At 37.8% G+C, this 144,179-nt stretch overlaps 1 protein-coding gene across 1 annotated transcript; it reads right to left on the reverse strand.

The window, feature by feature from the left end:
* Window positions 1-37,302: 37,302 nt before the first annotated feature.
* LOC149926194 (ATP-dependent translocase ABCB1-like) lies at window positions 37,303-104,702 on the reverse strand. Its single transcript, XM_090161228.1, has 24 exons — window positions 104,689-104,702; window positions 90,850-90,951; window positions 73,754-73,942; window positions 73,001-73,046; window positions 71,659-71,855; window positions 67,301-67,564; window positions 66,053-66,224; window positions 65,109-65,233; window positions 64,364-64,550; window positions 63,120-63,233; window positions 61,343-61,453; window positions 61,162-61,287; window positions 59,639-59,842; window positions 56,852-57,022; window positions 55,223-55,384; window positions 53,493-53,724; window positions 51,480-51,661; window positions 49,641-49,904; window positions 48,158-48,361; window positions 45,265-45,365; window positions 44,279-44,419; window positions 40,071-40,428; window positions 38,782-38,988; window positions 37,303-37,802 (listed from the first exon to the last, which is right to left on the reverse strand). The coding sequence occupies exons 3-24, from the start codon at window positions 73,933-73,935 to the stop codon at window positions 37,452-37,454; spliced, it is 4,101 nt and encodes a 1,366-aa protein (XP_090017354.1). The 5' UTR covers window positions 73,936-73,942; window positions 90,850-90,951; window positions 104,689-104,702; the 3' UTR covers window positions 37,303-37,451.
* Between the last annotated feature and the right edge of the window lie 39,477 nt (window positions 104,703-144,179).

Below are 144,179 nucleotides of genomic sequence, written 5' to 3' on the forward strand. Positions count from 1 at the left end.
TCATTTGTATATCTACAAATAGGTCTTCATTTTCACATAACATGTCAGTCGTGTACGTATCCACAAAACCTACATGGTTGACTGGTATATCCGAGGTGTTTTTGGCCCACAGATTGACAGCTGGCTTAGACATTCATCTTCGTCTTCGTCTTCATGTTTTTCGTTGAACAATCGAACAATGTTCTTTCTTCTGACTACCGTTACGTGAGTTGGTTCTGTAAATGGCTGACCAATAAGTAATGGTATATCTTGGTTGGTATCAGGAACAATATAAACTTCTACTGTAGCGTCTGCTTCATCCACGCTCAGCTTTGCCATAAATTTGCCAATGGGTTTCGTTACACCAGAGCCATAACCGCTAATTACCATTCCTTTAGGAGGTTCCTCAACAGCTAACTCAAGTCGTTTAGCGTTACTTTCTCTAATTAACACGCATTTGCTTCCTAAATCGACGTATGATTTAATTGATTTGCCGTTAATTTTCGCTTCCATAAATACTTGAAATTTCGATCTGTCTTAAGCTCCTTCTCTTCTATGCAAAGATTCTCTTTGACGTCAGTCGATTTACTTGGGCATTTACTGGTTTCGTGTCCAACCCGCTTACAAGTGTCACATCTTGGTTTCTTTTGAGGTTTCGGGCACTCTTTTCCCATATGCCCATACGTGGAGCAATGAAAACAAAGTGGCTCTCCCTTTTCGTTAAACTTGGGTTTCCTTGCCGACTTTGAGTGGTTAGAATTCTTAGACTGAGAACTTGCGCCTTATCCTGAATTTTGGGTTTCTTTCCGTTGACCTTCACTTGAATTCCGTGACGAGTGAGGTTTCTCGTTTGCCTTCTCAGATCTGCTATTTGAAAGTTTAATTCGTTCCTCCCGCTGTTTGACGTACTTAAGTAACTCCTGTGGATCTGCATAGTCTCTCATGCTCAATGCCGTAATTAAATGATCATCGTTTAATCCAGTAATGATGAATTCGGTCATTTCTTGATCCGACAACCCACAGAGTCTCGCCTTTGCAATCTTGTCGTGGAAATAAACTTCAAATGATTCGTCTATACTCTTAGTACTTTTCTCCATTTCCTTGTACAGCTGTTGTTTACCCTTTAATGTGGGAAACCATTTTTGCAGTAAAACCTTCCATTAGGACCAAGAATGGTTGACTGTACTTAAACAATCGTACCAAGTTCGATCTGTACCTCCTAGCTTTGGAAGGGCGTGATTAATAGTTGTCTTTTCGTTCCAGCCGTACGTAAGTGCAATATCATCGACTTTATTTAGCCAAGCCTCCATTGTTTGATTTGGCGATTTTCCTGGGTCAAATGTTGGAATTAGTTTCCTCGCTTCATTGTTTTGGTTCGGATTCGCAGCTACTGCACTTTGCACCGCAGTTGCAATCGCATTTTGCATCATTTGCTGGAAATCAGCAATTGGAACATACCGTGGTGGCGCAGACATAATTGATGGAAATACTTTCGGTCTTCGTGTAACGACTGATTTACCTTTAGGCTTAATAACAAGAGGTTTAAATTTCTGTTTTGTGGAATTTTCTCTTCGACTTATACTCGTGCCTTTTGCTGTCGTGTGCTCTATGACCTTGGAAATATCTAAACATGACTCGTCTTCAAACTAGGGATCGTATTTTCTTCAGACTGTGAATTGACTTTTGATTTTGGCTTACGTCAAGTTTTAAACGTCGTCTTTGTTTCGCTGTAAGTTACGACCTTTTCGTTTAGTCTTTCACTTCTTCGAATTCCCAATTTTTTCGTTTGTTCTTTATTTGTTTTCATTAAGCCTTGCCAAAAAAAATACACGTTGACTTCGGTTCATAGTTCTGGATGAGTTACTTACACAATGGTTTATGTCCTGGTTATATCACACTTCTGAAATGTTAGCTCTCTTGCTAACGGGATGATCTTGTTTGATAATAAAACAGTCTAATTCATAAATAATATAAACAGTTTATTAACCGAAATAACAAGAATGAATAATCTATCTATATTATAAGGAGCGCTTGGTACATTGGTCGTCGTACGTCCGAGCTTTCTGCTATGTTTGCTTAGTCTTTCATGAAGCCAAAGGCGGGGCGGCGAGGAAAAAGCGACCCGCGGAACAGACAGAAACCGAGACTACCTTTCGCTTCGTTACTGAGCTGGTTCGACTATCTATTTTCTCAAAATCTGTCGCCCCTGAGAGTTGGGCCGTGTTTGTCCCAACCCGCAATACACCCGAAATTTTCTCTCTTTCAGCCGCGAATTTCGGAGGGGGAGGGGTGGATCGTATGGGGTAGTTTCAGATATTCTCGCATTAGAAAGGGGGAGAGGAGTACAAAGGAAATTCTCGCATGGGGAAAAGGGGGAGAGGGTGTGGTCGGTAATTATCAAAAGGGAAAAGCGGAAAGGTGGTACCACGGTAATTATCACATGGGAAAAGCGGAGAGGTGGTACCACGGTAATTATCACATGGGAAAAAGGGGGAGGTGGGTACCACGGTAATTATAACATGAGAAAAAAGGGGAGGAACGGTAATTATCACATGGGGAAAATGGGGAGGTAGGGCCTTACTGGGGTGGTTCGACTATGGGGAAAAGGGTACCACGGTAATTATCACATGGGGAAAATGGGGAGGAAGGGCCTTACTGGAGGTACCCCGGTAATTATCACATGGGGAAAGGAGGAGGAAGGGCCTTACTGGATTGGTTCTACTTTGGGAAAAAGGGTACCATGGAAATTACCGCATGGGAAAAGGAGGAGGGGGCCTTACGGGGGGAGGTCAACTATGGGGAAAAGGGTGCCACGGAAATTCTCGCATGGGTAAAAGGGGTAGGGTGCCTTACTGCGGTGGTTCGACTATGGGGAAAAGGGTGGCACGGAAATTCTCGCATGGGTAAAAGGGGGAGGGTGACTTACTGCGGTGGTTCGACTATGGGGAAAATTGGTTGGGGGCGTACTGGGGTGGAGTGCCTCGAAACACACAACTAGCTGAAAACCTATAAACTCGGTTTCTCGGAGTCTTTTTACTCAGTCAGGGCATGGATTATATATTTTAAAATATATAATCAATGGTCAGGGCAGCAGAAGGTAACATTGTCAAAGCTGGGACGACGAATGCGGCAAGCTTTTCGACACTCCCGGCCTTTCCGCCGTTCTGCGAGGCAAGGGGGTCTCTCGGTTTCTTCAAATTTTAAGGGACGAGCGTATTTGTTTCTGTTCGTCATGAGAGGGAGAAAAGCTGCCATTCGGTACAGGGGGTTTACAGGTACAGTGGGATTACAGGTAAAGGGGTTTTCAGGGGTACAGGGGGGTTTGCGACGAGAGAGAAAGGCGAGTTTTTTGTAATTTTTGCGGGGGAAAAGGGTACCCCTGTAATTCTGGCATGGGTAAAAGGGTGAGGGGTGCCTTACTGGGGGGTTTGGAAGAGAGAGAAAGGCGAGTTTTTTGTAATTTTTGCGGGGAAAAAGGCTACCCCGGTAATTCTGGCATGGGTAAAAGGGTGAGGGGTGCCTTACTGGGGGGTTTGGAAGAGAGAAAAAGGCAAGATTTTTGTAATTTTTGCGGGGAAAAAGGGTACCCAGGTAATTCTGGCATGGGTAAAAGGGTGAGGGGTGCCTTACTGGGGGGTTTGGAAGAGAGAGAAAGGCGAGTTTTTTGTAATTTTTGCGGGGAAAAAGGGTACCCCGGTAATTCTGGCATGGGTAAAAGGGTGAGGGGTGCCTTACTGGGGAGTTTGGAAGAGAGAAAAAGGCGAGTTTTTTTTATTTTTGCTTGGAAAAAGGGTACCCCGGTAATTCTGGCATGGGGGAAAGGGAGCGGGGTGCATTACTGGGGGGTTTGGAAAAGAGAGAAAGGCGAGTTTTTTGTTATTTTTGCTTTGAAAAAGAGTACCCCGGTAATTCTGGCATGGGTAAAAGGGTGAGGGGTGCCTTACTGGGGGGTTTGGAAGAGAGAGAAAGGCGAGTTTTTTGTAATTTTTTCGGGGAAAAAGGGTACCCCGGTAATTCTGGCACGGGTAAAAGGGTGAGGGGAGCCTTACTTTGGGGTTTGGAAGAGAGAGAGAAAGGCGAATTTTTTGTAATTTTTGCGGGGAAAAAGGGTACCCCGGTAATTCTGGCATGGGTAAAAGGGTGAGGGGGCCTTACTTTGGGATTTGGAAGAGAGAGAAAGGCGAGTTTTTTGTAATTTTGGCGGGGAAAAAGGGTACCCCGGTAATTCTGGCATGGGGGAAAGGGAGCGGGGTGCATTACTGGGGGGTTTGGAAGAGAGAAAAAGGCGAGTTTTTGTTATTTTTGCTTGGAAAAAGGGTACCCCGGTAATTCTGGCATAAGGGAAAGGGAGCGGGGTGCATTACTGGGGGTTTGGAAAAAAGAAAAAGGCGAGTTTTTTGTTATTTTTGCTTGGAAAAAGGGTACCCCGGTAATTCTGTTATGGGTAAAAGGGTGAGGTGTGCCTTACTGGGGGGGTTTGGAAGAGAGAGAAAGGCGAGTTTTTTGTAATTTTTGCGGGGAAAAAGGGTATTCCGGTAATTCTGGCATGGGTAAAAGGGTGAGGGGGCCTTACTTTGGGGTTTGGAAGAGAGAGAAAGGCGAGTTTTTTGTAATTTTGGCGGGGAAAAAGGGTACCCCGGTAATTCTGGCATGGGGGAAAGGGAGCGGGGTGCATTACTGGGGGGTTTGGAAGAGAGAGAAAGGCGAGTTTTTTGTAATTTTTGCGGGGAAAAAGGGTACCCCGGTAATTCTGGCATGGGTAAAAGGGTGAGGGGTGCCTTACTGGGGGGTTTGGAAGAGAGAAAAAGGCAAGTTTTTTGTAATTTTTGCGGGGAAAAAGGGTACCCAGAAAATTCTGGCATGGGTAAAAGGGTGAGGGGTGCCTTACTGGGGGGTTTGGAAGAGAGAGAAAGGCGAGTTTTTTGTAATTTTTGCGGGTAAAAAGGGTACCCCGGTAATTCTGGCATGGGGGAAAGGGAGCGGGGTGCATTACTGGGGGGTTTGGAAGAGAGAGAAAGGCGAGTTTTTTGTAATTTTTGCGGGGAAAAAGGGTACCCCGGTAATTCAGGCATGGTCAAAAGTGTTAGGGGTGCCTTACTGGGGGGTTTGGAAGAGAGAAAAAGACAAGTTTTTTGTAATTTTTGCGGGGAAAAAGGGTACCCAGGTAATTCTGGCATGGGTAAAAGGGTGAGGGGTGCCTTACTGGGGGGTTTGGAAGAGAGAGAAAGGCGAGTTTTTTGTAATTTTTGCGGGGAAAAAGGGTACCCTGGTAATTCTGGCATGGGTAAAAGGGTGAGGGGTGCCTTACTGGGGGGTTAGGGAAGAGAGAGAAAGGCAAGTTTTTTGTAATTTTTGCGGGGAAAAAGGGTACATCGGTAATTCTGGCATGGGTAAAAGGGTGAGGGGTGCCTTACTTTGGGGTTTGGAAGAGAGAGAAAGGCGAGTTTTTTGTAATTTTTGCGGGGAAAAAGGGTACCCCGGTAATTCTGGCATGGGGGAAAGGGAGCGGGGTGCATTACTGGGGGGTTTGGAAGAGAGAAAAAGGCAAGTTTTTTGTAATTTTTGCGGGGAAAAAGGGTACCCAGGTAATTCTGGCATGGGTAAAAGGGTGAGGGGTGCCTTACTGGGGGGTTTGGAAGAGAGAGAAAGGCGAGTTTTTTGTAATTTTTGCGGGGAAAAAGGGTACCCTGGTAATTCTGGCATGGGTAAAAGGGTGAGGGGTGCCTTACTGGGGGGTTAGGGAAGAGAGAGAAAGGCAAGTTTTTTGTAATTTTTGCGGGGAAAAAGGGTACATCGGTAATTCTGGCATGGGTAAAAGGGTGAGGGGTGCCTTACTTTGGGGTTTGGAAGAGAGAGAAAGGCGAGTTTTTTGTAATTTTTGCGGGGAAAAAGGGTACCCTGGTAATTCTGGCATGGGTAAAAGGGTGAGGGGTGCCTTACTGGGGGGTTAGGGAAGAGAGAGAAAGGCAAGTTTTTTGTAATTTTTGCGGGGAAAAAGGGTACATCGGTAATTCTGGCATGGGTAAAAGGGTGAGGGGTGCCTTACTTTGGGGTTTGGAAGAGAGAGAAAGGCGAGTTTTTTGTAATTTTTGCGGGGAAAAAGGGTACCCCGGTAATTCTGGCATGGGGGAAAGGGAGCGGGGTGCATTACTGGGGGGTTTGAAAGAGAGAAAAAGGCGAGTTTTTGTTATTTTTGGTTGGAAAAAGGGTACCCTGGTAATTCTGGCATGGGGGACAGGGAGCGGGGTGCATTACTGGGGGGTTCGGAAGAGAGAGAAAGGCGAGTTTTTTGTACTTTTTGCGGGGAAAAAGGGTACCCCGGTAATTCTGGCATGGGGGAAAAGGGGAAAGGGAGAGGGTTGCCTTACTGGGGGGTTTGGAAGAGAGAAAAAGGCGAGTTTTTGTTATTTTTGCTTGGAAAAAGGGTACCCCGGTAATTCTGGCATGGGGGAAAGGGAGCGGGGTGCATTACTGGGGGGTTTGGAAGAGAGAGAAAGGCGAGTTTTTTGTAATTTTTGCGGGGAAAAAGGGTACCCCGGTAATTCAGGCATGGTCAAAAGGGTTAGGGGTGCCTTACTGGGGGGTTTGGAAGAGAGAAAAAGGCAAGTTTTTTGTAATTTTTGCGGGGAAAAAGGGTACCCAGGTAATTCTGGCATGGGTAAAAGGGTGAGGGGTGCCTTACTGGGGGGTTTGGAAGAGAGAGAAAGGCGAGTTTTTTGTAATTTTTGCGGGGAAAAAGGGTACCCTGGTAATTCTGGCATGGGTAAAAGGGTGAGGGGTGCCTTACTGGGGGGTTAGGGAAGAGAGAGAAAGGCAAGTTTTTTGTAATTTTTGCGGGGAAAAAGGGTACATCGGTAATTCTGGCATGGGTAAAAGGGTGAGGGGTGCCTTACTTTGGGGTTTGGAAGAGAGAGAAAGGCGAGTTTTTTGTAATTTTTGCGGGGAAAAAGGGTACCCCGGTAATTCTGGCATGGGGGAAAGGGAGCGGGGTGCATTACTGGGGGGTTTGGAAGAGAGAGAAAGGCGAGTTTTTTGTAATTTTTGCGGGGAAAAAGGGTACCCCGGTAATTCTGGCATGGTCAAAAGGGCTAGGGGTGCCTTACTGGGGGGTTTGGAAGAGAGAAAAAGGCAAGTTTTTTGTAATTTTTGCGGGGAAAAAGGGTACCCAGGTAATTCTGGCATGGGTAAAAGGGTGAGGGGTGCCTAACTGGGGGGTTTGGAAGAGAGAGAAAGGCGAGTTTTTTGTAATTTTTGCGTGGAAAAAGGGTACCCTGGTAATTCTGGCATGGGTAAAAGGGTGAGGGGTGCCTTACTGGGGGGTTAGGGAAGAGAGAGAAAGGCAAGTTTTTTGTAATTTTTGCGGGGAAAAAGGGTACATCGGTAATTCTGGCATGGGTAAAAGGGTGAGGGGTGCCTTACTTTGGGGTTTGGAAGAGAGAGAAAGGCGAGTTTTTTGTAATTTTGGCGGGGAAAAAGGGTACCCCGGTAATTCTGGCATGGGGGAAAGGGAGCGGGGTGCATTACTGGGGGGTTTGAAAGAGAGAAAAAGGCGAGTTTTTGTTATTTTTGGTTGGAAAAAGGGAACCCTGGTAATTCTGGCATGGGGGACAGGGAGCGGGGTGCATTACTGGGGGGTTCGGAAGAGAGAGAAAGGCGAGTTTTTTGTACTTTTTGCGGGGAAAAAGGGTACCCCGGTAATTCTGGCATGGGGGAAAAGGGGAAAGGGAGAGGGTTGCCTTACTGGGGGGTTTGGAAGAGAGAAAAAGGCGAGTTTTTGTTATTTTTGCTTGGAAAAAGGGTACCCCGGTAATTCTGGCATGGGGAAATGGGAGCGGGGTGCATTACTGGGGGGTTTGGAAGAGAGAGAAAGGCAAGTTTTTTGTTATTTTTGCTTGGAAAAAGGGTACCCCGGTAATTCTGGCATAGGGAAAAGGGGAAAGGGAGAGGGGTGACTTACTGGGGGGTTTGGAAGAGAGAAAAAGGCGAGTTTCCCCGGTAATTCTGGCATGGGGGATAAGGGGAAAGGCAGATGGGTGCCTTACTGGGGGGTTTGGAAGGGAGAAAAAGGTGAGTTTTTGTTATTTTTGCTTGAAAAAAGGGTACCCCGGTAATTCTGGCATGGGGGAAAGGGAGCGGGGTGCATTACTGGGGGGTTTGGAAGAGAGAGAAAGGCGAGTTTTTTGTAATTTTTGCGGGGGAAAAGGGTACCCCTGTAATTTAGGCATGGGTAAAAGGGTGAGGGGTGCCTTACTGGGGGGTTTGGAAGAGAGAGAAAGGCGAGTTTTTTGTAATTTTTGCGGGGAAAAAGGGTACCCCGGTAATTCTGGCATGGGTAAAAGGGTGAGGGGTGCCTTACTGGGGGGTTTGGACGAGAGAAAAAGGCAAGATTTTTGTAATTTTTGCGGGGAAAAAGGGTACCCCGGTAATTCTGGCATGGGTAAAAGGGTGAGGGGTGCCTTACTGGGGGGTTTGGAAGAGAGAAAAAGGCGAGTTTTTTTGTAATTTTGGCGGGGAAAAAGGGTACCCCGGTAATTCTGGCATGGGTAAAAGGGTGAGGGGTGCCTTACTGGGGGGTTTGGAAGAGAGAAAAAGGCGAGTTTTTTTATTTTTGCTTGGAAAAAGGGTACCATGGTAATTCTGGCATGGGGGAAAGGAAGCGGGGTGCATTACTGGGAGGTTTGGAAAAGAGAGAAAGGCGAGTTTTTTGTTATTTTTGCTTTGAAAAAGGGTACCCCGGTAATTCTGGCATGGGTAAAAGGGTGAGGGGTGCCTTACTGGGGGTTTGGAAGAGAGAGAAAGGCGAGTTTTTTGTAATTTTTTCGGGGAAAAAGGGTACCCCGGTAATTCTGGCATGGGTAAAAGGGTGAGGGGTGCCTTACTTTGGGGTTTGGAAGAGAGAGAAAGGCGAATTTTTTGTAATTTTTGCGGGGAAAAAGGTTACCCCGGTAATTCTGGCATGGGTAAAAGGGTGAGGGAGCCTTACTTTGGGGTTTGGAAGAGAGAGAAAGGCGAGTTTTTTGTAATTTTGGCGGCGAAAAAGGGTACCCCGGTAATTCTGGCATGGGGGAAAGGGAGCAGGGTACATTACTGGGGGGTTTGGAAGAGAGAAAAAGGCGAGTTTTTGTTATTTTTGCTTGAAAAAAGGGTACCCCGGTAATTCTGGCATAGGGGAAAGGGAGCGGGGTGCATTACTGGGGGTTTGGAAAAAAGAAAAAGGCGAGTTTTTTGTTATTTTTGCTTGGAAAAAGGGTACCCCGGTAATTCTGTTATGGGTAAAAGGGTGAGGTGTGCCTTACTGGGGGGGTTTGGAAGAGAGAGAAAGGCGAGTTTTTTGTAATTTTTGCGGGGAAAAAGGGTACTCCGGTAATTCTGGCATGGGTAAAAGGGTGAGGGGGCCTTACTTTGGGGTTTGGAAGAGAGAGAAAGGCGAGTTTTTCGTAATTTTGGCGGGGAAAAAGGGTACCCCGGTAATTCTGGCAAAGGGGAAAGGGAGCGGGCTGCATTAATGGGGGTTTGGAAGAGAGAGAAAAGCGAATTTTTTGTAATTTTTGCGGGGAAAAAGGGTACCCCGGTAATTCTGGCATGGGTAAAAGGGTGAGTGGGCCTTACTTTGGGGTTTGGAAGAGAGAGAAAGGCGAGTTTTTTGTAATTTTGGCGGGGAAAAAGGGTACCCCGGTAATTCTGGCATGGGGGAAAGGGAGCGGGGTGCATTACTGGGGGGTTTGGAAGAGAGAAAAAGGCGAGTTATTGTTATTTTTGCTTGGAAAAAGGGTACCCCGGTAATTCTGGCATAGGGGAAAGGGAGCGGGGTGCATTACTGGGGGTTTGGAAGAAAGAAAAAGGCGAGTTTTTTGTTATTTTTGCTTGGAAAAAGGGTACCCCGGTAATTCTGTTATGGGTAAAAGGGTTAGGTGTGCCTTACTGGGGGGGTTTGGAAGAGAGAGAAAGGCGAGTTTTTTGTAATTTTTGCGGGGAAAAAGGGTACCCCGGTAATTCTGGCATAGGGGAAAGGGTGAGGGGTGCCTTACTGTGGGGTTTGGAAGAGAGAAAAAGGCGAGTTTTTGTTATTTTTGCTTGGAAAAAGGGTACCCCGGTAATTCTGGCATGGGGGAAAGGGAGCGGGGTGCATTACTGGGGGGTTTGGAAGAGAGAGAAAGGCGAGTTTTTTGTTATTTTTGCTTGGAAAAAGGGTACCCCGGTAATTCTGGCATGGGGGAAAGGGAGCGGGGTGCATTACTGGGGGGTTTGGAAGAGAGAGAAAGGCGAGATTTTTGTTATTTTTGCTTGGAAAAAGGGTACCCCGGTATTTTTGTTATGGGTAAAAGGGTGAGGGGTGCCTTACTGGGGGGGTTTGGAAGAGAGAGAAAGGCGAGATTTTTGCAAATTTTGGGGGGAAAAAGGGTACCCCGGTAATTCTGGCATGGGTAAAAGGGTGAGGGGTGCCTTACTTTGCGGGTTTGGAAGAGAGAGAAAGGCGATTTTTTTGTAATTTTTGCGGGGAAAAAGGTACCCCGGTAATTCTGGCATGGGTAAAAGGGTGAGGGGTGCCTTACTGGGGCGTTTGGAAGAGAGAAAAAGGCGATTTTTTGTTATTTTTGCTTGGAAAAAGGGTACCCCGGTAATTCTGTTATGGGGGAAAGGGAGCGGGGTGCATTACTGGGGGGTTTGGAAGAGAGAGAAAGGCGAGTTTTTTGTTATTTTTGCTTGGAAAAAGGGTACCCCGTTATTTCTGTTATGGGTAAAAGGGTGAGGGGTGCCTTACTGGGGGGGTTTGGAAGAGAGAGAAAGACGAGTTTTTTGTAATTTTTGCGGGGAAAAAGGGTACCCCGGTAATTCTGGCATGGGTAAAAGGGTGAGGGGTGCCTTACTGGGGGGTTTGGAAAAGAGAAAAAGGCGAGTTTTTGTTATTTTTGCTTGGAAAAAGGGTACCCCGGTAATTCTGGCATGGGGGAAAGGGAGCGGGGTGCATTACTGGGGGGTTTGGAAGAGAGAGAAAGGCGAGTTTTTTGTTATTTTTGCTTGAAAAAGGGTACCCCGTTAATTCTGGCATGGGTAAAAGGGTGAGGGGTGCCTTACTGGGGGGTTTGGAAGAGAGAGAAAGGCGAGTTTTTTGTAATTTTTTCGGGGAAAAAGGGTACCCCGGTAATTCTGGCATGGGTAAAAGGGTGAGGGGTGCCTTACTTTGGGGTTTGGAAGAGAGAGAAAGGCGAATTTTTTGTAATTTTTGCGGGGAAAAAGGGTTCCCCGGTAATTCTGGCATGGGTAAAAGGGTGAGGGGGCCTTACTTTGGGGTTTGGAAGAGAGAAAAAGGCGAGTTTTTGTTATTTTTGCTTGGAAAAAGGGTACCCCGGTAAATCTGGCATAGGGGAAAGGGAGCGGGGTGCATTACTGGCGGTTGGGAAGAAAGAAAAAGGCGAGTTTTTTGTTATTTTTGCTTGGAAAAAGGGTACCCCGGTAATTCTGTTATGGGTAAAAGGGTGAGGTGTGCCTTACTGGGGGGGTTTGGAAGAGAGAGAAAGGCGAGTTTTTTGTAATTTTTGCGGGGAAAAAGGGTACCCCGGTAATTCTGGCATGGGTAAAAGGGTGAGGGGTGCCTTACTTTGGGGTTTGGAAGAGAGAGAAAGGCGAGGTTTTTTGTAATTTTTGCGGGGAAAAAGGGTACCCCGGTAATTCTGGCATGGGTAAAAGGGTGAGGGGGCCTTACTTTGGGGTTTGGAAGAGAGAAAAAGGCGAGTTTTTGTTATTTTTGCTTGGAAAAAGGGTACCCCGGTAATTCTGGCATAGGGGAAAGGGTGAGGGGTGCCTTACTGTGGGGTTTGGAAGAGAGAAAAAGGCAAGTTTTTGTTATTTTTGCTTGGAAAAAGGGTACCCCGGTAATTCTGGCATGGGGGAAAGGGAGCGGGGTGCATTACTGGGTGGTTTGGAAGAGAGAGAAAGGCGAGTTTTTTGTAATTTTTGGGGGGGAAAAGGGTACCCCGGTAATTCTGGCATGGGTAAAAGGGTGAGGGGTGACTTACTGGGGGGTTTGGAAGAGAGAGAAAGGCGAGTTTTTTGTGATTTTTGCTTGGAAAAAGGGTACCCCTGTAATTCTGGAATGGGTAAAAGGGTGAGGGGTGACTTACTGGGGGGTTTGGAAGAGAGAGAAAGGCGAGTTTTTTGTGATTTTTGCTTGGAAAAAGGGTACCCCGGTAATTCTGGCATGGGTAAAAGGGTGAGGGGTGCCTTACTCGGTGGTTTGGAAGAGAGAGAAAAGCGAGTTTTTTGTAATTTTTGCGGGGAAAAAGGGTACCCCGGTAATTCTGGCATGGGGGAAAAGGGGAAAGGCAGAGGGGCGCCTTACTGGTGGGTTTGGAAGAGAGGAAGGCGAGTTTTTGTTATTTTTGCTTGGAAAAAGGGTACCCCGGTAATTCTGGCATGGGGAAAGGGAGCGGGGTGCATTACTGGGGGGTTTGGAAGAGAGAGAGAGGCAAGTTTTTTGTTATTTTTGTTTGGAAAAAGGGTACCCGGGTAATTCTGGCATCAGTAAAAGGATGAGGGGTGCCTTACTGGGGGGTTTGGAAGAGAGAAAAAGGCGAGTTTTTTGTAATTTTTGCGGGGAAAAATGGTACCCCGGTAATTCTGGCATGGGTAAAAGGGTGAGGGGTGCCTTACTGGGGGGTTTGGAAGAGAGAGAAAGGCGAGATTTTTGTAATTTTTCCGGGGAAAAAGGGTACCCCGGTATTTCTGGCATGGGTAAAAGGGTGAGGGGTGCCTTACTTTGGGGTTTGGAAGAGAGAGAAAGGCGAGTTTTTTGTAATTTTTGCGGGGAAAAAGGGTACCCCGGTAATTCTAGCATGGGGAAAAGGGGAACGGGAGAGGGGTGACTTACTGGGGGGTTTGGAAGATAGAAAAAGGCGAGTTTCCCCGGTAATTCTGGCATGGGGGATAAGGGGAAAGGCAGAGGGGTGCCTTACTGGGGGGTTTGGAAGAGAGAAAAAGGCGAGTTTTTGTTATTTTTGCTTGAAAAAAGGGTACCCCGGTAATTCTGGCATGGGGAAAAGGGAGCGGGGTGCATTACTGGGGGGTTTGGAAGAGAGAGAAAGGCAAGTTTTTAGTAATTTTTGCGGGGAAAAAGGGTACCCCGGTAATTCTGGCATGGGTAAAAGGGTGAGGGGTGCCTTACTTGGGGGTTTGGAAGAGAGAAAAAGGCAAGTTTTTTGTAATTTTTGCGGGGAAAAAGGGTACCTAGGTAATTCTGGCATGGGTAAAAGGGTGAGGGGTGCCTTACTGGGGGGTTTGGAAGAGAGAGAAAGGCGAGTTTTTTGTAATTTTTGCGGGGAAAAAGGGTACCCTGGTAATTCTGGCATGGGTAAAAGGGTGAGGGGTGCCTTACTGGGGGGTTTGGAAGAGAGAGAAAGGCAAGTTTTTTGTAATTTTTGCGGGGAAAAAGGGTACATCGGTAATTCTGGCATGGGTAAAAGGGTGAGGGGTGCCTTACTTTGGGGTTTGGAAGAGAGAGAAAGGCGAGTTTTTTGTAATTTTTTCGGGGAAAAAGGGTACCCCGGTAATTCTGGCATGGGTAAAAGGGAGCGAGGTGCATTACTGGGGGGTTTGGAAGAGAGAAAAAGGCGATTTTTTGTTATTTTTGGTTGGAAAAAGGGTACCCTGTTAATTCTGGCATGGGGGAAAGGGAGCGGGGTGCATTACTGGGGGGTTCGGAAGAGAGAGAAAGGCGAGTTTTTTGTAATTTTTGCGGGGAACAAGGGTACCCCGGTAATTCTGGCATGGGGGAAAAGGGGAAAGGGAGAGGGTTGCCTTACTGGGGGGTTTGGAAGAGAGAAAAAGGCGAGTTTTTGTTATTTTTGCTTGGAAAAAGGGTACCCCGGTAATTCTGGCATGGGGAAAAGGGAGCGAGGTGCATTACTGGGGGGTTTGGAAGAGAGAGAAAGGCAAGTTTTTTGTTATTTTTGCTTGGAAAAAGGGTACCCCGGTAATTCTGGCATGGGGAAAAGGGGAAAGGGAGAGGGGTGACTTACTGGGGGGTTTGGAAGAGAGAAAAAGGCGAGTTTCCCCGGTAATTCTGGCATGGGGGATAAGGGGAAAGGCAGATGGGTGCCTTACTGGGGGGTTTGGAAGAGAGAAAAAGGCGAGTTTTTGTTATTTTTGCTTGAAAAAAGGGTACCCCGGTAATTCTGGCATGGGGGAAAGGGAGCGGGGTGCATTACTGGGGGGTTTGGAAGAGAGAGAAAGGCGAGTTTTTTGTAATTTTTGCGGGGGAAAAGGGTACCCCTGTAATTCTGGCATGGGTAAAAGGGTGAGGGGTGCCTTACTGGGGGGTTTGGAAGAGAGAGAAAGGCGAGTTTTTTGTAATGTTTGCGGGGAAAAAGGGTACCCCGGTAATTCTGGCATGGGTAAAAGGGTGAGGGGTGCCTTACTGGGGGGTTTGGAAGAGAGAAAAAGGCAAGATTTTTGTAATTTTTGCGGGGAAAAAGGGTACCCAGGTAATTCTGGCATGGGTAAAAGGGTGAGGGGTGCCTTACTGGGGGGTTTGGAAGAGAGAGAAAGGCGAGTTTTTTGTAATTTTTGCGGGGAAAAAGGGTACCCCGGTAATTCTGGCATGGGTAAAAGGGTGAGGGGTGCCTTACTGGGGAGTTTGGAAGAGAGAAAAAGGCGAGTTTTTTTATTTTTGCTTGGAAAAAGGGTACCCCGGTAATTCTGGCATGGGGGAAAGGGAGCGGGGTGCATTACTGGGGGGTTTGGAAAAGAGAGAAAGGCGAGTTTTTTGTTATTTTTGCTTTGAAAAAGGGTACCCCGGTAATTCTGGCATGGGTAAAAGGGTGAGGGGTGCCTTACTGGGGGGTTTGGAAGAGAGAGAAAGGCGAGTTTTTTGTAATTTTTGCGGGGAAAAAGGGTACCCTGGTAATTCTGGCATGGGTAAAAGGGTGAGGGTTGTCTTTCTGGGGGGTTTGGAAGAGAGAGAAAGGCAAGTTTTTTGTAATTTTTGCGGGGAAAAAGGGTACATCGGTAATTCTGTTATGGGTAAAAGGGTGAGGGGTGCCTTACTTTGGGGTTTGGAAGAGAGAGAAAGGCGAGTTTTTGTAATTTTTGCGGGGAAAAAGGGTACCCCGGTAATTCTGGCATGGGGGAAAGGGAGCGGGGTGCATTACTGGGGGGTTTGGAAGAGAGAAAAAGGCGAGTTTTTGTTATTTTTGGTTGGAAAAAGGGTACCCTGGTAATTCTGGCATGGGGAAAGGGAGCGGGGTGCATTACTGGGGGGTTCGGAAGAGAGAGAAAGGCGAGTTTTTTGTAATTTTTGCGGGGAACAAGGGTACCCCGGTAATTCTGGCATGGGGGAAAAGGGGAAAGGGAGAGGGTTGCCTTACTTGGGGGTTTGGAAGAGAGAAAAAGGCGAGTTTTTGTTATTTTTGCTTGGAAAAAGGGTACCCCGGTAATTCTGGCATGGGGAAAAGGGAGCGAGGTGCATTACTGGGGGGTTTGGAAGAGAGAGAAAGGCAAGTTTTTTGTTATTTTTGCTTGGAAAAAGGGTACCCCGGTAATTCTGGCATGGGGAAAAGGGGAAAGGGAGAGGGGTGACTTACTGGGGGGTTTGGAAGAGAGAAAAAGGCGAGTTTCCCCGGTAATTCTGGCATGGGGGATAAGGGGAAAGGCAGATGGGTGCCTTACTGGGGGGTTTGGAAGAGAAAAAAAGGCGAGTTTTTGTTATTTTTGCTTGAAAAAAGGGTACCCCGGTAATTCTGGCATGGGGGAAAGGGAGCGGGGTGCATTACTGGGGGGTTTGGAAGAGAGAGAAAGGCGAGTTTTTTGTAATTTTTGCGGGGGAAAAGGGTACCCCTGTAATTCTGGCATGGGTAAAAGGGTGAGGGGTGCCTTACTGGGGGGTTTGGAAGAGAGAGAAAGGCGAGTTTTTTGTAATTTTTGCGGGGAAAAAGGGTACCCCGGTAATTTTGGCATGGGTAAAAGGGTGAGGGGTGCCTTACTGGGGGGTTTGGAAGAGAGAAAAAGGCAAGATTTTTGTAATTTTTGCGGGGAAAAAGGGTACCCAGGTAATTCTGGCATGGGTAAAAGGGTGAGGGGTGCCTTACTGGGGGGTTTGGAAGAGAGAGAAAGGCGAGTTTTTTGTAATTTTTGCGGGGAAAAAGGGTACCCCGGTAATTCTGGCATGGGTAAAAGGGTGAGGGGTGCCTTACTGGGGAGTTTGGAAGAGAGAAAAAGGCGAGTTTTTTTATTTTTGCTTGGAAAAAGGGTACCCCGGTAATTCTGGCATGGGGGAAAGGGAGCGGGGTGCATTACTGGGGGGTTTGGAAAAGAGAGAAAGGCGAGTTTTTTGTTATTTTTGCTTTGAAAAAGGGTACCCCGGTAATTCTGGCATGGGTAAAAGGGTGAGGGGTGCCTTACTGGGGGGTTTGGAAGAGAGAGAAAGGCGAGTTTTTTGTAATTTTTTCGGGGAAAAAGGGTACCCCGGTAATTCTGGCACGGGTAAAAGGGTGAGGGGAGCCTTACTTTGGGGTTTGGAAGAGAGAGAGAAAGGCGAATTTTTTGTAATTTTTGCGGGGAAAAAGGGTACCCCGGTAATTCTGGCATGGGTAAAAGGGTGAGGGGGCCTTACTTTGGGGTTTGGAAGAGAGAGAAAGGCGAGTTTTTTGTAATTTTGGCGGGGAAAAAGGGTACCCCGGTAATTCTGGCATGGGGGAAAGGGAGCGGGGTGCATTACTGGGGGGTTTGGAAGAGAGAAAAAGGCGAGTTTTTGTTATTTTTGCTTGGAAAAAGGGTACCCCGGTAATTCTGGCATAAGGGAAAGGGAGCGGGGTGCATTACTGGGGTTTTGGAAAAAAGAAAAAGGCGAGTTTTTTGTTATTTTTGCTTGGAAAAAGTGTACCCCGGTAATTCTGTTATGGGTAAAAGGGTGAGGGGTGCCTTACTGGGGGGTTTGGAAGAGAGAAAAAGGCAAGTTTTTTGTAATTTTTGCGGGGAAAAAGGGTACCCAGGTAATTCTGGCATGGGTAAAAGGGTGAGGGGTGCCTTACTGGGGGGTTTGGAAGAGAGAGAAAGGCGAGTTTTTTGTAATTTTGGCGGGGAAAAAGGGTACCCCGGTAATTCTGGCATGGGGGAAAGGGAGCGGGGTGCATTAATGGGGGGTTTGGAAGAGAGAGAAAGGCGAGTTTTTTGTAATTTTTGCGGGGAAAAAGGGTACCCCGGTAATTCTGGCATGGTCAAAAGGGTTAGGGGTGCCTTACTGGGGGGTTAGGGAAGAGAGAGAAAGGCAAGTTTTTTGTAATTTTTGCGGGGAAAAAGGGTACCCCGGTAATTCTGGCATGGTCAAAAGGGTTAGGGGTGCCTTACTGGGGGGTTTGGAAGAGAGAAAAAGGCAAGTTTTTTGTAATTTTTGCGGGGAAAAAGGGTACCCAGGTAATTCTGGCATGGGTAAAAGGGTGAGGGGTGCCTTACTGGGGGGTTTGGAAGAGAGAGAAAGGCGAGTTTTTTGTAATTTTTGCGGGGAAAAAGGGTACCCTGGTAATTCTGGCATGGGTAAAAGGGTGAGGGGTGCCTTACTGGGGGGTTAGGGAAGAGAGAGAAAGGCAAGTTTTTTGTAATTTTTGCGGGGAAAAAGGGTACATCGGTAATTCTGGCATGGGTAAAAGGGTGAGGGGTGCCTTACTTTGGGGTTTGGAAGAGAGAGAAAGGCGAGTTTTTTGTAATTTTTGCGGGGAAAAAGGGTACCCCGGTAATTCTGGCATGGTGGAAAGGGAGCGGGGTGCATTACTGGGGGGTTTGAAAGAGAGAAAAAGGCGAGTTTTTGTTATTTTTGGTTGGAAAAAGGGTACCCTGGTAATTCTGGCATGGGGGAAAGGGAGCGGGGTGCATTACTGGGGGGTTCGGAAGAGAGAGAAAGGCGAGTTTTTTGTACTTTTTGCGGGGAAAAAGGGTACCCCGGTAATTCTGGCATGGGGGAAAAGGGGAAAGGGAGAGGGTTGCCTTACTGGGGGGTTTGGAAGAGAGAAAAAGGCGAGTTTTTGTTATTTTTGCTTGGAAAAAGGGTACCCCGGTAATTCTGGCATGGGGAAAAGGGAGCGGGGTGCATTACTGGGGGGTTTGGAAGAGAGAGAAAGGCAAGTTTTTTGTTATTTTTGCTTGGAAAAAGGGTACCCCGGTAATTCTGGCATAGGGAAAAGGGGAAAGGGAGAGGGGTGACTTACTGGGGGGTTTGGAAGAGAGAAAAAGGCGAGTTTCCCCGGTAATTCTGGCATGGGGGATAAGGGGAAAGGCAGATGGGTGCCTTACTGGGGGGTTTGGAAGAGAGAAAAAGGCGAGTTTTTGTTATTTTTGCTTGAAAAAAGGGTACCCCGGTAATTCTGGCATGGGGGAAAGGGAGCGGGGTGCATTACTGGGGGGTTTGGAAGAGAGAGAAAGGCGAGTTTTTTGTAATTTTTGCGGGGGAAAAGGGTACCCCTGTAATTTAGGCATGGGTAAAAGGGTGAGAGTGCCTTACTGGGGGGTTTGGAAGAGAGAGAAAGGCGAGTTTTTTGTAATTTTTGCGGGGAAAAAGGGTACCCCGGTAATTCTGGCATGGGTAAAAGGGTGAGGGGTGCCTTACTGGGGGGTTTGGAAGAGAGACAAAGGCAAGATTTTTGTAATTTTTGCGGGGAAAAAGGGTACCCCGGTAATTCTGGCATGGGTAAAAGGGTGAGGGGTGCCTTACTGGGAGGTTTGGAAGAGAGAAAAAGGCGAGTTTTTTGTAATTTTTGCGGGGAAAAAGGGTACCCCGGTAATTCTGGCATGGGTAAAAGGGTGAGGGGTGCCTTACTTTGGGGTTTGGAAGGGAGAGAAAGGCGAATTTTTTGTAATTTTTGCGGGGAAAAAGGTTACCCCGGTAATTCTGGCATGGGTAAAAGGGTGAGGGGGCCTTACTTTGGGGTTTGGAAGAGAGAGAAAGGCGAGTTTTTTGTAAGTTTGGCGGGAAAAAGGGTACCCCGGTAATTCTGGCATGGGGGAAAGGGAGCGGGGTGCATTACTGGGGGGTTTGGAAGAGAGAAAAAGGCGAGTTTTTGTTATTTTTGCTTGGAAAAAGGGTACCCCGGTAATTCTGGCATAGGGGAAAGGGAGCGGGGTGCATTACTGGGGGTTTGGAAAAAAGAAAAAGGCGAGTTTTTTGTTATTTTTGCTTGGAAAAAGGGTACCCCGGTAATTCTGTTATGGGTAAAAGGGTGAGGTGTGCCTTACTGGGGGGGTTTGGAAGAGAGAGAAAGGCGAGTTTTTTGTAATTTTTGCGGGGAAAAAGGGTACTCCGGTAATTCTGGCATGGGTAAAAGGGTGAGGGGGCCTTACTTTGGGGTTTGGAAGAGAGAGAAAGGCGAGTTTTTTGTTATTTTGGCGGGGAAAAAGGGTACCCCGGTAATTCTGGCATGGGGGAAAGGGAGCGGGGTGCATTACTGGGGGGTTTGGAAGAGAGAAAAAGGCGAGTTTTTGTTATTTTTGCTTGGAAAAAGGGTACCCCGGTAATTCTGGCAAAGGGGAAAGGGAGCGGGGTGCATTAATGGGGGTTTGGAAGAGAGAGAAAGGCGAGTTTTTTGTAATTTTTGCGGGGAAAAAGGGTACCCCGGTAATTCTGGCATGGGTAAAAGGGTGAGGGGTGCCTTACTTTGGGGTTTGGAAGAGAGAGAAAGGCGAGTTTTTTGTTATTTTGGCGGGGAAAAAGGGTACCCCGGTAATTCTGGCATGGGGGAAAGGGAGCGGGGTGCATTACTGGGGGGTTTGGAAGAGAGAAAAAGGCGAGTTTTTGTTATTTTTGCTTGGAAAAAGGGTACCCCGGTAATTCTGGCAAAGGGGAAAGGGAGCGGGGTGCATTAATGGGGGTTTGGAAGAGAGAGAAAGGCGAGTTTTTTGTAATTTTTGCGGGGAAAAAGGGTACCCCGGTAATTCTGGCATGGGTAAAAGGGTGAGGGGTGCCTTACTTTGGGGTTTGGAAGAGAGAAAAAGGCGAGTTTTTTGTAATTTTTGCGGGGAAAAAGGGTACCCCGGTAATTCTGGCATGGGTAAAAGGGTGAGGGGTGCCTTACTGTGGGGTTTGGAAGAGAGAAAAAGGCGAGTTTTTGTTATTTTTGCTTGGAAAAAGGGTACCCCGGTAATTCTGGCATGGGGGAAAGGGAGCGGGGTGCATTACTGGGGGGTTTGGAAGAGAGAGAAAGGCGAGTTTTTTGTTATTTTTGCTTGGAAAAAGGGTTACCCCGGTAATTCTGTTATGGGTAAAAGGGTGAGGGGTGCCTTACTGGGGGGGTTTGGAAGAGAGAGAAAGGCAAGATTTTTGTAATTTTTGGGGGGAAAAAGGGTACCCCGGTAATTCTGGCATGGGTAAAAGGGTGAGGGGTGCCTTACTTTGGGGTTTGGAAGAGAGAAAAAGGCGAGTTTTTTGTAATTTTTGCGGGGAAAAAGGGTACCCCGGTAATTCTGGCATGGGTAAAAGGGTGAGGGGTGCCTTACTGTGGGGTTTGGAAGAGAGAAAAAGGCGAGTTTTTGTTATTTTTGCTTGGAAAAAGGGTACCCCGGTAATTCTGGCATGGGGGAAAGGGAGCGGGGTGCATTACTGGGGGGTTTGGAAGAGAGAGAAAGGCGAGTTTTTTGTTATTTTTGCTTGGAAAAAGGGTTACCCCGGTAATTCTGTTATGGGTAAAAGGGTGAGGGGTGCCTTACTGGGGGGTTTGGAAGAGAGAAAAAGGCGATTTTTTGTTATTTTTGCTTGGAAAAAGGGTACCCCGGTAATTCTGGCATGGGGGAAAGGGAGCGGGGTGCATTACTGGGGGGTTTGGAAGAGAGAGATAGGCGAGTTTTTTGTTATTTTTGCTTGGAAAATGGTTACCGCGTTAATTCTGGCATGGGTAAAAGGGTGAGGGGTGCCTTACTGGGGGGTTTGGAAGAGAGAGAAAGGTGAGTTTTTCGTAATTTTTCGGGGAAAAAGGGTACCCCGGTAATTCTGGCATGGGTAAAAGGGTGAGGGGTGCCTTACTTTGGGGTTTGGAAGAGAGAGAAAGGCGAATTTTTTGTAATTTTGCGGGGAAAAAGGGTACCCCGGTAATTCTGGCATGGGTAAAAGGGTGAGTGGGCCTTACTTTGGGGTTTGGAAGAGAGAGAAAGGCGAGTTTTTTGTAATTTTGGCGGGGAAAAAGGGTACCCCGGTAATTCTGGCATGGGGGAAAGGGAGCGGGGTGCATTACTGGGGGGTTTGGAAGAGAGAAAAAGGCGAGTTTTTGTTATTTTTGCTTGGAAAAAGGGTACCCCGGTAATTCTGGCATAGGGGAAAGGGAGCGGGGTGCATTACTGGGGGTTTGGAAGAAAGAAAAAGGCGAGTTTTTTGTTATTTTTGCTAGGAAAAAGGGTACCCCAGTAATTCTGTTATGGGTAAAAGGGTGAGGTGTAACTTACGAGGGGGGTTTGGAAGAGAGAGAAAGGCGAGTTTTTTGTAATTTTTGCGCGGAAAAAGGGTACCCCGATAATTCTGGCATGGGTAAAAGGGTGAGGGGTGCCTTACTTTGGGGTTTGGAAGAGAGATAAAGGCGAGTTTTTGTAATTTTTGCTTGGAAAAAGGGTACCCCGGTAATTCTGGCATGGGTAAAAGGGTGAGGGGGCCTTACTTTGGGGTTTGGAAGAGAGAGAAAGGCGAGTTTTTTGTAATTTTAGCGGGGAAAAAGGGTACCCCGGTAATTCTGGCATGGGGGAAAGGGAGCGGGGTGCATTACTGGGGGGTTTGGAAGAGAGAAAAAGGCGAGTTTTTGTTATTTTTGCTTGGAAAAAGGGTACCCCGGTATTTCTGGCATAGGGGAAAGGGAGCGGGGTGCATTACTGGGGGTTTGGAAGAAAGAAAAAGGCGAGTTTTTTGTTATTTTTGCTTGGAAAAAGGGTACCCCGGTAATTCTGTTATGGGTAAAAGGGTGAGGTGTGCCTTACTGGGGGGGTTTGGAAGAGAGAGAAAGGCGAGTTTTTTGTAATTTTTGCGGGGAAAAAGGGTACCCCGGTAATTCTGGCATGGGTAAAAGGGTGAGGGGTGCCTTACTTTGGGGTTTGGAAGAGAGAGAAAGGCGAGTTTTTTGTAATTTTTGCGCGGAAAAAGGGTACCCCGGTAATTCTGGCATGGGTAAAAGGGTGAGGGGTGCCTTACTTTGGGGTTTGGAAGAGAGAGAAAGGCGAATTTTTTGTAATTTTTGCGGGGGCAAAGGGTACCCCGGTAATTCTGGCATGGGTAAAAGGGTGAGTGGGCCTTACTTTGGGGTTTGGAAGAGAGAGAAAGGCGAGTTTTTTGTAATTTTGGCGGGGAAAAAGGGTACCCCGGTAATTCTGGCATGGGTAAAAGGGTGAGGGGTGCCTTACTTTGGGGTTTGGAAGAGAGAAAAAGGCGAGTTTTTTGTAATTTTTGCGGGGAAAAAGGGTACCCCGGTAATTCTGGCATGGGTAAAAGGGTGAGGGGTGCCTTACTGTGGGGTTTGGAAGAGAGAGAAAGGCGAGTTTTTTGTAATTTTTGCGCGGAAAAAGGGTACCCCGGTAATTCTGGCATGGGTAAAAGGGTGAGGGGTGCCTTACTTTGGGGTTTGGAAGAGAGAGAAAGGCGAGTTTTTGTAATTTTTGCTTGGAAAAAGGGTACCCCGGTAATTCTGGCATGGGTAAAAGGGTGAGGGGGCCTTACTTTGGGGTTTGGAAGAGAGAGAAAGGCGAGTTTTTTGTAATTTTAGCGGGGAAAAAGGGTACCCCGGTAATTCTGGCATGGGGGAAAGGGAGCGGGGTGCATTACTGGGGGGTTTGGAAGAGAGAAAAAGGCGAGTTTTTGTTATTTTTGCTTGGAAAAAGGGTACCCCGGTATTTCTGGCATAGGGGAAAGGGAGCGGGGTGCATTACTGGGGGTTTGGAAGAAAGAAAAAGGCGAGTTTTTTGTTATTTTTGCTTGGAAAAAGGGTACCCCGGTATTTCTGTTATGGGTAAAAGGGTGAGGGGTGCCTTACTGGGGGGGTTTGGAAGAGAGAGAAAGGCGAGTTTTTTGTAATTTTTGCGGGGAAAAAGGGTACCCCGGTAATTCTGGCATGGGTAAAAGGGTGAGGGGTGCCTTACTGGGGGGTTTGGAAAAGAGAAAAAGGCGAGTTTTTGTTATTTTTGCTTGGAAAAAGGGTACCCCGGTAATTCTGGCATGGGGGAAAGGGAGCGGGGTGCATTACTGGGGGGTTTGGAAGAGAGAGAAAGGCGAGTTTTTTGTTATTTTTGCTTGAAAAAGGGTACCCCGTTAATTCTGGCATGGGTAAAAGGGTGAGGGGTGCCTTACTGGGGGGTTTGGAAGAGAGAGAAAGGCGAGTTTTTTGTAATTTTTTCGGGGAAAAAGGGTACCCCGGTAATTCTGGCATGGGTAAAAGGGTGAGGGGTGCCTTACTTTGGGGTTTGGAAGAGAGAGAAAGGCGAATTTTTTGTAATTTTTGCGGGGAAAAAGGGTTCCCCGGTAATTCTGGCATGGGTAAAAGGGTGAGGGGGCCTTACTTTGGGGTTTGGAAGAGAGAGAAAGGCGAATTTTTTGTAATTTTTGCGGGGAAAAAGGGTTCCCCGGTAATTCTGGCATGGGTAAAAGGGTGAGGGGGCCTTACTTTGGGGTTTGGAAGAGAGAAAAAGGCGAGTTTTTGTTATTTTTGCTTGGAAAAAGGGTACCCCGGTAATTCTGGCATAGGGGAAAGGGAGCGGGGTGCATTACTGGGGGTTGGGAAGAGAGAAAAAGTTGAGTTTTTTGTTATTTTTGCTTGGAAAAAGGGTACCCCGGTAATTCTGTTATGGGTAAAAGGGTGAGGTGTGCCTTACTGGGGGGGTTTGGAAGAGAGAGAAAGGCAAGTTTTTTGTAATTTTTGCGGGGAAAAAGGGTACCCCGGTAATTCTGGCATGGGTAAAAGGGTGAGGGGTGCCTTACTTTGGGGTTTGGAAGAGAGAGAAAGGCGAGTTTTTTGTAATTTTTGCGGGGAAAAAGGGTACCCCGGTAATTCTGGCATGGGTAAAAGGGTGAGGGGGCCTTACTTTGGGGTTTGGAAGAGAGAAAAAGGCGAGTTTTTGTTATTTTTGCTTGGAAAAAGGGTACCCCGGTAATTCTGGCATAGGGGAAAGGGTGAGGGGTGCCTTACTGTGGGGTTTGGAAGAGAGAAAAAGGCGAGTTTTTGTTATTTTTGCTTGGAAAAAGGGTACCCCAGTAATTCTGGCATGGGGGAAAGGGAGCGGGGTGCATTACTGGGTGGTTTGGAAGAGAGAGAAAGGCGAGTTTTTTGTAATTTTTGCGGGGAAAAAGGTACCCCGGTAATTCTGGCATGGGTAAAAGGGTGAGGGGTGCCTTACTGGGGGGTTTGGAAGAGAGAAAAAGGCGATTTTTTGTTATTTTTGCTTGGAAAAAGGGTACCCCGGTAATTCTGGCATGGGGGAAAGGGAGCGGGGTGCATTACTGGGGGGTTTGGAAGAGAGATAAAGGCGAGTTTTTTGTTATTTTTGCTTGGAAAAAGGGTACCCCGGTATTTCTGTTATGGGTAAAAGGGTGAGGGGTGCCTTACTGGGGGGGTTTGGAAGAGAGAGAAAGGCGAGTTTTTTGTAATTTTTGCGGGGAAAAAGGGTACCCCGGTAATTCTGGCATGGGTAAAAGGGTGAGGGGTGCCTTACTGGGGGGTTTGGAAGAGAGAAAAAGGCGAGTTTTTGTTATTTTTGCTGGGAAAAAGGGTACCCCGGTAATTCTGGCATGGGGGAAAGGGAGCAAGGTGCATTACTGGGGGGTTTGGAAGAGAGAGAAAGGCGAGTGTTTGGTTATTTTTGCTTGGAAAAAAGGTACCCCGGTAATTCTGGCATGCGGTAAGGGTGAGGATTGCCTTAGTGGGGGGTTTGGAAGAGAGAGAAAGGCGATTTTTAAGTTATTTTTCCGAGGGTAAAAAGGTACCCAGGTAATTCAGGCAACGGTAAAAGGGGAGACGGGGTGCCTCATTGGAGATTTTCGTTCGAGAGATAACGACGAGTTTTTGTTATTTTTGCGGGGGGGAAAGGGTACCCCCGGTTTTTCTGGCATGGAGAAAATTAGAGACGAGTCGGGTCCACTTTTTTTCGGACCCGACCCGAAAAACGTAAAAATAAATTTTTCCCGATCCGACCCGACCCGAAATAATTAAATTAAAATTTTTCCTGACCCGACCTGAAATTTTTAAAATTAAATTTTGCCCGACAAAACCCGACCCGTAAAAAATGAAAATAGTTTTTGCCCGACCCGACCCGATAAATTAAAAAATCAATTTTGCCCGGCCCGTCCCGGAAAGCCGACAAGACCTGAAAACCAGATAATTCCCGAAAACCCGGCCCGACCCGGAAACCCGATAAGACCCGAAGAACCCACGCACCCATAGCATGAAGCTTTTTTTATTATATATTGTAGATGTAGATATGCAATACAAAATATAACAAGAGGCATTTATTTATTTAAACAATTTTTGTGACGAACAGTTCGTTCGAGGACCAAGTGTCAGTCCTGTGCTGGAAAATACACGTTCGTCACTCGTTTGTGACGCGGGAATATCTAGAATTCTTTCAAAGTACGCCGAGACACGCGATTTGCAAATTCGCAATTTAACGCCGTGAAATCGAAAGTAAAACAAAATTTAACGTAAGAGAAGTTTAGGCGAATCGGACGACTGAGACGACCTTGAAATGATAGTCAATAGACGCTAGTCGCGCAGCTCGCAGCTCTCATTACGTCTATCTCTCTCCCTCCCCCTCTCTCTTCCTCTATCTCTCTTGGTACAACACCCGAAGGGCCGAAACATTTCACACGACCTACGCAGTACGCAGTCGCGGTAAGGGTCGGGTCCAGTCGGGTCGGGCCTTGTTTAAAAGCCCAGCCCTTTTGAAAATTAGCCCGACAAGACCCGACCCGAAATTTTTAAAAATTAAACTTGCCCGACCCGACCCGACCCGTAAAAATTTAAATTTATTTCTGCCCGACCCGGCCCGAAGCGGGCTCAGGCCGGGTCGGGCGTAAAAAGCCCGACTCAATCGGGGGCCCGACTCGTCTCTAGGGAAAATGTAGCAGGGAGGTCTTACTGGGGTTGAGTGCCTCGAAACACACAACTAGCTGAGGGCACAATCATCATTGACGCATACGCCATCTACTGGACAATGTAAGAACTTAGAGGGCACGACTTCTTAAAGGTTATTGCAAGACCTATCAATAGATTATTGACTTGATTGGCGTTTCTGAAAGACAATATCAATAGATTATGGACTTAATTATAGTTTCTGGAAGACAATGTCAATAGATTATTGATATTATTTGTTTCTGAAAGACAATGCTAATATATTATTGACTCTATTGGAGTTTCTGTAAAAAAATGTCAATATGTTACTGACTTAAAGCAACAGTCGGCTCTATCATTGCCACCTGTATTATGAAATGGCCCCTGTTATTAGAGATGGCCATGAATCTATACGAATCTTCGAAAAAAGCGACTTTCGTGGAGAGCGTGGAGCCATCTATTAATGGTCAAGGAAGCTAAACTTCAAAATAGCTAAACAATAACGTCGTCAGAGAGCCATTATAGAGTGTTATATTTAGACCACTTTTACTCTGCTTAGTGAACTTTAACCTAATTTATATATCCCATATAAAATATATAGTAAACAATTACTATAATTGAAGTTATTTACAAATGAGCCAATCAAAACGAAGCATACTTTTAAGTCCCGCCTTTTGGGTCAAAATGTAGCTTCAGCATCTTGTTTTGATTTCGATGCTAGCGACATCTGTTGAAAAAAGAGTTACTTCACCATAAATGTCCATAAATTATTGACATTTTTAGTTTCTGAAAGACAATTTCAATAGATTATTGACTTTATTGCAGTTTCTGAAAGGCAATGTCAATAGATTATTGATTTCATTACAGTTTCTGAAAGAAAATGTCAATAGATTATTGATTTCATTACAGTTTCTGAAAGAAAATGTCAATAGATTATTGATTTCATTACAGTTTCTGAAAGACAATGTCAATAGATTATTGATTTCATTACAGTTTCTGAAAGACAATGTCAATAGATTATTGATTTCATTACAGTTTCTGAAAGACAATGTCAATAGATTATTGATTTCATTACAGTTTCTGAAAGACAATGTCAATAGATTATTGATTTCATTACAGTTTCTGAAAGACAATGTCAATAGATTATTGATTTCATTACAGTTTCTGAAAGACAATGTCAATAGATTATTGATTTCATTACAGTTTCTGAAAGACAATGTCAATAGATTATTGATTTCATTACAGTTTCTGAAAGACAATGTCAATAGATTATTGTTTTCATTACAGTTTCTGAAAGACAATGTTAATAGATTATTGACTTAATTAAAGTTTCTGAAAGATAATGTCAATTGATTATTGAAATTACTAGTTTATGAAAGACATTGTAAATTATTATTAACTTTATTGGAGTTTCTGAAAGAAAATGTCAAAAAACGTGTGGTGCAACATTGTTAGGGATCAATTAGTTGAACCTTATTTTTTACCACCCAGACTAAATGGTGAAGCATACCTACGTTTTCTGAAAGATACATTACCAGAGTTAGTTACTAGAGTGCACATGCAGTGTTTGCACGATGGAGACCCCACTCCTATTCAGTCGTGAAGTTAGAACTTACCTGGTTTCACCTTTAAGGTGTACAGGTCAACGCGGAGTAGTTAAGTGGCATGCCCGATCTTCATATTAAACTCATGCGATTTTAGATCCACATTAGCAGGTCTCCCCTTTCATGCTACGCTAGCAACACCCTCTAGCGGAATCCCCCAACAGTACGTTTCTTCGACGGACTCAAGCTTGTATTAGAGCCAGAGGTGAGCATTTTGAACAATTTGTAAGTAAGTGTGAACTAAAAATTTACTTGACACCGTTACTTAAATAATTAAAACTTTTTGTGACGAATATATCTGAAAATCAGTATCAATAGTTAAATAGCTTGTATTCTTGGTCAGACTTACCTTATTTTTAAAAGCTTATTTGAGATTTTTGGTTGCTGGTTTTTAATGTTCTCTCTTCGCTGATAAAAAGCAATTGATAATTTTATAGAAGGAAGAATATCGTATGTCCAATCCCCGCGAGTGAGGGCAAATTACCGAACGTAATTATTTTACAAGGAATTTTTTTTCTAAAATTAAAACCAATAGCAGGGTTTTAGAGAACCCTAAATTACGTTCACCTCTTCTTGGTATAAAACTTAATTAATAATATTAATAATTAGACTAATCTATATTTAAGTTGTTGGAATATGTGAATTTCCAACACCAGAAAATAGTTCAGAATATTACCAATTAGAATTTGAAACCAATTTAACCGAATATACAGCCTTGATACTTTAGAGCTACATGTATAAGTCCAAGCAGAGATTCTGGTGAGTTTTATCTCTTCAGTTAATATCAATATTATTCTTACTGTACATGCCAATTAAAAAAATCCCCGACACGGTCCGCCAAAATGATTTATTTCGAAAACCCGACACGACCCGGACCGCCAAAATTATTCATTTCGAAAACCCGACACGATCCGGCCAGCCAAAATTATTCATTTCGAAAACCCGACACGACCCTACTCGCCAAAATTTTTTATTTCGAAAACCCGACACGATCCGGCCAGCCAAAATTATTCATTTCGAAAACCCGACACGACCCGGCCGTCCAAAATTATTTATTTCGAAAACCCGACCTGACCCGGCCCGCCAAAATTATTCATTTCGAAAACCCGACACGACCCGGCCGTCCAAATTATTCATTTCGAAAACCCGACACGACCCGGCCCGCCTAAATTATTTATTTCAAAAACCCGACACGACAATGCCCGCCAAAATTATTTAATTCGAAAACCCGACATGACCCGGCCCGCCAAAATTATTCATTTAGAAAACCCGACACGACCCGGCCCACCAAAATTATTCATTTCGAAAACCCGACACGACCCGGCCGTCCAAAATTATTTATTTCGAAAACCCGACCTGACCCGGCCCGCCAAAATTATTCATTTCGAAAACCCGACACGAGCCGGCCGTCCAAAATTATTCATTTCGAAAACCCGACACGACCCTACTCGCCAAAATTTTTTATTTCGAAAACCCGACACGATCCGGCCAGCCAAAATTATTCATTTCGAAAACCCGACACGACCCGGCCGTCCAAAATTATTTATTTCGAAAACCCGATCTGACCCGGCCCGCCAAAATTATTCATTTCGAAAACCCGACACGACCCGGCCGTCCAAAATTATTCATTTCGAAAACCCGACACGACCCGGCCCGCCTAAATTATTTATTTCAAAAACCCGACACGACAATGCCCGCCAAAATTATTTAATTCGAAAACCCGACATGACCCGGCCCGCCAAAATTATTCATTTAGAAAACCCGACACGACCCGGCCCACCAAAATTATCCATTTCGAAAACCCGATACGACCCGACCCGCCAAAATGATTTATTTCTAAAACCCGACACGACCCGGCCCGCCAAAATTATTCATTTCGAAAACCCGACACGACCCGACCCGCCAAAATGATTTATTTCGAAAACCCGACACGACCCGGCCCGCCAAAATTATTCATTTCGAAAACCCGACACGACCCGGCCCGCCAAAATTATTCATTTCGAAAACCCGACACGACCCGGCCCGCCAAAATGATTTATTTCGAAAACCCGACATGACCCGGCCCGCCAAAATTATTCATTTAGAAAACCCGACACGACCCGGCCCACCAAAATTATTCATTTCGAAAACCCGACACGACCCGACCCGCCAAAATGATTTATTTCGAAAACCCGACACGACCCGGCCCGCCAAAATTATTCATTTCGAAAACCCGACACGACCCGACCCGCCAAAATGATTTATTTCGAAAACCCGACACGACCCGGCCCGCCAAAATTATTCATTTCGAAAAGCCGACACGACCCGGCCCGCCAAAATGATTTATTTCGAAAACCCGACACGACCCGGCCCGCCAAAATTATTCTAAAAAAGGAATCGAAATTAACCAAATAACTACTGACCGCCACATTCAATGTCGCGCATACTTAAGAGAGCAGCATCCAAAAGTGTCCGAACAAAACTTTCAACTGCGGCCAAAAAGATTCTGGAAAAGAATTAGCACCTTGGGTTAAAATGATAAGTAGACATCTTTGGTACTGTTCAGAAAATTGCGGTGGTGACAAAGATGTACTAATTGATATGTGGAAGTCACTACTGTACCACTTGAGAGGCATCCACGAATTTCCAGACCTGGTAAATTTCCCTGAATGTGGGCACTCACCTTTAGATCCAGAAAAGGCAGCCTTAAAGAAATGGTTGGATGTTGAAAGCGCGGCGTATGAAAAATCGGAGAAAATTGTCACAAATACTAAACTACTAAAAGACCTCAGACAAGTTAACAAATATTCTCACACTTCAGGGCTAGAGAATTACCATAGCCTAGTCAACTAATATTGCCCGAAGCAACTTGATTTTGATCATGACATCATGGAAGCCAGGCTTCAATTAGCTGCTTTGGACCATAATTACAATGTAGGACGTAAAACTTTGTATGAATTAAATGAAGGTAATGAAAGTGGACTTTGTAAAGAAGAGTTTGCGTATTACTATTTAAAAGCAACAGCACAATGGAACGCACGTCCTCTTAAAGAACCCAAGACATACTTCTATATTTTCAATATTCTTGAAAATATAATTAGGCGGAAAATCCGAGGCGATAGTGATGGAAAACAACTGACAATTATGCCGAATATAGCTCCAGTTGCTCGACCTAAAAAAGACGAATTAATAGCCGCTGCTAAAAGAAGAAAATTAAATCTTTAAATCTTGCATACATCATTGTCCACGTAGGAATAATAAACCAATTAGCTTTATCTTTTCCAATTTTATTTAATTTCAGTAATTATTTTTAATTTGGGGAATATTTAAAATTATCAATTTTTGGAACAGTCAAAACTATAAAATTTAATAAACAAGTTATCACATTTAAAGTTCTAATTTAAGGTTTGTGGTCATTTAAAAATTCAGAAATTATCATATTTAAAAATGATCTTAATTGGTGATTAAGTAAATTATTAATTATTATTAATGATTTTAGATTAAATTTCTGAAATTATTAAGGGAAATTAACGCGTGAACAAGTTCAACCTAGAGCATGACCACCTTCGGGAACTCCCAAGCGTTTATAACCTATGTATTCATCTGCGCTAGATTCTGGAAATTCCATCCTTATTCGCAATAGAGCACACATGGGAAACATTCTTCGATTGCTATCACGGTATGCAGAGTATCGGTATGTTCTATCACGGCCAACTTTGATTTCTCGCGCATCTCTCGCGCTACAGCGGCCATCTCATTCGTTGACGTTCCTGTGTTAACATATGAGCAAAAGATGTGTATGACGTCAGCGCCCCTAGCGGATTATTATTTTTAGTATAGTTTTTACATTGGGGACAATATAACCACCGAGCGTGGCGCTGAACTCCTACACATTATAGTACAGTTTATAGGGGGAAAATCCTTGCTCGCGGAATTTCGACGAATGTGTTGGCCGTAGTAGCGCGAACAGCGCGTGATCAAAGTTGGCCGTGGTTCTATGATAAAAAATAATCCCCATTAGAGACTAGAATTAAATTGAAACAAGAAACAGTTACAAGCTTACCGATTTGGCAGTTGGTTGGGTATTGGGACGGTACGATCTGTAGAATATTTTTAATACCATCTTATTTAAACACAAGGTTTTGAAGTTTGCATTTTCAACAATGCATTTCGGGTCTCCTCAGGGTTGGCATAGAACCAGCCATACCGGTTATAGCCACCTGGTTAAATCCGGTTATAGCCACTTGAAAAAATCCAGATTTTTGTGGCTTTTTTAAAAATAAATTACAATATGAATATTTTAGTAAATTAATAGTTTTTATTTAGAAATTTAGTTTATTTTTTGTTTCATATTTAGAAACCGGTTTACTTTTACCAGTTTTTCGGTAGGTTTAAAGTTCCAAAGTTCACTGCCTCGCTTCTGTCATACACAAAAACTAGGGGGGAATTTCCCGAGGAAATCAAAAGAATTCAGTTATTTTATATAGTTATTTCGCTTTATTTGTTTAGTTTCTTATTTATAACTGCAGACAATTTCTACTTACACAAGTAAAAGGTACTGTTTATATTTTAGCCGGTTATAACCGAAAAAAACCGGTTATAGCCAATTAAAACCACTGGTCTGGATTTTTTCAAAAAAAGCCGGCCTTTTTTCAACCCGGTATTTATCCGAAATGTGTTTTATCAACATGTGAGTTACGACGTCTTCGCATTGGGCTGTTTGGATTTAAAGCTAAAAATCTGAACACATCAGGAACTTGATAGCGGCATAAGATGCCGAAATTAGTGTCATTTCCGTTGATCAATCTCCTCAAACTATTTCCCAAACCATTATCAAATTCTTGGGGTATCTTGGTGCACCCACTATCACAAATACAGTTTCCTCTGATACCAGTAATTCCTCCATCAGCAAGAGCCAAAGGCCTAGCGATCGCGGCTCGGTTTCTCCCTTCTTCTGGCGAGAATTCCGGTTCAAATTCGTAACCCTGAACACGAATCCCTCGATTTCTATTCATTATATACTAAAATTCGTCAGTAGCAAGTTGAAATAATAAGTTATAACAAAGCTGTATAGCGTAACCGCTAAATACTCTGCTGCTTTAACTATAAAGATAAATATATTTTCCGAGTGACCAATAGAACTGCGAGAGGATACCCCGTAATCAACAAAACACGGGAGCGAATCAGACATCGTTTTATAATCTGCGTCATTAATAATAATGGCGCGCTTCATTTAAATTGCTTATTATTTTCTAATTAATTAAAATGAATTAGGAAACTTAAACTAATTGTATTTTTAGAACCCTCGTGTTACGGCCTTTCTTTTAAAATTATATGTCGACGATGGTGGAATTTTCCTTTATCACGTGGTAATGATTCGCTTTCTGTACGTAGAGATTTGCTGTTTCGAATCAAATGGAAACTGGAAGGCCCGATCACTAATATTATAAAAAGTCCGACCCAACCTAGTCACTTTTATGTAAAAAGCCCGACCCGACCCGTTTAATAATAAGGCCGACCCGGCCCAGCCCAAAAACAAATTGTAAAATTTAACGCAAACGACCCGACCCACCAAAACTTCGATATCGAAAACCCGACACACCTCGAAGCGGGCTCGGGTTGGGTCGGGTCGGGTAAGCCGACCTTTAGCGGCCCCAAAACTCATCTCTATTATAGCTCATTCTATTGTCAAAATAAATTTATGCCTACGTCTAGTCATCACCTACGACAGTGAAATAAATAGCACCGACTCAAAAACCGACGCCAAATATAACTTTTCCAGTACAACGACTTAGCATCGATCGATTTGTCTGAACTTAACCGTTCTTAAGATGTAAACAAATATGTTTCTCACCTTACTCGTCGTGTTCAGCAGGCAATGCACAAACTAAATTCCTAAAACTACACGCCGAAAGAGTCAAAGGAACCACATTTTCGGTGTCGATTTAAAAACACAGATACTTAACCTCGAGATCATTCTTAAGCCTTACTTTATATTTTAGTTTTATTTATAGTTAAGTGATTTAGCCTAATATTTTTATTTTTTCTATTGTTCTGTTTAAGTTAGTAGATTAGATTAATTTAAGCTAAGACCTTTTATGGTTGGACACGGGGAAAGTCCATCCGAACTTTCTTTTACAAAATCTCAATTTTAGTAAAATTTTCGAAACTTTGAAGCTCGTTCGGGGATAGCAAATTTTATCCGATTGAGCCCAGCTTTTTGTACGAGTTACTGCCATGGTCCCACAACCTTTCTGCATAGTGCCTCATTCAAATTCAAACTTTCGATTTTTTCGATACACCCTAGTCTCCAGCCCTGTTCTGGCTATACTACCTTACAACGGTATGGCTCGTACACTACTGATCCTCAACTTCAGTCTACTCACTCTTTAAGCTTTTGAATAATTAAGGCGTCTTTACAACGTTAACTCGAAGACGGACAAAATTTGATTTTTGCATTTTCCCGGTTAACTGGCTAGGAGCTGATCAGTTGGCCTTCCATGTCAAAAATAGTACACTAACTCATTACAGTACGAAGCTTCTTATCTACAGTCGACTAACCTTCGTTAAATGACGGGATTCTAATACGTTTCTCGCTGAAGTTGACAGTAGCAACAAACCCGTATGGCTATCTCTGTACGGTACACCAACGCTGATACATTAATAGTAATTGTAGTACTGCCAGACAATTATTGTTGACAGTAAGAATAATGCCGCTAGGCATCCACAACACTGAATCTTGGGCATGAAAAGTGCTTAGTTGAAAATAAAGTCTTAATTTTTTAGCTACCCGACTATGGATTCTAAGGAAAGTGGGTTGAGGTCTTAAATAACTTGCTCTATCGAGCAAGTTAATAGAGCTCGAGGAAACGGATATATTAACCGGCAAAATTTTAATTAATCATATAACATTCGATTAACTGTTTATTTATGGATATTATTCGCGACTATTATACGATTTAAAATGCAACAAATATATTTTTATGCGGGTAATTTTCGGATATGGATATAAATGAAATGAACGCCGAGCCCTAATTATGAATCCCTGCTCGTGCAAGAACCGTAAACTACCAAAGAAGGCGGGAATAAAACAATGATTATTTATTAATCTCCAAACCGGCTCTGTATTAAAAATAACCCTTAAAAGTACCGTAGAATCAGCCAAAACATAGTTAAATCAAGGTTTTGACTACCTTCTAACTGAGAAACTAAACCAGGACCCATGGGAGGTAAAGTTTGTTTATTTTGTAAATATCTACATTTCGAATTAAAGGATTCGATTCCTGGCAATGATTTATTTGTTTTGTATGTGTACATAGTCTGATTAAATCTCCAAAACGAGTGGATTACGACCCAACAAGTGTATCTCTTCAATTTCTGGAATACTCTGACAAAAATTGTAAAACTTCTAAGGTCAACTGATTATGATGAAATTATAATCATAATGCTACGGCAGACGATTGCCCCCTTTTTTATCTGACTGGATTTGCGTCTGCTAAATTGAGAAAGTTAAAAGTGTTTGAAGATTACATGCCAGAAGCATTTGGTTGAACTAAAAACACGCGGAGGACTAATTTACCCTACACAGAAAATATATTCTTTAGTTCACGAAATCGAATGAAAAGTTAAAAAACACAGTGCGGAACAGAAAGAAAACACATTTGAAAGAAGAGCACATGAACTATATGCTTACTGTAGGTAGATTAGCGACTATATTTCAAATGTAAAAATGTAAACATAAATCGAAAAAGCTGACGAAAAAAGAAAACACTAAGTAAACAGTCTAAGCAGACCTAATTATATTGAACTACAATTTAATGAAAAAACAAAGCAAACAGTCTAAGCAGTCCTGATTATATTGAACTACAATTTAATGAAAAAAACAAGGCAGACAGTTAAAGCAGTCCTAATTATATTGAACTACAATTTAATGAAAAAACAAGGCAGACAGTCAAAGCAGTCCTAATTATATTGAACTACAATTTAATGAAAAAAAAAAGCAGACAGGCAAAGCATTCCTAATTATATTGAACTACAATTTAATGAAAAAAACAAAGCAGACAGTCAAAGCAGTCCTAATTATATTGAACTACAATTTAATGAAAAAAACAAAGCAGACAGGCAAAGCATTCCTAATTATATTGAACTACAATTTAATGAAAAAAACAAAGCAAGCAGTCAAAGCAGTCCTAATTATATTGAACTGCCATTTTATTAAAAACGCAAAGCAAACACTCAAAGCAATCCGTATTAAATTGCACTAAAATTTAATGAAAAACACACCGCAAACACTCAAAGCAGTCCGTATTAAATTGAACTAAAATTTAATGAAAAACACACCGCAAACAGTCAAGCAGACCTAATTATATTGAACTTCAATTTAATGAAAAAAAACAAAGCAGACAGTCAAAGCAGTCCTAATTATATTGAACTGCAATTTAATGAAAAAAACAAAGCAAGCAGTCAAAGCAGTCCTAATTATATTGAACTGCAATTTTATTAAAAACGCAAAGCAAACACTCAAAGCAATCCGTATTAAATTGCACTAAAATTTAATGAAAAACACACCGCAAACACTCAAAGCAGTCCGTATTAAATTGAACTAAAATTTAATGAAAAACACACCGCAAACAGTTAAGCAGACCTAATTATATTGAACTTCAATTTAATGAAAAACATACCGCAAACAGTAAAGCAGATCTAATTATATTGAACTTCAATTTAATGAAAAACAAAAAGCAAACAGTCAAAGCAGACCTAATTAAACTGAACTACAAATTTATGAAATCTTGAACTTTGGGCTACAATAATTTTTAGTTTAACTGAAAGTGCCTGTTTATTTTTTTCGAAGTAAAATTAAATATGATTCTTGATTAAACATTAAATGTGTAATTTTAACCATTAATATGATTTGTTAAAAACACCTAATATAAAATTGCAGACGTCTTTTTAACAATTGAAGAAAATAAGGATTTCCTAATAAATATTCATATATTCGATAAGACCAAGAAACATTTTGTACAATTCAAAATTTCCGCTTTCCCCGTAAGTTAGTGTCAACCGAATTACTTTGGTGCAAAGAGGTAAATTCTGTAAGGGCAACTGGCCGTCCTTCACGCCATCTATATTCCACTAATTGTTTATCAAAACTCTTCTATGGTAAAAAACTAAGTGATCGAAAGTAGTAAACTATAACGGTTTTTTATTTGTTATATCTTTTTTAGAGAAATAAAATAACGTAATAATTATTTTAGATTTGAACAGAAACCAGAAGGAGTTTTAAGATTTGTTTAATTTTCATAAAACCAATTTAGAAAAAGTAAATTATTGGTAATAGGATCGTTAATTTTAATAAGAAACAACCAAGTTCTTCGGGGAAAAAAATTATTAAAATTAACGCTCGTATCAACATAGTTATACTTTATTCATAATTTAATGACCGTTGGTGGCTTTTTCTCGTTAGGAAAAGTAAATCCAGAGTAATCGTGGGCACAGGGGTGGGCTAGAGCCGCTAGACTAGCTCACAAATTTCATTGAAGGAGCCCCGAACATGTTTCACTCAAGTTATACCTGTTAGCCTCACAATTAAATAAACATTATTAGCAGCCTCCAATTAACAAGCTCTAGCTACGGCTTTGCTCAAGTTAAACCGTTTATTAGAGGACTAATGGTTGTAAAAATTTACAATCTAAATACAATATAAAGTTTATTTTATGTCTGATACAAAACGATGCAAAATTGAATAATTGTTTTAAAAATACATATAAATACAATTTGATTAATTTTGTATATATATATCTCATTTTAAAAATTACTAAATAAATATGACGATTAAAATTAATTAGTCCGCCGCACCGCTTTGCAGCGAATGTAATTTGCTGTAAAAACCTTCGAGAGCCAGAAGTTCGAAATGAGTCCCTTGTTCGACAACCTTGCCCTTGTGAATCACCAATATTTTATCGGCGTTTTGGATCGTGGACAATCTGTGGGCGATGACGATGGTTGTACGGCCTTCGCTGGCGTAGTCCAAGGCCTCTTGGACCACTTTTTCGCTTTCGGTGTCCAACGCGGACGTGGCTTCGTCCAAAAGTAGAATTTGCGGGTTTCTGACAAGAGCTCTGGCGATGGCTATGCGCTGTTTCTGTCCACCGCTCAGTTGGGTCCCCCTGTCACCCACGTTGGTGTCATATCCCTATCGTTTAGATTTCAGGGAAAGATATTAGAGAAGTTTAGCGCCCGAGTCTTACGTAAGTGGAACGCCACATTGCTTTGCGGACGTTTCGTGAAGCTAATTTAATAGTTCTAGAGAGAACACTCGGAACAACTCCTTCCGCGTTCAGTTTGCAAGTTCTCTTTCTACTGGTTAAAGGAGTTTTCCACGAGTTCTTCGGTTCCCCTTTTATAACCTTTAACGGTTATAGTGAGTGTACAGAGATTTTGGGCCACGCGGCATGAAGGGCTTGCCCCCACCCTCCTATATAATACAACCCGGTCACCTCAATTAATGGAATTAAAAGTCGCTAGTTGACTTGGGCCTAAGACGGTGCCTTGAATAAGGATAAAAAGCTAAACCCTAAAGAAAATTGAAGAAATTATAAAACTGTTTATTCTTTTTCATTATGGACTATTCTACTTATTCACCTTTTTTCACTCTTTGCAATGAATTCCATAGGTGGTTAATTTAACTAAATATTATTTAAGTTAGCCTCATTGTCTATATAGTTTTTCTTGGACCCTCTTCGAAAGTGCACTCTCAATGAAAAACACTAGTTTTAAAAATAACATTTAAAATCTTATAATCCTTCCCAGATCGATTTTCGGGGCACTGCGGGAGCAATCAGACCAGGCAAATTAGTCATTTAGTAATTAATGAAGTCGTGCTAGCTTTAGATTGAAAATTAGGAAGCGATCAAATTATACAGTACTTTAGAGAGGTCAAAGTGATTTATCGAAGATATAACTCATCGTATACACCTTCTAAAACCACCATCAGATTCCTGTCATTTCAAACATCCGTTCTCTAATCATTTTAAGTTATTTTCGCTTAACTGTAATTTCTAAATCATTAAATTCAACGAAATCAGGTAATATCTACGTCGCCTGTAAAACTTTCGGTATATCCGGCACCGTTATACGACACGAAAATTAATATGGGCTCTTGTTCAACTTACGGCGGGAAGGTCAACGATGAAGTTGTGAATATTAGCTTTTTTGGCCGCGTCGATGATTTCTTCCATGCCAACATCTCTGGAATTGTCTCCGTAGGCGATGTTCTCAGCAATGGAATATCCGAAAAGAACTGGCTCTTGAGACACAATTCCCATTTGAGAACGAAGCCATCCCAGATTCAGTTCACGAATGTTTATATCGTCCACTAGCTAAAATACAAAATATTATTAGAAATCGAAACAGTTATTTCGAATATTATGCATGTTTTGTGTTTCAAATTTCATTTTCCGCTGAATTGAGATAAAGTTGACAAAAATGTCTTCTTATTGGAAGAGCACTGGGTATTTCACTAGCAGGAGGAGTCTCCAACCGATAATTAGAACCAATAGTTGGTTTTTGTTTTCAACAAGAATGGAACATGGCTGCTCCTTTAAAACGTATGTCTTGAGAATTTCGATTTTAAATTAGTAATGATTGAAGTTCGATTTATATGAAATAAAATGTTGGCCATTGGTATACATGCAATTGGTCGAGCTATCACTACCGCTAAACTAGCTGAAAAATCACTTAGCTAGTTAGTTAGTAATATAAACGTTCCTGACGCTATGATCGCGGTAATAGTTAGCAGATTTCAATAAAGTTTCAATAATGGTTGGTCACATTGAGCAATAAAGACGAGTTGCTTTTGGTTTAAATCTAACGCCATCTTGGAAACTGGTAGATCCCATATGCATTAACAACCGTAATGTTTATCTGATTTCATAAGAAGTTTCCGCCTTGGTTGGCTACAAGCGGAAAATGAGACCAAATGTTTTTTTTCTTTAATCGGGCGCCATGTTGCTTTCCTATTCAAATCGATTCAAAACGTTTCGAAGGAGTTGCGTGAACCAGACTAAAGCGTTCTAGAGCGATTTCTACCGCTTACGTGTGAACGTAGCTTTACGACTCGTTTTAAAGAACCTATTTATATTTTTAAGTACTGGGGACCCTGAATATATACCATATTCACATACTAGGATCAATAAAAACAAGGAGAACGCAGCTAGCCTTTAAACACGCTAACGCAGTGTTGCGTACAAATTTCATTGGACGAGCCTTAACGCTGAGCGTTTTACGGTCAGGGGGAAGACAATTTTCGATATTTCCCCTTCCGACGGCAGCAGGCCCTAAAGCGTCTAACCAATGAAAAATGTACGCGAGAAAATGTACGACTTTTGAAGGGTTGAGCTCTCCTTGTGTGGGGTGTTGTGTTTGTTGCTCCTAGATAAACATAATGTGATCTAAAACTTACGGTTTCTCCTCTTTCCGATTCGTAGAATCTCTGCAGCAGCTGAATGCAGGTGCTCTTACCGCACCCGCTGGACCCGACCAGAGCCACCGTTTCTCCTTCAGTGACGTTGAAGTGGATTCCTCTAAGTACTTGAATGTTCTCACGAGTTGGGTACCGGAAATGAATGTCTCTGAACTCCACTTCACCTTGAATTTTCCCTATAGGTTTCTTTCCGTCTTCGGAAAACGGATCGATGGCGGATTTCCTGTCCAAGAGACGGAATATTCTTTGAGCCGACACTTTCGCTCTCTGGTAGTCAGGCGCCACGGCCACTGCCATCCCGATCATCATAGTGCCCAGAATGACACCTTCCGTTATTCTGAAATTAATTAAAAGTTGTACTTATTTTTTTAAATAATAAACTAGGCTAATAACCAAGGTACCATTAAGTCATCTAGCGGCTTCAAATCAGCTAGCCGGGTTACAATGCGTAGGAGAGTGGTGGCAAGCCTTTCATGCCACGTGAGCCAACAGCTCCCTATACTTTACTATTACCGTTAGCCTCCACAAGTTTTTATTCGAAGGGAAACCAATATAAAGAGTACCTGCATACTCAACGCAGGAGTGGATACTAGGTTTTACCCATTGCAGCAAGCTAGGATCGAACCCGGTTCCTTTGCTGCGAGGCAAAAGTGCTAATTATTTAGCCACCCCACCATTATTCAAGTAATCAAACCCGTTTTCAAAAGGGTTTGTAATTTTTTTTTTCATTAAAATTTTTTTACTTTCCTAGGTTTAATCTCACCCTTTCCAGAGCTTTTCACTGATTTTTTAAGGCTAAAACTTGCACATTCTTAAATTATTTTTAAGTATGCGTTTTCCATTTTCTAAACTAAAATTAAATTCACTGACATTTCCTTGACGTTTTTACTAGTTCTTAAAGTTATCTGAAATTTTATATCCTTGACGTTTTTACTAGTTCTTAAAATTATCTGAAATTTTATTTCCTTGACCTTTTTACTAGTTCCTAAAGTTATCTGAAATTTTAAATCATTGACGTTTTTACTAGTTCCTAAATTTATCTGAAATTTTATTTCCTTGACGTTTTTACTAGTTCTTAAAATTATCTGAAATTTTTAGGGATTTTTACCTCTCCGAGTGAACAGAGATGTATTTCTTTCGTCAAGTCTGTCTGTCTGTCAAGGTGGCTCTCTCTGTGTATGGGTGTGTGTGTGTCACGGTATTCGCAGTTGACGTCACGGCGCAAAGTGTTAGTACGGTGTTCGCAGTTGGTAACCGGGGGCAAAGTGTTATTATTGTGTTCGCAGTTTATAGAAACATAGAAAAAGCAACTTTTATTACTGCTACAATTACGTGATATGAGATACGAGATAAGGTATAGCAGTCACCTTGAGTGTATTCGAGTGTTGTGTTCAGGGTTTTTCACGATTTTGCCAAGGGTGGAAAAAACTAGTTTTTTCCACTTATTGTTTTCCTGTTAAAAACACTGTGGAAAATCGTATTTCCATGGTTTTTTCCACTTCTAGTGGCAAAATTCAATAAAAAATAAAAGGCTTTTATCATTTTTTATTAAATTTAAACTGCTTTTAATAAAAGCAGTATATTCTTCTATTCTATTCACTCTTCTTCTGCCTTTTTTTCTCCTATTTACAATGACCAAATTAGTCACTTAATAGATATATCAATGATTAATTTAGCATGAGTTTTTTCCACTTTTTTCCGGTTTTTTCCATTTTTTCCAGTGTTTACCAGTTTATCCCACATGTCCCGGAAAAAAACCTGATTTTGCCGGGTTTTTACCAACCCTAGTTGTGTTGGGGGTGTGTATTGGTGTGTGTTTGTGTCGTGCAGTGTTGTCGATAGTTCCCCTGTTTTTTTATGTTAAAGACGGACCGAGTGCTGAGGGTTACGAAAAACGTCTCAACATTCAAATGGCAGGGCTTCCACGATATGTTTACGGTAAACGTCTTATTGTCAAGGCCAATAGCTTCGGTTGGGATTCAAACCCGCACCACCTGCATGGCAGACGCGTGTTCAACCATTGAAGTAGGGTTGCCATTTAGAACCGAAGGAGAACCAAACCAAACCGAACCGAAATAACCGAATACATTTCGAAAGTATTTGTGTCACATGCGTTATTGTGTTCCATACTATAATGAATCAATTGCGCTGAATTAAAGGGCAACAAAAGCGGGATGGGGAAATCTACATTTCATACTCCGCTCAAATGGCACTAGCAGCGAGTTTACTGACATTAAACTATAGACTATTACGTGTTGTGGCTTAATCGGAAGGAAAAAACGTTTAATGTAGAAATTTCTCTATTTCATTTTGTCGAAACTTTTTAATTTTACTTCGCCGCGTCTTCTACGTTACTAAGAAAAAATAGCTGCGTGACTTAGTTTTACCATAAGTCTATAATATTTTTCCATAAGTTTGTCACTTTGGGGAATATTTTACTGAGAGCTAGGCTACGTTCAGCAGCAGTCAACGGAAAAATACCCGATGGATTTGATACTTTCCACCGATGAGCGTTTTCGTCATAATGACGTCGTAAGTTGCTGAACGCTTTTATTCAGTCATCGGTGTATTTTAAAATGGCGTAGCTTTTATAGTAGTTTTAGTGTTTTACGTCAGAAATGACGTCAGTCATCGGAAAAACCGACTCCTCCAGCCGATGACAACGGGGAGTAATCGATGACTATGGTAACGTCAAAACCGGAAACGCTACAAAGCGTACAGTAGGAAACCGATGTCAGCGATTAGTAATCGGTGAGTCCGATGAGCTCTGCTGAACGTACCCCATGTAACCGAATGACGTCATCACAAGAAGAAAATCTCCCTCAAAGGCTACGTGTGACGCGGGAGCAAGCGGACGCAAAACGGTGACGAAGTCCGTAATGCAGTCTGTTCGGTAAACCTTTTGCATGTGAAGAATAGGAAGTGTCACACCTATATTACAAAATTATACACTAATGGTTCTACTTTTAGATTTATACATTCTGCTTGGTACAGGAACGTCGGGAGTCACGTGAACGTTTTGCAATTTTTACTTTATAACAAGTACTTCGGAATCAAATATTTCACAACTTTAAGACCACGCCAGATTTCTGTCGAGCTTACGTGACTCGGCGTAATATATTTATAGTAATTATGGTAATTTAAAATAGAAGAATTACACATGGCGGCTTTTTTCAAATTTAAAAACCTTTATTAAGGTTGTTTTAAAAGCTTTAGTCCCATTCGACCGAAATCCCATTCGACCGAAGGCGGTTTTTGAGGCGTCCCATTCGACCGAATTCCGCCGAAACGTGCGGTTTTTATGTGTCCCATTCGACCGAACGCTGCTATATAAATTGGCTTTTGCTATGTTTTCAATTTAGTTACTGAACCAAAACTGAAATAGTAAACTTAACCAACTCTAACCTAGCCTAACCTAACCTAACCTAACCTAACCTAAACATGGATCTTCGATAGTACATACCTTAAAAATAAAATATCAAATCACCCCGCCAATTGGGCTACATTTTAAAATTCTTTCGGTCGAATGGGAATAAACGGTTTTAAAATCATAGGAGCTTTCGAGCTCAAGGCTCTTAAAATTATCATAATTACAATTTTAACCATGGGTACTAACAAATTTTGCATATTTATAGTGTTTAAAGCAAAATACCGATATTTGTAATTTTCCAACTGAAAACATTGAGACAGAGTTATAACAACGTATTTTTTTTTGCTAGCAGCATACTTAAGAAAAAGCGCTAATACGCGTTTGAATTAAAATAATCCTAGACCTTGAACAATTATGACGAATTTGGCGAAATAATTAAGAGTATACAGATTAGTGTCCAATTTTTATTTCGGTTCTTGGTTCGGTCTCTACTAATTGTTCGGTTACATAATTTTTAAGAAACATATGGACCCGACAACCCCGATTCGTTGTTAGGATATTCTTAAGACCTTTTCAAACGAGTCAACTTTTTGATACAACTAGATGAGTCAACTTGAGTTTAGTCAACTAGTTGGTTCGTGTGAATAAAATTCGATGAGTTGATCCACCGAAAAAGTACGCGAGAAAAAAATGGATCAATGATCCATTTTTGCTGACTCAGCATTTTTATTTGAAAAGTTGACTCGTGTGAAAAGGTCTTTAATCTAACACTAACAGATTTCTCACAATTTTACAAAAAAAATAAATTTGGTCTTACTTGAACAGTTCGCCGTATGTCAACTCATCTCTAGTAATCAAAACACTTCCGTAGTACATTGCAACAGCGTATGCCAAGTTAGGCATGCATTGCGATATGCCGAACGAAAATCCTCTGGTGTAAGACTTCTTGTGCGATCCCCTTTAATGGAAATTAAGTTTAGAGCCAATAGCGCGACTTAAGCCCAGCTCACACTATACCAATATTTGGGCCACATAATTGTATCCGACTAATTGTAAGCAAAAAATTGTATAGTGTGAACAGAAAGGTTGTATCAACAGTTGCCACTTTTTCTGTTCATACTATACAATTTTCTTACTTACAATTAGTTGGATACAATTAAGTGGCCCAATTAATTGTATAGTGTGAACTAGTCTTTATTCAATTATAGTTAAAACCAGAATTATATATAATCAATACTAACTAGAGAAGTATGCTGGGGGATTTTTATGAATTAATTAGCCGTTTTGGTTTTGCTAATAAACGTTTTGGGAAAACTGACAGTGATATACCATCTTCTTGTAAGGCACTAGGCGCAATTTTGCCAATTTTGCGTACGGACTTTTGAAACTCAAAGTTATTCAGAAATCAAAAACTGATGTTGAGATTTCAAAGCACGATTTTCATGTTGATTTATGGTTTTTTAGGCTGATTTTGAGATTGTGGTCATAATTTTACCTAGATTTCACGATTTTGAAGCCGATATGAAGATTTCCAAAATCATTTCCTCTAGATTTCTTCATAAGGCGCTTTTAAGAAAAAATGGTTTTATTTTTTTTACTGTATCTAATTTTTGAGGCCCCTAGACTACGAGGCCATAGGAGCCCGCCTAGTGCGCTATTTGATAATCCGCCACTGTCTTCAATGGAATATTGTTTTTCATTTTTCAGAACTTCATTGAATCATAAAGTCATATTTTTGTAGACAGGTGAACAGTTCTCTCGTTAGAAATATTTTATACACTTCTGATAAAACACAAGCCTTACTTGTGAGGTTTTAAAAGCGATTCGGAGTAATTTAAGAAAAACGTTTTCTCCAGATGCAAGGACGCCACTGTGCGAATATTTTCAATGGCCTCAACGGCGATCTACACGAGAAACGACACTTTAGTAATCATGGAAAAGCTAAGAACGTCTTTATTTATAATTGACGACTTTTAGGGTATCTCCAAATTTTGCCTCACTCGTTAAGAGTAAGCTTTTTCCTCTTAAAAACATCAAATCAGCTGGGTATTTTATTCGTTTACTAAAAATGACGTCCCAATAGAGGTTTCAATAAAACATCTTCAAGGAAATTGCCCAGAAGTAATATTTCCGAGAGCCAGGACCTACAAGTCTCTGTTTATATAGTGCTTATTAAAATAATGGAAACATTTCACCTGTAAATAGGACGTCCTGTTTTTGCTAAGCCTTAATATGTAAAAAAAACTACCTGATTAAAAGGAAACATTTGTTGCACACCGTACAAGTGAAAAGTTTCCATTATATCAACCAGCACTATATAAACAGTAACTTGCAGGTCCTGGCCGTCGAAAATATTGTTCTTGGAGATTGCATTGAAAATGTTTTATTGAAGCGTCTATACAGTCATTCTCCATAACTATAACATAAATACATTCTTTGACACATCAATAGACCAATACACAATTGTCACGGAAAAATATTCTTTCACAGGAGTAACGCCATTAGTGGCCGATGTTTATATACCAGAAGTCGATCATACTACTTATGACAGAGTAAAATTTTGCTAATTTGGATAAATTTTACCCATACCTACTGCGTGTACCCTATTGAATCCTGAATTTTTAAATATTTCCTGTGGTCTGACATATTTGAGGCCAAACTTTATAGCACGCAAATCTATGGGAATCTACTATCTCGTTAAAAATCCCTTGTATAAATACATTCATAATTTTATGTAAAAAAAGGTGATAAATTCAAACTTTAAATATTCACGTGTAAAAATTGGTTTCTTAAACGAGGGCTATACATTCCGCGTGCCGTAAAATCAAATCAAATGAGATTCTATTAAATTTCGTTGCACCACGTTGCTACGTGTTAGGACAATTTATTTTTGCAATGCCACAACGTAAAGTATTTTCTAGACATATCCTTAGAGCCTAGAATTGTAATTCAAAGTAACTATCATTTAAATCGTTTATTAGTCAACAAATCACCTCACTTCACTGAAATATAGGGTCGTTACTCGCTAGAGACCATCTAGTTACACATTGCAATTTATGCTATCCCCTATTAATGCGCGCGTAGATTTTGGTTTTTAACGTTCTTAATGACAGACTCAACGACGTAATATGTAGTCAAGAAATTAATTCCTAATTTTCATTATAAACATTTAGTGTTGTAAGTCGGAAAATTTTCCGCGGAAAATTTCCCGCTCGGAAAATTTTCCGGAAAATGACCGAGGCCTTTTTTCCGGAAAATTTTCCGTATTAAAAAAAAGTTTTTATTCCATGATTAGTCTAATATATTGTTTGCAAATTGAAATAAAGCGGTATTTTCGTCTCATTTTTTCGAATCTGAAAGTAAAACTAAACCTCTAGACTAGTTTAAACTGATTAACAATGTAACGCTATTAATGTTTTGTAGTATGTTTACTGATATTAGACATTTCATATCGATAAAAAGTTAAAAACATTAAAAACCCTTAAAAGGTAATTTATGTTTCAAATTTTAATTTTTCCGATTTGCGGAAAATTTTCCGGAAACTTTTCTGGAAAATTTTCCGCATTTTATTTTTCCGGAAAATTAACATCCCTATAAACATTTATTAAACCGGACGCCACAACCCCTCGGTGCGCCACTGGGGTGTAAGCTAGATCTATATTCATAAGTGTATATGAAAAGATTCATGCTTCTATAAGATTTATTGCATTTAATCAGTGATAACTTATACCATTCCCATAGTGTTGTAAGTCGGAAAAATTTCCGGGGAAAATGACCGAGGCCTCTTTTCCGTATTTTTCCGAAAAAAATAAAAAAAAGTTTTCATTCCATGATTAGTCTAACATATTGTTTACAAATTTAAATAAAGCAGTATTTTCGCCTAATTTTTTCGAATCTAAAAGTAAAACTAAACCTATAGACTAGTTTAAACTGATTAAAAATTTAACACTATTAATTTTTTGTAGTTTGTTTACTGATACTAGACATTTCATATCGATAAAAAGTTAAAAACATTAAAAACATTTAAAAAGTAATTTTTGTTTCAATTTTTAAGATTTGCGGAAAATTTTCCGCATTCTATTTTTCCGGAAAATTAACAACACTAGTTCAAATTGGCGCCAACTGGTATGAATGAAAGCGAGCGAATCAAACACTTCAAGAACGTCCCTGTATGCTTTATTTTCCGGTTAGGAGATTGTTAATCGGTCTATTCAGTGATAAGTTAACAGTAGGGCAATCGAGTCGGTTATCGAGTATCAATTTCTTTCGTCGAGTATTCGAGTCGGGTTATCGAGTACTTGATTAGGAGCGTGTTTTATTCAAGTAATTATGAAATTAAATTTAAAAGGAGTTTATAGTAACTTTCAATGCTGAAAAATATTCCTGTAATTTAAATGAACCACAGTTTCTACAACTGTGTAGGTATGGTTTATTGCCCCCCAAAAAGTTGTAAAAACCCGTGTTTGGACTTTGAAGCAACCAGGTTAGAAAAAACAAATACTCGACGAGTTTAGAGAGCAGCTTATTCGAGTAATCGGGTACCCGAATATGCAATTTTTTTGGTACTGGGTAATCAACGAATATTCTCCAATTACTTATTCGAGGTCGAGTTCGAGTACTCGACCTCAAAAAAGGCCGTGTACTCGATGATGTTTGAGTACTCGCACAGCCCTACTTAACAGCTAAACGAACTTACGCTGGTGGCTTCTTCGAAAGCTTTTTTTTCGTTTATAAGCTGACCGGAAACTACTTTGCTTTCAAAATACGTGGCGAGTAACACCAACGGAACGAAAGCCAACACCACAAGACCAATTTTATAGTTGTATATAAGACCAATGACAATCGAGGTCGCAAGCGTGGAGCCCGCTTGCAAAATAGTGGCGATTCTGGATCCAGTGGCCTGAAAAAATGAAGTTGCGAATTAGACCAAGTCAGCTTTTATTTTTTAAGAGGATAGCCTTATTTTCAATAGACACATAAGTAACATATTAACAATAAAAATGTCACTATCTAAAAACTCACGTCATAGCTCTGAAAATCATAGTGCTCGGAATTGTTTATTCATTATCCACAAATTTTCTGATTTATTTAAAAAACGTTGGTAAAAAGAATATCATTTTAACTTACTTATGTTTTTTTACACAACAAAGCATTTATTTGAATAAAAGTGGTATTTATTTAAATAATTGTTTGTTTTATTTAAATAATAGGCTTATTCACTTTGATCATTCAAACATTTTACAATTTTTATTCAACTATTGGTTATTATATATATTATTTAAATATCGCCGAGCTTATTTTATTCATGGATAAAAATTAATCGAATGCCGAGCACTATCGACCCTAAATTTATCAACAATGATATCTACTACAACAACTTAACCAATAAAATTCTTCTACTCTGACTTTAACAACAATGATAACTCTACTACAACAACTTTACCAATAAAAATTCTTCTACCCTAACTTTAACCACAATGATAACTCTACTACAACAACTTTACCAATAAAAATTCTTCTACCCTAACTTTTACAACAATCAAAAGTCTACTAGCGCAACTTAACCTATGAAAATTCTTTTACAATAATGATAACTCTACTAAATTACTTCACCCGAAAATTCTTCTAACCTATCTTTAACAACAATGATAACTCTACTACCGCAACTTAACCAATCGTAAAACGTATATTGTGTAACATTTTAATTAGCTTGTAACTAGTGGCTGACGAAGGACTACGGTCCGAAAGCTCCCAATATTTTAATCAAAATAAACAATTATAAATCCATGAAGTAGCAGTCTTTTTATTATAACTGTTCAACCAATTTACGCAGTACCATGGATCAAAACTTTAATAATCGAGATTAACCAATGAAAATTCTTTTACCCTAACTTTTACAGCAATGATAACTCTATTACCTCAACTTTACCAAAAAAATATTCTACCCTAACTTTAACTAAAATAGATAACCCTAGCTACTACCACAACCATACCAATAAAAATTCTTCTACCCTAACTTTAACTAAAATAGATAACCCTAGCTACTACGACAACCATACCAATGAAAATTCTTCTACTTCAACTTTTAAATTGATAACTCACCTACCCTAATTAACTGTCTTTTAGATTTAAACATGTTAGAATTTGAAGGTAAATGGAAACTGTCGAACTAAACTTACGCCTTGAACGTGAGCCGCGTCATTTGCCAGCCTGGAACAAAGGGCGCCAGTTCCGTTATTTGGGTCGTCGAAAAATGAAATTTCCTGCGTGATCAAGGTGGTAAACAGTTGGTCCCTGAGTCTAGTGGTTAAGGATTCACCGGAAATGGTAAACATGAATGTTTGCAAGAAAACAGCAATCCCGGACGCTACTCCCATGGCCAGGAAAATGTAACAGTACATGTGAGTTTCTTTTTGAGCCACGGAGATATCCTTATTCAACGACTTCAAAGAAAAATGGGAAAGAGTTTAATAAAAACATTGGGTGATTCGGGCACTTTTCCGAAAGACCGTTAAAGTCTACATGCACCCAAAAATTAAAATTTAATATTTTATTAGATTATGTATAGTGGTCAACTCTCTCAAAATTTCTATTAAAATATTAATTATGTTATAAGTTATTCCAAATAGAAGATATGAATTTTAGCAGACAAACTTCCGCTTTCAATTCACCCGAAAACAAGAAATCCTGAATATATGACGTAGAAGAAGCCAAACAAAATATATTTTACTCAAACCGCCAAATTGGCTAGATCATGATTACGTATGGCAACGTTAGGCTACACCCTAGAAATTAAAAAGCCTAATTTCCAGGACAAGTTACGTCGCGTTGTACGATGAAAACATACTAAACATTGAGAAATAGAGAACGCTGATTACCGTATTATGGTTTTAAATACCAGTGGATGAAACTATCTTTACCCCATCTGTATGAAAGAAACATTTCTACCAGGGAATAATTATTTCACGGTTGGCGCTGCTGTAGTCTAAATGAGTACATTAGCGACACGAATAAAATCTAATTTACATTCGAGCCCACCAAATTAACTAGCATAGATAGGTGACCTCAGAGGGGAGGGGTTTATACAATAACCGTGTCTGTCGGTCTGTGGGTATATCTGTCTGGGCAGCGAACGTGTACGCATTTTCGGGGCCAATTGTAATCGCTGCGTTCGCAGTTTCTTGGAATTAGGGAAAAGCTTCATCCAAACCAGCCCCCTTTTGGTCATTGGGTGAAGTATATATTTTTTTCAATTTGCATTATCGGGCGGGATTCGAACCCGAGCCATCCTTCACGTGAGGTGAGCGTTCTACCACAGAACCACGGATACTTTTTACACTTTACTGAAAATTAGAAACTCTTCCAAGGAGAGGTATATTTTGGCTTGTAAACTTGTTTACCTCTTCAACCGTGTTCATTAGAAATACCAATAAATTAATATTATTTTTAATGAAAAAATCCTAAAGGGGAACGGTCAAGCTTTAACCAGTTAGATAGCCTTATAGCCCATTAAAAACTAAAATTTATGGCGAAAACCGCATAAAAAAATATTGATTGGTTAAATTTTAATAAAATAAAGAAATTTCGGGAAATCCGCCGCGACACCTGGTGAGAAGTCGGTGAGTCAAAAAAAAACAACGTAAAAGCGCGCGCTGCTGAAGACGCAAAAAATTTGTTTCGCACGCGCGGCGCCGTCCAGTTATAAGATACTTAAGCCTAAATTGCGCGATTTTAAAAGTTTGGATAGTTCGCAAATCGCTCATACGGGGTTAGGGGCGCTGGCGGCAGCCCCTAAGATAGCGGCGAAAATTCAAAACCAAACACCTGGCGTTATTTTTCGTTTCAACTTTTTGGGCCAAAAGCTATTTTTTCAAGACACAAAAAGGTACGTGTTAGTATATTGAACGTCTTGTTACTCTTTTGATACGGAAATAAGGCCATATTTGGAAAAGCTTGGCCGTTCCCCTTTAATATTTTTTTTTGTATTTTGCCAACATAATTATAGAACTGTATCTCACCTCAATAATTTCTCCGAAAATGATTCCGTAAATCGGAATGGAGAAGCCCATAAGCAACGCCGAAAAACAGCCGATGGTCGTGTACAGCCATTCGGGAGCCATTAGCTCCAATAACCTTCCCTTGGGTGGATTGGCGTTTTCATCCTCTTCGTCGTGGTGATTCGTTGCTTTAGCGCTCTTTGCTACCTGAAATAGAGGGTACCGAGGTTAAATGGAATAAAACATCGGGGTACACAATAGTTCATTTTTCTGCCACTGGCAACAGTTTCGCATTTTTTCAGAACGATTGTATAGCTCTAGAAAGCCGAAGTACACCTCTTTCCCTATTACTCTGTTTTCCGATATTTTTGGTTTTTCCCCCTTTCTTCATTTCCTCCGATTAATGATGCCCCGAGGGTTTGAGCTAATTTCGGATGAGCAGAGGACCAATAAGAGGGTAAAGAAAGGCGAAAAATTACGGTTAAGGTAAATTGTTTGATGAAGCAGAACACTGGGCACCAAAAAACTAGCTTTAGAATTTCCTAAACAATTCTTTTAAAACATTCTATAATAACTAACGTCGTAAGTGAGCCCCTTGTACTCATTTAGATATCACCTTTTACTCTCTTAAATATCACCTTGTAATTTACTAGCTATCACCTTGCAATCACTTAGCGATCACTTAGCGATCACTTAGCGATCACCTTGCAAATACTTAGCGATCGCCTTGTAATCACTTAGCGATAATCTTGTAATCACTTTGCGATCGTCTTGTAATAACTTTGCGATCGTCTTGTAATCGCTTTGCGATCGTCTTGTTATCGCTGTGCGATCGTCTTGTTATCGCTTAGTGGTCGTCTTGTTATCGCTTAGTGATCGTCTTGTTATCGCTTAGTGATCGTCTTGTTATCGCTTAGTGATCGTCTTATAATCACTTAGTGATCGTCATATAATCGTTTAGTGATCGTCTAATAATCGCTTAGTGATCGTCTTATAATCGCTTAGTGATCGTCTTATAATCGCTTAGTGATCGTCTTATAATCGCGTAGTGATCGTCTTATAATCAATTAGTGATCGTATTTTAATCACTTAGTGATTGTCTTTTAATCAATAAGTGATCGTCATATAATCACTTAGTGATCGTCATATAATCAATAAGTGATCGTCATATAATCACTTAGTGATCGTCATATAATCACTTAGTGATCGTCATATAATCACTTAGTGATCGTCATATAATCACTTAGTGATCGTCATATAATCACTTAGTGATCGTCATATAATCACTTAGTGATCGTCATATAATCACTTAGTGGTCGTCATATAATCACTTATTGATCGTGTTATAAAAACTTATTGATCGTGTTATAATCACTTAATGATCGTATTATAATCACTTATTGATCGTATTATAATCACTTATTGATCGTGTTATAATCACTTATTGATCGTGTTATAATCACTTAATGATCGTGTTATAATCACTTAGTGATCGTGTTATAATCACTTAATGATCGTGTTATAATCACTTAATGATCGTGTTATAATCACTTAGTGATCGTGTTATAATCACTTAGTGATCGTGTTATAATCACTTAGTGATCGTGTTATAATCACTTAGTGATCGTGTTATAATCACTTAGTGATCGTCTTATAATCACTTGGTGATCGTATTATAATCGCTTGGTGATCGTATTATAATCGCTTGGTGATCGTCTTATAATCGCTTGGTGATAGTCTTATAATCGCTTGGTGATCGTCTCATAATCGCTTAGTGATCGTCTTATAATCGCTTAGTGATCGTCTTATAATCCCTTAGTGATCGCTTTGTAATCATTCAGTTAGTACATTGTAGCCGTAAGGCCCCAAACCAATAATCAACCTACTGTGGCCCCTTAAGTAGTAAGGTGACAGGACCTGCAATGTAAAATTTTCTCACGCAACATCTGTTCAGTTCGTTTCTACTATATTTAGTTGAATTTAAAAAAAAGTGTACAGACAAAGTGCTTAGTCCCTCCCTTTGAGATCAATGACCTACTTCTTTGATTTGTTCTATTTCTTTGGGAACCTTATGACCAATCGACTGCCTGTGAAAATGCGGTGGGTAGGGCAAGGATAGGGCGTTTAAAGAGTCTCCCGACTTTCCGGATCCGGTGCTAGTGATGCTGGCGTGTCTCTCTCTCATTTTGGCCCATCTTTTCTGAATATTCATTTCGGCTTCTTCGAAATCGTCCTCTTCGTCAGCGTCTGATATTTTTCTCGTGGTCTTAAGGAACAAAAGAGGTTTAAAACGGTTAGTTTTCTAATGTGCTCTGTTTTACCAGGTGCTTTGCGTATTCGCTTGAATAACGTTCGAAGGTTTCGGGAAACAAACAAGACGACCCACGCTTTCAATCCAAAAAATTTCCATTTAAAAGTTGAGATCACCATTGTCAAGGTCACGATTTTCAAGGTCAAAAACGCCATTACGATCCCGAGGGCATTTTATTTCCTATCTATTGATGTATCATTTACATTTATTGCTTTAAAGGTTTCAGATATATCAAATGCTCAATATTCTAACATCGCAATCACCATAGCAAAGGGTTTAAAGATGTGAAATTTTAAAAACGAAGTTAATTTTACGCAGATCAAATGCAAACAGGACTGTGTTCCATGATGATCTCTCCTATCTTGTTTAATGTAAAAGCAACTCTCCAATTTCGGGGGCTCCAGGCTACAACCAAAAGTCACCATGTAAAATTACCCCTTTGGGGGCATTTAGGAGGAGGGTACTCAAGCACTGATGTTGGAAACGATAACAACGAAGACAACAACACTTAACTACATTTTGGCCAAAGCAATAGCTTCGCGATACGGACGAAAATAAATACAATGTGATAGTCTTAAACTACTATCTAGGAAAATACGGTTTATAAATACGTTAATATAATAATACTTATCAGCTACGTTAATACTCCAGGAACCACATAGGCCCGAAACATCGAGCGATTTTACTCATTAATTCAGGTGTCCGGGTTAGACTACGTAGAAGCCAACAGTTCTCTACATTGGCCTCGACGCGTTTTTATGGAAATGTAATTTGGACATTTTTAGAAAAGTTATACGGGGGACCGTACATTTTAAATTGTTGTGTATAAGTTTTTGAATCTAAAGGTTATTTCAGAAACCTGAAGCTAATTTTGAGGATTATGAAAATGCTATTGGTGTTGCTATCGTTTTCACTGGTGATTTCTAGATTTTTTGGTGCGAATTTCAATACTTTATAAATTTAGGGATTTTCAATTTGATAATTCCATAAGTAACATATTACGAATTAATTATGACATTTCCTATTGTTTTAATTTCAATTTCCCGAAGGAACCTTTTTCGACACCGACGTCCTCGTCCAGTTCCGACTTGAACTTGCACTCGAACTGAGTCAAATTTTATCGTGCTTGGTAGTAGCATATTCTTTATAGGCATATTTAAACACTAGGGGACTCTGTACTCAGAAATTCACCTAGATAGGCAAATAGCTCTGAAAAACAGTTCGGTGATCATTTTTATAATTGACAAATGTATTTTCATTATGATACTTATGATATTACGGTTTTGCAAAATAAATTTTGTCCTCGGAGTGTAGGAGTTGCAGAAACGGTTTCACACTATAGGCTTAATACTTCTTATACACATTGTAAGCCTAGACCTAGATGCAACACCTATGTCGTCAGAAATATATAACCCACTTTTGACTAAACTGATTAATACGAGGAAGTAATTACCTGCGCTTCGACTAACTGGAAGTAGATCCCTTTGGCCATAATAAGTTCTTCGTGAGTTCCAAGTTCTTTCACACGTCCTCTCTCCACGGCCACGATTTTATCGGCGTTACGAATTGTGGACAATCTGTGGGCGACCACCAGAGTCGTTCTGCCTTTACGAGCCTATCAAAATACAGGTTTTATATTACAAAAACTTATACATTCATGAATGATATTTTAACGTCACGTTACTTACATATTCACAAGTTATATTTGTATGTGTCGTTACTTACAAATAAACAAGTGATAGTTCTACGTCACTTTACTTACAAATTCACGAGTGAAAGTAGTACGTCATGTTACTTACAAATTCACGAGTGAAAGTAGTACGTCATGTTACTTACAAATTCACGAGTGAAAGTAGTACGTCATGTTACTTACAAATTCACGAGTGAAAGTAGTACGCCATGTTACTTACAAATTCACGAGTGAAAGTAGTACGTCAAGTTACTTACAAATTAACGAGTGATATTTTCTAGTAAACATTCTAAAACTTCTAGACATCAAAATTTCGTTTCACAAAAATCGCTTGTCAACATGCTCAAAAATAAACTTTTTGAACCCAAAAACTACTTGTAGACAGTGTTCTAAGTAAATTATGATTCTAAGGGGAAGCAGTTGGATAATATTAGTCTTGCTTATTAAGTGATGTAGCACTACATCACTTAATAAGCAAGACTAATATCCAAGGCATTACCTAAGGTGGCTGGGTTACAATAAATAGGAGGGTGGTGGCAGTAAATTAATGGCAGTTCTTGTAATTTTCTTGATCTAAATACGAAAATATTATCTAAATCTAATCAATATTTAACTTTTTGACAAAAACATTGGCTTTTTGAAACACTGGCGGAGTATTTGAAAGTTATAAATTTTAAACTTATCAAATTTATCTTGTGCAATCGTTAGGGAAATGTTATTGGCCGTCGGTTATGAAATCCGTTTTTCCAGTAAAATTTTCAAGTAGATTATTTGTTAACGCAGTTACATTTATCAGAAATACTTAAGATATGTAGATTAAACGTCTTGAAAGTTGTTTCTATGTTTCACACACTGTGTGTGATGTATTTAAAATGACACAGTATCACTTCAATCTCCAATTTCGTTTTGATCTGGTATCACGAAGAAAATTTTCCAATTATCCTGCAACCCTTTAAAGGGAGTATGAACTTGTATACATAAGGTGGATTTCTTCCACCAAGTGTAAGCTAGTTAAGTAAGCAGACATCTTTCTATTTAGTTATTATTCCTTTTACTTTTGTTTATCACGCGCTGTTAAGTTAGTTAGTGTAGTTAGCTGTTGGCTCGCGTAGCATGAAGGGCTTTCCACCACCCTCATACGCATTGTAACCCGGCCACCTGTTTAAGGCATTAAAAGTCGCTCGATCATCGATGACTTGGGCCTAAGGTGGTGATAATTATTATTTATTATAAAGTGTCCTTATTATTTAAATGTCTTATTATATCTCGGAAATTTAAATTTTGCGCTCAGTTTCGACACAAGTTCCGCAGTACTTAAAAATTTAATTCAAGCAATTAAAATGTTACTAAGCCTTCAAGGGTGATAAAAATTTCGCCATTGGCAACAATTACCTCGTCCAAAGCGGCCTGAACGACTGACTCGCTTTCCGTGTCCAAGGCGGAAGTGGCTTCGTCCAACAGTAGAATTCTGGGGTTTCTAATCAGCGCTCGTGCGATCGCGATTCGTTGTTTTTGTCCTCCGCTGAGTTGGGTCCCCCTCTCGCCCACTTGAGTGTTGTATCCCTAAAATAAATGTTACGAATACTCAGTTTCTTTCTTCTTTCATTTGGAAGGCACTGGTACGTTCAATAACGCTTGTGGCATAGAACCCGTAGTCGAAGAAATATTGCTAAGTTTGGATTATTAGGGTTAATGCACTTGAACCTTCGATGCTATCGTATTAACAGGGGGTCCACTAAATAACGATCCAGAGCTAATAATCGAAATTATAGTTTTCCTAGGAATATGATATTTTCAGATCGCATAGATGGTATGAAACTCAATGGCAATGAACCATGTCCTCAAGGTCATTCAAACTTTATCTCGAGAAACAGGCGCGTAAGAACGTTTTGGATTAAGCTTGGATGCTAAATTTGGTGCCCCCTCATCAGCATCCTTTTTGCGCCCCTTCTTAAACAATTTGGTTCCCCTTTCCAATTTCAAGGGGGTACATTGTACCCCTGTACCCCCCCCCGTTTCTACGCCACTGTCGAGAACCGTTGGGCTGAGAGACTCGGTTCCAATTAGAAAGGTTTGTGTTATACCTATAATGGCTGGTTTTCACTATGACGATGGCGAGGGCGGACCAGAACCGTCTCTTGAGTAGGGCGAGCGGGGCAGAGGCCCAGGGCGCCAAAGTTTAAGGGTCGCAAAATCAAAGATTTTCATTTAATTTGGATATTGAAAAATTAAAAATTTCTACTTAAGGTTCTGGGGGCGCCATTTGTTTTTTTGTTTTTTTTGTTTTTTTTTTTTGCCCAGGGCGCCATTTGGGTAGGTACGGCTCTGGGGCGGACGCAAAAATGAAAGTATCTGACCGAAGTAATGCACCTTCTTTTGAATGACTATTCAAGGAAGAGTTTTCTCTTTATGAGAGCAGCGTCGGATAGTTAGTGGATTTTGGCATCGTTGCCGTGTATTTAGGTAAGTCGAGGCAATTTAAATTGATGAATGATGAAGTGCTTAAAATTAAAATATTAATTCCTTCAATTAATGCTGGTTTTAATGGTTTTTGGTACAAAATTATTATTACATTTATATTATTTAGTAGCTTTCAGCGTGAAAATTTTAAAATGTTATCGTGCTTAGCAAAACGAAAATCGTTGTAATTTTACAAAGGTTCGGTGCAGTAGTGACCACGAATAATTCATTTTAATGGTTTCAAATCATTAAGATGGCCCACCGTGTAGTATAAGAATGGGGATTAGGAGCGCCCCCCGCATATTCGCTGTACTCTCCAAAATATTCCTATTTAAATTTAGTTTCTGCCACAAAAATGACACCTTATCCCAAATATTTATCCCCGCCCAAATCCCCTATTTTACCCCTGGTCCCGTTAGATGGTGGAAAAGAAACGCATTGTTGCTCTTAAATAACGAATTTTCGAAGAAAATTACACAATACTCGATTATTCGTAAGTTAATGGTTTTTTATCGCCTTAAAATGTGTATTTATAATTCGTATTACCCACTGCAGCAAGAATTTAAAAACATCCTTAAAATAGGCGCTTACGATATTCTACTATTTATGCGACGCTTCCTCGGCCAATTAAAATGAGGAGCATTACTCCGGCTATCGACAAGTGCAAAAATATTGTATTAGGCCTAACGGAGATTTTTTGCGTCTAAGCTAACCGTCGTGGCGTTTTGACCTAGTGTAAACTAGGCATCATAATAACAATAATCATCTTATAAAAAATATACTAAAAAGAGGGTTAAAATATTACTAAAAATAAATTAAAATGTTAGCCTTATGTAAAAACACTTAATTCTAAATTCTTTCAAAAGTAACTTAGTACTGGCTTCACTTTAGCTCGCAGGTAGCGATTTACGTTAATTAACGCTGATTTTACCAAAAAATATATTCAGGAAGTCAGAGAATAAGTTCGTCTCATGATTCAGGAAGAAAAGCCACGCCCCTCTACCTTTCCACGCGTAATCTTACCCCATTGTTCCGGTAAAGAGGCACAACAGGCTCTGTCTCCTTGTAGGCTTGGACGAATAATTACTGGACTCGAAACCTAAGCAAAATTCCCGGTTCCACAATTTGCATCGCCCGTCAGCGCTCCTACCGAGAGAACCGCGAAATATTTCTATCCAAATTCAAAACACGTGCGTAAAAATGTCAAATGACCCGCATTCCGTCGTCTGCTCTGCTGTTTTTAATAGAAGTGAGGCTTTTAGAATTTTAATGGGCTTTAGATTATTCAGTATTAATTGTATTGGAATAAAAATGAAAGGGTAATGATTTAATTAATTTAAATACGAATTTTGCTTTAATGTTTTTGCATATATAGTTTGTGTGAAGGTTTTAAATAGATTATAAATTTAATAATGCCTAGTCAAAATGTAAATAAAGGTGAAAGCTTTGACGACAGTGACGAGCTAAGAATGCTAGGCCTAACGCCGTCCGCTAATATTGGGCACGTGTTTAGTATTAGGATATAAATCTTTCCAATACTTGACACCACGGCGCTACAAGCGGCGCTGCCGTAAAAGCACCAAGCGTGCCATTTGTTTTCGGGTCCAGTAATTATTCGTCCAAGGTGGAGGTGACAAATATCTTGCAGGAATCATGAAAACCGAGGCAAAATTTAAAGCTTCATGTTCTCTGTTAACCCCGATACATTTTGTTGATTACCTCTGGTAGCTTCGAGATGAAATCGTGGGCGTTAGCGGTTTTGGCGGCTTTGACGACATCATCTTCCTTGGCTTGCGAGAATCCGTACCTGATATTTTCGAAAATGGACGTAGCGAACAAAATTGGCTCTTGGCCCACGACACCAATGTTGTCTCGCAAAAAACCAACGTTGAGATCTTTGATATTTTGGCCGTCAATCAGAACCTAGAATGTTGCGAAATAAATTTTCAGTTGTCATTAAATAAAATAATTTCTATAAGAAAAGTCCCAAATAAATTATTATCAGTCTTAAATCTGACCAAAGAATCTGTCGGTCGCCATGGTGAGCCGACAACGTTTATTTCAGCGTCTTCCGCTGTGTGGCTCTGCGCGTAGGTGGTATTGCGTCAGAAATTGACGTCAAAAACCAATAACCATTTTGTCGCGTTTAAATGTGTTTGGCATTAAATATAAGTGATTTTCATCAGAATAAAACTTTTGCTCAAGTTCAATATAAATCGCAAATAAGGTTATATTTCCGATATTTCGACATAGCATTCTTAAAGATCATATTGGATGCTGCTTTTCCGTACAGAATTTTACGAAGGACTGCGGTCTTTTGTTTCGATGCTTAGATTATTTCCTTTGGGTTACTTAATTCCGGGAGGTTTAAAATTTTCGATAACAGACTTATAATTATATCACAAGTCAAAATTTCAGCCAGAGATCCCATCAGTAGACCGGTTTCGTTTCGCCCTTTTGGGACTCAACAGTATTGTGTAGGAACTCAGACTTTAGTCGGAAAGAACTGGCGATATCAGTAAACTAAAATACAAAAAGGATGCCCTATATATGAGTGGTCCATTGAAATTTATAGTGAAATTATTAACATATTATTGCACGGCGGTCGCTATACAACAGACAACTTTTATGCTCGTGCGTCCGTTTAGTCCCGAAAGGCCGAAACCAGTCTACTGTTGGAATCTCTGGCTGAAATTGTTCTTAAAGGGCAATTGTCAAAACCCTAAAATTGGTTTAAAACCATTTAAATGGATAGAGGACGTCCGAATATGGTTATACAAAAAATTTCATGTTAATATTTCCAGTATTTGATTTGTTAAATTAGCAAACAAATTTTGTGTTTTATCCCCCCGCCCCCGACTCGAGAATCTCAAACCGCTTGGTTGAACCTACCTGCAGCGCCATCTCGTGAACGAAATATTATTTTCCCCGGTTTATCGTTTTTCGGTCGCAACTGTCGTCTGCTTTTTAACCGAGTTATATTCATAGATTGTAGTCTATCGTGTTGTTAAAATGCCTTACACCCCGCCATTTCTCAAATTTAAGCCGCTTCATTCTTTTGGCGCTGCACGTAGGTCCAACCGCGATTTCTGAAATTTTTGGAGCAATTTGATGTAGGTTGCGGAAAAAGTAGCTTAACTTTTTAAATACTTTTCCAATAACTATAAAACTTCAGGGACATAATCATTAATATATTTTCTATCATTCTGTAAAAAAAAACCTCGTAAACGATCAAAATCTACCTGTCCTTCTTCCGCGTCGTAAAATCTTTGCAATAGTTGTATGACGGTGCTTTTTCCACATCCACTCGAGCCGACCAAGGCCACTGTTTCTCCGGGAATGGCAGTTAAATTGAAACCTTGCAAAATCTAAAAGTTACTAGAATTAAACCTAGTTTTTAACATTTGTACTTTGTACACCTACTTGAACATCTGGTCGAGAGGGATAACGGAATTTAACATTGGAAAATTTGACGTGACCCACAAACTCCTTCGGTTTCGATCCTTCTGGGGAACTGCTGTCAATAGGTGGAATCTGCCAAACGAAGATAATTTTAAAACTACTGGCAGGGAAGGTCTCGTCTTAGAACGTAACTATGGAAACAAGTTTACCAAATGATTATAGACGATAGATCGATTCAGAATTCGTCTACGGAGAAACAAACTTTTGAAGCGATAAACTTAAAGGTACTATTTGAATGTTTCTATTTCTACTAGATGTCGCAAATTTAATATTTTTGGTGGGAAAGGAATACATATTTACTGATTTATCACAGAAAAATAGAGTTTAAGATTGCTGGCGCCATCTACTAAAACTTCCGGTATTTAAAAATCACCCTCTTATGGCGATACCCCTTCCTGACAAATGTGGATCGGTCAACATTACTCATTGCCCTAAAATGATGTTTTTAGAACGTTGATTCAATTCCAACTCATAAAATGCTTGCAGGCCGACTGAATTGGTTACTTTGCGAGATAAACCCGAGGATAAGCCTAAGATTCTAATATTTGTGATAAGACAGTCGATGCTACAAACAGTTTTAAAGAGCAGGCACACCCTAATGCTGCTCACCAATATACCTTTCTATAAATTCCTAGCTAAACAGGCCAAATACTTTCATTAAGACCACATAGCGCTACTTCAGAAGGACTTGCAAACTTACTATGCTCATTTATATTTGATTGGTACTTTCGGAAGCGTCACCCATAAAGTCGATTTTCAAAATTTAGCTAAGGTAGCCTACGTGAAGATTGTATATTTCAAAATATAGTAATTCCATAACGGAACTGTTTACAAAATCAATGAGATATAGTTAATGAACTATTTTTAATGGTTTGTATAAAACTATAACCGTTAAATGAGTAGGATTTTGATCACAAATCAACTATTTATCCAAACAACTAGGTTGGCAGGTTTGCCAGATAATCGTTTTATGAGCCTCTCTGGTTCATGAAATATCGGGCCAAACCTCCTGCCTCTATATACACAAAAGTAAATAATAACATAGTAGTATTTTACAGAATGGTCTATTGCGCATTGGTCTACTACGTGCTGTTAATAGAGATATCCCGCAAGGAGTGACACATACACACACGATATTTCCATTGCTAAATGCAGGAAAAATAACTTTATTGGGGCTGTAACGCAAACAAAATCTACTTCTTCTACAACCCTTCCCTTCGTGACAAAGAGTTACTATCGAGGAAACCCCACCTCCTAAACAACGTCGAAAATATTCCATTAAATATACCGCTTTAATTATAATAGCAACATAAATCTTACAATTATTAATTGTCTAAACTAAGCCCGTTTATTTCTTGATTTACCTCTAGAAAACTAAGCATACTATTATAAATGAGGTAAACAAGTATTAAATTTCTAGTGTTCTTTAATAAAATTGATAATATATATTCATAGAATTTGATATGTAACATTTAGTAAACCCCTCCCGTACTATATTATATAATTTCGCTACCCGAGTGCAAATTTCAAGCTAGTCAAAAATCCACTATTTGAGAAACATACGTTTTATGACATACACCTAATACGCGGAAAAATTAAGTAACGGATCAGTTTAATGTAAAATCAATCGATACTTCGTAATTTAAATTTATTTCAAAAGTCCGTATCTCGAGTCGCTTGACTCTCGCTCTAAGGTAGCGAGCGATTTATGAGCTATCATTAAAAGAAATAGTCTCACCCTTCCAATGACATTGAAGACCTGCGCAGCCGCTCCTTTGGCCAATGAAAAGGCCTCCATGTAGGGTGCTGTTTGTCCAACAAACATGGCACCGGTTAAAACGGAGAAAAATACCTACAAAAGAAAATGTACGCTCTAACATTTTTATATAAGCTTCTTTTTGGAATAGATCATTCTGTAAATTCCTTTGTGGATGTTTTTCCCCTTTTGAGTCTGAAGGGACCAGAGATTTTAAAGATTTAGTTTCAACTAAGACCATTTACAGCTGGACTGCAATGAAGGTAGGCGTTGTTGTTAGGCTAGTGGCGCCGCTACCCCAACGCCACCATCGTTATTAAGAGGCAACTCTCGTCCACAAGGGAATTCGGGCTGAAAAAACGCGTTCACTTCGCGCTCCTCTCCGCGAGCCGTGACCAATTTTCGCCCGTTATTTACGGCGTCAAGAGAAAAACAGTGGAAGAGAGCGCGAACCGTTCGCCTCCTAAAGAACGGGGATCCAAAAAAGGGGGTGGGGTTGCTGCATGTTTGTGGATTACTATCGTGGATTTTCTCCACTTGGTGGTGTTTTGTAGCGGACACTCTGAAATCTGAGTTATAACGTTGGTATTGTAGTCCAGGTGTAAATAGTCTTAGGTTTCAACCACGGAGGCCCTGTTTCTTGGTTAATATGTAGAAACCTTACTCGTTTATCGGTTATATTTTTAAATAACCGATTGTATACAGTGAAATAACCATATCTTATTTATTATGTAAATATTTCATTTATATTATTGGTATATTTCGAAAAATACGCAACCTTAGCTTTGTACCAAAAATGTACCTTATGACTGGTGCCAATAGCGTAGCTGGTAAAACCAATGAGTTAGAATAAATAGAGATCCAAACAAATCTGGGATTCGTGGGACACGTTTTATTTGAGTAGGAGAATTAGGCTTAAGTTCCAACTTTATCCAATCGTGTGGGCGCCATCTGTTTCTATAAGCAGACACTTTTGCAAAATATATTAAGGTTACTAGGTCTAACTCTCCAACTCAACAAATACTGTCCCGCGAAACGTTAGGTCCTGTAAAGCGAATTTGGATCTCTATTTATTCTACCTCATTGGGTAAAACTAGACCACTCGCTATATGATACCGTTGTTATTACATTAGCCTAGTTATACTGGCTGGTGCTTTAGAAAACGCCAACTAAAAGAAGTTTTGGTTGGAATTTACAGAATGGTCAATTGCTTCGGTTTTACGTACGATAATGAGTTCGCTGGAATGATATTCGTGGTCGGAGCATCTCGAATCAAGAACCATTTTGGATCCGTACCAAAATGCCAAAGCGTAGCTCGCGTATATGCAAAACCAAACAATCGCTTGTCCAATACTGGTCAGAAGTCCACGTTTAATGCCATTTTTCTTTGCAGATAGTAGTTCTTTATTGTACCTGCAGATAAACTAGGTTTAAACAAGGCTTCCTAAACAGATGTGGGGCTCGCGAAATAATTCGATGTGTTAACATTTTCATTTTTTTTTGGAACATTAGCAACGTGAATAAAATCAAGATTTAAATAAATTGTTTTTTTAAATCGTCGATTTAAATAAAAATTGGTAAAAAATATGTACTTTAAAAAATACATAGAAAATCGGAGTAAACTAAAACATTATATAGTAATTAAATTTAATTAAAATTCAAATAATTCAAGATTGGCTAACTGATTAAAGTAAAATAACAGTGAATTATTCCATGAACGAGACATTAATTATAAAATATAATGAATTCGATAAAATAAAAAAAATCGGAAAAAAAATTTAAAAAAAAAAACGAAAATCCGATTTTAATAAAAAAACGATTGATTTGATTTTTATTAAACAAATAAAAAAAGTGCAACCTTGGTTGCGTATACAATGATCTCTTTTGTTGGCAAACCCTTCGCCGCTAAAAGTTAAATCCGGGCTACGCCGCTTGCAGATTTCCTGCCAGGGCAGCATTTCAATGACATACCTTTTAATTTCCTTTCGCTCTCCATTGAATGAAGCCACGGTTCTAATGGCCGAAAACACTTCTTCGGCGACAGCTCCGGCTTTTCCGTAAGCGGAGAGTTCATTTCCTGATATTCTAGCTTGAATCTGTACAACGCCAAATAAATTCATTTCAAAGGATGACACGTTATTTACGTTTGTAAGTTAAGATTATAACTTATAATTATCTTTCACGTACGTGTGTCATGAACATTTCACGGAGAGTAATTTCTAGAATTACCACTCACTTGTGTTATTACACGAGCCGAGGGGTCGGACATTCACCAAAAAAGGTGTACGGGAATTTAAAATCCGGGATTTCACGCTGGATTTCAAGATTTCTTGATGGATTTCGCATTTCACGCTGGATTTCAAGAATTCTTGTTGGATTTCGGATTTCGGATTTCACGCTGGATTTCAAGATTTCTTGTTGGATTTCGGATTTAACGCTCGATTTCAAGAGTTCTGTTGGATTTCGGATTTCACGATTTCTTGTTGGATTTTGGTTTTCTTAACTTTTGTCCCGGATTTTGGGATCTCTCTATTTCGCTCTGGATTTCAAGATATAACGTCAGATTTCACTGTTTTGCAATTTCTCAATTTCTTGTCGGATTTTGGGATTTCTGACCGGATTTAGAGATTTCGCGTCGGATTTCTGGATTCCTTGCCTGACTTGAAGAAATCCAGGCTGGATTTCGTATTACTTGTCGAATTTCTTTGAATGTCCGACCCCTCGACACGATCTGCCTAGGTCGTGCGTGCGAGTGGCATATATTAAAGCAAAGGCTGAATTAGTCCCCTTTTATCTAAAAACATTTCAAGAATCTCATTCTACGTCACTGAACACACGGCTATCAGTAATTATTTCGACTAACTGACACACTTACGTAGAATAATTATACACGTACGTCACGAATTATCATTTACTTTTGCAATTAGAGTTGAAGAGATCATTAATATGGGCATAATCGAGAGGATAACTAGCGTGAGTTGCCATCCGTAGAACATGGCCACGATAATAGAGATAGCCATAGTTGAGTAAAAATAAATGCATATTCCAACTTTTTCTCCGATTCCATCTTGTATCCTTATCAGATCTCTGTCAGAAAAAATAACATTATTTGGAGATTATTGATATTCTAAAATATAGGAAATAATTTAGACAAAAACGTGACCGAAAATTAGTTACGCTCATTAAAACACATTCTCTAAAATAAATAAACCTTGGATTAATTAAAGCACTGGGATGTTTCGATATCGGGATAGTATAACAGGGACTGCACGTCTGCAAGGTTTCCCAGGGAACAGTCATGTTTAAAAACAGAAGAGACAACCAAAGTGGATCGCTACCTGTGATTTTTTCCCGCGTGAGGGGCTGACCTTGGAAAATTACTTATATACTCCCTTCAACCATCATACAGGCTGTCCCCTTTTTGAATGTAAAGGGGACCAAGAAGTTTTTCAGATTTCACCTATATAGGTATGAATACTAGCCACAACCCTCTATAGTGATTTTCTAAAACGCTTAACAAAAATGCATAAAAATTCTTGAAATGCTTGTATCTTTAAGCTATCCACAAGGTTTTTTGAACACTTGTCAAATTAGAGTATTTCAATTAAATTTTGGTCATTGGCAAACGTTTCACCCAAATCAGTTTCGTTTTGAACTCTGAAAAGTTTCCCCAGCACCTCCTTTGGCTCGAGTTGGAAAAAGGTAATTTCGAAACATTTTGAATCGTGATTCTGTAAATTATTCCGCGATTTCAAGTTACTGGCGAAGACATACGGTTACTTTTTTAAGGCTTCTCTCATGGAAGTTATAATAATACTCAGCTACGCTAATACCAAATGCACCACCACAGGCCAAAGTCAAAAAGCGACTTTTAAGAGACCGGTTGATATCGCGTAAGAGCGTGCTGGCATGTCAATCCTTTCGTTTCGCGCGAGCCAACAGTTCCCTACACTTACTATTACCGTTAACCTCAACGAGTCTTTACAGAAAAGGAAAACAGAAAAACACATGGTAAAACCCCATTAACCATTCCGAGGAGAACTTGCAAACCCACGAAGTACCACAACCTGGGATCAAAGCCAGCTCCTCTTGCTGGGAGGAGAAAGTGCTAATCATTTTTTGATGGTATGGAAAGACGTGTAGATAATGTAATATTTTCTTACGAGGTAATCCTACTGGCAAAGTCCCCAGTCTCGTGGGTGTCGTACCAGCCAATGTCTTGCCTCATCACGGCAGCCATGAACTCTTTCCTGATCCTGAGCGTCTGGTTCTCAGCAGCCCAGCTCAACGTGAAGACGATGATGAAGCTGAGGAAGAACTGACTGGCCGAAATCCCGATCATGGCGAACGAAAAGGTCAGACATTTCTCCACGAAATCGTCCATAAAGGCCTGCTTTTCTTCAGCCAAAGAGCTCTCGTTATTATGTCTAAAATCAAGAGGAAATCAAATGCCTTAGTAATTTATGTCGCTTTCTAGGACGCAAAAATGTTAAAATGACCTTTTGGAGGAAGCAACGATTTTGGAGGAAGACTAAGACGAACGTTTTTGGAGGAAGCACTGATTAAGGAGAAAGCAATGATTAAGGAGGAAGACTAAGACCAACGTTTTTGGAGGAAGCACTGATTAAGGGGAAAGCAATGATTAAGGAGGAAGACTAAGACCAACGTTTTTGGAGGAAGCAACGATTTAGGAGGAAGACGAAGACCAACGTTTTTGGAGGAAGCAACGATTTAGGAGGAAGACTAAGACCAACGTTTTTGGAGGAAGCAACGATTTAGGAGGAAGACGAAGACCAACGTTTTTGGAGGAAGCAACGATTTAGGAGGAAGCCTAAGACTAACGTTTTTGGAGGACGCAACGATTTAGGAGGAAGACGAAGACCAACGTTTTTGGAGGAAGCAACGATTTAGGAGGAAGCCTAAGACTAACGATTTAGGAGGAAGACGAAGACCAACGTTTTTGGAGGAAGCAACGATTTAGGAGGAAGACGAAGACCAACGTTTTTGGAGGAAACTATGATTTAGGAGGAAGTAACGATTAAGGAGGAAGGCTAAGCCCAACGTTTTATAAGGAAGCAACGATTTAGGAGGAAGACGAAGACCAACGTTTTTGGAGGAAACTATGATTTAGGAGGAAGCAATGATTAAGGAGGAAGACTAAGACCAACGTTTTTGGAGGAAGCAACGATTTAGGAGGAAGACGAAGACCAACGTTTTTGGAGGAAGCAACGATTTAGGAGGAAGCCTAAGACTAACGTTTTTGGAGGAAGCAACGATTTAGGAGGAAGACGAAGACCAACGTTTTTGGAGGAAACTATGAGTTAGGAGGAAGCAACGATTAAGGAGGAAGGCTAAGCCCAACGTTTTTTCTCTTCATAAATAATTTTATTTCTAATATAGGCCATACATTTCATTTTGCTGACCCTAAGACTAATTTTTATTTGTGTATTTGAGTGTTTGGTCCTTATGTCAAAACTGATGCTAGATTCCTCCAATACATCAATTGATATACTTTGCTACTTTTTGAAAAGTGTAAATACAACAAAATAATAATAATCAGCCAGACTATCCAAGGGACCTCCGACATGGTGCGTTTTGTACGAAATAGATAGATGAGTTTCTTTGTCGTTCGTCAAAGATCTACATGTAGTATCTTTTCAACTTTATACTCATCTCTCCAGGTTCATCCTTAAAATTGTATTTTTTTTAGGGTTCAGGCCAATAGTCCTACTATAGTTAAATTCCTAGATATTGAATTTCAATTTGCGCGTTAACGTGGTAACACGAATAAATAATTCATATTAAATACGTGTTATATATATATATATATATATTGAACAAGTCAGAAATATAATTTTTACAAACACCTATTCCCAAGCATTATAAATACTTCGATGAATGTATGTATGATGATTACAGAACGTACATATATCGCCTGAGCACGATGTGGCTGTTGTAGAGGCAGGACTAACAAGAAGACATCCCGAGGTGTTTCTCCCCGATTTTTTTCAAACTCTGGGATTAATTAGACCTTCATGTACCTTGAAAGATCCAAAAGGAAAAAAGTCAATGGCCTTTCGTTTTGCCATGGAAACCAAAAATGTGTTTCACCACTCAAGTTTAAACTTTCTCTACGTAAAATAGCATGGCAAAATCACGGATTGTAAGAGTCCCCTTTGACATTTTCCAAAAATTAAAAAATTAAAATTTTGCAAATCAATTGGGTAAAATGGGTAAAATCAATAAAATTTCGGTCAAATCGTAGGGGTTTACAATCCGTGATTTTGCCATGCTATTTTACGTAGATAAAGTTTTAACTTGAGTAGTGAAAAACATTTTATCTACGTAAAATAACATGGCAAAATCACGGATTGTAAACCCCTACGATTTGACCGAAATTTTATTGATTTTACCCATTTTTATCGATTTTACCGATTTTTATCGATTTTACCCATTTTTATCAATTTTACCAATTTTTATCGATTTTACCCATTTTTATCGATTTTACCCATTTTTATCGATTTTACCGATTTTTATCGATTTTACCGATTTTTATCAATTTTACCGATTTTTATCGATTTTACCCATTTTTATCGATTTTACCCATTTTTATCGATTTTACCGATTTTTATCGATTTTACCGATTTTACCGATTTTTATCGATTTTACCCATTTTTATCGATTTTACCCATTTTTATCGATTTTACCCATTTTTATCAATTTTACCCATTTTTATCGATTTTACCCATTTTTATCGATTTTACCGATTTTTATCGATTTTACCGATTTTTATCGATTTTACCCATTTTTATCGATTTTACCCATTTTTATCGATTTTACCCATTTTTATCGATTTTACCGATTTTTATCGATTTTACCGATTTTTATCGATTTTACCGATTTTTATCGATTTTACCCAATTGATTTGCCAAAATTAAATTAATTTAATTTTTGGAAAATGTCAAAGAGGACTCTTACAATCCGTGATTTTCCCATGCTCTTTTACGTAGAGAAAGTTTAAACGTGAGTTGTGAAAAACATTTTTGGTTGCCATGGCAAAACGAATGGCCATTGAAACTTTTCCCTTTAGGAGCTTTCAAGGTACATAAAAGTCTAATTAACCCCCGAGTTCGAAAAAAATCTGGATGTCTCCTTGTAAGTTCCGCAATTGGCCCAAGAATAGCCAATGAGAAATCGGTCTAGTTACGATATCATCGGCTATAGAGCTCGGGGAAACGGATAAATTAACCACCGAAATTTCAAATAATCGTACAAAATTCGATTAACTGTTGAATTATTAATATTATTCGCCACTGTTATACGATTTAATAAGCAACAAATAAGTTTGTATTCGGATAATTTTCGGATATGGATGTAAAAGAAATAAACGAAAAATTTCTTATCCGAACTCTCGCCATATCTAGACTAATTTCTCATTGGCTATTCTAGAGCCAATTGAAGAGACGCCCTTCGCATAAGCGTGGTTTATATCATAGACTAATAAAGCTACGCTATATAGATAGGAACGTCGAATACGGCGAATCGTTCGCCGCAACGGCAGGGCTCCTAGTGTGTAGACCTGGACATAATTGTTTTTTTTTCTCGTTCGGAGAGTGTGCACCTGCCTAAAGTACAATAAAATGATTTTTTTTCGGTTATAAATGTTGAATATTTTTTTAAAAAATGACCAATTGTTTAGGCATATTAATAAATAAAAATGTAAGACTATCCTAGATTTATCCTTCTTTAATTTAAAATGCGTGTATAAACAATTAGGTTCTTTTTAGGTTTAAAAATGATAAATTTTTTAAAATAAGTAGAAATAAAAATGTTAAATCCATTAGGTGACTATAAAATTTCGAAAACATAAAAATACTCTGATCTGAGAGCAGTGACAAGCTCTATAAAAGTTCTCCAGGTCTGACCACTAGATGGCGCCACCGCCGACAACGATCAACACTTTTTTAACATTGACGTTCCTGTCTATGTAGCTTATTAGTCTATGGTTTATATCCTCTATGCAAGGACGTATATAAGGGGGGGGGTTTAGTGGGTTCAACCCCCCCTTAGGACTCGATTCCTTTATTACGAAATTAAATTTTGCAAAACAATATCAATTTTGTTCTTTGTTTTATTATCATTTTCTCGCAAATGTATTAAAAAACTTCGTTTGATACACGTGCGGAAATGTCATTGTCACTCGTCTCAAGTCTAGCCAGTACTTTAAATATGCGTTATTGCTAACGAAAAATTTCGAGCACGCTGCGCTCGCGATTTCATCTGGTTGTGTTATAACCCCTCCCCCTTAGACTTCATATATCTACGTGCTTGCCTCTGTGCATTTACAATAGGTCGCCGACGGGTGAAGCATAATGTCTTGCCCCTGCGACAGACTGATTCCATGATTTATTCATGGGTGTATCTGAATAAATTCGTGATACTTCCTATAGACGTTGCTAAATATTTCTAAAATATTTGATGTAAAATCATAGCGTTTCTTTGTAGAAACGGGTAAACTCACGTGTCATTGAGTAAGCCTGTGTCATTGCCATTGAGAAAAAGACATCTTTCGGTGTTACCGAGATTCTCCAGTTTGACGAACGCTTCGAGCATCCATCCTAAAAGAACGATGATAATCGGATTCGTAGCTCCTGAAATAGTGGCACTGATCACTCCCAGAACAATTAGTACTCGATCTGACAGATAACTGTAGCGAAACTGTTGTATTTAAAGAAAAGTCAGTGCAAAGAAAATTACTTATTAACAAAAGTATATAACAGTCTCATTCGAGATAATAATCCATCTAGGACGTGCAAAATAATAATGTACCTTCGCAAACCTGTTGCAGACAGGGGGGCGTTAGGGGGGGGGTAAGCTGGGCAAGAGTACATGTACCTCGGGCCCGGGCCTCCGAAAGGGGCCCTCCGGCCCGGGTGCCTAACTTAAATTTTTTGACTATTTCCAAAAAACCATTTTTTGTAGTAAAAATATTTGTGGGGGGAGGGGGGTGCTGATAACGCTTACCTATTGCCTGAAAATCCTAGCGCCGGCCCTGGGTGCAGATTCTTAACGTGTAAAATGTTAAAATTGCAATGCTTAGGGATATTTGTAATTGATAAACCTCGTTTTGCCGATGCAATCCCTTACGTAAATAAATAAAAATCCAGTTTGATTGCAATAATGTTTTCATAAAATAATTGTGATCAAATCGGAATAAAGTTGAATTTCAAAAACCTCGTTTTGCCGATGTTACAAAAATGACGAAAATGAATAATAATCCAGTTTGGTCCAATTATGCTTTGTCCAAATAATTGTGATCAAATCGGAATAAAGTTGAATCTCAAACATTGTAATTGGATCAAATATAACACATTGAGTGATAATTTTGTTCAAAGAAGAATTTGGATCTGCCAATTTAGGAAACTGTCTTGGAATCTAATTTGCTGCATCGTTTTCGTAACGGATAGTTTTAGATTAATTTCGTCATACACTTTTTTATCTTTTGTATTAAAAACAAATACCTTACACTAGGGATATGAATACTTATTTCTAAGAAGGGTTACTCAAATTCGTGATCTTTAGAAAACAATCGATAATTCAAAATAACAATTGAAAAAACCGCCCAATAACACATAGGGAATAATTACGAAGAAGCAGTGAATCAACTGGATAAAACGAGAGTAGTTTTGCCAAATTAAGTTAATTTTTCCTTGGAAAACACCGAATATGTCATAAGATATGGAAATATATTGAATATTTTAGTTATAGTTATTAGCAGTAGATCCCCCTATCATATGCTTTGTTACTTACGATTCTACAATGGTTTTTAACTACTGCTATATGATAAAGCACTAAATACTTACGAGGCTCAAGAAGGACACTGGTGTCAAGTCATGTTCCTGATGAGTGCTGGAAAAGTTAAACACAAATTATTAGTTAACTTAAATTTTTTCATTGTAGCTAAGGAGACTACCCGAGGTGTAACACACCGATTTTGTTCAAACTCGGGATTCTGGTAGACCTTCATGTAGCTTGAAAAAACCTAAAGGGGAAATATCTCCATAGGCAACCGTTTTGCCATGGCAACCAAAAATGTTTTTGACAACACTAAATTCAAAATTTCTAATTGAAAATAACATGGGAATTTGGCCAAGCGTGACGTAAAAACACGAACCGAGAGAAAACGAACACCGATAAACGGAAAGTCCTTTGAGTGTTACCATAAATCTATAATTACTTTCTATAAGTGTCTGTTTGTTGAAATAACTACAAACAGCTATGGAGTAACGTAGATCTGACGTCATACCAGAAAGATAAGATAAGAATAATACATAACTTAAAACGAGGCAACCTACGCCTCGGCAACGTTCCCAGCTTACTGTGACGACATACCAATGACTTATGTCCGAAGTCCACCACCAAACGTCATTCTCATAAAGGCTCGCGGTAAAAATATAAAAATCGAATGATAGTGAATGATAATAATGAATTTATGGTGTTAGTGAACCCAGCCGTTGATGTAAAAAAAATTAATTGAGCGCAATGTTGAAGGATTGCGTAAAATTTTGTCTTATCTAACCTTACACTCGAGTAAAGTATCAAAGTAAATTACGTACTTGTCAATGAAGTCATGGGAATCATTTGACTTCTCCTTGAAATGGTTTTTATGTCCTGGCTGCTCTGTTGTTTTGACACTCGGTACTTCGATGGATTCGTACGATTTGGTCTTGAAGTCGCTTTCTTGATTCTGATTATTCTTACAAACCTCCGTCGAGTTATTCCTTATCAATCCTGACATTCGCCGACTGCGACAATAAAAGAAAATAAAACACTTCATATGATTTTCATCGTCGGAAAGAAATATTTACATAATACGCCAGTGATAAAAAACTGCTGTCAAAGTCAGATAAGAAATGTTTACATTAAAGTTCACACATCGAGCACAATTTAAAAGTTGTTGTTGTAAACAAGGCGCGGATAGTTACGGTATATTATTTTATATATAAAACCACCATCGTTTGAGGGTGTATTAAAGCAACTGTCGGCTCTATCATTGCCACCGGTATTATGAAAAGGCCCCTGTTATTAGAGATGACCATGAATCTATCCGAATTAATGGGAACAGAAGCTAAAATTCAAAATAGCGAAGCAATAACATCGTCAGAGAGCCATTATAGAGTGTTATATTTAGACCACTTTTACTCTGCTTAGTGAACTTTAACCTAAATTATATATCCCATATAAAATATATTGTATACAATTACTATAATTGAAGTTATTGACAAATTTTACAAACGAGCCAATCAACGCGAAGCATACTTTTATGTCCCGCCTTTTGGGTCAAAACGTACCTTCAGCATCTTGTTTTGATTTCGATGCTAGTGACATCTGTTGAAAAAAGAGCTACTACACCTAGAGCCGACACTTGCTTTAATAAAATTAATGTTTCAAAGACCAGCCGCTAGAGGGTGTCGAGATAAATGTTAAGCTTAGAGTCCGGACGGTAAAGTAGGCTGAGATCTACCCAGACCTTATCCCATCAAGGGCGGGAAATATCAAATCGTCTTTTCGCTTCCGCTGTAAAAGTTTTTTGCCAAGTCATTCATTTAATATGCTAAATTCAAACGCGTGCGCATATCCCGAGGCTTTCCTTAAAACTTCGTTCAAGAACTTGTTGAGGTTAAGGGTAACAGTGAGTGTAGGGAGTTGTTGACTCGCATTGCATGAATTCAAAACTCTCTAGGGCTTGCAACCACTCTCTTACTCATTGTAACCCGGTCATCTTAATTAATGGCGTTTAACGTGCCTAGCTGACTTGGGCCTATGGTAGTGCGTGGGGTATTAGTCTAGCTTAGTATCATTGAGGTTAACGGTAAAAGTTAGTGTAGGGAGCTGTTGGCTCGCGTGGCATGCAGGGTTTGCAACCACCCTCCTACTCAATTTAACCCGACCACCTGAATTAATGGCATTAAAAGTCACTTGATGACTTAGGCCTAAGGTGGTACCTTGGGTATTAGCCTAGCTGATTATTATTATTATTGTTATTAATATAATTGATATTGAAATAAAATTTTGCTAAATAACTCAGACAACGCTAAATATACCAAAGCGCAGATATCGATTTAAGTCCCTTCCATTTTCAAAACACTTTATACTCGTTGTGGGAGAGATGGAGACACAGAGATTAAATTTGCTTATCTCACGCGAAGGCTAAATTTGGAAAATTCCAATTGAGAGTATAGTAGTTTCAATTGGCCTATAAATGAACGGTTGACGGTGAAAAGTCCGTTTATCTTATAACTTTATTAGAACATTTCTTTATTTAAAAGCCGACATATAATCAATGATATAGATAAGTAATACTTGAACTTAAATCAAAATCCGCGAAGGGGTTATCATGTTTAGTGAAATAAATAATAAGGAAAACTGAAATTTTCGCACGATCTAATCCCGTTGACTGTTGAAATCTACGTGTATTCCTCCACCTAACGATAAATAAAATAAAATGGCAAGGAATATAAAAACTTTGCAGTAGTTTTTGGAAACTTCAAATTGAATGATTAACTATGATTTAGTTGAATGAGCATTAAGACTTTTGGGTCTAGATAATTTTAGTGTGTTTTCTTATTCTTGGAAAGAATTAAAACTAAATTAGGCAAATATTAAGCCAGATATTTCATATGGAAACAATTCTGGAAGCAATACCGCATACAAAAGATTGTTCAAATCTGTCTGCTGTCACACATTTTACGACGACTCAAAGCATATAATTCATTTATCCACCATTTTCCAAGATGGCGTCATATTTCAACAGGTCTCATCTGCTGGCTGGGACCGACTTAACTAACAGAGTAAGTAATTTCTCTATCTAGTTTAATATTAGTTATAAGGTCATATCCGAAGACAAGACAGGATTTGCTTATTTTGAACTAAATAACTGTTGACGTTAAAATCGTCAAACCACATATTGTAATCTGTACATAAAATAAGTTTCACAAGTTCAATAGAGGGGCATTGTAACTATCGTTCAGAAATGTTTTCTTTTTTGTAGACGGTACGTTGTAAGCTGAAGGACTTAAAAGGTTTCGTAACTATTTGCGATAAGGATCAAGTGGTTAACCTACACCTTATCAACCAGATGTTGCTTGTTCCAAATAAATGCCGATTCCAGGTAAGGTCAGTTAAACACATCTACATTTCTGGCGATTATTTGAAAAAATCTTGTAATTTTAAATACTTAAGAAAAATATATACGTACAAGGAGACATTTCGAGGTGTTTCTCCCAAGTTTTTAATATAAAATGAATTATTTATAAACCATAAATAAATAATATTTTATACAAAAGGTCTCAGACAATATCATGTGACAATTTGTCAGATGATGTTTCTCTATTAATGACGTCATTAACTCTAATTAATTATATATGGCATAAGTGAACTTCTCTATGGGGAAAATTAGTACAGCCAAAGGTAAGAATTAAGACTTCACTTCTCACTAAGCATTTTTCATGCTCAAGATTCAGTACTACGGAACCAAACAACCTTAATTACTACTGTCGACTTAAACGGGAAATATGCTCAAATTGCATTAGTTAACGAAGGTTATTTGACAGTAGATCAAAACTTTTTTGAAATGGAAGGCTTTAGTCTCGCGCCTGCGCAGTTCGTTACCAACTCCCCCACAAAATAAGTAAAATTTTGGTCCGATTCCGCCTTAACGAGTGCACCTCGTTTTTCGTACTTTACAGAAAGAATACACCTTTTGTTATGGGTAATTTGTGTTGAAATTTATTTATTAATACCTAATTAAATATTTTGGATCAAAATTACCATCATCGTTATTAATTTAATTGTAATCCATCTTAAACCTTTAAGGGGGAAGAATACAGTAAAAGCCTCTTTTTCGTTCAAGCTGGACGTTTCTGTTTTAACAATTACACAATTGAATTATAATTTTCTTGTTAGGCTGAACCTTCCTCTAGTGCTTAAAATAATTTTGATAATTATAGTATTAATAATTAACGAGATATAAGGTCCTAACTAAAGGGTAGTTTGGGCGCTTGCCCAACTTGTTTAGCTCCGGGGTTCCGAATTAAAACGTAATAACTTAATTACTTTTAAATTTAAAATTGTCAAAATTATTTTAATCACTAAATAAGAGGCTGTTTTACACATAAATATTAATTTTATAAGTTAAAATACAAAATTAAAAGAGTTCAGCTTGAAAGTAGACAATGGCCACTGTAGTCTTCCCCCTTAAGCCTCTGCTTTCCTGGAAACAATAAGCCCATAAATTTGTATTAGTTCATACATTCTAGGTTCACATTTAAAACTAATTATTTCTTGTACTAAAAAACAGCTTACTAGAAGTTAATTAATTCAATTTAATCTAAGAGTGATTATATAATTAATTTTGTATGCTTGAGATAACCGCTTCATGTAATGCCATTTCTGATTCTCCCACAGTATTTAAAACCAAAAGATTTTCGCTTTGAGAGAAAATATGAGCTGTTGAGTGTAACCTACATTTTGACAGCTATTAAGTTGTATCTAGGATTATTTTTCTATCAGCTTTTGAAGAAACATTGTGTAAGATATCACAAAAAGTATAAAGCGTAGGGCTTGTTTCAAGTAAGACTTTTACGAAAATTGTCAAAACAGAAAGTATAAAGCGTAGGGTTGGTTTCAAGTAAGACTTTTACTAAAATTGTCAACAAAAAGTATAAAGCGTAGGGTTTGTTTCAAGTAAGACTTTTACTAAAATTGTCAACAAAAAGTATAAAGCGTAGGGTTTGTTTCAAGTAAGACTTTTACGAAAATTGTCAAAACAGAAAGTATAAAGCGTAGGGTTGGTTTCAAGTAAGACTTTTACTAAAATTGTCAACAAAAAGTATAAAGCGTAGGGTTTGTTTCAAGTAAGACTTTTACGAAAATTGTCAAAACAGAAAGTATAAAGCGTAGGGTTGGTTTCTAGTAAGACTTTTACGAAAATTGTCAACAAAAAGTATAAAGCGTAGGGTTTGTTTCAAGTAAGACTTTTACGAAAATTGTCAAAACAGAAAGTATAAAGCGTAGGGTTGGTTTCAAGTAAGACTTTTACTAAAATTGTCAACAAAAAGTATAAAGCGTAGGGTTTGTTTCAAGTAAGACTTTTACGAAAATTGTCAAAACAGAAAGTATAAAGCGTAGGGTTGGTTTCAAGTAAGACTTTTACGAAAATTGTCAACAAAAAGTATAAAGCGTAGGGTTTGTTTCAAGTAAGACTTTTACGAAAATTGTCAAAACAGAAAGTATAAAGCGTAGGGTTGGTTTCAAGTAAGACTTTTACTAAAATTGTCAACAAAAAGTATAAAGCGTAGGGTTTGTTTCAAGTAAGACTTTTACGAAAATTGTCAAAACAGAAAGTATAAAGCGTAGGGTTGGTTTCTAGTAAGACTTTTACTAAAATTGTCAACAAAAAGTATAAAGCGTAGGGTTTGTTTCAAGTAAGACTTTTACGAAAATTGTCAAAACAGAAAGTATAAAGCGTAGGGTTGGTTTCAAGTAAGACTTTTACTAAAATTGTCAACAAAAAGTATAAAGCGTAGGGTTTGTTTCAAGTAAGACTTTTACGAAAATTGTCAAAACAGAAAGTATAAAGCGTAGGGTTGGTTTCAAGTAAGACTTTTACTAAAATTGTCAACAAAAAGTATAAAGCGTAGGGTTTGTTTCAAGTAAGACTTTTACGAAAATTGTCAAAACAGAAAGTATAAAGCGTAGGGTTGGTTTCAAGTAAGACTTTTACGAAAATTGTCAACAAAAAGTATAAAGCGTAGGGTTTGTTTCAAGTAAGACTTTTACGAAAATTGTCAAAACAGAAAGTATAAAGCGTAGGGTTGGTTTCAAGTAAGACTTTTACGAAAATTGTCAACAAAAAGTATAAAGCGTAGGGTTTGTTTCAAGTAAGACTTTTACGAAAATTGTCAAAACAGAAAGTATAAAGCGTAGGGTTGGTTTCAAGTAAGACTTTTACGAAAATTGTCAACAAAAAGTATAAAGCGTAGGGTTTGTTTCAAGTAAGACTTTTACGAAAATTGTCAACAAAAAGTATAAAGCGTAGGGTTTGTTTCAAGTAAGACTTTTACGAAAATTGTCAAAACAGAAAGTATAAAGCGTAGGGTTGGTTTCAAGTAAGACTTTTACTAAAATTGTCAACAAAAAGTATAAAGCGTAGGGTTTGTTTCAAGTAAGACTTTTACGAAAATTGTCAAAACAGAAAGTATAAAGCGTAGGGTTGGTTTCAAGTAAGACTTTTACGAAAATTGTCAACAAAAAGTATAAAGCGTAGGGTTTGTTTCAAGTAAGACTTTTACGAAAATTGTCAACAAAAAGTATAAAGCGTAGGGTTTGTTTCAAGTAAGACTTTTACGAAAATTGTCAAAACAGAAAGTATAAAGCGTAGGGTTGGTTTCAAGTAAGACTTTTACTAAAATTGTCAACAAAAAGTATAAAGCGTAGGGTTTGTTTCAAGTAAGACTTTTACGAAAATTGTCAAAACAGAAAGTATAAAGCGTAGGGTTGGTTTCAAGTAAGACTTTTACGAAAATTGTCAACAAAAAGTATAAAGCGTAGGGTTTGTTTCAAGTAAGACTTTTACGAAAATTGTCAACAAAAAGTATAAAGCGTAGGGTTTGTTTCAAGTAAGACTTTTACGAAAATTGTCAAAACAGAAAGTATAAAGCGTAGGGTTGGTTTCAAGTAAGACTTTTACTAAAATTGTCAACAAAAAGTATAAAGCGTAGGGTTTGTTTCAAGTAAGACTTTTACGAAAATTGTCAAAACAGAAAGTATAAAGCGTAGGGTTGGTTTCAAGTAAGACTTTTACGAAAATTGTCAACAAAAAGTATAAAGCGTAGGGTTTGTTTCAAGTAAGACTTTTACGAAAATTGTCAAAACAGAAAGTATAAAGCGTAGGGTTGGTTTCAAGTAAGACTTTTACGAAAATTGTCAACAAAAAGTATAAAGCGTAGGGTTTGTTTCAAGTAAGACTTTTACGAAAATTGTCAAAACAGAAAGTATAAAGCGTAGGGTTGGTTTCAAGTAAGACTTTTACGAAAATTGTCAACAAAAAGTATAAAGCGTAGGGTTTGTTTCAAGTAAGACTTTTACGAAAATTGTCAACAAAAAGTATAAAGCGTAGGGTTTGTTTCAAGTAAGACTTTTACGAAAATTGTCAAAACAGAAAGTATAAAGCGTAGGGTTGGTTTCAAGTAAGACTTTTACTAAAATTGTCAACAAAAAGTATAAAGCGTAGGGTTTGTTTCAAGTAAGACTTTTACGAAAATTGTCAAAACAGAAAGTATAAAGCGTAGGGTTGGTTTCAAGTAAGACTTTTACTAAAATTGTCAACAAAAAGTATAAAGCGTAGGGTTTGTTTCAAGTAAGACTTTTACGAAAATTGTCAAAACAGAAAGTATAAAGCGTAGGGTTGGTTTCAAGTAAGACTTTTACGAAAATTGTCAACAAAAAGTATAAAGCGTAGGGTTTGTTTCAAGTAAGACTTTTACGAAAATTGTCAAAACAGAAAGTATAAAGCGTAGGGTTGGTTTCGAGTAAGACTTTTACGAAAATTGTCAACAAAAAGTATAAAGCGTAGGGTTTGTTTCAAGTAAGACTTTTACGAAAATTGTCAAAACAGAAAGTATAAAGCGTAGGGTTGGTTTCAAGTAAGACTTTTACGAAAATTGTCAACAAAAAGTATAAAGCGTAGGGTTTGTTTCAAGTAAGACTTTTACGAAAATTGTCAAAACAGAAAGTATAAAGCGTAGGGTTGGTTTCAAGTAAGACTTTTACTAAAATTGTCAACAAAAAGTATAAAGCGTAGGGTTTGTTTCAAGTAAGACTTTTACGAAAATTGTCAAAACAGAAAGTATAAAGCGTAGGGTTGGTTTCAAGTAAGACTTTTACGAAAATTGTCAACAAAAAGTATAAAGCGTAGGGTTTGTTTCAAGTAAGACTTTTACGAAAATTGTCAAAACAGAAAGTATAAAGCGTAGGGTTGGTTTCAAGTAAGACTTTTACGAAAATTGTCAACAAAAAGTATAAAGCGTAGGGTTTGTTTCAAGTAAGACTTTTACGAAAATTGTCAAAACAGAAAGTATAAAGCGTAGGGTTGGTTTCAAGTAAGACTTTTACGAAAATTGTCAACAAAAAGTATAAAGCGTAGGGTTTGTTTCAAGTAAGACTTTTACGAAAATTGTCAAAACAGAAAGTATAAAGCGTAGGGTTGGTTTCAAGTAAGACTTTTACTAAAATTGTCAACAAAAAGTATAAAGCGTAGGGTTTGTTTCAAGTAAGACTTTTACGAAAATTGTCAAAACAGAAAGTATAAAGCGTAGGGTTGGTTTCAAGTAAGACTTTTACGAAAATTGTCAACAAAAAGTATAAAGCGTAGGGTTTGTTTCAAGTAAGACTTTTACGAAAATTGTCAAAACAGAAAGTATAAAGCGTAGGGTTGGTTTCAAGTAAGACTTTTACGAAAATTGTCAACAAAAAGTATAAAGCGTAGGGTTTGTTTCAAGTAAGACTTTTACGAAAATTGTCAAAACAGAAAGTATAAAGCGTAGGGTTGGTTTCAAGTAAGACTTTTACGAAAATTGTCAACAAAAAGTATAAAGCGTAGGGTTTGTTTCAAGTAAGACTTTTACGAAAATTGTCAAAACAGAAAGTATAAAGCGTAGGGTTGGTTTCAAGTAAGACTTTTACTAAAATTGTCAACAAAAAGTATAAAGCGTAGGGTTTGTTTCAAGTAAGACTTTTACGAAAATTGTCAAAACAGAAAGTATAAAGCGTAGGGTTGGTTTCAAGTAAGACTTTTACGAAAATTGTCAACAAAAAGTATAAAGCGTAGGGTTTGTTTCAAGTAAGACTTTTACGAAAATTGTCAAAACAGAAAGTATAAAGCGTAGGGTTGGTTTCAAGTAAGACTTTTACGAAAATTGTCAACAAAAAGTATAAAGCGTAGGGTTTGTTTCAAGTAAGACTTTTACGAAAATTGTCAAAACAGAAAGTATAAAGCGTAGGGTTGGTTTCAAGTAAGACTTTTACGAAAATTGTCAACAAAAAGTATAAAGCGTAGGGTTTGTTTCAAGTAAGACTTTTACGAAAATTGTCAAAACAGAAAGTATAAAGCGTAGGGTTGGTTTCAAGTAAGACTTTTACTAAAATTGTCAACAAAAAGTATAAAGCGTAGGGTTTGTTTCAAGTAAGACTTTTACGAAAATTGTCAAAACAGAAAGTATAAAGCGTAGGGTTGGTTTCAAGTAAGACTTTTACGAAAATTGTCAACAAAAAGTATAAAGCGTAGGGTTTGTTTCAAGTAAGACTTTTACGAAAATTGTCAAAACAGAAAGTATAAAGCGTAGGGTTGGTTTCAAGTAAGACTTTTACGAAAATTGTCAACAAAAAGTATAAAGCGTAGGGTTTGTTTCAAGTAAGACTTTTACGAAAATTGTCAAAACAGAAAGTATAAAGCGTAGGGTTGGTTTCAAGTAAGACTTTTACGAAAATTGTCAACAAAAAGTATAAAGCGTAGGGTTTGTTTCAAGTAAGACTTTTACGAAAATTGTCAAAACAGAAAGTATAAAGCGTAGGGTTGGTTTCAAGTAAGACTTTTACGAAAATTGTCAACAAAAAGTATAAAGCGTAGGGTTTGTTTCAAGTAAGACTTTTACGAAAATTGTCAAAACAGAAAGTATAAAGCGTAGGGTTGGTTTCTAGTAAGACTTTTACTAAAATTGTCAACAAAAAGTATAAAGCGTAGGGTTTGTTTCAAGTAAGACTTTTACTAAAATTGTCAAAACAGAAAGTATAAAGCGTAGGGTTGGTTTCAAGTAAGACTTTTACGAAAATTGTCAACAAAAATATTATATAGACCACGGAAGGTTTGTTGGAAGTTCCTTACATTGTATAGCCTTGTCATAGCAGTTGAGAATTTTGCTTCAAATTCAAATGAAGTGGTTCAATTTTAAACGTTTTTATTTTCCATGAATAAAATTGTGTTTTAGGTCATTGCAAATATTTAAAAAAATTAATTACTGGAATGAAATATAGTAAATATAGAGTAAAGTTTCTGCGCATTCAAGCGTAACCCTGTAAGAATTTTAACTCTTTTTAGGGTTAATGGCCCTTAATTATTTACCAGGACTTAGTTGAATCTACTCTACAATTAATAATACAACTTTTGGACCAAGCGAGTAAAAAGATACTACTCTTTAATCTTAGCCAAATGATGGAGAAATGCCAAAACCTACAGACCTAGTTATCTTCAAAATTCTCAGACGTAAGATTTCAAGTTTACTGGTAGTCCCTTGCTAGGTCGATTGAGTACGCTTAATAATTATTTGAGATAACTCTATTTGTTCCAAGGGAAACTTAAACTTAAAATAAATTATATTTAATTTAATTTGGAAACATGCTACGCGCAATGATTTTTCTATATTTTAATCATATAAAATATAGAAGAGGAACAACGCTTAAGAACCCGAGATGATAAATCTCTTGAGTTACTATTCCTCTTTCAAATCGGGTTATAAAATTATAATCTGAACTGATTTAGTATCGCGTAGTTTCTGCATTCTACTAAACATAAATCTAGCTAAATCTATAAAGATATTTAAATAAAATCTAATTAAACTAAATTAAACTAAAATATATTACGTAATAAATTTTAAAAATGTAACAATTTCCAACATAGTTTATTACTAGAGTTTGCAAGGTTATATGTAAGTGGATTTTTATTATTATTAGTCATTATTTATTTTTTGGTTATGGTTAGAAATTTCCCCCAAAAATTATGAATTCAAACTAAGAAAGGTTATTTTTAATTTTTTTTTAAATAAACAGGTTTCAAAGCTATAAATCCAGTATGAGATTTATGAAATCAGATTATAAATATGTCACCATTTCCAATACAATAGAATTAGGTATGAGATTTATTCACGCTGTCGAGTTTCAATTATGTCGGAAAGATATTGAGTCATATTAGAATGGCAAAAGAACCTTCAGATTTTCTTCACAAGTTCCAAAGTGAAATCGACTTTAAGTGATTTTGAATTCCACTGCGACAAAAAAAGGTGTAGTTGCCAATTTTTTCATAATTTTTAATATTAAACTAATTTTTGTCACCGACGTATATCTTTTTATTTATTTAAAATTAATTTGGTAAAATTTGGAATTATGTTGAATTTGATTAATTATGTCGCCATTTCCACCAGGCGCAAATTTAGTATTTTTTTATTTTAAGTTCTTTAAACATTTTGTTTTGTAATAAAAACACGATTATTATTATTATTTTGTACCTACGAACGTTTTAAAAGTTTAAATTTGCAATTAAATATCGTTAGAATATTTCTTTCTACAAGAAAAATGTCTGTCCAGCGCTACGACTTGAACCAGCGACAAGATAATAATAGAAAAATGTCTAAATCTGAGCATCCTAATTGTTCTGTGTTATCAAAGCAATATAAAAATAAAATAAAATGCAAATATTAACCATAATTTCATAGCTTCTATATCACCATAAGCCTATCAACCCTAAGTTTGAATCGAAAGGCAGTGTTGGTTCAAGCTAACGACTGTCGAAAGTACAGCGCTAAATCCACCCGGTGGCGGAAAAGAGAAACGTAACGCGTCCCGCAATGCATGATGCCAGCTGCTTTGGTAAGAGAAAGGTGCGTAGAGAGAGAAAGGGGGAAGGAAGAAGCTTCAATTTATCTCTACCAGGTGCCGATACTATCGCCTGATTTCTTCTTTTTCGCCCGTCCAGTGGTGGTACAAAGGGCGCTATGCGCGTTTCAAACTTAGGGTTGATAGGCTTATGATATCACCTATAATAACCCTCTAATACGTGAAAATCCTTACGTTACTGGCTGCTAAACGCCAATAGCAGTTCTTAATACGTGTAACGCTACACATTTTGTTTTCGACGGTAACCGAAAGATGGCACAACGATAGCTCTCGGTCATGAATACACAGCTAAATCTAAAATGAGTACTCTTATCATAATTATATTATTAATGAAAATATTTGCATACCTATAAATCAACAAAATGATATGAAATAAATTAAATTTATTTTTATGAATATCTATTAATATCGTAAAATAAAGTTTATGAAGAAATAAGATAAATTAATTAATATAATAATATTTATGAATAACGCTTCTAAGATATGGTGCTCTAGACCTAAAATTAAGATGGAGCCTTAAATGGGGCGGAGCGTCAGTATAACAGCGTAGCACCGGAACTATATGCTGCAATTCCAGGCTCTTCCTCGCTTAAAGCTGTTCTTGACAGGACCGTAAACTGGAACTACAATTTGTAACGGAAGATGTCGCCACTGTACCAAAAGACCACCACTATCTTCAGAACTCCAACTCTATGGTTAATACCTAAACTCTGATCTCGCGATATTTAATATAACTTGTTTTTAACGTAATCATCGTACATCCTATGGTAATGCCCAATATAGCTATAACCACTTACGTAATCTTGTACGGGAATTCTAAGGAATTACATTTCTAAATTTTGGTCGAAAAACTTTTTTTTTAAACGAGAACAAAAACGGATGGATACAATTTTAAATTGAACGTCATATTTTCAAGGACCAATCAAAACACTGTCCACCAAGGGGATTTCCTAAATGAATGTTTATTTGCCTTGTTTCCAAAAATATTTGCTTATAAATGTCCTCTCTTTCTTCTTCAAATAAAACAGAAAATATTTTATTCTTAAAAAATCAGAGTAATAGCAGAAGAACATGACAGAGCTCTTAAGTATAACAGCGTAAAATGTAAAAATGATCCTACTTCGTTTGAGCATTAACTGCCAGGGAGAGTACCCGAGGTGTTTATTGCCGATTTTGTTCCAAGTCGGGCGTAATGGAGACCTATATGCGATATGAAATTTCCCAAAAGGAGACGTTGCACTACCCATTCGATTTGCCATGGCAACCGAAAATGTTTTGACTACTTAAAACAAAAATATCTCCATTTAAAAAAGTATAGAATTTTCTCGGTTTCACGAAATTTTTTTTTAAATTTTTTAAAATAACGAAATGCGTAATTTGGACCACGTTTAGATAATTTCATCAAGTTTGGGTAAATTTGAACATTTTTGGGGTAAAATTGTAACAATGTTTGGGTAAAAAAGGTTAAAAATCTTATTTTTGTTTTAAGTGGTCAAAACATTTTCGGTTGCCATGGCAAAACGAATGGGTAGTGCAACGTCTCCTTTTGGGAAATTTCATATCGCATATAGGTCTCCATTACGCCCGACTTGGAACAAAATCGGCAATAAACACCTCCTTGTGAGTAAACCTTATGATATATTTGTCTCCGTGCACTGTTTTTATTCAGTGCTAAATAATATTAGTAGTATTTCGAGATAGATACTAAAGAAAAATCTAATATACTTCTGGTAATAGTAAAAACGTGGCCTTCGCAAAAATATTCATTCCCTTCAGTTTATATAAACCGTCTCAAGAGATGCCTGTCGTGTTTGACTATTTTTTCTCTCCCGTTCATTCTGACGACACGTGAAAGACTAAAATAACTTTTCCCCGTTCCATTGTAACCACTGGCTCGAAGCCTTGCGCGACAGTATCTTTACTGATTCTAAAATCACACTGAAATTATTTAAAAAGCGTCAAAACCTCGTAGAAGGTAGGTACAGTAGGGTACACGGCGACCAAATACATGTTTGGACAACACTACTACCAAAAAGGTAATAATTATAATTTTTAAGTCGGTTAGGCTAAACTAAGATCCAGTGAAGTCATTATTTTCGGTTGTTTAGGTTGGTTTGTCTAATTTAGGGTTATGTTTAGTTTTGTTATTATTAAAGTTCCATAACTCATGGTCTATGAGTTTATAGTGAAATAAAGTGTATATTATTCGCTTCATATAAGTCGTTATCGTTGTCTGCTCCCACAAAATAAAACATATTAAATTTCTACGCAATATAAGCACTCAGTTTAAGGCCTAATGGTTTCAAAATTACGTTTATGGATTTATTTCTGTGATAGTGTTTTCCAAAACACCATTTACCCAAGAACCAGTTAAAAAAAATGGCAAAGATAAAAATAACTTACGTTTTGAACGTTCCTAAAAAGTTCTATAGTAATACAAGTACTCCGGCAAGGCTGAAGTAATTAAATGTTGCGAGAGAGGGTTCGGTACCATCCAGACGGCTTGGGATCACCGAGGTAAAAGAGCGAGCGCCAGATGTTATAGAGAAGAAACCGGCTTTTCTGCCGATTTATTAGCAAAACCTCGGCCGAGAGGTAAATAAAAAATTATTATTAGTCCCTCTCTCTAAGGCTTCTTATCTCGTATAATACTTGTACCTCGAGCGCCAGGAGAATATAGGTTGTTAAAAAGGTGGAAGGCTTCACTCTTAGAAGCGATAATCTTGTCCACTCCAAAACTTTAATTTTTACAATTGCTCAAGACTTCGTCATCGAACTTTACACCGCCTCTTTAAGGTTGTTTTCGCACTCGACGGAAATTATTCCGCGGTGCGTAAAATAATTTCGCATTCCAAATTATCACTGAGGGCTAATTTTTCGGTGAGCGCGAAAATTACCCGAATGATGTAACTTCGAATCCCCAGCTTTATAGATTACGTTCGCAACTACGGTTTACAGCCTTCCATTATTAAAAACTACATTGTAAAGATAGGACACGAATGGTGTGATGAAATTAGAATTATGTGGGGCTCGTAAATCTTTTTAGAAGAGGTTTTATTTCAAGATCTCTGTCGAAAAATGTGGAAGAACAATTGTATTTTTTAAAGGAACTGGCCTATTTGGAAAGTAGACTACAGTTTAAGGGAACTGCAATGATTTGAGGGAATTGATACGAATAAAGGGAGCTATTATGACTGAAGGGAACAAGTAAGGTTTAAGGGAACTACGCTTCAAGGTAACTCATATGGTTAAAATGAACTTTATTTTAAGAGAATTGTCCTTTAAGGGAAAAACGGTATAAGGGAACTGTCCTTTAAGGGAAAAACGCTATTAGGGAACTGTCCTTTAAGGGAACAACGCTATAAGGGAACTGTCCTTTAAGGGAACAACGCTATAAGGGAACTATCCTTTAAGGGGACAACGCTATAAGGGGACAACGCTATAAGGGAACAACGCTATAAGGGAACTGTCCTTTAAGGGAACAACGCTATAAGGGAACTATCCTTTAAGGGGACAACGCTATAAGGGGACAACGCTATAAGGGGACAACGCTATAAGGGAACAACGCTATAAGGGAACTGTCCTTTAAGGGAACAACGCTATAAGGGAACCGTCTTTTAAGGGAACAACGCTATAAGGGAACTGTCCTTTAAGGAAACAACGCTATAAGGGAACTGTACTTTAAGCGAACAACGCTATAAGGGAACTGTCCTTTAAGGGAACAACGCTATAAGGGAAATGTCCTTTTAGGGAACAACGCTAGAAGGGAACTGTCCTTTAAAGGAACTATTCTTTCAGGGAACAATGCTTTAAGGGAACTATCCTTTAAGGGTATAACGATTTAAGGGAACTATCCATTAAGGGAACTGTCCTTGCATGGCGCGCATATATTTTAACTCAACATTGGAATTTAAACGTTCAACATTTCAGAGTCTTAAAAATATTTTAGTTAACGTTTTTACTTTCAAAATATAGGTATTGCAGATAAATGAAAAGTCAGGGGCATAATAATACAACCTTTCTGGCATACAAAGTATTTCCCCTAGATAGTTAAGATAAAAATCCAAACTATTTTAACAATTCTTTTGAGCTAATATCCTCTTTAAACTTTCTTTTTTTAATTTTTATGAAAAGGGGAAACCGAAGTAAACCGTTTAACCCAGGGGAAAGAATTAAGGCAGAGTACTTTGAACCCAGCATGCTCTCTTAGTAATATAAACTGGGATTCAATGTGAGACTAGAGTGCTAACCAATCTACGGTCCTAGGCCAGCTAGAGTTAAGTATTTAGTTTTCTATTGTTTTGGGGCGTATTCTTTAAGCTCAGCTACGGTACTTCAACCGAAACTATTCGCGAAGCCAGCATTGGAGTAAAATGACGTTAATGGGATATACTAGCTAAAAATACCAGAACAAACAATTCATACGCTTAATATGTTTTATGGCATTGTATGGCACTTACACTCTGCGGAAATCGCTTGTCATAAAAACCCTCTATATGGTCGTAAAAAGAAGTTTTTATTGCTTTCGTAAGCAAAGACATCAATTCGTTACCGACATTTTGCTTTTATATTTCAATTTCTTTCAAATAACCTTATTTTCAACATCAATGAAGCCAAATTAATTACAAGAGAAAGTAAAGTAAATATAAGACAATCCATAGAAATTATTAGATTAATAAAATTGCCTAATTAACAATCAGGGTGGCCCCTTCAACAAGCGCGTTTTCTCGAGGATCTGATCACTCTCCGTAATCAATGTACGGGTGTATGTAGATTTGAGTGTACTCAAGTGGTTACTTAGCTGTTTAAGGATTATGCATTACCCAAGGCTGAACTCAGTTTCATTGCTATGATCAGTGTATCGATTTCTAGCAAGAAGTTAGCCCACCGGGTTGGCCGTAAACCTTTAAACATTGAAAAGTGAAACAAGAAAAATCCAAACTCTTTAGGGTTAATGTATACATGTAAATGAGAAATGTATTCTCCGAATTGTTGAAAACGGGAATTTGTACGTTACAGGATTAAATTATTGTTGTCAATTTGTGGTTTGAAATTTACTCTTTTTTTGAGTAGGCTTAAACTAAAAAAAATATATAAATTAATATATTGCTAATATATAGATTTCGTAGCTTTGTTAAAATATCATTCGTCTGAATAAAGTCATAAATGTCCGAAACCTAGTTTGTCCGAACTTTAGAAATATGGCTCATGTTAAAGTTTGGCACTAACTACCATTATAATTTGGGAGCTTTCACAACGCCCCAAAATTCAATTTGAATCGGGGAAAACGGACTAATGTACGGGTGGCGGAGTGGTTAGAACTTTCGCCTCGCAGCAAGAGGAGCCGGGTTACATCGCTACTGAAAACTCGGATTCTTTCCTACTGCGTTAAGTTTGCAAGTTATCTCCCCACTGATTAAAGGGGTTTTCCCCCGAGTTCCGCGGTTTCCCCTTTCCACGGTAATAGTAAGTGTGGGGAGCTGTTTAGAGGTCGGGGATGGTTAACTTTTATTCAATAGATAAAGCTCTCAAAATTATTCGTAAAACGTTTTGATCAAGTAATTTATATTTCTGTATTATCCAATTAATTTTTTGATAAATTTGTAAAATTAATCGGAAAAACGACGTTTTTTTCGATAAAAAGCTACATTTTTACGAATAATACATGTTTTTTAATCATTTTCCGAAATATTAACCGGTAAATTTCTATGTTTACAATTTTTTTCCCGAAAAAAATCCATTTAAACATGGATAATGATTAACCGTCCCCGACCTCTAGAGCTGTTGACTCGCGTGGCATGAAGGGCTTGCCACCACCCTCCTAAGCATTGTAACCCGGCCACCTGAATTATTGGCTTTAAAAGTCGCTAGATAACTTAGGCCTAAGGTGGTGCCTTGAGTATTAGCCTAGCTGATTTTGTATTAAATACATAATTTGGAAAATGAGGGTGCTTTATTTCCTCTCGCACTTCGCTATTTTACTTACTTAGTATTTCGATTTCGGTTTTGGAAATGGCAATAGATACCTCGACCATGCAATAGGTCACGACGATAAATAATAAAGTAAGTCCTCGTTTCATTTTCAAATCTGAGGAGGCAATATTTCAATATGGATTTTATTATGTTTGATGTTAATAAATTATTTTTCTTAAATTATATTTATTAAAGCTGAAACCCTAAGAATGTTTCGTGAGGTACAAAACCGATAGATGGCGACCGTGTTTCCAAGTTAGAAATTAATTTTCTTTCAGCCTTACGTTGTTCAAATTGCTACTGTACTAATTGATTATTTCTTTAACCGAGGCTAACAAAATCCTGAACAATAGCAATCATTAAATTAATCACATCACTACCACAAAGTAATTTAAATTGAATTAATTTTCACATGTTTAGAAGTGTTTGAAAGGAGTTAAAGAACATAATTTATTTGGCGATATAAACATCGGAAAAATAAATTAATTTTATCAATTAATTGTGGGTTAAAATTAAAATTTTCCCTGAGCATATATAAAGTTAATAACTATTTCACAAAATTAAACCAACTTTATCCATTTAATCCATTCTCATAAAAAGAATTACTAAACTTTTGGAAAATTGGTTTTTGAGTGGAATTACCAAGTTTAGGATTTAAAAAAATTAATAAATTAAGGTTTAATAAAACATTTACACTGAAATGACTTTAGAATTTATATCAGTCATATTTTTAAAATACATAATTATTCTACCGTAGCCCAAACAGCCAGAAAAATTACATTAATCATCACATTGATAGATTTTGACCTTCATTAATTATTTAAATACAGTTAAATCCTCTTTAGTCTTTGCGACTTTCAAAAATTTATTTAAAGTGTTTTAAAGAAAACCAAAAATTATGTGGAAAGCTGCAGAAAACGTCAACGGAAATTTAAAAATACAAAATTGTGAAAAATAACAGAGAAGGTGACAATTTAAATTTAAAGCAAGTGTCGGCTCTAGGTGAAGTAGCTCTTTTTTCAATAGATGTCGCTAGCGTTGAAAATCAAAACAAGATGCTGAAGCTACATTTTGACCCAAAAGGCGGGACATAAAAGTATGCTTCGCGTTGATTGGCTCGTTTGTAAATTTGTCAATAACTTCAATTATAGTAATTGTTTACAATATATTTTATATAGGATATATAATTTAGGTTAAAGTTCACTAAGTAGAGTAAAAGTGGTCTAAATATAACACTCTATAATGGCTCTCTGACGACGTTATTGTTTCGCTATTTTGAATTTTAGCTTCCGTTCCCATTAATAGATGGCTCCACGATCTCCACGAAAGTCGCTTTTTTCGAAGATTCGGATAGATTCATGGCCATCTCTAATAACAGGGGCCTGTTCATAATACAGGTGGCAATGATAGAGCCGACTGTTGCTTTAAACTATGTTTCGGTGATATCTGAGAACCCTGGAATTTAAAAGGTCAGAACGTTTGTACGGTTTAACCAATTATAATAATATTTGACTTTTTTCGCTCTCAAAGTGACGAACTTCCCAACGATGTATCTTACATTTGAAAAATTTAAGGCCGGCGTGTTTATTAATTAAAAGGCGAATGTGAACAATGAGATGTGGTAAATAAAGTTTACACTTTCAGTTCCAAAAAAGGGGGGACATCTACCTTCATTAACTATTCAAGTGAAAACCTTTAGATAAAGCATAGTTGAGTCAATCTTGGGGTGGCGGAGTGGTTAGCACTTTTGCAGCAAAAGGTGCCGGGTTCGATCCCAGCTTCGGGCACAGGATGGAAACTGGGAACAGCTCTTACCGTGTTGTGTTTTCAAATTATCTCCTCACTGATTTAAAAGTTTTCTTCCCGAGCTCTTTGTTTTCCTCTTTCCATAAACACTTGTTGAGGTTAACGGTAATAACAAGACGTACAACGGTCAGAATACACACAATCCTTCTAATGTGTTAAGTTTGTTTGAGCTATTCACAGCAACCCGCAACGCCGGTATCACAACCAATATATATCCACGGCCACACATAATTGTATTTACACGTATTTGTTACTTCTAGTCATACTTTGTAAGCATCGCGTATTACTCCGATAAGTGTCACAATTATTTGATACTTCAGGTCGTACGTTGTAAGCATTGCGTATTACTCCGATAAGTGTCACACTTATTTGTTACTTCAGTTGGTACGTTGTAAGCATCGCGTATTACTTCGATAAGTGTCACACTTATTTGTTACTTCAGGTCGTACGTTGTAAGAATCGCGTAATACTCCGTAAGTGCCACACTTATTTGTTACTTCAGTTCGTACGTTGTAAGCATCGCGTATTACTCCGTAAGTGTCACACTTATTTGTTACTTCAGGTCGTACGTTGTAAGCATTGCGTATTACTCCGATAAGTGTCACACTTATTTGTTACTTCAGGTCGTACGTTGTAAGAATCGCGTATTACTCCGGTAAGTGTCACACTTATTTGATACTTCAGGTCGTACGTTGTAAGCATCACGTATTACTCCGTAAGTGTCACACTTATTTGTTACTTCAGTTCGTACGTTGTAAGCATTGCGTATTACTCCGATAAGTGTCACACTTATTTGTTACTTCAGTTGGTACGTTGTAAGCATCGCGTATTACTTCGATAAGTGTCACACTTATTTGTTACTTCAGGTCGTACGTTGTAAGCATTGCGTATTCCTCCGATAAGTGTCACACTTATTTGTTACTTCAGTTCGTACGTTGTAAGCATTGCGTATTACTCCGATAAGTGTCACACTTATTTGTTACTTCAGTTGGTACGTTGTAAGAATCGCGTATTACTCCGTAAGTGTCACACTTATTTGTTACTTCAGTTCGTACGTTGTAAGCATTGCGTATTACTCCGATAAGTGTCACACTTATTTGTTACTTCAGGTCGTACGTTGTAAGAATCGCGTATTACTCCGTAAGTGCCACACTTATTTGTTACTTCAGGTCGTACGTTGTAAGAATCGCGTATTACTCCGTAAGTGTCACACTTATTTGTTACTTCAGTTGGTACGTTGTAAGCATCGCGTATTACTTCGATAAGTGTCACACTTATTTGTTACTTCAGGTCGTACGTTGTAAGAATCGCGTATTACTCCGGTAAGTGCCACACTTATTTGTTACTTCAGGTCGTACGTTGTAAGAATCGCGTACTACTCCGGTAAGTGCCACACTTATTTGTTACTTCAGGTCGTACGTTGTAAGAATCGCGTATTACTCCGTAAGTGCCACACTTATTTGTTACTTCAGGTCGTACGTTGTAAGCATCGCGTATTACTCCGTAAGTGTCACACTTATTTGTTACTTCAGTTCGTACGTTGTAAGCATCGCGTATTACTCCGATAAGTGTCACACTTATTTGTTACTTCAGGTCGTACGTTGTAAGAATCGCGTATTACTCCGTAAGTGCCACACTTATTTGTTACTTCAGTTCGTACGTTGTAAGCATCACGTATTACTCCGTAAGTGCCACACTTATTTGTTACTTCAGTTCGTACGTTGTAAGCATCGCGTATTACTCCGATAAGTGTCACACTTATTTGTTACTTCAGGTCGTACGTTGTAAGCATCGCGTATTACTCCGATAAGTGTCACACTTATTTGTTACTTCAGGTCGTACGTTGTAAGCATCGCGTATTACTCCGATAAGTGTCACACTTATTTGTTACTTCAGGTCGTACGTTGTAAGAATCGCGTATTACTCCGTAAGTGCCACACTTATTTGTTACTTCAGTTCGTACGTTGTAAGCATCGCGTATTACTCCGATAAGTGTCACACTTATTTGTTACTTCAGGTCGTACGTTGTAAGCATCGCGTATTACTCCGATAAGTGTCACACTTATTTGTTACTTCAGGTCGTACGTTGTAAGCATCGCGTATTACTCCGATAAGTGTCACACTTATTTGTTACTTCAGGTCGTACGTTGTAAGCATCGCGTATTACTCCGATAAGTGTCACACTTATTTGTTACTTCAGGTCGTACGTTGTAAGAATCGCGTATTACTCCGTAAGTGCCACACTTATTTGTTACTTCAGTTCGTACGTTGTAAGCATCGCGTATTACTCCGATAAGTGTCACACTTATTTGTTACTTCAGGTCGTACGTTGTAAGAATCGCGTATTACTCCGTAAGTGCCACACTTATTTGTTACTTCAGTTCGTACGTTGTAAGCATCGCGTATTACTCCGATAAGTGTCACACTTATTTGTTACTTCAGTTGGTACGTTGTAAGCATCGCGTATTACTCCGATAAGTGTCACACTTATTTGTTACTTCAGGTCGTACGTTGTAAGAATCGCGTATTACTCCGTAAGTGCCACACTTATTTGTTACTTCAGTTCGTACGTTGTAAGCATCGCGTATTACTCCGTAAGTGTCACACTTATTTGTTACTTCAGGTCGTACGTTGTAAGCATCGCGTATTACTCCGATAAGTGTCACACTTATTTGTTACTTCAGGTCGTACGTTGTAAGCATCGCGTATTACTCCGATAAGTGTCACACTTATTTGTTACTTCAGGTCGTACGTTGTAAGAATCGCGTATTACTCCGTAAGTGCCACACTTATTTGTTACTTCAGGTCGTACGTTGTAAGCATCGCGTATTACTCCGTAAGTGTCACACTTATTTGTTACTTCAGTTCGTACGTTGTAAGCATCGCGTATTACTCCGATAAGTGTCACACTTATTTGTTACTTCAGGTCGTACGTTGTAAGAATCGCGTATTACTCCGTAAGTGCCACACTTATTTGTTACTTCAGTTCGTACGTTGTAAGCATCGCGTATTACTCCGTAAGTGCCACACTTATTTGTTACTTCAGTTCGTACGTTGTAAGCATCGCGTATTACTCCGATAAGTGTCACACTTATTTGTTACTTCAGGTCGTACGTTGTAAGCATCGCGTATTACTCCGATAAGTGTCACACTTATTTGTTACTTCAGGTCGTACGTTGTAAGCATCGCGTATTACTCCGATAAGTGTCACACTTATTTGTTACTTCAGGTCGTACGTTGTAAGAATCGCGTATTACTCCGTAAGTGCCACACTTATTTGTTACTTCAGGTCGTACGTTGTAAGCATCGCGTATTACTCCGTAAGTGTCACACTTATTTGTTACTTCAGTTCGTACGTTGTAAGCATCGCGTATTACTCCGATAAGTGTCACACTTATTTGTTACTTCAGGTCGTACGTTGTAAGAATCGCGTATTACTCCGTAAGTGCCACACTTATTTGTTACTTCAGTTCGTACGTTGTAAGCATCGCGTATTACTCCGTAAGTGCCACACTTATTTGTTACTTCAGTTCGTACGTTGTAAGCATCGCGTATTACTCCGATAAGTGTCACACTTATTTGTTACTTCAGGTCGTACGTTGTAAGCATCGCGTATTACTCCGATAAGTGTCACACTTATTTGTTACTTCAGTTCGTACGTTGTAAGCATCGCGTATTACTCCGTAAGTGCCACACTTATTTGTTACTTCAGTTCGTACGTTGTAAGCATCGCGTATTACTCCGTAAGTGCCACACTTATTTGTTACTTCAGTTCGTACGTTGTAAGCATCGCGTATTACTCCGATAAGTGTCACACTTATTTGTTACTTCAGGTCGTACGTTGTAAGCATCGCGTATTACTCCGATAAGTGTCACACTTATTTGTTACTTCAGGTCGTACGTTGTAAGCATCGCGTATTACTCCGATAAGTGTCACACTTATTTGTTACTTCAGGTCGTACGTTGTAAGCATCGCGTATTACTCCGATAAGTGTCACACTTATTTGTTACTTCAGTTGGTACGTTGTAAGCATCGCGTATTACTTCGATAAGTGTCACACTTATTTGTTACTTCAGGTCGTACGTTGTAAGCATCGCGTATTACTCCGATAAGTGTCACACTTATTTGTTACTTCAGGTTGTACGTTGTAAGCATCTCGTATTACTCCGTAAGTGTCACACTTATTTGTTACTTCAGGTCGTACGTTGTAAGCATCGCGTATTACTCCGATAAGTGTCACACTTATTTGTTACTTCAGGTCGTACGTTGTAAGAATCGCGTATTACTCCGTAAGTGCCACACTTATTTGTTACTTCAGTTCGTACGTTGTAAGAATCGCGTATTACTCCGATAAGTGCCACACTTATTTGTTACTTCAGGTCGTACGTTGTAAGAATCGCGTATTACTCCGTAAGTGCCACACTTATTTGTTACTTCAGTTCGTACGTTGTAAGCATCGCGTATTACTCCGATAAGTGTCACACTTATTTGTTACTTCAGGTCGTACGTTGTAAGAATCGCGTATTACTCCGATAAGTGCCACACTTATTTGTTACTTCAGTTCGTACGTTGTAAGAATCGCGTATTACTCCGATAAGTGCCACACTTATTTGTTACTTCAGGTCGTACGTTGTAAGAATCGCGTATTACTCCGATAAGTGCCACATTTATTTGTTACTTCAGTTCGTACGTTGTAAGAATCGCGTATTACTCCGTAAGTGCCACACTTATTTGTTACTTCAGTTCGTACGTTGTAAGAATCGCGTATTACTCCGATAAGTGCCACACTTATTTGTTACTTCAGGTCGTACGTTGTAAGAATCGCGTATTACTCCGATAAGTGCCACACTTATTTGTTAATTCAGGTCGTACGTTGTAAGAATCGCGTATTACTCCGATAAGTGCCACACTTATTTGTTACTTCAGTTCGTACGTTGTAAGAATCGCGTATTACTCCGTAAGTGCCACACTAATTTGTTACTTCAGTTCGTACGTTGTAAGAATCGCGTATTACTCCGATAAGTGCCACACTTATTTGTTACTTCAGGTCGTACGTTGTAAGAATCGCGTATTACTCCGATAAGTGCCACACTTATTTGTTACTTCAGGTCGTACGTTGTAAGAATCGCGTATTACTCCGATAAGTGCCACACTTATTTGTTACTTCAGGTCGTACGTTGTAAGAATCGCGTATTACTCCGATAAGTGCCACACTTATTTGTTACTTCAGTTCGTACGTTGTAAGAATCGCGTATTACTCCGTAAGTGCCACACTAATTTGTTACTTCAGTTCGTACGTTGTAAGAATCGCGTATTACTCCGATAAGTGCCACACTTATTTGTTACTTCAGGTCGTACGTTGTAAGAATCGCGTATTACTCCGATAAGTGCCACACTTATTTGTTACTTCAATTCGTACGTTCTAAGCATCGCGTATTACTCCGATAAGTGTCACACTTATTTGTTACTTCAGGTCGTACGTTGTAAGCATCGCGTATTACTCCGATAAGTGCCACACTTATTTGTTACTTCAGGTCATACGTTGTAAGCCTCGCGTATTACTCCGATAAGTGCCACACTTATTTGTTACTTCAGGTCGTACGTTGTAAGCATCGCGTATTACTCCGATAAGTGCCACACTTATTTGTTACTTCAGGTCATACGTTGTAAGCATCGCGTATTACTCCGATAAGTGCCACACTTATTTGTTACTTCAGGTCATACGTTGTAAGCATCGCGTATTACTTCGATAAGTGCCACACTTATTTGTTACTTCAGGTCATACGTTGTAAGCATCGCGTATTACTCCGATAAGTGCCACACTTATTTGTTACTTCAGTTCGTACGTTGTAAGCATCGCGTATTACTCCGATAAGTGTCACACTTATTTGTTTCTTCAGGTCGTACGTTGTAAGAATCGCGTATTACTCCGATAAGTGCCACACTTATTTGTTACTTCAGTTCGTACGTTGTAAGAATCGCGTATTACTCCGTAAGTGCCACACTTATTTGTTACTTCAGTTCGTACGTTGTAAGCATCGCGTATTACTCCGATAAGTGTCACACTTATTTGTTACTTCAGGTCGTACGTTGTAAGAATCGCGTATTACTCCGGTAAGTGTCACACTTATTTGATACTTCAGGTCGTACGTTGTAAGCATCGCGTATTACTCCGATAAGTGCCACACTTATTTGTTACTTCAGGTCATACGTTGTAAGCATCGCGTATTACACCGATAAGTGTCACACTTCTAAAGTTGTTACTTTGGGTCATATTAGAACGGCCTTGTAAAATGCCAGAGAGAAATTCGCTTATAGTCTCTATAACCACGCGTGTTTCCAATGTTGGAAGTTGAGGGGGTACGTATACGCTGCCCAAAAAACCTTACTTATAATTAAAATTAAGCAACGTAATAGCAATTCTAGGTTATATGGAAACCACAGCTATTCAAAATATAACTTTCATGAAAATCGGACTTAAATTAAGGATCGTTATGTCGACTTTCAGGCGGAAATATAAAACCACGAACATTGGGGTCCCGTAAATAACCCCGAAAACTATACTTAAATTTAATATTTACTGATATAACCGAAGTTGTAGTTCCACTGAATCCTTACCTATCAAATAATATTTTTTTAACGTTATCGGACTTAATTTTAATGAAAATATCTACCACATAAAGCGAAATCACCGAAAATACTAAATTGGCCAAATGCCCAACTTCTTAGGGTCCGATTTCAAAACTTTATGAAAGGCAATCAATGGCAATGTATGTACATTCGAACGAAATATCATTGACTCTTCTAGCCCTAACCGTTGAAGAGATATGCGCGACACGGCGCCATCGGCATCGGCGGCAATGGCTACAGTGTGCGTGAGACTAATACACACAAATCCTTAGGATTGTATCAAGGTTGGTAAAAATTTAGACTAGAAAAGGTTCTGATTCGTCGACCGATTTTGACGTCACTTGGTTTGGAAAGTCTATCCCGAAACAATAACAAATGCAGGTGTAGAAGGCAGGGTTTACGCGTGGTCCACCAAATTTTGAAAGGTAAAACGTTTGTATTTAACAAATATTCGCACAGAAAATTAATTAATAAAAACTAATAAAGATTTTTCGAATAAAAATTTTAGACTCGCGCATATTTGAACAAGTGACATGGCCCTTATGATTTCTGACGTTGAATAAGCCTTTGCAGTTTGGCGACAACTTGTCATTGGCATTTTCCAAGCAAATATTTTGACATGTTATTTATTATTCGTAAATCATCATCGTTGTTTGCCATATATAACGCTCAATGGAATGATTAAGGTGTGTTACGATATTTATATATCTTAAATTATAACATAAATTATAATTTTGTTATTTCCTTTTAATTAGATTTAACTATGCCGCCCATCAGTAGTCATTGATGACCAAATATCACTCAGTTGGATTTATCTTACTTAACAACAACATTAAAATAAGGTACATTATAAAGTAAACAAAGCTCTTTGCAAGAAGTATCGCAATTAATTTTCTTTGTTTCAGTTGTCAGTATGCCTCGTTGTGCAATTTCCATTTGCTACAATAGCTATGATTTAACGAAAGATGACCCAGAAAAGAATGATTTAAATATCACCGTTTCCCGAAAGATCCAGCAGTCAGAGCTACATGGAAACAACGTTGCTATAGAGAAGATACTTTTAACTTGGACTCAGCACGCATCTGCTCAAATCATTTTCTCAATGAAGACTATGAAAGAGATCTCAAAGGCGAACTACTAGCGTTGGACTTAAAACGTCAATTGAAGAAAGATGCTGTACCTTCGATTAATATTGGCAATCGTTTGAAAGGAAATGAAAACGTTAATGATGAACGAAAGTCGCGGGCTCTGAAACGTGAACGGAAAAAGTTGGTCAACGATCTTCTAACGAAGCCCACACCTTTAAGCGATATACAGAATTTAACTGCCAAGACTATAAATTCACCAATAAAAGAAAAATCCAAACTTTCCGCTAAAATTGAAAATAACTCTGCCGTTACCAATGATACCTCCAATCCCAAGGAAAATATTTCAATGACTGTATTGATTTCTAACGCTATTGATGGCAATTCACAAGTGCAACCAACTGAAATATCTATGGAACTTGATCATGAAACAACACAAGTAACTGATTACCCCTGTTACTTACGTGAAGAACTGGAAAAGGTGAAGAAAGAAAAGAAAGAGTTAGAATTTCATTATTCGAATGTAAGGAAAGAAATTACAAGTTATCAAAAGAAATTAGAGAGTACAAAGATAGAGCTTTCAATGAAATCGTGCCAGTTGAATTCCATGAAAAGAGAGGTGAAAAGGTTACAGAAATCTAAAGTACCTATTAAAGAATTGAAGAAGAAAGCTATTTTGACTCTGCAAACTGTATTTACAAAAAATCAAGTTGATATTTTAATCGGTAGCAAGAAAAAGGTGCGATGGTCTAATGAAGAGCTTTCAACTGCTTTTGCATTACGATATTTTAGTAAAAGAGCTTACGTTTTCCTCAAGGACACCTTAAAATTTCCTTTACCTGGTATTTCTACACTGCAAAAACACGCTTCATCTATCGATTTAACCCAGGGCACTTTACAAGATGTTTTGAGATTAATGAAGATCGCTGGAGAAAAGTTGACAGAAATTGAAAAATTATCAGTTCTGGCATTCGACGAAGTTAAAGTGAAGGGAATATATGAATATGATAAGAAGCTAGACCAAGTTGTAGGCCCACATTCTCAATTGCAAGCTGTATTAGTTCGAGGTCTTGTCAAAAAATGGAAACAGGTCATTTATTTAGCATTTGATCAACGAATGACCAAAAGTATATTATTTTCGCTCATCACGGATCTTCATAACATTGGATACAGAGTCATTGCGTGCATTTCTGATATGGGAAGTACTAATCAGGGATTATGGAAGGAATTTGGACTGCGTGTAGAAACGTCAAGAACTTGGATCACTTCACCACCAACAATTAACATCGAATGGAAAATATTTTTTTTGCCGATGTTCCACACTTACTCAAACTTATAAGAAACTGGTTAATAGACTCTGGATTCAAACTTTATGATGGTGAAATTGTTAGCGGCGAACCACTTAAAGCATTGCTGGGAGTTCTAGCGAAAGAGATCAACTGCTATCATAAATTGAAAACTATTCATTTAACCTGCCAAAGAACTGAACGACAAAATGTTCGCTTGGCTGCAGAACTTCTCTCTCACACAGTAGCGGATGCCCTTAAGCGATTAAAGCCAGGGAACGATCCAAGAATTGCATTAGACACAGCAGCGTTCATCGAAATTGTCAATAATTGGTTTGATGTATTAAACAGTCGTGTCCCAGTTGTTCCTAATAGTCCTATCAAATCTGCCTTTGGAACTCATTTAACCATCCAAAATAAATGCATTGAAGATATTATAGACCTTGCCTCAAGCATGACTTGCCGAACTAAGAACTCCATGCAAGTTTTTCAGAAAGGAATTATTATGTTCTCCAGGTCTATCCAGGATCTCTACTGGGAGATGAAAAGAGAGTTTGAACTTGAGTACCTGCTCACGCATCGATTAAATCAGGATTTTGTTGAAAATGTCTTCTCGCAGCTACGAGGAAGGGGTGGTTTCGATGACCACCCGACACCGCTAAATGCTCTTTATAGAATACGTTTAATAATGCTGGGGAAGAATCCTGGTATCCTACAGAAAAACTCTAATACAGATGCCTCTTTGTCGTCAGATTCATTTCTAATAGCAGAAAAACTGAAAGCATCAGCTACCGAAACTTCTACGCAAGACGGTGATTCACAGTTCATATCAGTAGACTTTTTAAAAGAAGTTGACATAACAGCAGATCTTGATGAAGATATTCAAGATTCTGATGGTTTATCTACCCTGATAGAACATCAGCCAAACCCGACGGTGTCCTTTAGAGTGTCTTCTAGTCAAGTTATTCCAAGTCCCGCTAGTCCTGATCAACCTTTCCTAAGACATTCTACTCCCAAAGGAACTACAGCGTGCAATAAAGCTACGCCTCGAAGAATTGTCGAAAGTCAAACCACTCCGGCTAGAACTAGTGAAGTTATACCTGGTCAATCTTTACTAAGACATTATACTCCAAATAGTACAACTATTACTAACCACCCCACTCACGAAGAAGTTACTAGTCTTTCTACTTCGTGCAATAAAGCTACTCCTCGGAGAGCTTCCAAAAGTCGGATCACTCCGAATGAAGCTAGTCAAAAAACTTTAATTCAAGAAGCTACTTCAAGTCAAACGTCGACTTTACCAAGTCATGTACAAACCTTAACGGAAGAAACTGAAAAAATGGGATTCGAGTTTGTTGCTGGCTGGGTAGCAAAAAAATTCTCGAAATACCCTGAATTAGCCCAAAAAGAAAATCGATCAGATCACGTTTATTGTGTTCCTTCTTGGATAAGCCAACTCTCATTTGGTGGTTTGAGTGAACCATCAGATTCCTTTTTACGCTATGCAAAATTAATTGACGATGAGTTTAAAGGTTACCACGGCAATAACATAAGAAAAGATTCCAATGTGGTTTCAAATCTTTCCACTTTAATTCATTCAAAAATCCCAGAGTTGCAGAAAGAAGTGATTATGAGTTATGTTAAAGTTCGTACGTTTATTCGTATAAAATATTTAAATAAAATGTTAATAGAAAAAAGAAATGAATCCAAAAATTCTAAGGGAACAGAGGAAACAATGAAGAAAACCAAGAAAATGAAAAAGATTATTACATAAATGTGTAAAAAATACATTCCGGTCCTATAGAAATGATAATTAACAGTTCCTAAAACTCTGACTTTGTTAAAAACTCAGGATTAATGGTTTTCTAAAGCTCAAAAGATATATATCTACTTATATAATGTGATATTATGTTCCTTATTTTAATAAAACATTACCGTTTTTATTCGTTGTATATTATATCTTTAATTAAAGTAAGCAAATAATTAAGTGTACATTTTGTTGCGTGTGTGTTTCTATGTAAAATGTCGGCTGCTTATAGTTCCTTTTCGAACCAGCTGACGTCACAGACCTTTAAAAAGTAACAGCCAATGGCAAAGCTTTCAGCATACAAGATCCCCTTGGGATTGTATGTAAAAAGTGTAAAGCTTGTTTTCCACTAGCGCGCGTCATAATGTTATTTTCTTTACGCGCGTAAAAACGTTTCAACGTTTCAAAACTGAGAAACGCGTCCTAGCGCGCGCCAGTGGAAAACAAGCTTAAGGAGCTGATGGCTCACGTGGCACGAAGGGCTAGCCACCACCTTCTATGCAGTTATTATAATTATTTTTGTAATAAAACACTTTCCCTACCCGTTGCCAAAACTCTTATCGGAAATTAATACGTAGTTATATACTTATTATGGAAATTACTCGCTTGTTCTCATAAATTACCTAGTTTGAGTCATTTAATTGTTTCGTATTTAAAGTGTTCTTTTAATTGAAATTGGTTTTAACAGACACTAGGTTAGCGCTAGTTACACTAAAAGCAAACCATATTGCTTGTTAGTAGATTTCACTTCGATTTCGTTTTTCTCCCTTTAATAAATTATATATTACTTTAATCTAAAAATTTAAAATCTTCCACTGTGGCTTCAAATGTGTCACTGATTTCACAATTTCAAATTAATCCCTTACATTGGTTTAATAGTTTCATTTTTTGATGACAATCGTGAAATGTATTTCTTCCCACCAAACCCAAAGAACGCCCGCTATACTTGGATGCTTTCCAACTGACGTCGTCTTTACTAACCAGAATTTGGCTAATTACTGATTCTTCACTGTCAGTACTTAACCCTCGCAAATTACAGTTCTCAAATTATTTTTTTACATTTTCATTCCAAAAGAATTATAGGTCTCTACATCTCAATCCTTACTGTTAATATGAAAAGGGAATTTACAATGTATCATTGTAAATACCATTGATTTCATTATTTTCAAATTACAATAAAACCAATAATTTCCTAATTCTTAATCCTTCTTAATAAATATTAAAAATATAATTCTACCTTTTAGGCCTTCCAGTTCTGAAAAAATAACAGAACTTTCGGTTAAAATCTTATTGAAAATGAATAAAATAAGATATAGAACTCTCCGTTTCAAGCCAAACTTTTAAGTACTCACTGCAGGAAACACCGTAATCGTCTCTTCTAAGTAGCAACGTACTCTCGAAATATTATTAACCAGATTAAAAATGAAACTAAAAGACACGAATACGTTAAAGATTGGAGGTGAACATTTAATATAAAAAGGTTTTTAGTACTAATAAATTTACAATTTATGAATTCGTAGAAAAATAAGCTATAAATATTTTTCCAGCAATACAATGGTTTTTACCTCTCCGAGGGTACTATGTAACCAAGGAGGGGTTATACAATCACCGTGTCTGTGTGTCTGTCTGTGTGTCTATATGAGTGTCTGTCCTGCGAACGCGTTCGCAATTTTGGTGCAAAGCGTAATCACTGCGTACGCAGTTTATATAAATTGTTGCAGAATTGCCGTGACGGTAAGCGTTAACGGATAATATTTGAGTTTTTTGGTGTTTTGTTCGTCAACGCTCACTACCGCGACGGTTGTGCCTTAGTAATCGTTTTCGAGATGTTGCGATTGTAATGTAGATGTATATTGTGCATTTGTGACGTGTTGTGGTTTTGTGATGTTAGTGTTTCGTTTGTGTTCTACTCTCCAACGTTTATGTATTGACTTTTCGAACGGACCGATTGCTGAGGGTTACGATAAACGTCTCAACGTCCATAAGGTGGGGTGCCCACGGTATATGTCCTATTATCAAATTGCGATCGCATCGGACGGGTTTTGAACCCGGACCCTCCTGCATGTCAGATGAGTGCTCTACCAAAGAGCCACCGATACTTGTTTTATGTTGTGTTATAAATCTGTAATATATTATTCAATGACGTTGTTAAACTCTTTAATTGTCAGTAGGTTTATTTTTTCGGATACGCTTTTTTCATATATAATATGTATCTGGGTTTTAGGCAAAGGAAGGGTCGTATGTTATTTTTACTGATCGAGATAATGTTGTTTTTTTTGTCTATTCTTTGATCTTATATTTTTATCTAAATTTTTTTAGCTTATTTTTTTCACGAAAACGTCCAGTTTTGGAGGAAACTTTATAGTGTGTACGTCGTGTTCTTTAGCTTATCCGTTTTCATTATAATCGGCCGTATTCTGCATGACCCCGCAAGTAAGAAGGGAAACGCCTACTTGCTTCAGCGCTACTATTCGACGAGAGCTCACTGATTTCCCTCTTCTACCCCTCTTGCTTGGCCAATTGAAGGGCTGCAGTGACGTCACTAGTGTGACGTGACTCTTGATGACCCATGTGCCGGAAATAACGTTAAAACGCCCTCTACTCCAAAATTTAGCGTACAGTGTCATCTAGTGTTATTTTAGGGAAGAAAATTTGCAATGCCATCTATTTTTCATTTTTTATTCCAAACCTTTGTAATGCCATCTTCTTACAAACCAAAAAGTAATAGCCCTAAAACCATGCCATCTATTTTAAATTTCATTAACTTTAGAACAACATCTTTTAGAATAATAACAATAATTAAAAATAGCCTTCCATGGTAATCTTGTTTGAAATTTAAAAAGAATAAAAATATAATTATTTTTGACAATATTTTTATTACATATTCCGCTTTAGTGTACAATTTATTGAATAAAATTTACATAAATTTACAGCCAACTTTGACCACTCAGTTGCGCGGGGAAAACGGAAGAAGAGCTTCGTGAAGCTACCAACAAGTGACGAATATTCTTTAGTTCATTTACTTTATGGAATTATATTCTAGCAAGAATTATGAACCTGTAGGCCATATAAAATTATGCACCTATAAGCCATATCAAAATAGGAACCTGTAGGAGTAACGAACTAGTGATTGTATTATCAGTAGTTACTAAGCGGCTGGAGCTCTTTTCCAACAGCCAAATGTAGGCGGTGGTGATAATTACACCTTTTATGTTGCTATAATTGGCTGTATTTAAATAGGGATGGCTCTTAAATCAACTTATGGAAATAACTGCTCACCCATTCACCATCCCTACAGGTTTTTTTCTCCCAATCACAAAAATAAATAGTTTTTTAGTATTGTTTGGAAAATGTGTAGAAATTTGTTAAATAAATATTTGACTCAGTTCGGTTTTGTGAGATATTTTCGTAAGCACTAAGCAATTGTTTAAAAATGGGTGATGAAGACCCTTCAAATACTGTGGAGGAAGTGGAAGCCTCTATTCCCCATCTTAAGGAACCCAAATGTGAAGAGCTTCAGCGGCATAAAAGCAGTGCTCATAACTATAGGCAGAATAATCGATGGGAAACAGTTGCACTCGTGGTTAATCTGCTTCGCTAGACCACAAAATTTCGTCATCTGATTTTACAAAAATGGAACAACCTAAAAACTGATGCAAGTAATAACAATACTGGTGGCGGATAATATCCAGACATACTTAAAAATGAACCACTTAAAAGAAAACACTTGTACATATTATTGCATAATTGTCGTATGGAGGAGTACCTGGTAGTATTTACATCTGAATAGGGGCTTTCTGTGAAAAATCTGCAAAATATAAAGAGTGGTAATGATGCGATGAGATAATTGTTATATTCAGCCTTTTCAGTCTGACTGCATCCAGAGAGAGTGAGACATTCGGAAGATTAATGAAGCTTCTGGAGTAGGGAAAAAAATTTAAGTAAAAAGCAATTGTGATAAAATAAATATTACCTTTAAGTATAATGCTAATGAATTAACTGAGTTTAGTGCTCTTGATTGAAAAATATTCTTGCAAATTGTAACAGGACGGGCGAAATTTTTCAAAGTTCGAAAAATTATGCAAGAGACAGCAGGATAAAATTATATTCCATCGACACATCGGCCCTAACAGTAAATAAAAAACATTACGGTAAATATCATTCGTATTGACGTATTTTTAAGCCCCAGCCCTTGTGGGTTAGGACACTAAGCCAACGTGCAAAGATATCACCCAAATATACATGCGAATGTGTATTATTGATGTGCGCAGAGTTCATTCGGTAGTACGCATCTGCAAATAAAAATATTTGTATTTCCAAATTAATAATGTAATCATAATTTACAAAGAGTATTGTACCATTGGCTCTTCAATTTTATAATTTTGTACCGGAAAGCCGCATGTGTTGATGAGCGTTACTGAACGTAGCCCAGTTTCGTGGTTACTATAAAAAAAATACGTTGAAAAGATCCTTAACTGTAAAAAAAAACGCCAATTAAAACCTTATGTTTAACGATTGTAACATACATATTAAATACCTGATTCTCCAATGATGCGCTTAGCTCAACATTCTCAATTCCATGCTACCTTCGTTAAAAATTTCTACTTCTTCCGCTAAGCCTATCGCTTCAATTCCCAAGACAGCAGCAATAACTCCCATTGCAGTTTCGGCAAAATTCACTTAACAAATGATATTAAAAATGTCGGAAAATTTTAACCGGAAGTTTGGAATTCAAAACAAGTAATACGTCACACTAAAGCAGCCCTTCAATTGGCCAAGCAAGAGGGGAAAGAAGAGGGAAATCAGTGAGCTCTCGTCGAATGGTAGGGCCGAAGCAAGATAGGCGTTTCCCTTCTTACTTGCGGGGTCATGCAGAATACGGCCGAATAACGTCGAAAATTCCTGTTCGTTAAAGGGCAACGCAAGTGGTCATGCAGGGGGGGAACTATGTTTTCTTCAACAAGCCGTAAGTAGGTTTTCCAAGGATGATTTTATACAGCGCGAAAGCCAAATTCTCGTTGGTGTAGCCACTAGGCGCAATTTCCCTCTCATTCGCGAATTTTTCGGTTTTCTTCGCTGAGTTAGCTCGCAATCAACGAATCCAGGAATTTAGGCCTAGCTTAATTTATTATGGAGAAAAGAACTGGGTTAGTTTCCGAGAGTTGGACTTTGATATTTTCGATTTAACAATGTTTTGGAATAAAATTATTTGCGAATTGAATATTTTAAATAATGGAAGTTGAAACATTAGGCCTTGGACGCGGTAAATCTCTGCCGCTAGCCTCACATTGGATTAAGAAAATTCAACACCACGCACACTCCTATATCCCGTCTCCCTTAACAATTTCCCTATCATTATACCCCGACAGAATATTTATCTTTTTAATTAAATTTATTTTGTAGAAGTTTAGGATCCGATTTGTCGGTAAGCACGGAGACTTCACTTTCCTCGGCCATTTTCGCGTCTAAAGAATGCATGGATTTTGCGTAAAAACCGCGAGAGGCGCATTTATACAAAATAAATTCGGCAAATATGGTTCTGCTTTTTTTACAGAGGGAAAGGCTATGGCAGATAGCGCATGCGCAGTCATTCTTTTTATCTATAAGATAATTTACCCCTCTGCATGGTCACTTGCGTTGCCCTTTTATAAGGTGTCGTACTTCTTGCTATAATTACATTTTCTATTGTTTGGTTTCTAAATTTTTGAAGGAATTTGTTGCTTGATTGCGTTATATTTTTTGTAATTTATTTCGTTTTTAGTCGTATATTTTTATCTATTGTGTGTTTAGCGTAATAGTTTATTTATGATGAAAATATCGAGTTGTATACATCTTGCTCTTACACTTATGTTGGTCTGGTTTTTAACTGGGTCGTCATTACTTCGTAATTTACTTTAAACGTTTTCTTGGCTGATTAAGATGTTTAATGCAGTTCATCAATTAAGTTCGTTGGTTTTTATTTATTAAGAGCCCTAACTATTCCGTCTATGGTCATTTATTGATATACGAGCTGTCGTTTAGTCAAGTGGCTTTCTGTGCATTGTGAATGGTAAGTTTTTCGCTTCCTGTTAATACATATTTTATTGGTGTGGATATTTCGATATCTACGATTCCTAGAGCAGTCATTCATTTCCTGGGTGTGCGAGTCATTATATGATATTGGAAATTGGACGGCATTGGTCTTTTTCATGCGGTATGTGTCACAACGTCAACAGGAAGTATACGAGTCGTCCACTACCAGATGTCGAATATTCTAAGGGCGAGTGTTGAAATAACATAAGCGTTAAAGATGCGGCAAGTATTTTGTAAGCCAGAAAAATACAAATACCCTCTGTAGATATTTCTTTCATTACAATTTGCTTCGTATTATATTTAACTGATAAACTTGTTCTGTAAATAGGGTTAAATTCAATTGTGCATTGTTTTAGTACGACTAACTCGCTGTTGTAACTACTTAATTTATATTGTTATGTTTAAATTAAACTCTGTTGTTTCGTCTCAATTATTTTAATTAAAATTAAAATTTTATACTGGGCGGGATTGAACCGGGATTACAGTTTTTAGTAAATAACTCTGAATTGCGGAGATATCTTTCAGAGTCGTCTCGAGAAATTAATACCACTAGGGACAATTCTTCCGAGGAGAGGTATATTTTGACTTGCCAACTTGTATTGAAACGCGTTCGCAAAATTAATAAAAAATAATAGCTATACGACACTATACATGTATATGTAAGTAAATTAAACTAAATGTATAAGATAATAAATTTAAAAGATATAAGTTCGGTTGAAATAACGGTTTGTTCTTTTCGATTCATTGTGTTTGAATAAATAATAAATATTAATTTTTTACCATAAATAAAGAAATATGTTAAAATATATTAAAAACAAGGTATTTCTTTACTTATTTAAAGGAAAAGTAAAGGTTGAGTAAAACTTGGGTCTATTTGAAATATCATGTTTAAATATACTCAAAAATATCAGTCGTAAAATAGTATCTTTTTTTAATGACGATAAATTAATTTTTAAACGAGCAAAATTTACCCGCCAATCGAGCTGCCATTATCTTTCGCCTTCCCTCCGCAGACCGCACGCGGAGCAAGCGCGCGCAGAGAACAGAGCGCTGTTATAGCGCAAACAGCGCGTGATTAAAGTCCTAAAACGTCACCGCGAAACAAAATGGCAGATCGGGTAAATTTGGCTCGTTTAAAAATTAATTTCTCGTCATTAAAAAAAGATACAATTTTACGACTGATATTTTTGAGTATATTTAAACATGATCTTTCAAATAGATCCAAGTTTTACCCAACCTGGACTTTTCCTTTAACTTTTTAATTTAATCTACAAATAAAACTAAGAAAATTATATAACACTGTACTTCTAAAGAAAGTGCATTTAATCTAGGAAAAAGGTCGCGATATAGCCATCGGTGTATCTTTTCACTACGCCTGAGAAGGGACAGATATTTAAAGGGATTGCCATTAGAGTTTTTAGGGAATAACATTTTGGATATCTTTGAAATTTTATTTTGGCTGACACTCATAATGTTTTACACAAATTGTATCAAAGTTTTAGACACACTTGCAATAATTCTTACAGTTTTTTTTATTAAACCATGATATAAAAATTTAGAAGTAATATGTTATCAATAAGAATTAGATATTTCCTGTTCAAAAAAAGAGCTGTTATAATTAAAGCGTGGCAAAAGCGTTGCTAGGATTTTGTTTCAAAGGTCAAACGCAATTAACAAACAACATTGAATTAAAAATATGGTCTTTATTTTAAAAAGAGCCCTTTGATAATTGATATAATTGGACACTTATCTGTAAATGCCACTGTGAGGCTCTTTCCATGAGCGCACCCAGAGCGACCTTTCGGTGTCGACGCATCTGAACGGTCATGAAAATTACGCGACGCGATATCGCCGCCTGTTTCCATTGTCGAATCGAACCCCCACTGATGAGTAGATCGCTCCATTTGTAGTGCTACTAACTGGCACTTTGAAGCATTTATCCTAATATCTTCTTTCTAGCCCAATGCGGTGGATTAAGTCAAACTCGACTTTCACCCAAACTAATTTGACTTACGCTTACGCCACAAATTTATACGTTCATATAAATGTAAATTTGACGGTGAAATTAGTGAAGCAGTTTGGATATATAATTCAGATTGTATCTGATCATGTGAGAAAAAGATAACGGATTGATATGTTCAGATAGAAATTAGAAGCACTAGATTTACCAGTTGTTTTTCAATTCGTAAATTGGCTAAGAGGCACACCGAGTATAGAAGGAATAAGGAGAGAAACACCCAAAATGTAGTGAGAACGATGCGATGACCGTTTCCAAGAAACAAAAAGGAGCGATATTTTCTCCCCGGAACACCTCTTTTGTCGTGCCAAGAAGGTCGACCACTTTTATCGCACTAACCCGTTTCCATGACCGTTCAGATGCGTCGACACCGAAAGGTCGCTCTGGGTGCGCTCATGGAAAGAGCCTCTGTATGTAGTCTAAAATGAAAAATTGAGAGTACAAAGAAGGAACACCTTGAAAAAGCGGGCTATAAGTCGCAAGAAGACTTGTTATTTTTTGTACAACTTAAAATAATTAAACTGTGATTCTGATTCTGAACATTATGGTAAGCGTGAATAAAAATTGGATACAATTTTTGTTAAACATCTGAGCTCTGAGCTTTAAGCTTATATAAATTTTTAAAATAGACCAAGTGTTTTTCTCTAAAAACTTTCTTTAGAATCCTTTGCAATATACATCCCTATTTAGGCCTAGTGAAATGATAGTCCGTTAGTTATACCATTTTTACCTCTCCGATAGTCCCCTCGGAGGGGTTTTAAAATCACTGTGTCTGTGTGTCTGTGTTCTGCGAAGTCCAAAGCGCGTTACCGGAGCAAAGTCCAAAACCCGTGTTTGCAATATAAAGGTCGGCAAAACTACCGTGTGACGGTAAACTACCGTGTGACGGTAAGCGTTAACGGATAAATTTGCGGTTGGGTTGGGTATGGTGGTTTTTTTCGTTAACGCTCCCCGTTGCTACGGTTTCAACTCAGTTTTATTGGAAATTGTGTTATTGTAATGTTTATGTGTAGGTATGGGAATGTTGAGTTTTCTTTTATGGCGGTTGAGTTTGCGTTTTGTATGTATGGGTGCTTTCTCTCCAACTTCTCCGTTTTGACTTTTGGGACAGACAGTGTGCTGAGGGTTACGGTAACCGTCTCAACTTCCAAATGCGACGGTTTCCACGAATTGTTCACGGTATTCGTCTTGGTATTAATTTGCGATTGCATCGGGCGGGATTCGAACCTGAGTCGTTTTTAAAGTCTACTTTTTTTACGTATGAAACTTTAAAGGTCAAATTTTGTATTAGGGCAGTCAGCAGAGATAAGAGGGTTAAAGGGTAGAACCCGTGGGCGTCCACTTAGTTAGGTTTTGTCTATCGGTACTTTTGAACCGTCGCGTCAAAAGTCATTTATGAATACAATTTCCAGTGGTATACAACGCGCTTTTTTCGGTTTGCTTACTTTACTCGTAACTTCTTAATTTATTTTATGTGTTTTCTTATCGGCTTCAGTGGTGTAGTCGGGCCAGGGCGGGGCAGGGCGTCGCCCCGGTGCTTTTATCAAAGGCAGGGCCCCGCCCCGCCTTGGTTTTTCCATTTTGCCAGGGCGGGCCCTGCCTCTTTTTTTCAACTTGCCAGGGCGCGCCTTGCTTCTATTTCGTATATCATTTTTTGGAATAAAGGGTGTGTGAATTTCTGATAAATTTTGCCCGCAGAAAAATACCATAACAATTTCAAATCGTTACCTACTTACGGCCAGCTTCGATCACGTTAAAAATTGAAGTTGGACGTACATTTATAGATTTAAGATTTATTGGTAAACCCATACAAAGTACAACCCCTTGAAATCGGGGCGGCGTCACCAAATTAAAGGGAGCACGGTTTAAAAACAATACACAACATTAAACCAAATATATAATATATAGTACTGGAAAATATCAAATATAAGTTACAGAATGCAACAATAAAATTATATATATAACGAATAAACATTTAAATTCCTAAATATTTTCACGACGCCACTTATCTTTATTAGCCCTCCAGGCAACCAGAATGTGTTTAACTATATACAAGTGATGAAAATTTCCTGACAATCCAAGGGCTTCCTTTAAGGAGATTTCCCGGTTCCGCACGCGCCATTCAAAGATATATTCATCGCTTTCACCAACCGGACAATGAAAGAGTACATAGGCGATGTCTTCATAGGCATTCCCACACAGCTTGCAGGCCGGTTCAAAACCAAACAACCGATGTTGCCTCTCTCCCGTCAGAAGGCAGCCCGTTCTAGCGTCGAACAGGAGGCCACTACACCAAGAACCATCATAACACGATTCGCTCTGTGGATTCTGTTTCACTTGGTAGAGGTTCAGACTATTCTTGCTTTTGACATCATTACGCCAACGCCTCTCCGCCGCTTCATGAACATCTCGCGCTACTACAGCAGCCCATTCTCTCTCGTTCGTCGCTGTATTCCGGGTCGTGCCATTACCAAAGACACGATCAAGCTGTGCCATACGCTTAAGTAGCCTGGTCTCAACTCCTTGAAGCCTCAGCGATCTAAAAACTAGGCCAGGAAGCATGGACGCCGGCATAAGTAACAGCCGCCCTAGGTATTTCAACTTATTCGTAGCTTTACGTTCCTCCATGCTGCTCCAACCCATTTCACCTTTAATTGCAGCCTTAGCTGCGAAAGGGCCCGCCGAAAGTGCAGCACGGCCAACTTCTCGCTGAGCATATTCAAAGGCTGTGATTGAGACCGGGGAGTATGGTAGAACAACGTTTGCATACGTGATGGTGGGTACCGCCACAGCTTTCCACAAAGTCCTAGATACACTGTATTTGTTATATGATCCATCCGCCATATTCTTGACCGCCCACCGTAGACGAGTAGTTTTAGCTACAAGGTTGCGCTCATGATTTTCCATATAGTTAGGCTTGGAACAGAACAGGACACCAAGATAGCTTTACTCTTCCACCACTTCCAAAGAGGCGTTTTGCAACGTAAAGGGGACCGGGCTAGCTTCCTTTGACGTACCAAACATCAAAACTTTTGATTTCTCTGGGCTAAACCTTAACGCCTTGGAATTAGCATAAGCGGAACATCTATCCAACAGCTCCTGTAAATCCGCCGCAGAATGTGCCAAAAGAAGAATGTCATATGCAAACAGTAAGCAAGGGATCGACACTTTGCCAACAGAGGCACCTTTATCCTTCTCCACCTTTTCGATCTTAGCGCCAACTCCCGACTCGGACAAACTCACCGCAAGGCCATTGATATAAGAAATTAACAGTACGGGGGACAGTGGACACCCCTGACGCAAACCTACACCACACCTCAACGCCTCAGTAGTAACACCTTGGGCTGTGTATATATACGAGCTATCAGCGTACGGTTTTTGAATTTGGCGAACGACACTCGGGACAAAGCCGAAGCCACGCAACGTTTTCCACAACTTATAATAATAATAATAATAATAATAATAATCAGCTAGGCTAATACCCAAGGCACCACCTTAACTTATCATGATTGACACTGTCGTACGCCTTGTGAAGGTCAAGAAACGCAGAATATATAGAGAGCCCCTGCTTCTGATAGAGTTCCACCAGCTGAGAAAGCACAAAAATATTGTCCGAAATACTTCTACCTCTTCGAAAACCATACTGAGCTTCATCGAGCAAGCCGTTTATTTCCTTATACCCGCTAATTAAGTTCTTACCAAAGTATGGCATACACTTTGTGGAAGACCGACGTTACTGCTATAGGACGATAGGAACTGAGTTCTTCCTCAGCCTTTCCCTTTCCTTTGAAAACCACGTGACTCTTTCCAGCTATCCGGAATATCATCTTGATGCATAATTTCGTTAAACAGAAACCAAATACAATCCTTTGCCGGTACAGCCAACTTCGATTTCGCGCGTAATCGAAATTGGCTGTACCCCGGTAGCGCCCCGGTTCTTTTTATTTTAGGACTACACCACTGATCGGCTTTAAAAGTGTGATACATACACATTAATGTGGTAACGTTGGTTTTATATTTTGAGATATGCGCTGTTGCTTAGCCTTCACTATTCAGTAAAGGTTTTTTTGTGTGTGCGTTATAAGTAGGGAATTATTAACGGTAAGGTGTTTTTGGTTTTTTCTATTACAATTTTCATTACCGTGGGTATATGGATTGACATTTTCTGGATTTCTAAGAATTTGAATTACCTTGTTGTTTGATTGGGTTAATATTATAATTTTTATTGCATATTTCTGTGTATACAATGTTTATTACTGTGGGTATTTAGATTGAGTTTTTCTTGATTCCTAAGTATTCTATTGGTTATTTTTCTTGTTTGTTGATAATGTGGGGGATAATTCATATCTACGATTTTTTATTTGCGTTGATTTTTATCGGCTTCGTTGGGTTGTCGTCCTGAGACCACGCATTTTTTATTAGTGCTTTCGCTTATAGTTTTGGTTTTCGCTTTAACTTTTGTTTTTCATATAACTTTAAAATTTGATTGTTTAAGACCTATAATACCATGGGTTGGTTTTTCTCTGTGAAATAGTTTCTTGCACGTATATTTTACCTTTCGTGAACGTTCTTATAATTTTAAATTTGAATTTTCTATTTCTCATTTTGTTGCTACACTGCAAATCTTTGAAACACCTAAAAAGCGTTTATAGATCACCTAAAAAACACAAAGGAACGTCACAAAATTTAAACACCTGACACCTGTTGAACGTTTAATCAAGTGTAATTTACGTGTTAATCATGTGTGGGATATGTGTACTTTACATGTACTATAGATGTACTTGAAACGTTTTTCGTCGATGTCTCACAGATGTTCTTTTACAACACCTGTGGAACGAGATCGTCACAAAATTCGGGCATCTGTAACATCTACAATACACTTGACACCTGCGGAACGCTAGCTCAACATGTTCAGTTGAACATCTGAAGAACACATGTGTTTAAGAAATGCAGTTAACCTAACATATACAACACGTAAAAATTCCTGTTAAATTTACAGGAATTTTTTCCTGTAAACGTAGCAAGTAAAAACCTGTTCTAGACACGATAAATATAAAGTACCATTAACAGTAAATTTTAAATTGCTGTTGTTCCAACATGAAATTTCCCATTAGGTTTACGGGAATTTAACAATATAACTTTATTATCCTGTTGTCACAAAAATTATACTGTCGCTATAGGCCTACCCAAAAATTAATTCAAAATATTAGTTACTACATGTACATGATAATTGTACATATGTGATCTAAACAATTGTTACATGAATAGCAATTTTAAATTTAAATAGATAAAACTCAATTATTGATGAACTTTTTTATTTGAAAAACATTATTTTTAAAACACAAACAAGCGCAGAAACCTCACCAAGATTCTTTTTAGTAAAAATACTTTTACAATTTATACTATTTAAAGTTCATAATTTCAAATCAATTAATAAAACAAAATCTGTCAACGTTCATTAACACTTGTATTCCGGTGAAATTCAGCAAAAAACGTTGGCCTACCACCAGGGTATTTGTGCGACAGGGAAGTAAATTTAAAGGGTAACAGGCAGAAAAAAACATAAGACCTTTAATTTAATTTAACAATTGATGTTTTTTGAAATTATCAGCTTCAGCTTTCTTGTCTGTTTGCCATTGATGGAGATACTCGAGATGAAACTTTACTCAAATCCAACTGTTTCAGTTTCTCAATCTTGATTTTAATAAATTCATCCAAAATATTTTTCAATTTGAAACTCTTCAGCAGTGTTCAATGTCTTCTACGAGGGTACTGCCGCTAAACAATATAATAATTTAATAACTGGAAATTCTTCAAACAAAATCACAGTTATTGAACCAAAAACATATATATGCACATTAAGCATAGTCATTAAGATTTTAGGCAGGTTCTTTCAACGGTAGTGATTAAAATACAATTGCAATTGCAATTTATTTGTAAAAAAAGTTTAAATGGATAACCAGATTTCAAAATCAATTTTAAAAAGGGAGCTAAATGGATTTTTTTCTCACCTAGCTTACTCAATGGGTGACCACAGACTAAGAAAGATAATTTTTGAAGATATTTAAAGGCAACTTCTCTTACATTTCATCCAGAATGACATTAATTGAATAAAAGAAATGTAATCCCATACTTCAAGACTTGGGCAAGGTGGTTTTTAAGAGGTGTTAAAAATTTAATTTAAATTTTAAAATAAGTCTGAATAACTATGTAAAGTAATAAAAAGGTGGTTAAATATTTTTGGATTCAATAATTGAGATTTAGGGCAAAAAAACTTGCATATTAAAGTTATCCCAGTGAAATAAAAGTTTCCTTTAAATGTAGCTGAAAATAAACATTATTAGTTTGTGTTCACCCATTGAATATGGTAGCAGGTGCATAATTTTCATTTCGCCAACTTTTTAAAATAATGAAGTGCTTAAATATCTTTCTTAAATATGATTCTGGGTTAAAAAAATCATATATTACAGTATTAACTTAAGTAAATAAATTTTTTCATTTGCTACCACACCCAATGGTCACACAGACTAATTAACATGGACTAATAAAGATAAGTTTACACTATATTTAAAGCCAACTTCCCTTACATTTCACTATGAAAACACTGACACTTCTTTCAATGCGATTATATGCAATTTTGTTCCCAAGAATTACAATTATTGAATCAAAGAAAATATGTATCCACCTTAGAATTACAAAACACAGCTATTCAGACTTGGGTCAGGTTGTTTTTAAGTGATGGTGTTCAATTTAAAAAAAAATTACTTCAGCTTTTAAATAAGATTTTATTTTGGATCCACCCTATATTATTTACATAAAACGTGAAATAATTTATTTTTTTAATTCTTATTTAGCCATCACTTTAAAAACCTTGTGCAAGTCAGAATAGTTGTGTAGAGTACTAATAACGTAGATAAATATTTATTGGTTCAGTTATGTGTAGGGAAGCTTGTTTTAAGATATGGTTAAAATGAATTTGGAAAAAAAAATGCTTGAGCTTTTAAATATATTATACAGAGTGGATACCAAAATTTCAAAATAAAATTTAGTAAAAGCTTGCTAAATGAAATTTTTTCACTTCCTAACATATTCCATGGGTGAAGTGCACAGACTTAAAAAGATAAAGTTCAACTATATTTAAAGGCAACTTCTTTTAAATCTCCCCCTGAAAACACTGAAGTTTCCTTCAATCCATTAATCCAATAACTTTAACAAATGCAAATGTTTCACTCAGAATCATCACATAAACTTAACCAAGAAATATTTATCTCCATTATTAGTACCCTGCACAAGGTTTTTAAAGTGATGGTTAAATTATAATTAAAAAATAAATTATTTAAGATTTTATGTAATAGATATAGGGTGGATACAAAAAAATCTTATTTAAAAGCTGAAGTATTTTTTTTTTAATTGAACACCATCACTTAAAAACAATAATTAACCTTGTCCAAGTCTGATAAGCTGTGTTGGGTAATTCTAAGGTGGTTACATATTTTTTAGATTCAATAATTGTAATTTTGGGAAAGAAATTGCATGTAATTAAGTTATCCCATTGAAAGACACTTCAGTGTTTTCTTAGTGAAATGTAAGGGAAGTTGGCTTTAAATATAGTGGAAAATTACCTTTGTTATTCTATGTTCACCCATTGAGAAGTCCAAAGCGCGTTACCGGAGCAAAGTCCAAAACCCGTGTTTGCAATATAAAGGTCGGCAAAACTACCGTGTGACGGTAAACTACCGTGTGACGGTAAGCGTTAACGGATAAATTTGCGGTTGGGTTGGGTATGGTGGTTTTTTTCGTTAACGCTCCCCGTTGCTACGGTTTCAACTCAGTTTTATTGGAAATTGTGTTATTGTAATGTTTATGTGTAGGTATGGGAATGTTGAGTTTTCTTTTATGGCGGTTGAGTTTGCGTTTTGTATGTATGGGTGCTTTCTCTCCAACTTCTCCGTTTTGACTTTTGGGACAGACAGTGTGCTGAGGGTTACGGTAACCGTCTCAACTTCCAAATGCGACGGTTTCCACGAATTGTTCACGGTATTCGTCTTGGTATTAATTTGCGATTGCATCGGGCGGGATTCGAACCTGAGTCGTTTTTAAAGTCTACTTTTTTTACGTATGAAACTTTAAAGGTCAAATTTTGTATTAGGGCAGTCAGCAGAGATAAGAGGGTTAAAGGGTAGAACCCGTGGGCGTCCACTTAGTTAGGTTTTGTCTATCGGTACTTTTGAACCGTCGCGTCAAAAGTCATTTATGAATACAATTTCCAGTGGTATACAACGCGCTTTTTTCGGTTTGCTTACTTTACTCGTAACTTCTTAATTTATTTTATGTGTTTTCTTATCGGCTTCAGTGGTGTAGTCGGGCCAGGGCGGGGCAGGGCGTCGCCCCGGTGCTTTTATCAAAGGCAGGGCCCCGCCCCGCCTTGGTTTTTCCATTTTGCCAGGGCGGGCCCTGCCTCTTTTTTTCAACTTGCCAGGGCGCGCCTTGCTTCTATTTCGTATATCATTTTTTGGAATAAAGGGTGTGTGAATTTCTGATAAATTTTGCCCGCAGAAAAATACCATAACAATTTCAAATCGTTACCTACTTACGGCCAGCTTCGATCACGTTAAAAATTGAAGTTGGACGTACATTTATAGATTTAAGATTTATTGGTAAACCCATACAAAGTACAACCCCTTGAAATCGGGGCGGCGTCACCAAATTAAAGGGAGCACGGTTTAAAAACAATACACAACATTAAACCAAATATATAATATATAGTACTGGAAAATATCAAATATAAGTTACAGAATGCAACAATAAAATTATATATATAACGAATAAACATTTAAATTCCTAAATATTTTCACGACGCCACTTATCTTTATTAGCCCTCCAGGCAACCAGAATGTGTTTAACTATATACAAGTGATGAAAATTTCCTGACAATCCAAGGGCTTCCTTTAAGGAGATTTCCCGGTTCCGCACGCGCCATTCAAAGATATATTCATCGCTTTCACCAACCGGACAATGAAAGAGTACATAGGCGATGTCTTCATAGGCATTCCCACACAGCTTGCAGGCCGGTTCAAAACCAAACAACCGATGTTGCCTCTCTCCCGTCAGAAGGCAGCCCGTTCTAGCGTCGAACAGGAGGCCACTACACCAAGAACCATCATAACACGATTCGCTCTGTGGATTCTGTTTCACTTGGTAGAGGTTCAGACTATTCTTGCTTTTGACATCATTACGCCAACGCCTCTCCGCCGCTTCATGAACATCTCGCGCTACTACAGCAGCCCATTCTCTCTCGTTCGTCGCTGTATTCCGGGTCGTGCCATTACCAAAGACACGATCAAGCTGTGCCATACGCTTAAGTAGCCTGGTCTCAACTCCTTGAAGCCTCAGCGATCTAAAAACTAGGCCAGGAAGCATGGACGCCGGCATAAGTAACAGCCGCCCTAGGTATTTCAACTTATTCGTAGCTTTACGTTCCTCCATGCTGCTCCAACCCATTTCACCTTTAATTGCAGCCTTAGCTGCGAAAGGGCCCGCCGAAAGTGCAGCACGGCCAACTTCTCGCTGAGCATATTCAAAGGCTGTGATTGAGACCGGGGAGTATGGTAGAACAACGTTTGCATACGTGATGGTGGGTACCGCCACAGCTTTCCACAAAGTCCTAGATACACTGTATTTGTTATATGATCCATCCGCCATATTCTTGACCGCCCACCGTAGACGAGTAGTTTTAGCTACAAGGTTGCGCTCATGATTTTCCATATAGTTAGGCTTGGAACAGAACAGGACACCAAGATAGCTTTACTCTTCCACCACTTCCAAAGAGGCGTTTTGCAACGTAAAGGGGACCGGGCTAGCTTCCTTTGACGTACCAAACATCAAAACTTTTGATTTCTCTGGGCTAAACCTTAACGCCTTGGAATTAGCATAAGCGGAACATCTATCCAACAGCTCCTGTAAATCCGCCGCAGAATGTGCCAAAAGAAGAATGTCATATGCAAACAGTAAGCAAGGGATCGACACTTTGCCAACAGAGGCACCTTTATCCTTCTCCACCTTTTCGATCTTAGCGCCAACTCCCGACTCGGACAAACTCACCGCAAGGCCATTGATATAAGAAATTAACAGTACGGGGGACAGTGGACACCCCTGACGCAAACCTACACCACACCTCAACGCCTCAGTAGTAACACCTTGGGCTGTGTATATATACGAGCTATCAGCGTACGGTTTTTGAATTTGGCGAACGACACTCGGGACAAAGCCGAAGCCACGCAACGTTTTCCACAACTTATAATAATAATAATAATAATAATAATAATCAGCTAGGCTAATACCCAAGGCACCACCTTAACTTATCATGATTGACACTGTCGTACGCCTTGTGAAGGTCAAGAAACGCAGAATATATAGAGAGCCCCTGCTTCTGATAGAGTTCCACCAGCTGAGAAAGCACAAAAATATTGTCCGAAATACTTCTACCTCTTCGAAAACCATACTGAGCTTCATCGAGCAAGCCGTTTATTTCCTTATACCCGCTAATTAAGTTCTTACCAAAGTATGGCATACACTTTGTGGAAGACCGACGTTACTGCTATAGGACGATAGGAACTGAGTTCTTCCTCAGCCTTTCCCTTTCCTTTGAAAACCACGTGACTCTTTCCAGCTATCCGGAATATCATCTTGATGCATAATTTCGTTAAACAGAAACCAAATACAATCCTTTGCCGGTACAGCCAACTTCGATTTCGCGCGTAATCGAAATTGGCTGTACCCCGGTAGCGCCCCGGTTCTTTTTATTTTAGGACTACACCACTGATCGGCTTTAAAAGTGTGATACATACACATTAATGTGGTAACGTTGGTTTTATATTTTGAGATATGCGCTGTTGCTTAGCCTTCACTATTCAGTAAAGGTTTTTTTGTGTGTGCGTTATAAGTAGGGAATTATTAACGGTAAGGTGTTTTTGGTTTTTTCTATTACAATTTTCATTACCGTGGGTATATGGATTGACATTTTCTGGATTTCTAAGAATTTGAATTACCTTGTTGTTTGATTGGGTTAATATTATAATTTTTATTGCATATTTCTGTGTATACAATGTTTATTACTGTGGGTATTTAGATTGAGTTTTTCTTGATTCCTAAGTATTCTATTGGTTATTTTTCTTGTTTGTTGATAATGTGGGGGATAATTCATATCTACGATTTTTTATTTGCGTTGATTTTTATCGGCTTCGTTGGGTTGTCGTCCTGAGACCACGCATTTTTTATTAGTGCTTTCGCTTATAGTTTTGGTTTTCGCTTTAACTTTTGTTTTTCATATAACTTTAAAATTTGATTGTTTAAGACCTATAATACCATGGGTTGGTTTTTCTCTGTGAAATAGTTTCTTGCACGTATATTTTACCTTTCGTGAACGTTCTTATAATTTTAAATTTGAATTTTCTATTTCTCATTTTGTTGCTACACTGCAAATCTTTGAAACACCTAAAAAGCGTTTATAGATCACCTAAAAAACACAAAGGAACGTCACAAAATTTAAACACCTGACACCTGTTGAACGTTTAATCAAGTGTAATTTACGTGTTAATCATGTGTGGGATATGTGTACTTTACATGTACTATAGATGTACTTGAAACGTTTTTCGTCGATGTCTCACAGATGTTCTTTTACAACACCTGTGGAACGAGATCGTCACAAAATTCGGGCATCTGTAACATCTACAATACACTTGACACCTGCGGAACGCTAGCTCAACATGTTCAGTTGAACATCTGAAGAACACATGTGTTTAAGAAATGCAGTTAACCTAACATATACAACACGTAAAAATTCCTGTTAAATTTACAGGAATTTTTTCCTGTAAACGTAGCAAGTAAAAACCTGTTCTAGACACGATAAATATAAAGTACCATTAACAGTAAATTTTAAATTGCTGTTGTTCCAACATGAAATTTCCCATTAGGTTTACGGGAATTTAACAATATAACTTTATTATCCTGTTGTCACAAAAATTATACTGTCGCTATAGGCCTACCCAAAAATTAATTCAAAATATTAGTTACTACATGTACATGATAATTGTACATATGTGATCTAAACAATTGTTACATGAATAGCAATTTTAAATTTAAATAGATAAAACTCAATTATTGATGAACTTTTTTATTTGAAAAACATTATTTTTAAAACACAAACAAGCGCAGAAACCTCACCAAGATTCTTTTTAGTAAAAATACTTTTACAATTTATACTATTTAAAGTTCATAATTTCAAATCAATTAATAAAACAAAATCTGTCAACGTTCATTAACACTTGTATTCCGGTGAAATTCAGCAAAAAACGTTGGCCTACCACCAGGGTATTTGTGCGACAGGGAAGTAAATTTAAAGGGTAACAGGCAGAAAAAAACATAAGACCTTTAATTTAATTTAACAATTGATGTTTTTTGAAATTATCAGCTTCAGCTTTCTTGTCTGTTTGCCATTGATGGAGATACTCGAGATGAAACTTTACTCAAATCCAACTGTTTCAGTTTCTCAATCTTGATTTTAATAAATTCATCCAAAATATTTTTCAATTTGAAACTCTTCAGCAGTGTTCAATGTCTTCTACGAGGGTACTGCCGCTAAACAATATAATAATTTAATAACTGGAAATTCTTCAAACAAAATCACAGTTATTGAACCAAAAACATATATATGCACATTAAGCATAGTCATTAAGATTTTAGGCAGGTTCTTTCAACGGTAGTGATTAAAATACAATTGCAATTGCAATTTATTTGTAAAAAAAGTTTAAATGGATAACCAGATTTCAAAATCAATTTTAAAAAGGGAGCTAAATGGATTTTTTTCTCACCTAGCTTACTCAATGGGTGACCACAGACTAAGAAAGATAATTTTTGAAGATATTTAAAGGCAACTTCTCTTACATTTCATCCAGAATGACATTAATTGAATAAAAGAAATGTAATCCCATACTTCAAGACTTGGGCAAGGTGGTTTTTAAGAGGTGTTAAAAATTTAATTTAAATTTTAAAATAAGTCTGAATAACTATGTAAAGTAATAAAAAGGTGGTTAAATATTTTTGGATTCAATAATTGAGATTTAGGGCAAAAAAACTTGCATATTAAAGTTATCCCAGTGAAATAAAAGTTTCCTTTAAATGTAGCTGAAAATAAACATTATTAGTTTGTGTTCACCCATTGAATATGGTAGCAGGTGCATAATTTTCATTTCGCCAACTTTTTAAAATAATGAAGTGCTTAAATATCTTTCTTAAATATGATTCTGGGTTAAAAAAATCATATATTACAGTATTAACTTAAGTAAATAAATTTTTTCATTTGCTACCACACCCAATGGTCACACAGACTAATTAACATGGACTAATAAAGATAAGTTTACACTATATTTAAAGCCAACTTCCCTTACATTTCACTATGAAAACACTGACACTTCTTTCAATGCGATTATATGCAATTTTGTTCCCAAGAATTACAATTATTGAATCAAAGAAAATATGTATCCACCTTAGAATTACAAAACACAGCTATTCAGACTTGGGTCAGGTTGTTTTTAAGTGATGGTGTTCAATTTAAAAAAAAATTACTTCAGCTTTTAAATAAGATTTTATTTTGGATCCACCCTATATTATTTACATAAAACGTGAAATAATTTATTTTTTTAATTCTTATTTAGCCATCACTTTAAAAACCTTGTGCAAGTCAGAATAGTTGTGTAGAGTACTAATAACGTAGATAAATATTTATTGGTTCAGTTATGTGTAGGGAAGCTTGTTTTAAGATATGGTTAAAATGAATTTGGAAAAAAAAATGCTTGAGCTTTTAAATATATTATACAGAGTGGATACCAAAATTTCAAAATAAAATTTAGTAAAAGCTTGCTAAATGAAATTTTTTCACTTCCTAACATATTCCATGGGTGAAGTGCACAGACTTAAAAAGATAAAGTTCAACTATATTTAAAGGCAACTTCTTTTAAATCTCCCCCTGAAAACACTGAAGTTTCCTTCAATCCATTAATCCAATAACTTTAACAAATGCAAATGTTTCACTCAGAATCATCACATAAACTTAACCAAGAAATATTTATCTCCATTATTAGTACCCTGCACAAGGTTTTTAAAGTGATGGTTAAATTATAATTAAAAAATAAATTATTTAAGATTTTATGTAATAGATATAGGGTGGATACAAAAAAATCTTATTTAAAAGCTGAAGTATTTTTTTTTTAATTGAACACCATCACTTAAAAACAATAATTAACCTTGTCCAAGTCTGATAAGCTGTGTTGGGTAATTCTAAGGTGGTTACATATTTTTTAGATTCAATAATTGTAATTTTGGGAAAGAAATTGCATGTAATTAAGTTATCCCATTGAAAGACACTTCAGTGTTTTCTTAGTGAAATGTAAGGGAAGTTGGCTTTAAATATAGTGGAAAATTACCTTTGTTATTCTATGTTCACCCATTGAGAATGGTAGCAGGTGAAAATAAAATTAGCCAGTCTAATTCTGTAATTTATGCAAATTCTTCACTCAGAATCACAATTATTAAACCCCAAAAATATTTAGCTATTTTATTATTACCCAACAAAGCTAGTCAGACTTAGGGTTTTTACAGGATGGATCACATTTAATGTGATGATTCTGATCAGAATCATCACATTAAATGTGATCCATCCTGTATCATTGTTAAAAGCTCAAGCAATTTTTTTTCCAAATTAATTTTAAACTAATCTTAAAACAAGCTTCCCTAAGTCTGACTAGCTCTGTAGGGTAATAATAAAAAAATAGCTAAATATTTTTTGGGTTCAATAATTTTGATTCTGAGTGAAAAATTTGCATATATTACAGTATTAGTTTGGCCATGGTTTGGCTAATTATTATTTTTTATCTGCTACCATACTCAATGGTAATTTTCCACTATATTTAAAGCGAACTTCCCTTACATTTCACTATGAAAACACTGAAGCTTCTTTCAATGCGATTACTTAATTACATGCAATTTTTTCCCAGAATTACAATTATTGAATTCGAAAAATTACCCAACGCAGCTTATCAGACTTGGGCAAGGTTGTTTTTAAGTGATGGAAAAGCTGAAGTAATTTATCCATTCAATTCTAAATTAACAAACATTAAAAAACCAGGTTCAAGTCAGAATAGCTGTGCAAAGTTTCTAATAACGTTGAAAATGTTTTTGGTTCAATTGACCTGATGAAAACTTTGCAAATGACCAAAAGTGGATTTTAATATCCACTTTTGATATGACTGATGGAAGCTTCAGTGTTTTCAGAAAGAAATTGAAGGGAAGTTGCCTTTAATTAGCTTTATAAGTCTTATGTTCACCCACTGAATATGTTAACGAGTGAAAAAATTTCATTAAGCAAACCTTTATTATATTTGAGTTTGAAATTTTGGTATCCATCATCGTGTATAATATATTTAAAAGCAAAAGCATTTTTTTACAAATTCATTTGAATCATAACTTAAAACAACCTTCCCTAAGTCTGACTAGGGTAATAATAAAATAGCTATGCTAAATATTTTAGTTTCAATAATTGAGATTCTAGGTGAAATATTTGTATATATTACAGTATTAAGTTGACTAAGTTTTTTTATTACCTGCTATTTTCCTTCAAAGTGATAACTATAATATATACAAATTTATCACTCAGAATCATAATTATTGGTGATACTTTAATTAGTTAGGTGCAAAAGTTTTAAAGCAACAGTCGGCTCTATCATTGCCACCTGTATTATGAAATGGACCCTGTTATTAGAGATGGCCATGAATCTATCCGAATCTTCGAAAAAAGCGACTTTCGTGGAGAGCGTGGAGCCATCTATTAATGGTCAAGGAAGCTAATTTTCAAAATAGCTAAACAATAACGTCGTCAGAGAGCCATTATAGAGTGTTATATTTAGACCACTTTTACTCTGCTTAGTGAACTTTAACCTAATTTATATATCCCATATAAAATATATAGTAAACAATTACTATAATTGAAGTTATTTACAAATGAGCCAATCAAAACGAAGCATACTTTTAAGTCCCGCCTTTTGGGTCAAAATGTAGCTTCAGCATCTTGTTATGATTTCGATGCTAGCGACATCTGTTGAAAAAAGAGTTACTTCACCTAGAGCCGACACTTGCTTTAAATTATCGCGTTTAACGGGATAATTTAAAAATTGACGCGTTAATTGAGTTAAGCCTAGGCGATTTGTTTATACCAAATATACAACACAAATATCTACTTAACTAAAATGGCCCCATTATTAACTTAATTATTACTTTAAAATAATGAAATTTAAAATTCTACTCACTATTTTGTATTTTATGATAATTTGTGTGCCGAGATACAATTCCACCACGGCAAAAGCCGTTACTTTTTGAAAAAAAACTCTCGTAAGATACAGCCTACTTAGATCCATTGCTACTCGCACTAGAGTAGCAGGGGATTTATTAAGTTGGCCTTCCGTAAGACGACGGTAAACTTTCAAGAGGCGAATTACGAATAAAATAACAAAACGATAAATCTTAAATGCGCGAAATACGAAATAAAATAACAAGACGTTAAATTTTTAAAGGCGAGAAAAACGAAATAACATACTAAGATGGCTAACTTTCAAGGCGTGAAATACGAAATAAAAATTATTTTTCTTTGAATTATTTTATATGACGTATAACGTTTCAAATATAATGTGTTTAATTTTTTATGACGTTGTTCACTTGCTAAGTAAAATTTACAATCGTAATGATTTCTTATTTACCGTGTCATACATGGTAATATAAAAATAAATACAAACCAAAATTAAAACTTGCCGATGTAATCTAGACGCTCAAAAACACACATAAAAAACGTTCAAAAAACACTTGCAGATGTAATCTAGACGCTCGTGAAAAAAAGCTTCAATGCAACTCAGACGTTCGATGTTCATTAGACGTTCTAGAAACATCTATATTACACTTTGAACATCTGTAAGACACTTGTATTTTCGTAAATAACCCCTGAGCTACGTTAAGGAAACATTAAATAGCGTATAGCGAACACCAGTAGTACATCTGTCACCTGTGTATGTGTCCCACAGAGGTTTTCCGGTGTTCTTTAGCCGTCCCAAAGATTTGCAGTGTATTTGGTAATTTAATAACGTTTTGGTTCTAAAGTTGGTGTTTTGTTCTATTGATATTTAAAATTTGTTTAATACAATAACATTTGTAATATTTATAATTAAAATAAAAAATAATCAGCTGGTTGGGACAGCACCGGGATGGAGGAAAATCATTGAGTACCGTGTTCAGTAGTTAATACACCCTAAGGCAAATTCTTGCGAGGAGAGGTATATTTTGGCAAGGAACTGAAAACATAAACATCCTACAAATGTATTAGTGATTTGTGCAACTTACGAAATTTAAAATGTTACAAATCTGTTTTAAATGCCTTTTATGTGTTTCTAGAACATCTGTCGAAGATGAAAAGGTTCGACTGGTTTACTCGTGAAAGTGTGGGTTGCCAAAAAGCTGAAACTTTTTTTAAACGTTTTGGGGTTCGAGACAGCGACGGCGGAATAAGGGGGACAGGGGTACATTGTAGCCCCCCACCATTGAAATTAGGGGGTGCATAGTATATATTTGTATCCCCAAAAATGTTATATATACAAGGTGTCCACTAAAAACGAAAAATTATAACTGAATTTTTTTTTTAATTAGAAGTTTATATGGAACATTTTTCGTGCAGGGGGACATTTACTATTAAATTAAAAAAAAAGTTTGTTATTTATCATTTTTCGTTTTCAGTGGACACCTTGAATTGTTCTGACTGGGAATTTTTTTCAGAAAATGCAAGAAATGAGTTGCGAATTTTCAGGGTATTTTTTCTAGTGTGGGATTGCTTTAAATCCTAAATTTCAGAAGAATCGGAAATAAGTTCTGGTTTTGTACAAAATATTTTTTTCACCGGTAGGTGCTAGGAAAAACGTTTCAATGAGAAAGTTGTAGAGTGCTGTCGAAAATAGTCAAAGACATTGGTTTCATTGGAAAAGAACACCTTTTCACGAAGATATGAGCTGACGAATAAAAAACAAGCTATCCATAGGGTCCAATAGCCTGCGCATTTTTGTACGTAAATGAAAGAAATGTTTGAAAGATTTAATTGAACATTCTATTTGAATAAGCAAAAGAATTTTACAAGTGAGGTTCTATGATACCTCCGTTTACTGCAATTCCTGTTTGGGCACGATGAAGCATTTTTTTGAAACGAGCGTCTGATCATATCAGGAGTAACCGGTTCGAAGGTTTCAATGATTGGGTGACACAAATCTTCGATTTTCTCAACGGGCGTCACGTAAACTTGGAAATGTCCATCGGAGTTAGGTCCGGAGACCTCGCAGGCCATCGAACGTGACCGTTCCTGCCAACCCAACTCTGAAGGAACTCGTTGTTAAGATGCTCCACGACACATCAAGGTATGTGGGGTGGTGCGCCGTCATGTTGGTACCACATCTGTCTGTAAGCTTCCAGTGGAATATCTTCTAAAGCGGCTGCTATTTCGTTCTGTAAAAGTGCCAAGTAGCGTTGTCCATTAAGACGAGCTGGGAGGAAAAATGGGCCAATAACTCGATCCCCGAGCAAACCCGCCCAAATATTCAGTCGGAGTTGTTGTTGATGATGGTAAGGAAAACCCTAGTGAGGATTTTCGTCACACCACGTGTGGGTGTTTTGATGGTTGAAAGGCCCATCTCTCCCAAAGGAACACTTGTCGGTCACCAGCATTTGATTGATGAAATTTGGGTTCTCATCAGACATGGTTATTAACCAGTTGCAGAAATCAAATCTACGTTCCATATCTCCTTCTTGGTGGAGGTTCGCTCAATACGGATGAAAGTTGCGATTGGGAACAGTATTCCACACGTAGTTCGTCGATAATCCGAGATCGTCGATTGCACCTCTGGCACTTGCTCGAGGATACGCAACAAAATAAGCTAGAACAGTGTCTTCCATGTTGATGTTTTGACGATCTGGTCCACGAAATTTGGGATTGTAAATCTGAAAGTCACGAACAACTCCAAGAACGGTGTTGTGGCTTGGTCTTCTATCTGGATATTGAACGGTGAACAATTCACTAATCCTATGCGCGTTACGATTGGCTTCACCATAAAATAACTCGACCATAAAATCAACTGATCACGAGAATAATTTAGTGGCATGTTGATAAGACTCAATTAACGTTAGAGAATGGTTGAAAACAAAAATATTGCACATTAAATACTGATTGAAAACCTTTTAGGCTTACTGTAGGCCTAAATTGGCGTTTTGGTAAATGACATGTACTTTTTTAAGGAATGTAATCTTTCATTTACGTACAAAAATGCGAAGGCTAAAAGCCCCCATGGACAGCTTGTTTTTTCAATAGTGTTATTTTCCAATTTAACCGTTTTTTTTTAACATTTTCGACAGCACTCTACAACTTTGTCATTGAACCGTTTTTTCTAGCACCTACCAGTGAAAAAATATTTTTATTTCAGAAATAGTTTGGCCGCAGTGAGCCCTAGTCTGAGAGATTTTTTAATTATGTGATTTTTTAAGCTCAACTTGGTTATGTTTCTTATTCCAGATTTCAGAAACTTATTCATTCGGATAAACTTATTAAAATTTTGGAGTGTGAACATTATTTAAGAATTTTATTTTTTTAGAAAAAACAATAGTTCTTATTTTTTTATTTTGTTCACTAGCTATTGTTACACTAAATCGAGCTTTGGTTTCGAAAACTAACGAAATAACTCAAACATTAACGTTTAAAAAAAATGGATTCTTTATTTTTCCTTTCTACTCGTATTCTCACACATTCGCGTTTCGCATCCAAAAACGTTCTCCTCTTTCCGAAAAACGTGCGCTTCCCTCTCGCTTCTCCCCTTTCCCCCCGAGCGGGTTTCCCCGGGGTTGTCCCCCAAATTCCAAGAAGTGCGACCTTGGTAGCTGAGCCATCGGCCGGTATTGCCCGAGGTTTGCAATACAAAAGAAAGTTGCTATAAAAGAAAGGAACGCCAAAGCCCCAAAACTTTCCATACGTTTAAGCCCCGCTCTTCTTCTGTTAAGAGATAGGGAAAAGAGCGCTGTCACACTATTTTATAAGTGACAATATTTAATGTATGATATTCCTCGGGTGAATTCTTCTCTAGTTCGACGATTTCACACGGTAGTGTTATCGAAGAAAGCCAGCAATTCATTAAACGTTCGAAGCTCTTAACAGACGCTTAAGTGAAACGGGGAAAATTCCACCTACAAAATTTCGAATGCCAGTAATTTATCCGTTTCCCCGAGCTCTATTGTAACGCGCCGTTGAGGTGCTTTGTCCTTTTCTAAAATGAAAACCAAGCTATGATAAAATGGCGTTTATAACGCGAATGATGAACCTTGTTGTAGATAGCCTCGTTCGGTTTGTCTATATGCATTGGAGATGGCCTCTTTGGCTAACCAACCGAAACCACATTGTCCAGCTATTCCGACCATTTAGATACTTGTAATCTAAGGTTCCATTGGCACCATGCTTCAAAAGCGGCCCGAGAAACGAGCGTGGCTAAAACTACGTCGAATTTAATTGGCTGTTGTCGCTAAAGAAACACTCACTCCGAAAAAAGACTGAGAAGGAAATGGATTTAAGAAATTAAATTAGTTATCCAATAAATAATAATAATAATAATAATAATAATAATAATAATCAGATAGGCTAATCACCCAAGGCATCACCCTAGGCCCAAGTCATCAAGCGACTTTTAAAGCTATTAATTCAGGTGGCCGGGTTACAATGCGTAAAATAAGACCCCACGAGATGAATAGTTGAGTTAATAAATTAAAAAGTGGTCTTGCCCAACTTGTTAAAATGTTGCTCTTACGTCACAAGACACAGCTTTATTAGTATAGATTTGCACGCGCGCTTAAAAACCTTTATTCTGTTGCGCGCGCTAGTAGGCTTGTGAAGAGCAACATTTAAACTAGAAGGCTACGTTAGTTTATAAAAAGAACTATTCAAACACGCTGTAATAAATACGTTTACATTTAACTACCAAATGAGTTTAAACTGTACAAAATATAAATAATCCAGTGGCAGTCTTATCTTGATGAGACATAAACTGCGCTCCAAATTGAATTTTAATTCTGTCATTAGTAACATTCAAGTATGACACTTCCGATTCTACCAACCCCAATTTATTAAGAGATGAGTCTTTTTCGCCAGTGACCTTGTGATTAGTAACGTGGACTGACAACACTCCGCGATTTCTTACTAGTCTTTGGAACTGTCAGGTGACGATGCCCGAAAAATACTTTCTGACGGAACAGCCAAGGCCTAATGAAAATTAAACTCTTTTGAAAGTCAAAATAAAACTTAGTTTGGAATTTGGAGCCACAATTAAACACAGCACCCCACTTAAGGAGAACGCAACCCGTCAAAAGTCGTGCATTTTCTTGTGTACAATTTTCATTCGCAAGTCCTTTCGTCGACCAACTATAGACTGTTTAAATAAAATAAAAATACTAAACCCTAGCTGTCACCCTTGAATATTATTTTTAATGTACTTGTTAGACTTTTTAAAACACTATGGTTATGTGTTGATTAGGAAATAATCTAACACTACTGTAAATCATTTCTTATATAATGCGTCTTCATTTGAATTCTGCTGATAAGACAACGAGACATTACTTTCAACCTTCTCGTTATTGGTCATAGGGCCTTGTTCAAATTATCGCGTCCCGTTAAAGGTGGGGTGGCAGAGTGGTTAGCACTTTCGTTCGAATCTATCTTGTGGCCCTGGCTGAAAATCCGGAATAACTCCTTCAGCGTAGAATTTGCAACTTTTCTCCCGATCTTTTCGGTTTCCCCTTTCCATAAAAACTTATTGAGGTAATAATAAGTCTATGGAACTGTTGGATCACGTAGCACGAAGGGCTGGTCACCACCCTCCTGCGCAATGTAACCCGGCCACCCGAATAAAGGCATTAACAGTAGCTTTGATGACTTGAGCATATAACTGACTTTCATCATTTGGTAAAATTTGTTAGCTTTTTTTTTACCTCGTGAGCTTTCGTGGAAATTTGGCTCGCCTACTTGGCTACCATTTTAAGGGAGACTGTTTTCTTTTCACGTGTATATCTATTCGTACAATTTCCTTATCACTCCCGTTAAGACATATTTCGTCACCTCGAGAGGCTCTCTCAACTAAAGATTAAAGCATTTAAGACCCTCGACTAAGTAGCGATACTTCTTATATCGGCTTTTCTTAATTTATGCCGAAAGATACGATCCGGATTTAATAAATTTATAGATAAAAATCGTTTAATGGTGTAAATTGTTTTATTAAGTGATTTCTTCAGTCCTGTGACCTTGAAAGAAATTAAAATTAAGCAAAGGTGCTATGTCTGGCAAGTGGAGTTTTTTCAAGACTACCTTGTCTGCGGCGAAGCAATCTGCATGCACTAAAATCAGTATGAGTTTAAAAGTTTATTCAATAATAATCAGCTAGGCTAATACCCAAGGCACCACCCTAGGCCTAAGTCATCGAGCGACTTTTAAAGCCTTTAATTCAGGTGGCCGGGTTACAATGCGTTATTTTTCCCAGGCAGAAAAAGTTAAGCTCCAGGCAGAAACCCACAGCAGTTTGAGCTGTAACCCTCAACCATGGAGGATCCTGTTTACTGCTGAAACATTCACTATACAGGGTATTTCAAAAGATTATGCAAAAATGTTAAGGAGTTGTAGGGGGTGAGTTGAGTGGAATGCCTGTTTTTCCCCATTTTCCTACGGTGAGTTAAAAGAGCGTCGGAGAGCTTCAAAGCAAGGCCTACTAGCCCCTGGAAGCGTATATACGGACCCCCGCAATTTCCAACATTGTAAATCTGCGTGTTTATTGAGGTCTACGTGCCCGTTTCCCTCTGGCGTTTTTCAAGGCCATTCAGAGTGGGCCGCGCTTTCAACGTATGACCAGAAGTAACAAATAAGTATGACACTGATCTACCTAGTCTTCAGCGTATGACCAGAAGTAATAAGTGTGACACTCAACGTAACAAATAAGTGTGATCAGAAGTAACAAATAAGTGTGATCAGAAGTAACAAATAAGTGTAATCATAAGTAACAGATAAGTGTGATCCGAAGTAACAAATAAGTGTGATCCGAAGTAACAAATAAGTGTGATCCGAAGTAACAAATAAGTGTGATCCGAAGTAACAAATAAGCGTGTGATCCGAAGTAACAAATAAGTGTGATCAGAAGTAACAAATAAGTGTGATCAGAAGTAACAAATAAGTGTGATCCGAAGTAACAAATAAGTGTGATCCGAAGTAACAAATAAGTGTGTGATCCGAAGTAACAAATAAGTGTGATCAGAAGTAACAAATAAGTGTGATCAGAAGTAACAAATAAGTGTGATCAGAAGAAACAAACGTGTGATCAGAAGTAACAAATGTGTGATCAGAAGTAACAAATAAGTATGTAACTGATTGAACTAGAGGTCGGGGACGGTTAATCATTATCAATGATTAAATTGATTTTTTTCGGAAATAAATGTAAACAAAGAAATTTACCGGCTAATATTTCGGAAAATGATTAAAAAACATGTATTATTCGTAAAATTTTAGCTTTTTATCGAAAAAAACGTCGTTTTTCCGATTAATTTTACAAATTTATCAAAAAATTAATCGGATAATACAGAAATATAAATTACATGATCAAAATGTTTTACGAATAATTTTGAGAGCTTTATCTATTGAATAAAAGTTAACCATCCCCGACCTCTAGATTGAACTAGTCTTTGCCGTATAACCAGAAGAAATAAGTGTGACACTCAACAGCTGACTAGTAGTAACAAATAAGTGTTATCAGAAGTAAAAAATAAGAGTGACACTGATCGAAGGAATCTTCGATGCTTTCAAAGTATGACTAGAAGTAACAAATAAGTGTAAATATGTATATATGTGTGACCGTGGATATATTTTGGTTGCGATACCGGCGTTGCAGGTTGCTGTGAATAGCTCAAACAAACTTAACACATTAGAAGGATTGTGTGTATTCTGACCGTCGTACGTCTTGTTTTAATTATTTTAGGAGATATAATATCAAACCCTGGAGCAGAATAACAATTTAAATTTTTGGTAATAGAAAGTAGTTCAATTTCATTTAAACCCAACAAAAACCTAGAATTTGAGTTCCCTTTACCATATTTACATGAGTAAGAACAATTAGTTGTTAAATTAGAACTTCTAGTCGCAGTGTAGAATCTGTTAAAACGGTCCGGTGAAATAATGGTATTTATCTTAGTAGTTTTAACTCTACCTAATAATTTATTAATCTTCTTCCATAATTACCTAGGATTATTTGCATCCCTTAATTTTTTCCTAAAAAATTTTATTCTAGCATTTTTTATATCATTATTTAATTTATTTCTGAAGGTTTTATATCGTAACTCATTTTTATAATATTTATTTTTAAGTTTAATAGAATTTTTGAGCTCCTCAGTAATCCAACAATGAGAATCTTTTTCGAAAACAATAATAGGAAAACATTTTTTATATAGTTCATTACATTTTTCAAAAAAGGAATTAAAAGCTACTTCAATATCATTTTCGCAGTATACGTCGTGCCAATCCAGTTTTTTTAACTCCTTATCAAATAATCTAATATTGTTATCTGCGTAGTTCCTGATTTGAATTTGCATTTTAAATTTAGAATGGACAATACTATCTATATTCAAACAAACCACCAGTGATCAGTTAGGTCCCAGCTATCAATAACCTGTACATTTCCAATATTTAATGTATTTGAAAAACAAAAATCAACCAGTGAGCCAGATATCCGTGTCGGGTGTGTAACATATTGGTCTAGGTTAAAGGAGGTTGTTTAATCAACAAGTCTTTTTTATCATTACCATCTTTCAAAAGGTTAATATTCATATCTCCCTAAATAATTTTTTTACTGTTTGCATTTCCGAGTTCACCGATTGATTTCTCTAGAATATTAATAATTTCATCTACTGAAGAATCAGGTAATCTATATACATTACAAAAGTGTAACTCTTTAATTTTTATAGCAAAAATTTGTATGGAATCATTATTAAGAAGTGCTTTTTCTATAATAGTTACATTAAGTGAGTCTTTGACATAAAATCCGACACCACCTCCACTACGGGTAGTACGACCTTGACCATAGAATTTAAAACCATTCAAATTATCATAATGATTGTTTACAAACCAAGTTTCAACCAGGGCGAATATTTGTATATCTTTATTCAATTCAGTTAGACAATGAGCATAAAGGTTAAGGAAGTTAGGCTAGTTAGCATTACAACTTCTTATATTATGCGATATTATGTTAAGCATAAAAATAGTCAAATCCAAGTTATTGTAATAGTTATTTAGCACGTAACAATTTTGGCTTGTTGATAATCATATTTATATACCGAATTATCTATCTAGATTGAATTAGTGTTTAACCATTTAAACCTAGATGGCAATTTAGTTTTCGCAAACACTCTTAAATTATATCGGGCTAGAGATTGAACCTGTGTGTAATCATGTTCAATATAGATGTTTGTCCCTTTTAATTGCACATTATTTTTCAATATATCTATTTTAATATCGTTTGGATTCTGCTTTTTAGATGACGACCCTATTCTTATTAGTTTGAAATTTTCCTCTTCTATAGACTTGGCTAGGTTTAACCATATTATTGAAAGAAAGTGCGTTTGAAAAAACAAAGTTAACCTTCGTTACTAGTGCAGTTCTATCTTCTAGATCACTGTCCTGAAAAACTTTAATCACTAAATTATTCCTTCTCAAAGTAATGTCTAAGTTATCAATAAGCATGCGGTTGTGATAGATTTTAACATTTCCATCTTTTTTAATTTTAACAAGTTCATCGACTTCTTTATCTAATCTAAATTTAATTCAAGGTATATCTTGGACATTATTTTCAATACTATCTATCTTGACCGGTAGTTGCATTTGCCAATTTTCAATTTTTGTAATCTTATCATTGTTGGCCTTAAGATAGAGCACTGATATTGTCTAATTTGTTATTTAGAGTATCGAATTGGGCACTGAATTTAGATTCAATAGGTTTTAGCTAGGCTAGAATCTCTTCCATATTGGACTGCGATCTAGTTTCAGGTTTAGTCATTATATGACTAGTCGCACGGGCAGAATCCGTTTAAAAACATAAAGATAATACAAAAAGATAGTACTTTACCTATACAAAGAATAATTTCATTACCGGCCAGTTGCAACTTGCAAGGTCGATAACGCAAATCTGCTTGCAGTGTTTTTTTTTTGTTTTTTTTTTAGATACACACATCGGTGTCGACCCAAGGCCTTAGACACCAGCACACAATAACTGATTAATCAGGGTGACATAAAAGTGTAACGGCCACGCCAACGGGGGGATACGTGGGGACAGGGGTGGGGACACCCGTGGCGGAAGTATTCCGACCACCCGTTGGAGGATTGGTGGTCGTCCTCACACGGCCATCCACAAACTCTGCCTCCCAGACGCTTGGGATTACAGGAGTACGCCACTACTCCCGGCTCTGCCTGCGCTGTGAAGGCTAGATTTGGATAACTGTTATTTATAAACTCTGTTTGTCACTGTTTAGTTTTTTAAGGCACAGATTATCTCTCGTACTTTAGACGCTGTGTTTGTTTACTTAGTATTTACTCCGTACACTTTGAAGTTCGAGCAGTGATAACGATGAATCTATACGTAAATAGGCTTCTGGTTATATAGAAACAGTGAAGAGACACAGTTGATTCACGTGCGTCCTACGCTGGTGAACTTTTGAAAAGAAAGTCACGACTTAATTGATGTCTTTGTAGGACGTCAAATTTCGTCGAAAGTTCGTCAAAAGTCTTGAATTCTATCCAAAGAAATAATTTCATAAGCGACCAGTTGCAAGGTTGATAACGCAAATCTATATGCCATATAGAATGCATATAATACGTTACGATTTAACACTTGCAAAGTCATTGACGAAACACTCATTAAATATTTTAGAGTTGGGAGAAAAGTAAGTGTCGTACTTGTGTTTATGATATTACTTATATTATAGATAAAGACAAGTTGGCAAGCCAAAATATACCTCTCCTCGGAAGAATTGTCCCTAGTGGTATTAATTTCTCGAGATAACCCTTAAAGATATATCTCCGCAATTTAGAGTTATTTGTTAAAAATATTAACCCATTTCTATCCCGCCCGGTATAAAATTTTAATTATAATTAAAATAATTGAGCCGAAACGACCAATTTTAATTTATTCAGAATATCATAAGTTAAGTAGTTACAACAGTAAGTTAGACGTACTATAACAATGCACAATTGAATTAAACCCTTTTACAGAACAAGTTTATCAGTTAAATATAATACGAAGCAAATTTTAATGAAATATCTACAGAGGCTTTTTGGAATTACTCGCTTACGAAATACTTGCCGCATCTTTAACGCTCATTTTATTTCAACACTCGCCCTTGATGAAGATACCGTAGATATCTGGTAGTGGACGACTCGTTCACTTCCTGTTGACGTTGTGACGCATACCACATGAAAAAGACCAATGCCGTCCAATTTCCAATATCATATAATGACTCGCACACCCAAGAAATCATTGACTGCGTTAGAAATCGTAGATATCCAAATATCCACACCAAATGTATTTACAAGAAGCAAAAACCTTACCATCAACAAAGCACAGAGAGCCACTTGACTAACCGCCAGCTTTTAAAGCTATTAATGTTAAATTATCTCCTTTGAATTAACAGAACTATATATAGGTCGTTAAGAAAGTGGACCACCCACAGGGTCTACCCTTTAACCCTCTAATCTCGGCTGACTGCGCTAAAACAAGATTTAACCTTTAAAAAATACCAGATTAGGCCTTCATAAATTCATTAATAAAAAAAGACTTTATTACCTATTATGCTTACGATGCCTGTCTTAATTTCAGTGAATCTAAGCAGCTATCGGTGGTTCTGTGGTAGAGCGCTCGACTGCCAAGCCGAATGGTCTGGGTTCGAAACCTGGGTGGCGCATTTGTTTTTAATCAATAGAGAAACGCTAAATTAGAATTTCTTCGATGCAATAATTTCAATTTCAATTCTATTTCAATTAAACCAAAATTTCGTACTCTATTAAATACGCTTCCGATAAAGCTGAAGGTCTAATTTTCAATAAGGCGTAACAAGTGTCGGTGGTTCTGTGGTAGAACGTCCGCCTGTCAATCAGGAGGTCTCGGGTTCAAATCCCGCCCGATGCGATCGCAAATTGATACTAAGACGAATACCGTGTACAACTGGTGGAAACCCTGCCATTGGACGTTGAGAGGTAGCATTACACTCAGCACTCGGTCCGTCCCAAAGTCATTAAGAGAAAACGCCCATATAAACACAACAGACTCAACATGCACATCCATCAGAACACAAACACAACAAATTCAACACTCACAACCTACCCATAAACATTACAAAAACGTAAAACACCAAACCGTCACGACGGTGAGCGAAAAAACACCATCCAAACCAAACCGCAAATGCTTCCGTTAACGCTCACCGTCACACGGTGGTTTTGCCAACCCTTTGAGAAACTGCGTACGCAGTGATTACACTTTGCACCGAAAATGCGAACGCGTTCGCAGTCCTGACAGACAGACACACCCACAGACCCACACACAGACCCACCCACAGACAGACACGGTCGTTGTATAACCCCTCCTAGGGGACTTTGTCCCCTCGGAGAGGTAAAAATGTAATTTAGGTTAAAGTTGATTAAGTATATTGTCATTCCTTTAGTACATATTGTCAGTCATAGATGGTAGTTAGTTCGCTTTACGTTTCAAGTCGCTGAAAGGTGCTGCCACCTAGTAGAGCCGTCTAAAAGTGTTTATTACTTTGACAGGGCCGAGAATCGCTTTAAAATTGCTAAAGCCTAATTTACGCACTGTTATCCAATCTGAACTATCCTACTAGCGTCTGCTAACGCTTCTGTAATAAGCACAAGTAGATTATATTTAAAATATAGCGCGCAGCATGGATATCACCGTCGGCGTTGTTAAAGAGCCTGAACTAAAGAAATGTTCTTTTGGTTCCCTCTTGAAAGAAGACTGCCATCTAATACAACTATGTAAAAAGACAGGATTTATACTATATTCGTCATTGACAGAAGACGAAAAAATACAATTACTTTCAAGGGTACAAATAAATAACTAAAATATCCAAGAAATTATAACAATTTGTTCTCATCACGAAAATAAGTACTTGTCACGGTTCGTATATTTACAGAAATTTTGCTGTGATCCATTTAATAAGCATAAAAAATATGTTAAGTCTAGTCTTAGAATAATTGACATATTGATGGCAAATGTTTTGAACCATTGTAAGCACACAGTCGAAAAAACAGTTTTACCTGGTCAAAAGCTATGCAGCAATTGTTTCAATGAGTGTAATAATCTCTGTCAAGATTATCAGCAAAGTTCTATAAGTGATGAATCATTTGTTCCTAGTCAAGAATTAAAAATCCAATTGAACGACAGCCTGGTTGCCTCAGGGCATTCTCCACTCAAGTGAGTTAGCATGAGAGATACGGCTTCCTATTTGAAAGTGAAGATTTTCAAACTTTCGAATACGCATTCTGAGGCACTAGAACGAGTTGTTGGCAGCAAGAAGTCGCTACCAGACCTATCATTAAAATGTAAAAATTGTGCAGACTTCGAGGAGCTTATGAAATTGTTGAAGGAAAAAATTAAAATATCAACCCGGCAAGTTAACGAGTACATGGTGAAAACGAGCCGAAAATTAAAACGCGAGAAAGGTATACTTCCTGGATGCCGGATAAAACATGGTAAAACACTGCCGGATAATTTGAGAGATAAGGTTATAAACTTCTACGAAAGCGACGATAATTCGAGAATGTGTCCAAGGAAAAAGGAATATGTTTCGGTAAAAATTAATGGAGTTCGGAAACAAATCCATAAACATCTTCTCTTGGCTAACTTGAGAGAACTTCACAACGAATTTTTGAGGACATCGGAAGAAAACATTGGATCAAACCTAAACATAGCAATATTGCTGGAAAGACGGGTACCCATTCGGTTTTTGTATGCGAATACCACCAAAATGTGAAATTGTTGATTTATTCTTTGTCGGGTAACATCGACTACAAAGATTTATTTGGAATGATCGTATGTGATGTTGAAAATCGTTACTGTGTGCTACAACATCAGTGTGGTAAATGCCCTGAAATAATAAACGTCTTTTTAAACAACCACTTCAACAGGAACAATATGGATGATGACGACCTAATTGTTTTTAAACAATGGGTTCATCACAAGCACGCGCACCTTGAAGAATTTAGACTTCCAGTCTTAGAATTTTGTGAAAAACTTCAAACCAAAGTAAGACTTTTAGCTCCTCACTATTTCATCGCAAAATCGCAAACAAAGTTTCTAAGGGACAAAAAGAACGAATTAGGATATAACGAAGCCGTTGTGCTTTTAGATTTTGCTGAGAACAACAGTTTTATAGTCCAAGATGCAATACAAGGACATCACTGGACCAATACTCAAGCGACTCTGCACCCTTTCGTTATTTATATGAAAAACAAAGACACTGATCTCATTGAAAATTTTAATTTTTGCATTATATCTGATTGTTTAACACACGATTCAAATACTATACATGGTTTTCTGAACATAATGATTATCCAGTTGAAAATTCTTCATAACTCAATTAAGAATATAATCTATTATATGCAGTCACGGGAAAAGACGTACTAGTTGCCAAAGCTAGCCTACAAGCAACCAGAAACACCCAAATTCAAAATGCTAAAGATATGTTTTTATGGTCGGAAAGAAATATAACATTGAAAATCACGAAGCCGAGTTTCAACTTGAAGAAAGGTACGCGGGAATAAAAACCATAACTGGAACCAGATCGCACCACGCCTTCATTCCAGTATCTGATATCTGAAAACGTTTTGAAAATGAAGCGAGTTTCGTCCGATAATTTTTTCACCGAGATAAACTTTTCAAGATCAATTGGCATGGAGAAAGGTATTACAGAAACGTATATACCAGGAATTTATATCGCTTGCTCTTATGACAATGAATGGTTTATAGGAAATATAGTTGAAAGATCGGATGAGCATAATGATGTTTTAGTTAATTTCATGCGAACTAATTATGTCATGGCCTCAAAGAAAAGATGAATGTTGGGTCCTGTTCGAAAATATATTAACAGAAGTCACTCCAGAATTAACCCCAAGAAACAAAATCATTCGTTTAACGAAATTTGATTACAATAAAATTATCGGTGCATTTGTAAAACAATAAAACTTTTATAATAAACCTTTTTTACCGCTATTTGAGAAGTTATTTAACGTATCAAGGAGTTGTAAACACAAAACGAATTTTTAATATGTTGTATATTGAAATTGAATCCTAACCGTTGAGGTGGTATTACTATTTTTAGCAAATTTAGTTTATCACTAACCCGAAATCGCAACTAAAGACGGCTTCAAATTTGCAATTTTCGAAAACAGACAATAATTGAAGTGCTGTATCTCCGCACCGTGACGTGATCAATAAATTTAAGTTATATTTTCGTGTTTCCCGACCTTTAATTTACCTAGTACAAATCATCACTTATAATATTATATCTACAGTTCGGAATTGGGAATTGGTTTAAATAAATCTGTGGAGCCAAAACCATGATTTTTCAAGCGTGTTTAAAAATTTTTATAAACATTAATACTAATTTTTTCCCAGCTGTGAGACAGCTATTTTGTGGACTCTACTAACTGTTTTATCCAAATAAAAAAATCATTCTGGAGAGCGAAACCGTTCTTAAAATATAACTCGTTAAAATTGTTCAAAGCCCGTATCTCTAGAGCTATATGGAAAACGGAACTGAAAATTTGGCTTTCTTACTAAATATGCGGGAATTAAATTTGGTGAAAGTTTCATTAAAATCGGAGGGACCTTGGGTGATTTGACATGGGTTGACCCATTAGTAGGTGCATAACCAGTTCGGAATGCCATTAAAAACGTGGTCAGCATAAGCCACTTTCATTTTTCTGTACGAATTCAAATTAACATTATCCGATGATAATTGGTTGGTTTTGCGAAGACTTCCGAATGTAAATATAGGTGTCTTATGGGCTTTCAAGTCATTTTTGAACATAAGGCGTATATCGCAATTTTTGTCACTGTTATAAGGAAATTCCGTGCTATATTCAGAGCTTTAGTCCCATTCGACCGCAATCCCATTCGACCGAAGGCGGTTTTTGAGGTGTCCCATTCGACCGAATTCCGCCGAAACGTGCGGTTTTTATGTGTCCCATTCGACCGAACGCTGCTATATAAATTGGCTTTTGCTATGTTTTCAATTTAGTTACTGAAGTCGTTTGCAATGGAGCGGATAGCTAATAAAGGAGGGTATTTATACATCAATAATAATTATTTATTCCGTCTTAATAAAAAGAAAGATACAAATTGCTATTTTTAACCTAACCTAACCTAACCTAACCTAAACATGGATCTTCGATAGTACATACCTTATAAATAAAATACCAAATCACC

The sequence above is a fragment of the Leiobunum rupestre genome, chromosome 10 (genome assembly GCF_980474605.1).
Source record: "Leiobunum rupestre chromosome 10, qqLeiRupe1.1.hap1, whole genome shotgun sequence".
In the NCBI taxonomy this organism is placed as follows: domain Eukaryota; kingdom Metazoa; phylum Arthropoda; class Arachnida; order Opiliones; family Sclerosomatidae; genus Leiobunum; species Leiobunum rupestre.

What these genes read in the sequence shown, in the direction of transcription:
- LOC149926194 (XM_090161228.1), bottom strand. Translation starts at nt 73,935, where the DNA reads ATGTCAGGATTGATAAGGAATAACTCGACGGAGGTTTGTAAGAATAAT. An exon ending in TCCCATGACTTCATTGACAA is followed by an intron (nt 73,047 to 73,753) that starts GTACGTAATTTA and finishes TAACTTTTCCAG; the next exon opens with CACTCATCAGGAACATGACT. An exon ending in TCCAGTTAGTCGAAGCGCAG is followed by an intron (nt 53,725 to 55,222) that starts GTAATTACTTCC and finishes TTGTTCCTTAAG; the next exon opens with ACCACGAGAAAAATATCAGA.